The sequence below is a fragment of the Chaetodon trifascialis genome, chromosome 21 (assembly GCF_039877785.1).
Source record: "Chaetodon trifascialis isolate fChaTrf1 chromosome 21, fChaTrf1.hap1, whole genome shotgun sequence".
Classification (NCBI taxonomy): domain Eukaryota; kingdom Metazoa; phylum Chordata; class Actinopteri; order Chaetodontiformes; family Chaetodontidae; genus Chaetodon; species Chaetodon trifascialis.
The window spans coordinates 19,461,972-19,599,431 of record NC_092076.1 but is presented as its reverse complement, the minus strand read 5'-3'; the positions used below and the strand labels follow the sequence as shown (position 1 = coordinate 19,599,431).

The window sequence follows — 137,460 nt, the reverse complement described above, 5'->3', positions numbered from 1 at the left end:
TTATTTTTATATTATTTACTTCTGTTATATATATTTTTTACTTTTCTAATAGCTTCTTTTGTAATAGATGTGTCATGCACCAACGTCACCAAAGCAAATTCCTCGTATGTGTAAAATCGTACTTGGCAATAAAGCTTTTTCTGATTCCTCTGATTTCTGATTTCTGAACACATTAACACAGCAAGCATGAATTGAAGGCCTCACGTCACAGACAGTCACCTCCAGGAGGGGGCAGCGCTGTTCTGAAGGGTAGAATGGACAAGCGCTTACTGGAGGGTTGCTGGTTCAATCCCCAGCCAACTGGATAAGTCTGGGTTGAAAAGGTAAAAGCATAGCCCATGCCTCATTAACATGCCTGAACTGCCTTTGGGCAAGGCATGTAACTCCCAGCTGCTGCTGTGGAGCTGCTCAGTTCAGGCGGAGTTTGTACCAGGCAGCTTCAGGTGTGACTGTGTGCAGCTGGGATCATCTCAGAGAACCCTGGACAAAAAAAGGTTACAGATAAAACACTGAGGAGTATTCTGTAATATTACAGGAAATAGATTGATATAATTAGCCTCTTTCTTTTTCTAATGCAAGTAATGATGAATGTCAATGACTTACTGAATGTGTCAGAGCTTTTCATGGGAGGACACTGACACCTCGGGCAGCTACAATAGTAAAATGCTGCTTGCACATCAGTGAATTGGCAATCTAATGTCACGTAGGATAATACATCAGACACAGGAGACACTGAACTGCAGCACAGAGTACCTCTACTTTTGATACTTTCACAGGTCTTTTACTTATAGTGTGGTATTTCCATAGTGTCATTTTGGAACTATTTCTAACTTTACAATTTTAGTTCTCCTAAATTTGCAGTCTTCAAGGTGAAGCTGAAATAATCCTGATGACATCACTCCGGCTCCTCCAGAGCCACAGACTTCATTACACAGCTGTTCTCAGCGGATGAGTAGTCCTACTTGTGACGAATAAATTGCCGTAAATCAGTGGACTGTCCCTTCAGTGATTTAAGAAGTATCTGCTGAAGTAGTTTAAACTTCCCTCTGCTGCCAGGATCTCTGAGGCTCAACGTATAGTTCAACATCAGACAGGAGCCCAGCCTCCCTCCCTGATTCCACCATCGGATCGCTGTGTGTGGAGGTCACAGGCTCCTGCTGTGTCTTCACCAACGTGAACTCACCCAGGGCTCGCTAATAACAGCTGGCTGTGTGTGTGTGTTTATATGTGTGTGCGTGTGTGTGTGCAGCATACCTCCATTTGGCTGGCTGAGGTTTGCTCCCAGTAAAAGTGAACCACAGGTGCTTGTCTCTCACACTCCAACAGACAAACCAGATCTCCAAGACTGATTTCCGACCTCAGCCTCACACCCCTGCTGCCTGTCACTTTGGTCCACATGTTTTAACATTTCAACACACAAGATGCGTGCAATTGCATACCTGGATTAGTGCAAGACTGAAGCACAGAAAAGGGTAAGAGCTGTAGCTGTGAGGAGGAGCATATTCATTTACATCAACAGAGAAAATGAACCACGGTCCTCATATCAGAACCCTTTTACTTTTCACGAGCGGTGTTTGGCAGCTTCATCTTTGTAAAGGCTGCCCACTAATGCAGCAGCAGAGACAGTTTGTATTACGGAGAACTGAAACCACACCGTGTTGTTGGTATTATTTCAGGTACTGGAGAGATGATGCATGGATGGCAGTTTGAGTAACAGATCTATGAGTATTGAGACTTATCAGCACCAACACATGTCACAGAGGTTTATAATACTCAGAGACAGGATTTAGCAACCCTGGAAAGTTATCAGGGTGACAGCCATGTTATCCCCTGCCTCAACAATCGCCATGTGAACAGAAGAGTTACTGTTTTCATATTACAAAGTAATCTACCAGAATGTGTGCTTGCAAGTTGGATTGGCCAAAGCAGTGCCTTGCTGGATAAGGTTGTACTTGCTGGATGAGGTGTTGCAGTCATACTTGGATCGGGTGTGACCACGTTGCTGGACGACCTTGCGTTTTTTACTGGAACCTCAGCGTGTAGGTGGACTGGGATCCAGTTTGGACTTGCAGACTGAGCCTGAGAGCCAGCATATAAGATGCTATGAATCACACTTCTTTGGTAACATTCATCATATCTGTAGTGGTATGATCTGTGAGAAATCTGGACAGTCTGAGTTGGAGTCCCCTGAACAAACAAGCAAAACGTCTGAATGTATAATAAAATATCCAAGTCTCTGCAGTTTCTTATACTGTACTGAAACAATAACTGGAAGATCAGAGAAATGGAATGTGTTTTCATCTGATATGTGCAGATATCACCAAGTGAGATATGTCGCTCTCTCTCTCTCTGTGTCTGTGTCTGTGTCTGTGTGTGTGTGTGTGTGTGGTGGTGTTGGTGTTAGCGGGGGTGGGGGGTTGATATGGCAGAGGAGGGGGCAGGAGAGGTAACGGTAATTGAGCAGTGAGCGTTGGGTGGGGGTTAAGGCTACGTGGAGAGGGCTGGGGTAAGATTGGGGTGAAGGTTTAAGTTGAGGGCAGAGGGGAAAGAAAGGAGAGGGGGCGAGTGTGTGTGTGTGTGTGTGTGCGAGTGTGTGTGCGTGTGTGTGTGTGTGTGTGTGTGTGTGAGGGTTTCAGTGAAGGGCAGACGAGAGACTGCCTGTGTGTTTCTGTCCTCTGAACGACCCCCTCTACTTCTACACATGAACGAGAGGCTCCCATCTTAGCATGTATAAGTGTCTGTGTGTGCGCGTGTGCGCGCGTGTGTGTGTGTGTGTGTGTGTGTGTGTGTGTGTGTGTGTGTGTGTGTGTGTGTGTGTGTGTGTGTGTGTGTGAGAGAGAGAGAGCGAGAGAGAAAGAGGGGAAAGCAGTACAGGTGAGACATTGCATGTGACATGCATATGTGTAGCTGAAGTACAGAATAACAAAGCTGTGGTCCATCCGGTCATACTGAAATATACAGTTTTTCAATCTTCCATGTCTGCCGTAGTGTGTGCTGTCGTCTAGAGTCAAGAAGAGCTGGTTTGGCATGACTTAGTTTAATTTAAGCATGATGATACTGTGAGAAAATCTGATGTATGTATGTATATATATATATACACACACACACACACACACACACACACACACACACACACACACACACACACACACACACACCCTCCACAGTCCCACCAACACCTGCAGTGCTGGGCTGGCAGCCATGGAGCAGACTGTCGGTTTCACGCTCCACAACGTTTTACCGGAACATTCTGCAGGAATCTGACTCCAGCTGGCAGCGAGGCCAGGAAGGACAGGTGTGGCAGAGTTTGTGTGGGTGGCTGTGTGTGTGAGTGAGACAGACAGAGGATTTGTAATTGAGATGTGCATGTTTTGCAAGGTTTGTTATGGGTCTGTTATGCATGTGTTTGACAGTAAGGCAGAGGGTGAGGTAGAGTGTGGGTGTAGATCTGATCTCAGGTGAATGACTTTTTGATCTGAGAGTACACCACCAGAGATGAGTACATTTTTCAGTGTATTATAGCCCTGTTGATCCAGCAGTCTGCAGACATATCAGATTCACCAGAGCTCCTGTTTGAAGAGTAAGTTTCCAGGAAAAACACTGTGCATCACCATGCAGTATTAACTCATAAAGGTTTGCTTTAAGACTGAAGTTCATACTTGTGAGCTAACAAAGTTCTCTTTACATCCAGTGCGTACACTGTGCTTTGTAAATAAAACTGAATACATCAAGTACTTTTAATATCATGTGGATATTACAAGTACTTTTCTTTCAGATATGAGGATTTTTTTCATTCAGTGATTGGCCAGCTGTGTGGAGGTAACACTGTATGTAACTCAAGCTTTCTTTTTTTTTCCAGCTACTTTTAAACTAGTTATGTGAACAACCATGAATGTCTTTGATGACAGTCTGTTTGACAGTGTGTGCAGTCATACCCACTTGAATGATTGTTGTCTCTTCCCTATGACAGCAGGCTTTGTGCCCCACCTTCAAATGTAGCCAATCAGAACAGCTCTAAACATTTTTGCCTTTAGATGTGGTCCAATGACACGTCATGTGAACTTGTTAGTTTCAAGTTCTTCTTTAGGGTCTGCTTGGTAACATGAAAATATACCAAGAATAGGAAAAAGCTGCAGGATTAAAAATGTTAAAAATGAATGTAAACACGTCGGCAGTACAGCAAGACAGAGACATCATGAGACCTGACGTCCAAGTATTCCCTTTTCAAAGCATGTGGGGTAATGACACTCTTCCTTGTGTGTTGGTAAGCCAGATGGAGGGGGACGAGCAGCAGGAGGTGTTGATTACAGTAACGGAGAGAAGAAGAAAGGGGGGAGGGCTGACAGCGGTGTTTTGTAGCTATAGCCTGAGCAGCTATGCATGGTGAACGTGGAGGAGGTGACTCAAGTTCAAACGTTACATAATCTCGGTGGACTCCTGTAGACAAGCTGTTACACACACACAAATACACAAACACACACACATTAAAGAGGCATTACACCCTAAAAGTGTAAAAATCAAGAAGATGGTTCCCCTGATGAATCCCCTGATTTTTCATCTTTCACCACCAGTGGGTCAACATTTCAAGTCGACTTTGTTTATGATCATGCCAACAATACTGATGACTTTCCCATCAGCCTCATCTGTGCTTTGTGTTTAATTCTATTTAGCACTTTTTAGCATGCTAAAATGCTAAACTAAGGTTGTGAACACGGTAAACATTATAGCTACTTAACACCAGCATGTTAGCATTGTAATTGTGAGCATGTTAGCATACCAGCATTAGCATTTAGGTCAAAGCACTGCTGTGCCTAAGTATAACCTCACAAAGCTGCTAATATGACTGTAGACTCTAGCATTAGTCTGGTCTATGGATGTTAAGGCACTCAAAGAATTTGGTTAAGGTTTTTGAGGACCCTACCCATGTTGGGCCCTGGAATCCAACCACAATCTAGACTCAGTTACCCCAACCTGGTGTCGAAACCCTGCACTTTGAATGCCCTTCATCAACCATAACTTCCCCCTATGACTTAAGTGTAGCTCAAAAGTGCACTTCCTTGACAGGAAGAAATGTTACCAATGAATGTAGCAAATTATGTTTCCCATTAAAAGTAAATGAAAAAGCAAATGGGTAGGATATGGATGTAATTTCAAGGAGACGGGACTGTGACAGAAACAAGTTACATATTTTAAAAGTAAACGTCACAGCAATAAAATAAGGACACATAGAAGGTCCTGTTTGTGTGGCTTGATCTGATCTTAACATCTGTATCTGACATAGAGAACACCACCTCCTCACATGCCAAACATGATGGCCATCAGTGATGAGTTCATGGATATCAGTGGAAAGGATCATTAGGACAATGAAATCTCAAATTTGATGTGGATATTCATAATCTGCCTAGCTGATTATGACTATAACACTTTATCAAATTCTTTACCTCCTTGATCCAGCACCTCACTGACAGTGTTCAATGCTCTACATTCAAGCCAGAGTAGCATTTTTTTTCTGGGGCATGTTCTTTGTTTTTACACATTTACCTACAGTTCAGGATGAAAGTTTAAGAAACTGTAACAATTCCAAACTATAATTCATGGAAATATTTGAGAAACATTCCAATAAATTGATTCAGTTCCATTCATCTATTAAGAGTACTTAAATGTAAAGATTTCCATGTACAAACCATGTGTGTGTGTCTGACAGAGAGAGCAGAGGAGAGGGGAGCTGTGTGTCTCCCTTCACCCTGTGTTACCCTGGATGAACTGCTGCTGAACTTTGCATGACCACAGTCATGCAAAAGTCACACACACACACACACACACACACACACACACACACACACACACACACACACACACACACACACACACACCAAAAGAAAGGCAGACATCAAAGGATTCCTATACACCTTTGCTATCACACATACATGTGTATATGATAAATGAATTCCCTGTATCACAGTGTCTCAGTGATGGTGACAATCTCCGTGGCTGTTTATCTGTCTGTCATACCTCCACATACCTATCCATCTATCCACACATCCATCCATGTCTTGTGCAGCCTACCTGCACTGGGCAGTAAGTGTGTGTAATGTAGTAACATGGTGTGATGAATATGCCTATAAATCAGATGAGTCAGGATACGAGTGAACTATGGCCTTTAATGGCCAATAAATACAGGTTAGCGGGACAGAGGTTGACTGCAGGTCATGGGGTGGAGGTGTGTGTGAGATTGTTGTTGAGGTGGGTTTACAAGGTTCACAAAATGGGGCTTAAAGAGAGCAAATTACAATTGCTAATTTGAATCAGCACTTCAGTCAAAATAACTCTAAACAATTGAAAGCATTCTAGAATCACCAAATGATGAATGCAAGTCACACATGAACCTCAATAATGTGCCTTTAATTTGGAGATTGTGTTTCACCAGGAAGTTATTCTGCATTTCATATGCTTCACACTTCAGCCATCCTTTTCAAAATGTACCCATAAACCATTTTTTGATGGAAAGCTTTCTTTGTCTTCCTTCTATCTCCTGAACTCTCGGCCTTCCTGTCTGACTGGTATTCCAGCTGGAACCATCAACAGCCTTCTCCTCCTCTCATCTGTCCACGTCTGTCTCAGTGAGACAGCGGTCACCTTTTAGCCTGTAAAAGGCTTGGCCTTCAGTCCCACCTCCCACCGAGACGATGGGGTCAAAAGCGATCCACCCAGGAAGTGATTTTACGCCCTTCACACATGTGAGGAGCTTTGAAAGAGCAGGGGGAGAGGACAGGAGGCTGGAGGTGTAGTGATAAACACCACAGGCCTCAGATCTTCTAACTACCAGCCATTTAATGAAGGCACATTTATTCTTCATTCACGTCTCATCCCCCCCTTCTTTTCTGTCCATCCCTCTGTCCTTATACTGCCACAACCCCCTTTCATTCCCTTTATCCCTCCCTTTTTATTATTGCCTCTTTTCCTTCCTCTTTCTACTCCTGCTTTTGTCCACAGGATGAAATGATAAAACTTAGATAACAACACAATACATTCAAGGTTATATTAAAATAATGCAACTGAATTTCAATTTGAAATGTTTAAACAGGGTCAGTAAAATGAGATATCTATCAATAGGGTGTCAGTGTGTTACTGACACACTGATCAATCAATCTGTATTTGAGTCTTGCATATCCACGGTGTTACAGTGTATACATGTACACACAGAGACACACAAACAAATTCGGTATACACACTAGTCTGTTGTACCGGTGCATTATATTAACATAGTAACCAACTCAACCAGGTTAGTTTCTAGATGAGATGTCCACTGGCACTTCAGAGGGGACTGATCATTTCATTAAAATATTCCAGAACAGTAATACTTTGGTAATATTTTATTATTTCAAAAGATGTGTCATCCCACTTCTGACACATCTTTTGGTGGAACAGTGGTAACACTGTCGCCTCAAATCTAGAAGGTCCCGGGTTTGATTCCTGCCTGGGGCGCTGTGGGTAACAGGGGCGTGTCCTCCACCATGCCTTCAGTGCCTGCTGCTCAAGGAAAAAGGGGCCTTTCTGTGTGGAGTTTGCATGTTCTCCCCGTGCTCACCTGGGGTATCCTCCATAAAAATACCCCCACTAAAAACATGCAAGAAGATCTCCACCTGACCAATGGTGACATAAAGGAAATGGGTCCCCAGGCACCGCTGTCGGCTGGCAGCCCACCACTCCTGGTCTGCTGTGGAGGAAGGACTTGCCGGGATGGGTCAAAAGCGGAGAAAAGAATTTCACTAAGCACGGCGTGTGCAGTTTCCCCTCTAACTCTGCATGTTGTGTAGTAATAAAGGGATGTCTTCTTTTTACTCAACTTCTGTTCTGTCACCCATCAACATCATCTGTAAATTAGTACCATTAGATGAACACTCGTCCCTGCTAGGTCTTATCCTGGTTTTATTGAGATTCAGACTTTAGACTGCCTCTTTATTGATCCCAATTTTGGAAATTGTTTTGTTGCAGTAGCAAACGTACAGACAACACGAAATGTATACAAGAATTGTTTAAACAGTAACAAAAAGTAGCAAAAAATATAGACAGGAAAAATACAATATAACTAAGAATGTAAACAGATATTTACATCAAAAAATGTGTGCAGTTTCGGGTGATAAATAAATGTAAAAAATAAGCAGATTGCAGTGAGGATAGTTAGGATATAGAAGATAACCTGCTTACAGATGTCCTTGTATTATTCTAACTATATGCAGGATTCTGTTCATCTGTGCAGTGTCTTTGACGCCTCTGCATTTCACATTCTGTGTCATGTCTCAATCAGTACATGCAAATGGCCAGACCAGGGAATATTAAATTATTGAAAGATTTGTTTTATAAACACATTCTGTTGAAGTCTGTCATTCTTTGGTCTTCTTTCAAGGAAGAATTCTTCTCCATTTCTGGTAAAACTTTCATTCAAGGCATGGTAACTTAATTTACATAACATGTTTCTTACAGAGGGTAAATTCAAAGTAAATTCACTGACAAAGCAGAGGGATATGGTATCACCTTGTGTAATGTTTACAGTGCAGGTCTGGCAATATGATTAATTTAGTGTGAAGATAAGATGTGAAGAACGGCTCAATTTCACATTGGATTTTGAATTGCACATGAGCAAAATATGAATAATACAATACAGTGTGTTTGCCCAGTAAAAATATGCATGTAATGAATTTTAGCATATGATGAGATGTATAATGGAGTAAGTTTGTGATGTGATGTGAAACATGAACACAGTGTTATGTTAAATGAAGCTGGAGATGAACAGTCTGAGCCACCAGAATGAAGGGCCTGCAGTAGCGTTCTGTCTTACACTGTGGATGCAGTACTCTGTTGCTGACGGAGCTCAATTAAGTTTTATTGCTGGGATGTCTAAATTTGAATCTCATCAAAATCATTTTCCAAGTGATTATTTTGCATATTAACCCCTGCCCTCTAAACAAAAGAAAAAACAAACAAACGATGAGCTGGCTCTCAGAAAGGAACGGAACCATGAGATCTGGCTCCCTTCAAAGAGCTTTAATTTCCATCATTAGTGACCATTAATTATTGGCTTTTAAAATCCATCAGTGATGCAGCCTGTGAAAGAAAGAAAAAACACTCTTCTTCCTTCATACCATTAAACTATCAAATTCACTGTTGTTCTCAGCAGTGTCAGCACAATGTCTAGCTTTGTTTGACGAAGGCCAAGAGTGTGTCTGTCTTCTTCTTCCCATACATACATCTCTCTTCCCTGTCCTCTTTCCTCCACTTCATTTTCTTTTCCAAACCACCTGATTTTATCCCTCTGTCATCCATCCATCCATCCATCCATCCATCCATCCATCCATCCATCCATCCATCCATCCATCCATCTCTCTCTTCTCTCAGTCTGCTTGCATGCTAACCTCTGCTTTACCTTTGTTGCTCTGTTACCTTTGTCTAGGGCTATGTATGTTTGGCATGCAGCATACCTCAACTTCAGTGTGTGTGACCATGTATTACTCACGTTGTGTCGTGTGTGTGTGTGTGTGTGTGTGTGTGTGTGTGTGTGTGTGTGTGTGTGTGTGTGTGTGTGTGTTCAGACAGATTAACAAGGCTTAAAATGAACTAGATGTGTTCTGTCTCCCTGTGGGTGTGTTTAGGTGTCTGTGTATGAATTATGTCCAACGGTGTGTCTTTGTCTGACTATGCACGCGTATTGTAATGGAAAGTAAGTGTTTGTGTGTTAAAACAGCACGGCACCACCTCTAGACTTAAACCCCTGTATGACCCCTGGATGATCATCCCAGTGTTTAACACACAGCCCCAGTCCACATTCCATTCTGCTGTGTGCGTGTGTGTGATGGCTCACCATTATACATAGCTGCATTTACATGTCAGCCATTATTATGTGATACTACAGACACTCTTGAGCAACGCATAAATGCAGTTGAAGAAGGCTGCATTCCTTGACACAACACACTGACACATGTGTGCATTGGAGGGTATATGCTATCCACTGAATGCATAAAGAGCTGAACAACATACCTGTTCAACACAAAACACTCATGATCATGTAAAGAAAACCTCTAGTCTTTGGCTTTGTTCATACTGCAGGCAAATCAGATTTGTTTATCAAATCATGTCTGAACGACAGGTTGTCTGCTCTGTGATCAGATTGGATTTGTGTCTCTAGACATCACAATCCTATTTGTATGGGTACAATATAGGCATTAGTAACTATGTACACTAGTGATGTGACTTTCCACTGTAAATGGAGATCCGTCCTCATGCCCTCCTAACAATCATGTTAAGAGTTGTGGTGCAGAACTTGTCATTGCGCCAGACAAAGTGACAGTGACAGAGGAGGCTGGTAAACAGCTCCTTTGATGCACTTCCGTCACTCTGGATTTGACGTTCATTGTGTCCCATTGTGAGTGACACAGAAGACACTCTGAAATCCAATTTAAGCCGCCAGAGTGTCTAGACTGAGGCACATCTGTAGAAATCTTATTGGAATCATGTTTCAAAACACTTGCAAAGGTGGCTAAACTAATTTGTAAAAATCACATTTGACATGGTTTTTGTTTTGTCTGTTCAGACTTTCTGAATATCACTTTGAACAATGCCTGACAGGAATAATTCAGTGTCTGTCTATACAGCGTCTATACACTGTAAGTGTTGATTTCATGTAGGGGAATGGTGGCCTGAAACTGTAGCAGGGTTCAGTATTTACTGTAGTAGAAACGCTGATGGAGCGATTAGAGGTTTATTTAAAGCAGCAGAAGAGCTTCAGTCTAAAACTAGAGAACTAGCTAAAAGCCAAATTAGCTGGTAATCTTCCATGTTTTGTCCATTATAACTCCAGTAACCATGTACAGGCTGGCGATATTTTGGCCTCAAACTGGCCACTGCACTCTGACACTCTGACCTTTTGACACTTCACTTGACCAATTAGGTCCACAGCTGACAATAGCCAATGAGAGTCTGTGATGAAAGGAGGTGCCTCGTTCTCTTCTTTCGTGTAAACATCAAGCCAGCTGCAACTGATCGTGCAGATGACTGATGCTTCGTATAGCCAATGAAATTCTGAAAATGTTTCTTCTGTAGGTAATTTACTGCCACATCGAGGAATTCTGTGCAAATAGGAATATTAAACATGATTTCAAATGATAAATATAATGATAAATATACTAAATTCCCTCAACATAAGATATATAGCCTAAATATAGTATAAGTATAGATACCCTAAATATGGCTGCACGGTGGAGCAGCAGGTAGTGCGCGTGTCTCACCGCAACAAGGTCGCCGGTTCGATCCCCGGGTCGGGCGGGGCCTTTCTGTGTGAAGTTTGAATGTTCTTCCTGTGCATGTGTGGGTTCTCTCCGGGTACTCCGGCTTCCTCCCACAGACCAAAAACATGCTCATTAGGTTAATTGGTGACTCTAAATTGTTCTTAAGTGTGAGTGTGAGTGTGAATGGTTGTTTGTCTGTATATGATGCCCTGCAATCGACTGGCGACTGGTTCAGGGTGTACCCCGTCTTTCGCCCGTTGACAGCTGGGATAGGCTCCAGCCCCCGCAACCCCAAAAAGGGATGGTCGGGTATAGAAAATGGACGGATGGATACCCTAAATCTAGATTTCTGAATATGAATACAGATATCTGAATGATTCTTATTTTTTGGAGAATGCCTCGATGTACCGTTTGAGGCACATGTAAAATATTCATTTCCTGTGGTATTGTTTTCATTTTTGATTGAACTTAGACTGTAGGGTAAGGCTTCATGCTATGGCCTCATTGTGGTTTCCAGCTAATAAGTACTGGATATAGGCATCTTTTGACAAGAAAACATTCAGTGCAAATAATTGCAAATACTCAAAACCAGTTACAATGATGCTGACAGCTTGGGATAAAACTTCAATGCTACATTTCAAACAAAAACACACAAATGAAGAGGAGGAAAAAAAAACCTCAAAAGAAATCCATGACATTGCATCTGCCTGATGATATGTGACCAGAACCATGCATGTACTCCAAATAGTTCACAACAGCTATCAATTTACTTTCGGTCTGCTTTGGAGAGGCATTCATTTTACAAGAATTTACAGGAATGTAAGACGGTCTTTGACTGAGATAAGACTAAGATGTCCAGACTGTTGGTCAACAGGATGGGGTCAACTAAATATGATTTAGGACATTTTAAATTGGACTAAGACTAAATAAAATGTATCGAACAAAATTAAAACTACGATAAGATAAGATAAGATAAGATAAGATAAGATAAGATAAGATAAGACAATGGAAATTTTGTCATTACAGCCAGCAAGTATTACAGAGAGCAAGCACAGTGGCATAAAGAGGTCAAAATAAAAAAGTACACGAGGTACAGAATAGAAAAAACAACTATGTATATGTAGATTTATACAGATTATAAAAAAAATAGTAAATGCCAAAGAATCCTACTGCCATAAAAAAGTACTGAAGACAGAGAATGCTCTTTGGTGTGTCCAGCATTTTCATATCAGCATTTTGTAACACTTAAGTTAATGGCACTGATACTGCATCCTAAAGCCCCCACTACCTTAAGTATTTAGTTCATGTAAGATTTACTGTTGGACATATAACAACCTGAACACACTGATGAATGATGTGTGGTGACTGCAGGGTCAAAGCCTCTGGATCAGCAGTGCAGGGCAGGAACGACCATTTGCTGTACATCTAAACACTCACTTCACATGTACATAACAGTCACACACACATTCACACACCCACCCACCCACCCATCCACACACACACACACACACACACACACACACACACACACACACACACACACACACACACACACACACACACACACACTGACTGTGGACATGAAAACGGCAAATGTCCCAGGAAACCCAAGAATATCTGCATGCCTCTCTCTTTGTGTATGTGTGTGTGTGTGTGTGTGTGTGTGTGTGTGTGTGTGTGTGTGTGTGTGTGTGTGTGAGAGAGAGAGCTCTAAGTGGTCAGCCATTAGATAGGAGTCAGGTTGTCTGGTTTCTTCTATTGTCCTCTACTTCCTGATGACTCTAGAGGAGGTGTGTGTGTGTGTGTGTGTGTGTGTGTGTGTGTGTGTGTGTGTGTGTGTGTGTGTGTGTGTGTGTGTGTAGTAGCTTCTCTTTTTATGTACATCATGTAGGAAGTGTTTCCCCCAACAGTTACAGAGACCTCAAATCCACTAGCCTGGCCAGTCCAGGAAAGCTAGCAGGACTGTAATGTAACAGTACATTCTGTCAGTGTTCCTCACCTCTTTTCTAACACATGGTCAAGACTTTTCTCTCGTTGACATCCGATGGTTATACGGGCGTTTTCCAACAAAACACACATTTGGTTCAACTGAATTCTCTGGCCTTTCTTTAATCAAAAAAAAAAAAATAAAATAAAATAAAATAGAATACTGGCTATCCATAGACCTAGGTTTAGTCTTTTACACATAGCTGCTGTATGCAATAGCATTAGCAAGCCTGACACACAGTGGCTGAAAAATTATGGCATACATGAAAAAGGTTTTATAATTCTGCAGTGACAGCAAACACAACACATAGACCCACCAATAACTGTACAGTATTCAGAGCTTAATTAGAGATTTAATGCTGGAGAAGAGTAAAATTAAACACGATAAACAGCATGGCTACAGCTATGTACTGAAACTCCCACACAGTAGAGCTGCTGCCTCAGCTACAACACATGTACGCCAATCACATTGCCCCCCGACTCTGTTGCAGTTCCAGAGTTGCAGAGTTTTGTTCCTTGGATTCTACAAGCAAGCTAAAGAGCAGATGTTAGGCTTGTGAGTTATTTCCTAAAGTGGTTAGTCCAGTCAAGAATTTTACCAGCCCCAGCTAAAGTTTACCTATGAACACCAACCGGTCAAGGCAGACGGCCGCCCACCCAGAGCCTGCTACTGCTTGAAGATGTTGCCCGTTAAAGGGAGTTTTTTTTACTGTTGCCAGTTGCATGCTCATGGGGGAATTATTGAGTATCTGTACCTCAAAGACTATGGGCTAGACCTGTTCTATATGGAAAGTGTCATGAGACAACTTGTTGTAACCAGTAATAAACTGAAAAATACTGTGATGTGAGCGAGCAGCAGCACCAATGCCATTGCAGCAACTCCTTACCTGCATGACTGCACGCATAGGAATTTGAGTTCTTGAGTTCACTTTCTGTGGCTTCATATTTCCTGGAACTATTTGGTTGAAAAGAGGTGTGCATCTTTTTTCCAGCTATTCCTAACTTCATTCCAGAACCTCCACCTCTTTTCCTCTTTCTTTGGATTGCTTATTCCTCAAAATTTTCCTTTTCAGATAAATTCATTGTCTGTCACTGCTCTCTCCAGCTGCCCGTCATTTCGATATTTTGTCTTAATTCATCTAAACTGAAAACCTGTGTCTGATCTGCTGTCTATGATAGGCAGGACACACACACAGAGACATAGCCAGGCATGCTGCCACTTTGGGGTTAGGAGGTGAGCAGGGTTCATGTGCAAGCCAGATGACAGTATGTGGGCAGGGAAGGGGGCTGTCGCAGCCTTTTACTTGTATCAGCAAAAGCCCTTCGGCACAAATGGCGATTTCAGTTTCAGTTCAGTATTTTGTGTATTTTGATTTACTCAACTTTCCTGCAGAAAGGATGCACTGAAACATGTCTTGATCTTCTGCTACCCAGTCCTCTCTTGTGTTGTATATTGTTTCAACTGCATTACGTTCTCCTTGAGAATTTTACATTTCAGTGTGATATATTTACTTTATTCATTTATCAGGGACAGCACACATTAATGAACGTCAGTAACATAAAGCACGTGTTGTGATACGACATTAAAATATTTAAAAAATTAAGAAGTTGGGAAGCTGAGCAAAACAAAGAATAACAGAATGCAATCTTTTGCAAACAAACTGTCATTACAAACAATGTTTACTATGTGAACTCATGTAGTCATATCCTTTATACAATCATGTGTTCACAAAGTGGTGAACCTTGCTCCATCCTTGCTTTTTAACAACTGAGCCTTTCCAGGATGCCCCTTTCATACCACATCATGATACTATCACCTGTTGCCAATGAACCTGTTTACCTGTGGAATGTTCCAAACAGGTGTTTTTAGAGCATTCCACAACTTTCCCAGTCATAAATTGCTCCTGTCCCAAATTGTTTGAAATGTGTTGATGACATTAATATCAGAATAAGCATATATTTACAAAAATCAATGCTGATGAGCTAAAACATTTCAGTATATTATCTTATACTGTTTTCAAATATATCAAAAATGATTAACAAGTTATCACATTCTGTCCTGCGTTCTACACAGTGTCCCAACTTTTTTGTAATTGAGAAGTAAAAAATATGCTTCTGCTTTTAACTGAAGCAAAAATCAAAGAAAGACAGAAACACATTGCTTGGTTACACTCCATTTAGATAGCTATAAGGCTACTATCTAAACACTTTCAGCTATGAAAGGGATCTGTGCCTCCTCCATTAAACAGTGACATGGAAAATGCATTTAAATCTCAAAAACCCTTATCTGTTAGTTTGTAAGATTTTGATTCCATTCCATCACAGTCAACACAAAACTACACTTTGTAAGAACAAAGCAAAGTAAAAACAACAGTGATCATTGAAGTTATAACAAAACTCACCCTCTGTCTCTCTCTCTCTACAAAGAAGATGAGATGGTCCTTTGAAGGTGACGATGAAAGATGACCCAATAGCAGAGCAAACACTGGGACTATGATTGATCATGGGAATACACAGAGCCAACAGAAAGTGAAACTAGATGAATGTGTTCACACAAATGTGCATTTGTGGGTGTGTGTTGGTGGCTTTGCATATATATGTGACCGTGTGTTTGTGTGTGTGCGTGCATGCATGCATGTGAGTTTGTGTGTGGTTGAGTTTGTAAGGATGTTAGGGAGCTGGCTCAATCTTCCCTGTTCCTGAATCTGAGGAAATGTAAGGTCCTGCTGGCCAGGGAGTCAGAGCTTGGACTCAAATCCAGCAGGAAACTTGACACCCACTCTGTTGGTTTTGGGGTTTGGCCGGGTTGATCTGAATGATCTTTGTGTCCGGACTGCAGTGTCCCTGGAATGGCAGTGGTCTGACTCTGGTACCGTGAACGGTCTAAGAAGACATTGTAAGTGACCCACTCTCCTCCATCAAGACAACAACAACTTCAGGTGGACACAGTCACCTGCTAACACCTACAGTTGCCTGGCAAACTCTTATGGATTTATTCCAACATCAACAACAACACTGGACTGGACTGAAACCTAAGGGAAAACTTGCATGCCTTCCCTCTGCTACTCTGTCCGTCTGTCACTGATTCCTTAACAACATTGTGCTCACTGAGGACAGTGTCACATTCATAGTAAAAATCAGACTACAGATCCTTCCCACCGGACTCAGCCTTTCTATCTAGTTTCCTACTAATTATTGTTTGCATCATCCCACAGAACATTTCACTGAAACAATGTCATACACCTTGAATGACTGTTAAGCTTACACATGACTGTACAGTCATGTGTAAGTTTATGGCACATCATAAAAGAATAGCGGACCTCATAACAAAAGACAGATCAAACCATTTTACACCCACAGTGAGAAGCATCCCTGTGTCAAATTGTCCATGTTACATCTCTACAATAGAAACCCAGATTTTTATTCACATCTTTCTGCCAATACACCAGATGTTGTAGTGGTCAATGACCAAGGTCATTAAATACTAACCACTGGGTTGGGACTGGGTTATAGTGGCAGGCTGCTTGTTTTCATATTTGGCAGCCTAGGATATAGTCACAAGTCAGTCTCAAGAGTGCTTCAGCAATACTGTGCTGTCTATGCTATCATTGGTAGCCCTCATTTATGATGGAGACACTGCTATTTATACCCCTGAGAACTACTCTTTTATATTGTGATGACCTATGCCACTGGTCAATCATCTAGTGAATGTACTCTACTGCACCTTCAATATTTGTCATTGTACTGTTCATTTCTAGGCAGGCATAAGTAAATTGTTCAAATGTGTGTGTGCAGCACAGACAACCTGCCAAACACGAGCTCTGCTCAGACCCATTGTCCTGTTTTACATTTTCCAGCTCTGCGTTACACCTTACCTTTCTTTGTTTATGATAAACAGCTGAATATAAACACACTGATACATTCACACATGCTACTGTCGTTAATGTCATGTGATTCATACACAGCCCACTGGCTTGTGGGTGGACCTTGAGTTGGTATTGAGTATTTCCAAGGTTAAGAATGAACATTGATGAATGTTTTCAGTAAATGATTAGCAGTAATTGCGATATCAAATGATAGCTTAGAGCAAGATTGTTTTTATATTAAAAAAGTGTTCTCATTATACTTTTAAAATGTGTAAATTCTAGACCTGATTGTAATCTCTTTCTCTTTATTTTTACCTGTTTATTCACTCAGCTGGTGCACCTTGGGTGAACTGTAAGCTTACACCAGACTTGTTTTCCATCTTCACGCTCTCTGTCTGTCACCAGCCTGCCCTTACACCTTCAGTAAATGTAGCTAAGTGCTGGTCTTGTGGAAAGTGCCTGGATGGTAACCTCTAAATGCATTCCAGACCTTGGGATTCTTTCACGCCTACTCTGTCTTTCCCTCCCTGCTTTCCTTTCAACCTTTGTTTCACTGTGTGATGGTCATTTGATGTTCACTGTTACATGCCCCTCACACATTCCCCCACATCAGTGTTTGTTGTGATCAAACTTTCTCTTTGTCATCCTCATTATCTATGCAGAAACTGACAAGGTTCACTTGAGGGCATAGGGAGAGTTTGTAGTTAGAGCTTTTACATCTATAGTGTGTTATGGGGGCATTCATAGTGAATTATGATGCATTCATGATGGTTTATGACAACACTAATAATAATAATAATAAACTTCATTTGCATAGCTCTCTCCATACAGGAATTGCAGCTCAATGTGCTTTACAAGAAAGAAATCACATGCACCAAGTGGGTACTTTACATGAAAAAGACAGAATGGACATAAAAACAGATAAAAATGAATATAAAATAAGATTTAAATAAGAATGAAATTAAAATAAAGACAATGCATAAAACCACATATAAATATTCTATGTAAATATAGAGTAGAATTACATTTCAAAAGAAATGCAGCAGCGTGTAAGCATGAGGCAAAGCGCAAAAGTTTCAGACTATCAGGAAGTCACAGTGAAAGGCTAAAGTGAAGAGAGAAATTTTTAGCTTTCTTTTGAAAATATTCAGTGAGCTGCTTCACAATATCTGTAGGTCTTGTGTTCCAGAGCTCTGGGGAGTAATGGACAAAGACTGCATCCCCAATTTTTTTTGACTGTTGCTGGACGCCTCTAATAAACCAGCAGCAGATGATTGCAGTGTTCTTGAAGGCAAATGATAAATGAGGGAGTTAGTGATGTAGCTTGGTTCTAGCCCAATAATGGAGTTGGCTTGACATAAAGTTATGAATCACTTTTTCACCACCTTTTTGATGTATAAAGGGTCATGTTTTAGAAATGTTTCTGGAGAGGAAAAATGAAGTTTTAGTCACCTTGTTGATGTGGACATCTTAGATCTGAATCTTGGATAACACCAAGACTTGTGACCTCAGATTTAATCCAGGGAGTTATTTTCCTCAGATTATTCAACAGCATTTCTTGCTTTGTTTTAGAGCCGACAAGTAAGATTTCAGTTATATCTGCATTTAACTTCAAGAAATTATTGCTTATCCATTTATTTATTGCCAAGAGAGTTTGTAATGGAATCTATGGCTGCAGCACCATTTGGTTCAGCACAGATGTTCAGTTGTGTGTCATCTGCATAACTATTGAAACATGCATTATGTTCTCTAATGACGTCACGAAGTGGCAGCATGTAAAGTGAGAACAGTAATGCAGCGGTTCCCAGCCCTTTTTGTGCCACGGACCGGTTTCACATATTTTGACAGACAAGCATAGAAAAAAATAAAAACAAATTATTGAAATTCAACTCTCCATTACGCTAAATATAGTTGTTGTAATTAGTGGGAGCCCTATGCTTGTTTCTCTTCAACGAGAAGGCTTCATTGCCTCATTTGCGAGCCTGTCGGCACATATTACGCAGAGCGGGCTTGGTGCATGAGAATCACCTGAAGCGGTAAACCCGTATTTTAAGTAGGACTGCTGATATTGTCTCACAAATGCAGCTTTCTTTTTCTTGGAAGTTGTAGGCTCTTCTTTTTCTGTCTCATCATTTGGCCTTTTCCCCTTTCCAAAGAAGCACTCCAAAGACATGTGTTTTTTACTCATTTTTGCTACCTTGTGGTTTTACTTTTTTACTACCGTGTCACGTGACTGAGAAGAGCAGTTTGACATGCATACAGAGGCACAGGCAGATGCACCTGAGTGTCAAAGTAAAGCTTCTTTCAGACTCTGATGATGAATAAAATATTTTTTGTTCAGTCTCTCTGTGCGGCCCGGTACCAAATGGCCCATGGACCGGTACCAGTCCACAGCCCTGTGGTTGGGGACTGCTGCAGTAATGAAACGAGGTAGCTGCCTTGTGCAACTCCAAAACAGATGTTGTGTATCATGTTTAACACGTGATCTCCAAGACTAAGTTAAACTTCCTCCCTTTGATGTTTGTTTGAAACCAGTTTAACTCAGTCAGAAAGACCAACCAACTGTTCAAGACGATTGATTAAGATATCATGATCAATTGTATCGAATGCTTCACAGACAAGAACTGAGACCTTATTTTCATCAGAGTTTAGTCTGAGGTCACTGATTATTTTAGTCAGAGCAGTTTCGGTGCTGAGGTTTGTCATGCTTTTAAAAGAATCTCAGGTGTATGCTAGCTAGCCTAGCTAGCTTGCCTTGTATTACTGTAACTAACCCTAACCCAACAGGGGTGTATAGAGCCCAAAAGACCATTTGATCCAGCCTGCGAGGCAACTCATTAATACAAAAAAGCAATTACTTTTTTTTTTTTTAGCAACCGAGAAAATAACATTAAATAGTAGACTATTTAGTTTTTCCAAACATGTTTCCTTGAATACAACACGGACATGATGGTTGATAATCAAGCAGGGGTTCCGCCAAGGGGGGTCATGGCCACCCTTATACATTTGCTGCCCCCCAAGAGAGCAAAAATGTCTGGGGGCACCACTGAGTTTTGTGGTCAGTGAGATGAAACCTCATTCAGAAGGAGAATATTTGAAGGGGTGCTTTGTTGCTGCAGCAGAATTGCTAGCACCAGATAAAGTAAAATTCTTCCAGAGTGTCTGTTTGCCTCAAATGATTCACAGAGATGAGGGAAAACCTGCTGTGGAAACTCAGTGATAGAAAGTGTCTGTGTGATTTGGCCTTCATGGTGGACATTACCAAGAACCTCTCAGAGCTGAATCTCGAGCTTCAGGAGCTTCTCAGCTTCTGCTTTGAAATGTGAAATCATTTGGAGATAAATTAAAGATGTAGCAACTACAAGTAGAAAGAGGTAACACTGTGCATTTTCCTGCTCTGCAAGAACAAAAGCCTGCTCTGACATCTGAATATGCTGCTGAGCAAACTCCGTCAGGTTGGTGAGAGGGTTCAGGACATGAAAAGGAAGCAAAAAGAACTGAACATGTTACGCTGTTTAATGTGGAACCAGCTGATGTGCCTGACAACCAACAACATCATTGAGATGCAAAGTTATGACCCACTACTGAGAGAGGCTCTTTTCAAAATTGACTCACATAAAGACTCAGTTCATCTCACAAATGACTACCTAGACCTGGAAAACCAGCTGCGAATAGCATCATGATGATCATCATCACTACCATCCAGCTTTTGACTATTCAGTCATTACAGAGGTTAAGCCCCAAGAGACAGACTGATCTGGCCCACAAAATAACCATAAATACAAAAAAGCAATTACATTTCTTCAGCAACATAGAATACAACATAAAATAGTAGACTAACATGTTAATCCGAATGATCCCTGAACAGGTACACAGTTGATATCATGCAGGGGTGATGCCAAGCGGGGCTCAGCTCTGCTTGAGACTGACTGACCTAAACCTGAAAAACCAACTGCAAGTAGCATCATCATCACTACCATCTGACATCAGTCCCATCAGCCATCACAGAGATTAGTGTGATGTATGTGTTCAATAATTTAGCATGGCCCTCTTTTGGCGTTTTGACATTTTACTGTAACATTTGATTATGTTCATACACATCTGATTTTATTTGACTTCATTTATTTTTCTATTTTACTCAATTCTAAACACAAACACACATCACTGTATTTGAGAACGTGTTGTCATAAACGTACTTAGAGCATGCAACAGGCAATTTTCAAATTTGAGCTTCATCATTGAAATATTAAAGGCAGAGTACTGATTTGATTTAGCATCCTTCAGCTGCAGTTTGATACTGCATTAAAAGCCCCAAAAAGCGTGTGTGTGTGTGTGTGTGTGTGTGTGTGTGTGTGTGTGTGTGTGTGTGTGTGTGTGTGTCCGTGCCCATGTATTACTCATGCTGTGGGGACATAAATCTGTTTACACAGTCACATTGTCGGGACAAAATACAGGTCCCCATAATGTAAGTCATTATATTTTACGGTGAAGACTGGGGTTAGGTTTAGGTTAAGGTTAGGTAAGGAAATTAATGTAAGTCTATTTAAGTCATGAAGTGATGAAAACCTAACACGTGTGTGTATGTTTGAGTGGGTGTGTACGCATGAGAGTGTGTGTGTGTGTGTGTGTGTGTGTGTGAGAGAGAGAGAGAGAGACTGTAGGTGTGTAGAGGATTTCTGTCCTTCCTGACAGTTTGATGAAACAGTTATATTGAGGTCTGCTCACAGACAATAGCCTTTTTCTGTCTTTGTTCCTCATCAAAGCACTGACAGAGTCTGAAATGTGACATATACCTGTTAGATCCTTTGGCCTCTCCATGGTCTCCAACCTCACCATCAGATAATCTGATAGCATATGAGCACATATAAATGGCTGGTTTCAGAGTAAAATATAGTAAATGCATTGTATTTGGTATGTGCTGTGTAATTTGCTAGTTGAATGTGTGTGTGTGTGTGTGTGTGTGTGTGTGTGTGTGTGTGTGTGTGTGTGTGTGTGTGTGTGTGTGTGTGTGTGTGTGTGTGTGTGTGTGTGTGTGTCAGAGAGTCTCTGCTGGTCTATCAGTGTTTATGAGGCAGGGTGTTGCATTTGGATGTAAATGATGGTGGGGAGACGTTAAGGGCACTAAAGAATGGGTGTTGTTTGTGACTTTTATTTCCTTCTTATTGTCTTTTAGATGTTTGATTGCTCCTGGGCTCATGAAAGTGGGGAATCCTTGTAAAAGTTTAATGATGCCTCCTCACCTGTTCTATCCTGTCCTCCAATTCCTGCTCAGCCTTACTAAAGTTTAAATCAGAGAGCTAGAGTGCTCACACTGTGCCCACTGCGGACCTTTCAGATTTATTCATCTCACAGTTGATCAGTTCGGACTCTTTTTGATGTTCAAGTCCAGAACAGTCAGTAGAGTTAAAGGCCACTTTTTTTTTAGAACTTCAGTCCTTCAAAATGATGTGCTGTAGCTGCAAACACCCCCTCCCACCATATCTGCATCATGGTTTTCATTGAATTATGTTACTACATTAAGTTGTATCAGTGCATCAAAGCAGGTATTTCATCATATTAAACATATTGTTAAAGGTCATAAAATATATATAAAATATATATAAAATTAATCTAAATTCATCATAAAGATGTAAATACATAAACGTGTATATTTATACCTGGATCACACCAAATCACACTCATACAGGTCGCCAGGTTACCTATAAGTTAGTTAGTTATGTGTTTGTAAAGTTATAGCACTCATTGACCAACCACTATACCTCATGTACTCATTTCCTTTGCATTTTGTTAGAAACAGTACAAACATCAGTGAGGGACATCGTCACATCTTGGACTGGATTGCATGCTTTAATGCCTTTGTTGTGGCTGTGAAATTCAGTCATTTATTAAAGCAGGCTTTAGTGCAACAAACACAAGTTTACATGCACCAGGTTACACAAGTAATCTGAGAGCGCATTTACATGCACTTCAGAGACCTGGTGAGTGTATACTGTAATGAAGTTTATATCTTTATGAAGATGCTGCTCCCTGACTTTTTCTTCTTTTTTTTTCGACTGTGTGTGTGTTGAATAAATGATGAAACAGTGAGATGAGGACAAACAGAAAGAGAGTGGAGCACTTTCTCATAACAGGAATGTGGTTGAATTTAACAAATTAGTCAGATAGTCATTCAGCAGTGGAAACAAACTTATTTAGACATCTACTTTGCTTTGTATATGTTTCAGTTCTAGTTGGACTTTGGATTGACTCATTTTAAATACAAGCATCACCTCATAAAACAATCTCTCCTTTCACCCACCTGCTCTACTATTACTTGACCTGTCCATAGTATACTGTTATGGACATGCATATTTACCCTTATAAAATCAGGTTTCTCTAATCTCTGATCCCCATTATGGAAACCAGGTCTGTTGTTTACATGACATTAGGAAATCAGCTTTCTGTGGAACGCTGACTGTAAGCCGGTTACTTAAGTGCTTGTAAGTGTAGCATTGTCACATTCCCAGGAATAACACTAGGCTTCTGTACAGCAAGGTACCATCACAAGAAGTGGTGAGAAGAAAAGCCACTGAGAACCTGATGCTGTTCCTGATCGAGCTGCAGTGCTGTTAGTAAAGCAATCTGAAAGACTCACAAAAGTAACAGAATCAAAAATGTTGTTGCTTTTCAAGGCTGTTCATCACCCATGATTGATGCTGGTGCTGGTGTCGCTGGTGTGCTGTTGGTGCCTGAGTACTGAGTATCATATATGGTAAAATACATGAAGTCTGAGTGCTAAGACATTCACAGTAAAGAGTGATGATGCTGCAACAAATGATGAATGCAGTTGTTGTAAAGAGTGTGCTACTGACAGAGTTAAACTAATTCAAGTTGCAAGCCTCCACTGTGACTTCACACTGAGTATTCATTTTTACTGGCTACCACTGCACCACTCTTATGCATGTGCGCATGTGTATTATTGCTGCCTCCTGCATGACCTCTTTGTTAAGTCATTAGTGTCACCCTCACCTTGGCCTTAAGTTGTAACTCCTCTGGTATCCCAAGCATTCCCCGAACATTACTGGGAATAGCTGTTATTGGAAGTACAGGCTAACTCAGAAGAATAGACTGCCTGCCTCCTGCCTGCTTCCAGAGTCCCTGACAGAATTCAGAGCTGTGCTGAACTTTTGAACTTGGCGAAGTATGTTTGAGCGCAATAGGCAGCGAGGAAAATCTGCACACTGTAATCCCTGTGGACTTTGACCGCAGTGAAACAGAGAGGATTTCCCCATGTGAGACCAAGAGAACTGCTCTTGTTCTACTGAGCTCTCTCAGGACAATGTGCTGTAAATGCCTGCTCTGTACACGCTGACATGTAAACCATGTCAGCACCATTAAAATACTTGGACTAGATCAAGATTATGTTCTCACACAAAGGTTTTCCTAAGATAGTACTAAGATACAGTAATAAGATAACATATTAGTACTGAGAATAGTAACAAGTCTACAACTACTAACCAGTAATATTCAGCATACCCTCACACATGTACTTTTTCAGAGAAAAAAAAATGTTCTCAGTTCTTGGTCGGAATTTCACTAATGATGCTGGAAGAAGCCACCCTGGTTAATTCACATCAACCACAATTGTTCATACAAAGACAATCTGTACAAATGAGCCATTTGCCAACATAATGAGACATATGAGTACCAATGCACTGTTAAACAAGACTATGGGCTTGTTTAACCCATAGTCATGGGTTAAACAAGCCCATGACTATTTTTGTTCTGCTGGCGGGGCACAGGGTGCGCATCCTGTGCAGTGGTATTTTCGTGTACTGCAGTCGGGCACGCAGCGCACTTGGTATTTTGGTAAACCAAGGCACACAGAGGTACGCCAGGATGGAGATTGCGGTGCAGTAGGGGGAGGTGTTGGCATAATCAGCCGGCAGATTTGGATTTTTGGTCCATTTTGGTCCACGCCGGTGGCGTAAAAGTGTGCTGAAAGCTCGCCACCCCAGACCTGGTCAACTCTGTGCACCAGCAGCGCACCGCTGGGCAAGTGGATTTTCATGAACCGGCAGAGTCATGCACCCACGTCACCAACACCTCACAGTCAGGTTTCCACAGTGTCTGGCATTTCACTGCGATCAATAATTAGCAACAGCCACGATTCAATGCAACTATCTGTGTCAGCACATACAGTCAGACCTACATTTATATATTTTGATCCGTATCTCATCTGAACACATCGCAAGCGTGTTCAGCAGGCGTAATGGTCACTCACCCTGACCGAGTGTACACAGGTGAAACAGGGATGCGAACTAATCGGTTAACATCGCTGTGCCAACCAGAAACAGCCGTGACATCCTACAGAGCATATATACTGCATCTATCTCAGAGCACTCGAGAGACAGAGAGAGACAGACACATGAAAAAAACGTAAGTGATGATCGTTTTCATTCCAAATACAAATGTTATCATTGTAATGCTTAACGTTATCTACAAAGATGGAGTACATCATTGCTTTGAGGAGGATGAGGAGGAGGCCGAGGATTTACCATCTAAGGACCTCATATTTAGACATGAGTGACGTCAGTCTCCTCCTGGGAGAAGTTTGGGCATCGGACACCTTCCTGTGCAGGCTCAGTCATCCTCGAAACTTGCCATGCGCCTCGCCAGTGGCGTTTGTAGAGGTGAGGCGAGGAGCTGCTGTGATTGGTGAAGATTTGACTCGGCTGTGTCAAACCCACTCCACGCCTTCTCCCCTCCCTCTTTCTGAGTTGCGCCGCTGGGTGGGACTGAGATGAGAAGGGGACACGCCGACACCGACACGCCCCATCGGCGAAGCAGACCTGACTTTGCGGCGCACCTGCACCGTGCTGGCAGCGGAGTCGAAAATAGAGCCCCAAGTGTGCAAAGTGAAATGCTGACATATCACATAAAGGTTTCATACTGCAGTCTGGACATCAGTCATTTAAAGACAAGAAGAGAGTCCTCCTCCTCTTCCTCCTGTGCATTTGTTAAGATATTGTGATTTGGACCAAAATAGCATGCAGGATGTCAGTATCCTTGGCCTAGTTTCGGCTGGGTGGGTGGATGGGGACTATAACAAGTGCATTAGAAGTTGGTTCATTCTTTGACTGGGAACATGAGCAAACTGCTGTGGCATAGCAACATCTTTCTGCTTCCCTTTTGGATTCCACTATCGAAACTGCTTGGAACAGTTGATTCATGTGTAGCTGTAATTTTTTAGCCTCCTGTTCATACCTCTGCAGTTTCTCAACAAACAACAAAGCAAAACTTCAACCTGATGCCTTTACTGAATGTGAGTTTCAGACACTGTAAAGACAATTTTTGCCTTACGGATGAAACCAGGACACTTGTGATGAACAGATTGTATGTATATATGTGCACACGTGACTTCACACTTTGTGCATGTGACTTTGAGTCTGAAAGGTGAACCACTGACAACTGAGACACTTGCATGCATGAATGTGTGTGAATTTGAAAGTGACTCTATCCAAACACAAGTATTACTTTCACAGTCTCTTAACGGCTCTGTTGTTTGACAGGGAGTAAATGAGACGTGACCTCCAGACTCCAGACTTGGACACTTACTGTAAGTTAGAAGTGGCTCAGCTGCTGTGAGTCACCTGTTTAGAGAGGATCTTAGCAACTACGATGAGAAAAACAAATCAGCAGGGATCAGCAATCTTAGACCATGTACTGTATTGTATGGCCTGAGCTTCATCTGATGAGCAATGCTGATCTTTTGTTCTTGGCCAGCACTAGATGTTATTTCATGTGGGGACATCTCACATTACTTGGTGTCATTTTCATCTTGACATTGTCCAGAATGACAGATTCAATCACTGGACTGCTTGCACAGGAACGGCCTAGTGTGTTTGCTAATGGTTGACCCTGAACAAATGAGGAGAACTGAGTGATATTTTAATGGGAATGTGACAGCACTGGGGTGGAGACCCTGCCGATGCCTGCTGCTGACATCCTAGTGAAAAAAGGATGAAACTAGTAGCATGTCAAGATTTCAGCGGCTGAATGACATGACGAGCACGCTGCACTCCACATGTCCACTGCATGCAAATTCATCACGTCTGTTGCTGTTGCAAATACATTTGCGATATTGTCCACATGTTTTACAGCATATTAATGCACATTTTCAGCTCATTTATGACCAAAATGGCAATAGATACTTTTTGGCTGTACCTTACTTATTCTATTTACTATAAGCACCACACTGTCTAATCCTTTGGAAAAACCATAACATTCCCTCTCCTACTTCACAGACGTCAGAGGAGAAATGACAGAAGTGAGTTTAGCTGTACAGGAGGACAAAAAGGCATCCGAATCTGCTTTATTGGCTTGTATGTGTACACTATTAATTTGATTGGTGTGTGTGTGTGTGTGTGTGTGTGTGTGTGTGTGTGTGTGTGTGTGTGTGTGTGTGTGCACATACACTGTGTTTATACAAGTCAGCTGTTTCTGTAAATTGTAAACAATACAAATAATACAAAGAAATAATGTAAATGTTGAGCAGATATACATTAAGTGGGTGGTTATGTACAGCAAGTATTCAATTCAATTCAATTCAATTCAATTTTATTTTATTTGTATAGTGCCAAATCACAACAGAAGTTGTCTCAGGACACTTTCCATATAGAGCTGGTACAGACCAAGCTCTTTTATCTACAAAGAAACCAACAATTCAAGTATGCATCGTCTATAGGCCTATACAGTATATACAGTGTATATCATTTATATTTGACAGTGATAGATGATATGTACATGTTTAAAAACAAGTGAAACCCAGCTGCCATGCAGCCAGTGAACACACTGGCTGGAATGGCAGCATATCGTCAGCATCCAGTGGACATTGGGTTCGTCGATCACTAGTTTATGGTATGTCTTGTGTCCATGGTTCAGGGTTCTCAGTCAAACAGCTAGATCTAAACTGCACCAAATGTTCAGCATTGTACAAAGCAATCCACAGGTGTATCTGGTTTGCATTGACCTCTCAGAGGCCTCCCAGCCTGTCCACAGCATAATGTACAGTGTTGGAGTGTAATGGCAACTCTCGGATGAAGCAAAAGTTAGGCACACATCATTGAATGTGGCTGAGGAGATGTCATGCAGATTGGTTCAGAGGCCATGCTATGCCCTTAAGAAGGTGGCTATGATGCTGAAATGCCAGACTGTTCTGACAACGTGTTTGATACAGATGTCTTCTGTGTTACAGGTTTGGGAGAAAGAGGAAGCTTTTGAGAGACAACAGCTAATATGACTTGAAATGATGTGACTTAGACTGTGATTAATTCTGTTGTCTCTTCTGCTTCCCTTTGACCTTTTTGCCAGCATTTTTTGCCAACAATCTTCACTGCAGTAACAACATTTAAGGCTTTTATTTTGGAAAAAGGATGAACTGGGTGGATACCACCTGACAATGATTATTGCATTCAAGTATAATCTGACCTGCAGTACTGTAAAATTTTAGCCCCCCCCCCCAAAAAAAATTTGTGTAGAACAGTTACATGATGGGCTGCAGCCATTTGTAAAAGTTGCTCTTTAACATTTAAGGCATTTCACCACAACAGTAGTCGGTAAATCTGGACCAGAGCAGTTGTGTGATAAAGAAGTGTTGATGTAATAAGCACCTCTTTCCCAGGGTGCTGAACTCTATCTGACCTGCTGAACTTGTCAACAGTCTCTCAAATTATGAATAATCACAGTGAGCTACCAACAGCCATGGTAATGACGCTATTAGCATCTCTTATTGGGCACTCATAAGACTCCACAGCAGGGGCTGAGGAGCAAGCAGACGCCGTGCAAACACAGTTTGAGGAATTAACGCTCCCATTGACTTACATTGACTTCTCCAGTACAGACACCATAAGCCAATTGACTCTCAATGACCTTGGTAATCAGACCAAATAGCTGCCCATTGAACTTAAAGTGCACCCTCACTGTGCCTAATTAAGCATACATGATAGCATTAAGACGAGTGACTTTCATCTGATAAGATTATAACCTTCTGCTGACCATTTGTTTGATGTAAACAGACATTTTTAGGGCGGTGATCAGCTTGCATACAGTTCCATGTAAATTTGAAATATGAAAGAACAAATGCTGGAAAACATTCTGTTGGCAAGTGGCCATGGTGTAAGTGGATTGATTCCCTCCACATTTGGATGTTCAATGATCATAATGGATTTCAATCATGCTTTCCACTGGATAGGACTCTCTGCATTGCAGTTGTGTTTACCTTGTTTCATTCTCTGTGATAGAGAGCAGTGATTAGACTTAGCACAGACTTAGACTGCTTCTTTATTGATCCCAGTTTGGGAAATTATTTTGTTGCAGTAGCAGTTAAACATACAGACAGAACACAGAATGTATACAAGAATTGTTTAAAAAAGTAACAAAAATATAAACAGGAATAATAATAAAAAGTAACTAGTAAAACTAAATATATAGTTATGTAATGTGTATTATAATGTATAATATACAATATATAATATTATAATCATATAATAAGAAATACAACAAGTATTTACAGCAACAATTGTGCAGTTTCAGATGATAAATCAAATGTACATTGTAGACCGTTTGTGCAATATTGCAGTAGTGCTGATAATATGTAAAATGTTGTGACTTTGGTGGATTAACTGTTTAAGTTGCTATTGTACAGTATGATGGCTCGTGGCAGGAATGATTTTCTGAAGCAGTCCTTGTGACAGCGGAGCTGGAGCAGTCTGTTGGAGAAGGAGCTCCGCTGTCTGTCCACGAGGGGTTATCCATGATGGATAACAGTCTGTCCAGTGTCCTCCTCACCATCACCTCCTCAAAAGTGTCTAGTTTGCAAGTGATTGCAGTGAGCAGAAACTTTGCAGTGGTGACGGCTTTGCTACAAAGGATGATTGAATCTCTCCTCAACTATCCTCATGATAACTTCACTCTCGACGATCTCTACCATTATAAAAAGCACTAGAAAACAATAGCAGTAGTATTTCTGTCACTGTCATAGTGCAGATAAGTAGTTACATTTTTGAGGAGGTGCACTCAGCTGCAGGATAGCTTCAGCAGCTATGCATGTGCGTAAACTCTGAAGCTATGAATGAGTCTATAAGAAAACATTCCCTTCATGGTGCATTCACAAAAAATACAAAGCACAGGATTTAGAAAACATGAGAGTTGACTGTAGGAAAGCACTGCAGTTAAAAGACAAAAGAACATTAGAAAATAAAATAGAGATGTACAAGGAGAGAAGTAAACACACACTAACCTCAGGAACATGTCCAGACCTCAAGAACATATTGAGTTACTTTACTTTAAAAATGGTCCCAAAAAGTCTGTGTTCTTGAGGAAATAGCTCCATCACCAAACTATTTCAATTTCAAAACAACAACCGCTCACCACCATTTTTTTTCCCTTTTTCTCCATTTGTCTCCACAGTGTGCGAGCACATTCCCTGGCATTCAGTCTTTGTACTTAGCTCGTACCACTGTTATGAATACAGAGAGATAAAATAAATGTGATTTCACTTTGGATAAAATTGTACACAGGCATATTGTCCTAAAGGTTAGGCATTTCTAGTAGATTCTGTAGTAAAAGAGATAGAGGAAGAGATGCATAATGGTTTAGAAAAATCAATCCATACATCGATCTCATTTGCACCAAGACACCTATATACTGTAGTTTACGAAACACAATGCACTGTTCCAGGGATATTTCAAACCTTGAAACTAAATACAGACAAAACTTTGGAAAGCAGGCCAGATTTTGGTCTCCTTTTCCCTCTTCTTTCATTTCTGTGGTTGTCTCTGCTTCCTCCTGCCTCTACCCCTCACCTCGCTCATGTACTGTTCATGGCAACAAAGTGGTTTGGTGTATAAAAGTTCTGCCTTCAATAACACTACTTCACTAGCTATTACAATGATTTACTTTGGACCATGTTCACGCCTGAGGATCTAATTGAAAGCAAGCTAGTTTCAATACTCTTTCAACACTGTGTTGTAAATTCAGTACAATGGTCACAAATTTAGATGAAAATGGCCTTGGCCATGCAAAGTTTTGTCTCCACTGGGTGATGGTGAACAATGGAGGGAAGCAGACGCTCTTTAGAATGAGCAGAGGAGGCAAAGTTCAGAAAAGTTCATTCACATCGTTCGAGGGCTGGACCAGTGGGGATAGGATGGCCAGACATAAAGGTGTCAGCTACAATTTACTATTACAATTTGGCCATTAAGCTGAAACTCTTATCAACAGTGACTTACAATTAGTACAACAGTTCAGCATTTGTGGATCCAATAATCGCAAGTAGCACAGTAATAAACAAGCGCCAGGGACAACAGCACAATGCTAAGAAGTCGACGAGGAGTGGAGGGAGGCCGGGTGTAAATCAGAAGGGCACCAAAAAGAGAAACAACTTGTGAAAGAGGCCAAAGCACATCTGCCAGTAAAGCTGCCACTAGCCCGCAGAAACACTGGCTCTCAATTACCAAACTAAGTGAAGACTTTAAGAAAGTGTTTCAGATATTTGAAGTCATAATATTTCATGTGGCTGATTAGACTGACAACACTTTACAACAACATTTAACATTCACTATCAATCCATGCATTTACATGCACAAGTAACCAGGTTGCTCAGAGAAGCCAGGTTACACAGCTAATCAAAGAACCCGTTTCTATGCACTGTAGTGACCTGGTTACTGTGAATCTGCATATACATGCAACGCCTCAGGAACCAGTCTTCTCTCCTACCACTGACCTTATCTTGGAACACAGCATTCTGATTTTAACTGTATTGGTTGGTCAGTTCTGACTTTTTGCTCTTTTCTTGTGTGTGTGTGTGTGTGTGTCTTTACAATGCAAATCTTGGATCACAGTAACCAGGTTTCTTTTTTGAATGAGATTTAAGAAATCAGCTTGCTTGAGAGAGACTGTACCTCCATTATTTAGTGCTGCATTCTCTCAGGCAGACAGTACACAACACCTCCTGGATAGGACGAGAAAAACAAACCTACAATCCAATGGAATGTGAAGATGGCATGAAACATACACGACAATATGTTGCTATGGTGACGTTTACAAAGAAAGGAAAAATAAATAAAATTCTATTATTTTGTGTCTCTTATTTTATGTAATTATTATTAGTTTTCTCTTAATATTTTACTGCAAGCCTAAAATTAATGTTACATTCCCTCCAAAACGTGCGGTTATTCATTCATTTCCAACATGAAAAGTGATTCATTGTAATATCTCAGTATTCGGATCATATAACTCCAGGTGTTGTTGCGCAAAAATTATATATACCTCATGATCACTATGGAACATGTTTTCTCCTTATGTGAGGGAGATTTGAAACATCTGGCTGTAAATTCTTGCAGAGGATGACAGAATGTGAAAATATTTGATCTTTTGACGGCAATGCTGTCAGCTGTTACTGTTGCCATGTTCTCTGCTGGCCTCAGCTAATTTTGCCAGCATATTCTCTCAATGATTTCTGGTTTGCCAGTTTGTCTGCTGTCTACCTCAACTGTTGTGAATGCAGCATAAGAACTTGTATACACAGTGAATGCTTTTCAGTTGATTGTTCCAATAATATGGCTATCTGCTGCATAATAAAGGTAAAGATAATATGGTACGGTTGGTTTTGCCTTTCAGGGTGGTATCAAATGCAGCACAGCCTTAGTACATGGTGCGTGTTCTACCAAGTGTGTCACCTGGGAACCCCGCACATGGTGGCACGGTGGACAGTGGTAACACTCACAGCTGGAGGGTCCCAGGTTCGATTCTCGCCTGGGGCGCTGTGGGTGCTGGGGGGGCGTGTCCTCCACCATGCCTTCGGTGCCTACTGCCCTTTGTCTCGCGGCCTTTCTGTGTGGAGTTTGCATGTTCTCTTGTGTTCACCTGGGGTATCCTCCACAGAAAACCCTACTAAAAACATGCAGTGACAAAAAGGAACTGGGTCCCCGGGCGATTAATAAAGCATGTCTTATCTTATCTTATCTTATCTTATCTTATCTTATCTTATCTTATCTTATCTTATCTTATCTTTATATGTAGCCTAATACCAGCACCCATTGCTACTTCAACTTCACCTGCTGAGATACTTTCAGCAGTTAAGGTGTCCCTTCTTAAAGACGAAAATGCGTTGAGAGTACATTCATCTGATATTTGAAAGAAATGTTAAGAATTGGTTTAAAAAACAAACAAACAAACAAAAAAACAGCTGTCTGAGCTTAAGCCTACATGCTTATGCTTTCTCATTGCTTTTCAGAGTTGGATCCAGAAAAATCTATGAGACTGAAAAAGGTTGCTGTTTAATTTTTATACTATATTTAACATTTGGACTGAAGTGTATGAAGAGTGTAACACGGGTCTGTTTGTGTACTTATAGGTTGTGAATGGTGGGAACCCTGTATGAGCAGGTGGCTCATTGGCTGATATGTGTGTGGATGCAAATGATTGATTGTGTCTTATATTTTTATACCATTTTAGTTTTGTTTTCCATCATGCTTACACTACTTAAATGTCCTTTGTAATGTGTTTTATGATGACCCTGCTGAGGGTGATGAAAGCTGAAATGTGTTGGTTTGACATTAAAGTTGTTAATACAAGTCACTTGAGTTTTGACGTTTCTGCAGTTTCTCCCAGCATTCCATAGCTCCCTCCATGTATGGCACCTTGCTGAAATGATGTTTGAATAGAATTTGAATGCGAAATGTTTGAATGATGCCAGGCAAGTGTACATTTAATATTTAATGAATCTCTAATGAACAATTCAAACTTAGGTTAGGTCCCAAATCTCTTCAGACAAGGGGGAGTGACACTATTAGCATTCAGCTAGTATTAGCCCTTTAGTAGTTGATATTTTTACAGCTGGTTTTCATCACATATTTATGAAATCTTACAGTCTCTTTGCAAGTAAATTAAGCCACCCATGGTGGTCAAGGTCCATTTATTGAATGAGCAAACACTAGCAAACTTGTTAACTCATTTGTTAGCTACATCCATACTAAGCCAGCTGAATGTGAAAATGCTATTTAATGCTACATGTTTTCAGTTCATCTCAGTGGACAGAAAATGGCTAAATCTTTTGTTGCTCCTCTTTAGTTTAGCAAAGCAAACAGGGAAACTGCTGTTGAGCAGCCACTGTCAAGAGTTCCTGGCAGTAGGTGGCCGGCAGTTTGTTGGACCAATAGAGGAGCAGCTCAGCCGTACCAAACAGAGTCCTGCCCATGGAACATTTGTCCATTGACTGTAAAGACCAAGCTCAGAAACACTGAGAGGCACAAAATCAAAGAAAAACTAAGAAATGCAGAGAAAAATTGAGAATTGCAAGCTAGAAATAAGAATAAAAAACAAAGAATACACCATGAAATAGTCATGTTAAAGAGTTTCAGTTATTGTTGGATAGTTTGTGGTCCCACATTTCTTTGTTTTTATTAATGGCCGAAATGAATCCAGTGCACTTTGTATGACTTTGTTTGTTTCTAGCATACTCTTTTCATCTGATCATCAGCTGATCTCTGGAGCAGCTGCAGTCTTTTTAAACACATCTACACTTTTGAACTGCTGTTCACTGACCACCTCAACATAAACACCTTCAACAGTCATCCATTAACTGTTTGTTACTCTAAATGTGAGGAAAGAATCTTATCTCTGACCCCGCAGTAGTCATGTTTCCAAGCTATTGGCCTACTTCCACTGTTCCACTGGAGGTCAATACTGGTTCAGAGGCCTGAAACTGAACTGATCAGTATGAACTCTATTTCACCCTGTCTGCTCATCTGCCAGGGTCATCAGCCCTCTGCTTTGCTTTCCCTCCTTCTACGGATTCTGCTATTTTCCCTTTCTCCTCACAACTTATTGATTCTATAAGGATAATGGAATGTCTCTCTCCCACTCTCTCTCTCCCTCTCTCCGTGTTAGGACCACCCACTGTCTATGTGTACAGAGTAAATACATTAACTGTCATCAGCAAACTTTAGATGGTGTTTCCAAATAAACCACAGAGAGTTGCTCTTTATCTCGTCATTTCCAGTGTGATTTAAGGTGAACATGAGCACAGCAGTAAACCTATTTATTCACACTTTAGCAGCATACATACAGCCTGTTTTTCCTTCAACTTTGTTTTGTCAGGTTCTCTGAAAATAAGAATATTCTTGATGCAAGAAGACCAGTACATCAAGTTTTAAATCAGTATTATATAAAAGAGACTTATTTGTTTTCATTGTGAGAGTGAGATGGTAAGATTGTATCAATATTTTATGTGTTAAGCATAAAAGCACATGAACAGTGAGCAGGGGAACAGTTAGCCTGACTGTCCAAAGTGAAAAAATACTTAAAAAAAAACATCACACCAAGAGTTCCAAAGCTTACTAATCAGCATACTGCATCCTGTTTCTTTATCCATACAAAGAAAAAGAAATGCATGTGCAGCCAACACAGTCACTGCACCTTTATGGAAACCAATACCAAAACTTGTACTCACTGACCACGTGACAACCTGCACTATAGTCAGAACAGGAGTGCTGGGTGAGAAGATAAACAGGTTTATGAAGAAATGGTTCCAGCTTGTCATGTTTTTAAGAGTATTCCACCTGTTTGGCATTGCACCCATATGACCCACCCATATGAATTGATACAGCTGAACCAGAGATATTGTCTATTTGACTTACTGGTAAAACCTGACCAGTAACACAACGCAACCACCAACAGTTGGCATGTTATAAATGAGGCCTCCAGTCACTCGCCACAAGCTGAGATGAGGAGCAGGCTGTCGAGGTCTGATTCACTCACTTCTTTCCAATTCCACTCCACACGTTAATCAGTGTGCTTCACAGTCGTTAGTAAAGGTTTTTTTTTTTAACTTTGGACAGAGCCATGCTAGCTGTTTCCCCATGGCTCTAGTCTTTATGCTAAGCTAGGCTAACCTGACCACAGCTCTGCGCTTAACACGCTTTTGATTTATCTCAATCCTTTCAATAGACTTAGAAAAAGGGCAAATTGGTGGATTTCTCAAAATGTTGACACATTATTTCAACACATTACAATTTAACCCTTTAACTTAAATGAAATGACGGAAACCAAGATTCTCCACAAAACAGATTTATTAAATAAAAAGCCCATACATTATAACATAAGTCACTTAAATAAGTTGGGGTAAGATACAAAAGTTATATAAACAACCTCTACATTACATATGTACATAATCCTATAGATACACCTCTGAGCTGATTAAAGTGTTCCACATCTGTGTACAGTGCCTTTCGTTTAGTGTATTCATAGCTTTAAAAAAATATATACAAATCAAATGTATTAACAACACAATATAGAATGTAAAATTCGTTCTTAAATCATCTACAATATGTACAATTTATGTCATGCATCAAAATCAACATTGACACAAGGTCCAAAAGCTCAGAATTACAAACAGGTTTTCATCTCATGTGTAAATGTGGCCTTTGATCTGTTTCCTAAGAGCATGAATGCTTCCAAAAACTCTCTAAGTACCTTGATTACACTGTAGCTCCCCTGTGGATTGGGAGGTAAAACACAGATGATTTAAGACTTTTGGGAAACCTCACATTCTGCTCTACATTGCTGTAGGAAACAACCCTTTATCATCTTGGTTTAATTTTGTACATAGCTGGTAAACTTGGTTGGCAGATTGTCCACAGGATAGACAGTAGGTCCTGTTTTCATAGTGGGTGGACCATTTAAAAGAGTCCAGTGGCAATTTGTGACCACTTCAACAAGGAAGATCTTCAACAGGACCTTAGCAAACTCCTTCCCCACACACATCCTGGAGCCCCCTCCAAACGGGATGTACTGGAACCTGGAGGAGTCGGTGGAGGGTTTGGTCATGAAGCGCTCCGGCTGGAAGTCTTCCTTGTTGGGAAAGATCTCTGCCACATCATGGGTGTCACAGATGCTGTAGATAACGTTCCAGCCTTTGGGAATTTGGTAACCCTGAAGCGGTTAGTGGAAATGATTAGTTAGCAGACAGGTTGATGGAAGATTTAAGTTGTATCTCTGCAATCTCCCATTTACACATTTATGTTGTTTGTGGAGATATTTGTTAACTTACATTGAGTTCAAAGGTCTTGAGGGCCACTCGGAAGCCTCCCGGAACAGGAGGGTTGATCCTCAGAGTCTCTTTAATGACACAGCCTGTGTATTTCAACTGTTCCAAGGACTCAATGTTTAGACTCTGGAGGTCCATCCCCTGCTCCTCCTGAATGGCACAAGAAGCGAGGCAGAGGAAGATATTTACCAAAGTTGAATTGTAGTGGGTGAGGAATGGAACTGTACTAGTTTCAGAATGATGATTTTGTTTTACAGTAAAAATTTCAGTGGTTGAATCAAAGCATAATGGTTGATGCTACAAACTGAAAACTATCAACATCACTTGGTTACTGTAGGTTAGCTCATTAGCCTTACTAGCCTTCCAATATATGGCATATCTTGCACTCATTAGTTTCAGAGAGAAAGCTTTAATGTGGATGACTACCTCTGTGGCAAGTATAGGTTACACATACCCCACTGTGTAATTTAATAAAGTAACTATATAACAGACCATTGAACAAATTTGATCTGCTAAGGAAGACCATAGAACTCAAGCTGTACAGTGTAAATTACCTTGCCCAGCAGTTCCTGCCTCAGTCTATCCACAACTTCAGGGTTCAGGCCCAGGAACATGACCAGAGAGGTGGCTGTGCTGGCTGTGGTTTCATGGCCCCCAAACAGCAGCTCTGTGGCAGACTCCTTAATGGCCTGGAAGCAAAAATGTGTACACAGAATCAGTTTAGGCTCTAACCAAAACCATGGCTTACAGGAAGAATAGAGGATGCCTGAGATGTCTTGTTTGTTGTTTCATAGATGGAGTTTGACTCAGTAGTTGTAATGTGATTGTGTCACTACCTGCATGCTGATAGGTTCCCCGTTCTTCTTGCTGCTGTCTATGAGCTGCTGCAGAGCGTCTCTGTGTTTGGACTCCTTGTCTGACTCCTGAACCTTCTTCTTGATGTTCTCCTCTATCTTGGAGTGGATGAAGTTCCTCGCCTTCAGTCCCTGGAGGGCAAGAAAATGGAGGAGGTGGATTGTAGGGAGAAGGAAATAAAAACATGAGACAGTGTAAGAAGATGAATGAGACTGACGTGCTTCACTGGGTATAGACATGGATACACATTAATTCATCAACCATTTCACTTTGTGGCTTGCCTCATGTGGTGTCCCAGTTCTGACATACCAGAGTTTTTGAATGTTTTAGTTGACTTTAGACTTTAGACTTTAGTCAACTTTAGTTTAGTTGATTAAGCTGCTGCTTAATTTTAAAATTTGATACATGTTAAAAGTTTGAAAGAGTGAGCGTAGCTACATGATGATGAAGTGCCTCTCTTACCCTGTACAGGCCGCTGAAAGGCACATCAATGGGCAAAGAGAACAGATTCTTGATCATTTCCTCAAAAGCTTCCACAAGCTGCTCCTCGTCGGTTTTGATCTGCTCCGGCTCGAAGCCCAGGAGGATCCTCATGGCTATGCGGAACATCAGTCGCTTCATTTCCAGATAAACCAGCACGCAGGAGTCTTTGGCGAGCCACTCCTTCACTGCAGCCCTCACCTCCTCCTGGATGACAGGGATGTAGAGCTCTAGAGCCTCTCTGGAGAAGGCCCGCATGATGGCCTGGAGGACAGGAGGGAGGTTGGATACATGAAAACATGTATATCTTCATGTACATATCTTCCACCCAAACATTATAATAATAAAAAAAAAGACTTAAAAGTTACTTTTGGCACTTTCTGGTCTCCCACTGGGGACAAAGTAGATCTTATGTTGTCTTAGTGCAGTACAAAAATCTAGTATCTGTCTGTAATTCAGCCCATAAGGGTGATTTTTCTTAAAGTAAGTTAAGCGATCTGCCAGTGCTTTAAGAATATTTCGACCTGGTTCAAGTGTAAATCTACCAATACAATCCAAAAAAAACCCGGTTGAATTTTTCTCGATTAGAACACTCATTTTGAGAAAACTCTTTAACAAGTAGATTTCTATTGAAGACAGGTTGAGATAATTGGAACTGCACTGGCAGATTTTTTTTACTTTGGGGATCCACTGATCATATAATACTATGGATATTTATTTGCTCAGTATGATTAATTATCAGACACAGTATTGAATAGACTATGTATTATTTAAAGAATTGAAACAGTCAATGTTATTTGTTGTGCTCCATATGAAAAATAAAGCAAAATAAAAAAGATATTTGCTGCTCATTTTACTGATAAATATGGGAGCAAATCAAAATGTACGATAAAAAGACTATAATCTGAGACATCTTTTTGTACTTGGAAAGGACAATGTCTCAATAACGGAGGTTATGATAAAAAGTTACTGACAGTTTCAGACTAAACTGAGCAAATGAAGTAGATTCTAGCCACTATGATACGTTTCACATTCCACGAAAGTAAAGCAAGCAGGGTTTCAGATGAAGGAACTAACCTTCTTCTTGGTCTTGTGCTGGGCTCCGTGCATGTTGGACAGTGTGTCCGAGCCCAGGATGGTGCGCACAGAAGCGGGCCACTGCACGGACACGAGCCTGTGCTCCCCCAGCAGGATGTGCCTGACGTTGTCCGCGCCGGTCACACGCACCGTGGGGTTCCCGAAGAGGTGAGTGCGGTAGATGTAGCCATACTTCTGCCGCTTCATCCGCAGAAACTTTCTCCTCTGCAAACATGAGCACGCATATAAACCGGTGAGTGACGAAGACACACTGATGCAGATCAGAAGCTCACACACATGGCGACATGCAGCCCACTACATTTAAAATACGCACACAAAGCTGAACTGATCAATAAACACTAGGTTTAAAATTAATCAATACTACTGCGATGGCAAAGTCGCAGATTGGCTAAAAGTATTTAAGATTAAATTCAGTATGTAGTCTAGATTTAGAATTGAAAATCGAAATTGCTTATTTATTCCAGTTTCACACGATCTTTAACCCTGTAGACTATGTGCCATTAGCGCCTCATGGAAGCGCACGGAGTTTACAGCAATACTGTTTGTTTACCAAGGTGAGAACCCCTTGCCATGACAAAAGTTCAAATCACATTTCCTCATGCCTGAAGCATCCTTATCCATGTGAGGATCGAGAAGTGTTTCCGTGTGAAAGGACATGTCAGCAGCGCGGCTGCGGCGGTTACCTGGAGGATGAGCTGCAGCGTCTCTCCGATGAAAGGTAAGCCCATGGATCCGGGGGGCAGCGGGCTGGCGCAGCTTGGATCTCTGCCTCGGATCAAATAAACCTCCCACAGCTTCACCGCCACCAAAAACAGTAAGAAAGGAAGCACGATGGTGCACAGGAAAGTGGCCAGCAGTGTGCTCAGGGCCATGATGCAGCGGCTTCAGTGACAAGCGGCGTCTTGTAAGAGGTGGAGCGGCTCAGGTGAAGCTCTGTCAGCGACAGAGGCTCCAGGCTGCCCATCCTGCGCTTTTATAGGCTGCCAGGACTGCGGGCAGCCCGTTACCTTCTCCTCCCTCAGATAAATTAGTTCACTCAAAGTTCATCTTTAATTGTGGGTGTCGCTCGGCCCCGCCTCCGGCCTGTACTGGCTGACTTGCCTCACCATTTGTTGCAAGGGCCGCATCTTTAATCCCTACCTCCTGTTGCACGCAGACAATCCGCGGCGGATTTCACTGAGAAAAGGTGATGATTCCCTCCGAGACAATGGAAGCGCAGCCTAAGCCGCCTTTGTTGGCACGAAAGCGGCTAGTTTACACACTCATTACCTCGGCTTAAGCCCCGCTTGTAGGATCAGTGATCATACCTGCAGGGCGGCCTGCATTCAAGAGCAAAACGCTTTTAAGCAGCACATTTTCAGATGCTTCAGAAAATGGAAAGAGGCTCCGGGTTGAAGAATGTCTTAATCCCTCGCCCCGTGGGTCTCACTGGTGCCATTCAAAGTCCAACCGGTTTTTAGTTTAGTTCTAGTTATAGGCTGCGCACTCTTTAAGGTTAGATTGGGATGATGTGTCAGTAGAACCACTGACCGAGAGAAGAGCCTGTGATTAACAGGTCGCTGCCCTCTGCCTGACTCCGCTTTCTATCAGTCTGCTTTCAGAAACGTCTTTCTAATCTACAGCAAGACTTTAACCTGCCCTGTGTGTGTGTGTGTGTGTGTGTGTGTGTGTGTGTGTGTGTGTGTGTGTGTGTGTGTGTGTTATAAAAATGATATCTCTCAGTGGGTTCAAACTTGGGTCAGCAGAGACAGGCGGAGGGAGCCCACACGCACATACACACATGCACACGCACATGCACGGAAGGTTATCCCCGGGCTACGCCGCATGAAAAGTAAACACGGAGCAGAGAAGGCGCTCATCAGCCCAGTCACCACATCCTCACCCTGAATCTGGACTCTGTTTTTTACGACCTGCCATAACGTTAGGGCGTGTGTGTGTGTGTGTGTGTGTGTGTGTGTGTGTGTGTGTGTGTGTGTGTGTGTGTGTGTGTGTGTGTGTGTGTGCGTGTGTTTATGTGTGTGTGGCAGGGGCAACCGGTCGGTGACAGTGAGGCTGCTGTTTTTACAACAACACATTACATGGATGGATCTGTCTCTTCTGGCTGACTATGTGCGTTTTTTGATCAGGGTGCCCCGAGGTTCATCCTGGTGGGAAGGCAGGGCAACTGTCACTATTCCAGTCACACAAAACCCGACACATATAATCTGATGTCCCATCTTGGCTTGCATGTAAACTTCCATGACTTTTGCGCTGACTTTCTGCGGGTTAGCAGCAGGGCTGAGGCTGCAGCGCTGAGGATACTGCTGTCTGTATTTCTTCTGGACCTGTGGAGTTTACGTTCTAAATTTTGGACTCAGTAGACTATTTGACTACTTTTAGGGCAACAATAACTAACTAAATAAATAAATGAATAATCCATCAGCATTTTATTCCAAGCAGACAAATCACAGACTGATTCACCTGCGAGGAGTCCCTGGGCCACAAATTAGCAACAAGGCTCCAACTGACCCCCACTTCCTTTCACTCTCTGAACAGCTTCTCTCAGACAGATTATTGCCTGGTCCTGCGTTCATCATGTCAGATCAGAGAGTGTTTTATTCTTTTATTCCCTTTATATGGCTAGTAAATCAGTAACACCCTGTTCCTCATAATTTCCTAGAACGTTTCCTTGAAGGAACTGTGTAATAATCATAAAGAAAACAGAGTACGTGCTGAGGCAGAGCCAATTAAATGAATATAATTTGAACAATATAAACAGTTTAGAAAAAATGGAAGTTTCTATTTGTCAGCGCTGGGGAAGAGGGTGAAGGGTTTGCCTTATGACCTCAGTATTTGTAAAATCCCGACTATTGCTCTGTTTACAAGTCATTCTTCGTACTTTACCCTTTGGCTGAATGCGATGGTTGTGCACACCGGGAAACTCCGAGCATAAAACAAGGAGTGAACCCAATGATGCAGACTTTACAAAAAGGCTGAGAGGAAACAGTCCTAATGATTTATTTAACAAAAATAAGGGCAAACAAAATCCAACTACGTTAAAAAATCCAAAAACAAGAAGGCTACAGAGAAACAGGACACAGATCAAAAACCACAGATACCAGGGACTAGACTAGGATTTACTAACAGGAATTACTTACAAGAATCACAAGGAACAAGGAAAGCCACATAGAAGAGATGATGCCACAAAGACAAAGGGAAACACACTGACTTAAATAGACTAAGAGGAGAACTAATCAGACACAGGTGATGCCACAAAGACAAACAATCATAAGGGAGGGAAAAATACAGGAAGTAAAGTCATCTTAGACACATGAGGGATGGCTACCAAAATAAAACAAGAACTAACCACTAAATAGTCCAGATCATAACACACTCTGCTTTATGCCTCTAGGAGTTCTCAATGTAAAATGTCCTTGTTTCACACACATCCATAAAAACGTTTTTAAATGACTGATTTGTTTTGGCTGGAATACTTCTCAGAAGATGTGCCACTCTGTCCAGAGCAGAACCACAGAGCATTTAATGTAAATCAAGTTATTCTGACTATACAGTATTTTTGTCTGTTTGAAGGAAGTGATGAATCTGAGCAAGACAACAACAGAAAAGGTCTGATGATAGAATAAGACCATTACTGTATTTGCGTAACAGTACATAGGCCACTGAAAACTGAATCCAACATCAGCCACAGTATTACTGTACAAATCCTTGTTTACTCTGTGTTCAGACGGACACCAGTGGGTGATGCATGCTCAGGGTTGATGGGTTTCCAGCTGGGCATGCTGTAGCTGGTGAGTTTTTCTCACCACAGTGTGAATGTGTGAAACGGGATTCTGCTGTTCAGGTGTGATGGAGCAGGGCAGAGGAGGTGGGTGGGTGAATGGAAGTTCAAGTGTAGAGAATGATTCTTAGGTCTACACCTCACCGTGCTGCACCACAGACTCACTGTAAACCTGCTGATCACCTGCTGACCGTTCACTCCATCAACTTCCTTCTAACAGTAACTGCAGGACAAAATATCAACTTTGCACACATGATCTATTTTAAAAGATTGTAATTAATGAACTGATCCTGTTCACACTCTCCTGAGAATCAACCCCTTTGATTTAAACGACCCCATGACATTTCCTCTAGCACCACCATCGGGACAAACTCCCATGTCGTGCTTCCATGACAGACAGCCCAGAGGTGTTTTGTCTTTTGTTTTGGTTCATTTGCATCATGCAGGCTACGTCAATACAAGGGTCAGTTCAAAAGGGACAATGTACATGTGCCACTCTGAAAACAAGATATGAACAATCAATGCAAAAAATAAAGAGGAAGAACTGACACAGATCTAAACTGAAACAATAGACTTTTATTGGAATCATAAGAAGGCCCAAAACCAACAAAAGACAATAAAAAGTTATTGCACCAGTATAAAATAATACAACATAACACAGTAATAAATACCATTGTGTTTACAGAGAAATATAAAGCTTTATATTTTCCATTCAACCCTTAATCAGCTGGTAAAAAAGAGAAAAGCTTTATTTTTTCCTCTATCTCCAGTCAGTTGCTAAAAAAGAAATACAAACTGAAATAATTTTGCTCTTCTTGATATATTTTACTATTTTACTAAAAAGTACTAATCCTTTACTCAAGTAAAAATAACAGAAAGTGTTCATTTACAAACTGACATGAATATATGAAGCAGTATTACTACCACCTTAATCACTTTTGTTCAATCACTGTTTTAAAGGGTTAGCTCAGATTCACCAAAGTCATGCAATAACACAAACTAATTAATGGAGGCAGCAGTGGACCAGAAACCCCTGTGTTCTGTGAGGTAAAATGACTGATTTTGCCAAAGGTGGCTTTGGAGAGAGTCGTTTAACAGCTTCAGCTTGTCTGATGGCAAGTGATATTTTTTTAGTTGGGCCTTTTTTAAGGTGGCTAAATTGCGTGTTGCTGCTGCCCCATCCGAGGTAGTACATCAGTTCTCCTGCAATGGTCTGCACACTGGGGGTGCACCCTACTGCAGGTAACACGCTGACTGTGGATCAGTACCTCATACAACGCCACTTCAAAAAACCTGAACTCTCCCTTTAATGGTGTCAAATAGCTTGGAGTTGGCCCTGGTGGCCAATGAATAATTCAGATACTATTGCGTAGGCCTAAGTTTACAGCAGCACATCATATTTATGAGCTTGTATGTGTTTTGTAGTTTAAACTTTGGTCTCCATATAATGTAGGAGAGTTGTGAGTTAATTGCATTGTAAAAAAGCACATTACCTCTGAAATGTGCTGGACTAACAGTACAGATAGAAACTATTAAAATAAAAACGCTCCAATCAGTAACATAAGACTGTGCTTAAATATGTTACCTGAGTAAATGTGTGTAGTTACTTTCTCTGCTGTGATGATGGAAGCTCAGGCAGCTGATAGGCTGATGATGAATTCACTCAGACATCTGTTAATGCGTTTACTGTTATCTCTACTACTACTTAACTGCAAAACAAGCAGCTCAATAAAACACACGCACACACACGCACACACACATGCACACACACACACACACTGCAGAGAGTGCGCAGTCAGCACAAGTGCCAGCGCATGTTTGAATCCCTCCTCCCTCAGCTCGCGCGCTGGCTGACCTGCTTGTGACCCTGACATCTCAGTGAACTCTCTCTCGCAACCAAGTTCACTGGCCGTCAAACAGAGACAGAGAGAGATGAAGAGAGAGATTGAAAAGAGAGGGAGAATGGAGAGAGAAAGAGAGAAAAGAGAGGGAGAGAGCAGCACGTAAAAGTGCTGAAGACAATTGATCTGTCTGTTCAAATATCACTGTTGAATAATTGTTGAATAATTTTAGAATAATTACCTGCAGAACCCACTGACTCTGCTGGTCCTCTCAGCGCTGCATTTTAGCAACTTTCAGATCTTTTTTTTTAGGATCGGCAACTTTAGTGTTTCTCTTCACTCTCATCACTCTTGTAATGTTGTTTTTGGCCACAGCAGGCAGCTATTGCCCATGAATAACCCCCCAAAACCCACTGTATATGACCTGGCCAGCAGCGAACAGCACAGACACAGAGACTAGTAACGCTTTTCCATTCACAGTGCTGGCTTGGCTGTACAGTTACACTCAGCCCAGCGTGGAAGGGATTTTCATCTCCAGCACAACAGGGCTGTTCACATGAAGGCGTGTCTTTAACTGATGATGGGCTTGTCTTGATTCAAGCAGCGCCAGCAGCAACAAGAAGTGCCCTGTTTATTGCACTGTGCAAGAGACGTTAGTAGCCATCTTAACAGCATGGATTTTCAGGCTGGTGTTATGATGTCGCTTGGCATCTACCACTTAATGCTGGAAAAATAAAGACGGAATGATTGAAACTGACAGTGAAAAATGAATTCAAATAACTAGCTACATAGTAGTACCAAGTAATAATAGTTAGATTATCCCTCTGTAATTTGCTGAGAGTCCAGAGATACTAGTGTAATGTTTTCAGCTGAGTTTCTTTCAATGAAACAGTCAGAATGAGCTCCTGTTGAGACCTCATTCCATTATCATCACATATCGTAATATAGTAATTTCAAATTTAAAAACAGTTTAGCAATCGACACAATCGGCAGAACCAGCCAACAAGAGCGTTCCACTCATAAGTATGTAAGGGTATAGCTGAGTGAGTTACACCTAAACCTGCAGCACCATGTGCAAATCCAGCTGCATTTGCAATTTTTGGAAACATGCTATGGGAAGTGGCAAGGGACTAATTAAGCATGCTGCATCAAAAGAACATGAGATGTGTGAAGCTATGTGGTGGGATGAAGACAGACGCACAGATGTTGCAAGAGATCTCCACTCTCATCAGCACCACCTAACATCATCTACTGATGTTACTGAATCTGTTGTGGTGAACCAGCTATCACTCAGAGGGGCTCACAATTCATTTGACAGTATGGGTGAGGGTGGAAGGGGATTATTGTTCTTATTTTAAATACGCTTTGAGCAAGGATTAAGCACAGAGACCTTTGGTGACGGAGCAAATAGTCAGCATCATGAACTAACTTGATATGTAAAATTGAAGGAGTGCACCTTTAAATATAACTACAAGTGGAGAACCCAGATCTAATTTATTGATTAACTGTAAGAAGATAAAAAGACTGACATAGTGTAAGTCTGTAATACTGGTAAAGTCTGTGTGGGGGTCAGACCACGTGAATGTGTTCTTGCACCATTGGAGGTATGTGTCTCCTCTTCCTCCTCCTCCTCTACCTGCTGTATTGTTGAAGCAAATGTAAAAGCTGTTTACTGCCTTATTTAAAGTGTTTGATCCTTGCACTAAAGTACTTGTCACTCCTGTTGACATGCAGGAAGCAAACTCTGACCCCACCTCCTCTCACTGCATCGACACAGGAGTGCAATATCTGCTGTTTCCACCCAGACAGAGTCCAAACTTGCTGTGACTTAATGGTGATGTTGGAGAGCCAGACGTGTTTTTATGAAGCATGTCAGACTCCCACCAAGAAATAGGTTGTGGAAAAAAAAGAGAGCGAGAGAGAGAGGAGGAAAGAGAACATGCAGTACAACGTCACATTACACAGTAGAAAATATAAAACAGTAAAAACCATATAAGCATAGTAAAACAACAACAATAATTAGTGGATAGTTATTTCTTCTTCTTCTTCTAATAATAATAATTGTAGCAGTGGGTGTTGAGCAGGACCCTGGGGCACAGATCCAGACTCTGCAGCTCTGGGAGCAGTAATATCTGCAGAAAGTGACAGGAGGAGAGAGGAGGGAGACGAGAAAGCTCCAAACTATGGGACAGAGATGTTCAGTTAGTAACATACATTAATGGCTGAAGACTCTTGCTCCTATTCTGCTTTGAGACTCTGGGCCACAGGTTAGCCCTGCGTTCTGGGACTGCAGTGTTCCAATGGGGTAATAGGATACCATGAGCTCTTTAAGATATGATGGTGCCTGACCATGAAGGGCTTTGGGGGTGGGGAGAAGGATTTTACATTGTATTCTGGATTTCACAGGGTGCACAGTGCAGAGATGTTAATATTCTTGTCAGTTAAGGTGCAGCAGCATTCAGGATCAGCTGCACAGTTTTTAGAGACTTGTTGGGGCAGCCTGATAATACGGAATTGCAATAATCCTTCCTAAAAGTAACAAATGCATGGACTAGTTTCTCTGCATCTTCTTGAGACAGAGGGTGCTTAATTTTTGTAAATGTGATGTTGGTGAGAAAAGGTTTTATGTCAGAGTTAAAGTAATATCCTGGCCAGGGCAATGCCATTGAGAGTAACACTGATCTGTAGATCATGTGTTGTGGAGGTGTTTGGGACAGCAAAGTATTATTATTATTATTATTACTATTGCCAAAATGTTAATTTTCAATATTCTTATTGTCACAAATGAAAGTCTCTCCTACCACAGAATGTCTCTTAGTGACCTCCATCTCTTAGTAACTCCTGTTAGGAGGCAGGTTAAGAGTCTCCTGCAGCTCTCCCAACTAACAGCACAATTTGTAGATGTAGCGAGATAGAGGAAATGTATGTATAAGAAATTTTAGTGTTCCACAGGAACAGTGGCAGAATATAACAAGACAGGAGAGCTTAGAGTGCACAGCAACCCCCTGAGGAAAACAAACACATTTCTGTGTGTGTGTGTGTGTGTGTGTTGGCAGGGTGGCTGCTGTCCAGTGATAATAGAGCTCTCCAAATGTCTCTCGCCTCATTACATCTGTGGCGACAGGGATCCTCGCATTCAAATGCTGACCCAGGCCAAAGTTCACTTGCTGTTTCCCAGTTAGCGTGTGGTGGGATACAGCAAGGCTCTTGGGGTGAGATACATGATGACAGAAAACCTTCACAGAACAAGTGATGCTTCTGTCTGTCTGAGTGTGTGTGAGACACAGAGAGGAGAACCCATATCTAGATTAAAGAAGAGGCACCATCTCTCTGCACTTTTGTTTCACTTAATGGCTTTAATGCATATAAACAAAACAATACAGTTACTTAGTCTGTTACCCCTGCCTATACAATGGGAAAGCCCATGTGTAAGATAAGATATACCTTTATTAGTCCCACAGTGGGGAAATTTCAGGTATTACAGCAGCAGAAGTGGATTGCAAACATAGAGGGCACCGCTCATAAGGTGAATACAAATGAGAAACCAAGCTGGAAGAACCTCCAGTGTTATTTAGTTCTATTGCTTGGAATCACTGTTGCTCCCCAGTAAGTTAAAGCAACACTAGTTGAAGAGTGGGTTGTATTTAAAGCATGTGCCAACATTTACCATTTGCAAGTGTCACTGAAGCTCATCCATTACACGGCTTGTGTCCTGTGGTAATATTCCTTCACATGTACGTCATTTAGTTCATTTGCCCCTCCTTTATAAACCAGCAGAAGCAGCAGTCATTCAGGAATTATCCAGTGCCTTGGCAGTTGCTCTCAACAGGGATACAGAGAGCTACTGAACTGTGTAAAACTTCAAGAGTCTTGACTGTGCAAAGAATGAAGAAAAGTGATACATTTCATGTCAAAAATCTCTACTGCTGGCTCGAACAGCCAATAGAAGTTAATTATAAATACTTCTCTTGATTGTCATTTTTAAAACCTGCTTCATATGTGAGGACATGCAGATTGGAGCCCTTGGTCATAACCATGGAACATTTCACATTAGCATTTATTTCCACTTTTATGACTAACCATATTGCAGAATTTTAGTAGCTTTCAGTATGGCCAGTGAGGTGACTTCATGTTTACATTTTTCTAAATAAATGACAAACAATGTCTGTATGTATGCACCTATTTTTCATACTACAAAAATGAGACATTATATTAAACTGGAATTATCCTTTAATTTCCATGACATATTGCATTTAAGTCTGGAGCTTTGTTTTGGAGATGCCTTGTCATGGACCAGCCTCGTACGACAGAGAACATCATTGCGTCACAGCATCATTCAGGAATGCCCAGGGGTCTATGAATACCCATACCAGTTGCTCAGATACATCTTGGTATAGAGAAAAATGCCGGGCAGTGTTAACCACATACTGTCTACTCAGCTGGACTGGACCAAACTGTATGCTGAACAACAAGCAGGCGTTACTGTTGAATAAACTTTTATTACAGCACACAAAATAAAAACAACAGTTTTGTTTAGGAAAACAACATCTCAGTCAGGGTGTCTTACTGAGAACAATGACAAAGGTAAAGCAAGGATTCCTTTGGATATCAAAATGTACCCTCTCTCCACTTCTGTGGAAGGCAAGAAAAAACAGCTTGTTTTTCTATTACACTGGAATTAATCATTGGCTTACAAACAGTTTGATCTTGATTTTTAATCGTGACCTGTGGTCTTTTTATTTGGCAACATTGATGAATTTTGTACTTTTTTGTATTAGGTGTGTATCTGAATCTACTACATTCACTAATTTCCTTGAGTCATCTGACATGAGATTACGTGGCACATCATATATTAATGAACATACATTGCTAACTGTTAACCTCACCCGCAAAGACTGTATTTCTAATTCATGTTTATATTCGATCCGATTTTACAATCCTGTCTCCTGGAACTTACATTCACATACAGCTAATTTGCACAGCACATACATTTTGAAGCTCATCTTCTTTCATAGGAGACAGAATTGTGTGAAATGAGTGAGAGGCCTACTTGTTTTCTGATATGCTCCTGTTTTAGTTTGCTGTTGATGTAAATTCATCAATCCCTCCAGGATGACCTGTTCACTTGATAAGTATAAATTACATTTCAGCACTAACAGTCATGCCATACTCACTATTCTGCTGCTAGGAGTTTCTGTTTTTCACACACATTGTTTTCATACACTGATTTTTTTCTCCTCATTTTTTTCAATCACTGTTAGGGGACTGCTGATGAAGCTCAAAACAGCAAAAAAGCTGGCTTTTATTTTTGGATTTATGGTAAAATGGATCATAAATCAATGGCAGGTGAGGGAGAACTGAATGACAGAAGCCCTGTTTGCACCTCCAAACCAGGAGAAGCAGTTCACACTCACAAAACCCCCGACAGGAAGTGTGTGCACAGAATCCCTTTGACTAAGACTTCATTTGGAACTGTCCTTTATTTTGGATAATATCTATATGCAGTTAGTTGGAATCTTTAGGACCAGTATTTACATACTTCATACTGGGATGTTGCTTGAACATACTATATCATTCATGTTTCTTAACCATGCAAATGAGTGGAGAGAAGGTACCAATGTAAATCACTGAGCCCCTCACACTGTACTGAACCATGTTCACCAAGTAAGCAACAAATTCAAACTCTATTAATTACATATTTACTTTAGGTGTTGCTGGAGGTGCATTTCACAGTGACAACCTCCAATTCTGTCTGTAGCAGACAAACTGCTGTAATATTTTCTTTACAAAATATGCAGTATATACAGTGTCATTTACAAGCAAATTTTAAAAAAGGCAAAACATTAATCTAAAAGGAAAAAACCTCAATCAGTTTCAGTGCAAAAATGCCTGCTGAAAGTGGAGCACAGACCCAAAACATAAACAGAATAGAAACAGTCTCAATACAAAATGTTTGTCATCAGGAGTCATGTGCAGGTTTTAGGTAAGTATCAACTTGCTGCGAGGCTGTAAAGGAACCAATTCATTATTGCTGTGCTTTGTGGATATATGTGGGTTAAGAGATTCTAAAGCTTCATTTCACCCTGAGGAACAAAAGAAAGAATTTAGAATGCAAGTTACTGAGCTGTTAAATATATATATATATGTATATATAATCACTAATAACATACAATTCCCCAAGGGGGACTTGTTTTCTTGCAAGCATGAATCAAGTAGTTTGAGTGGGTTGTAAGACAAAACTGTAACATCACACAAATAATGTCCTTTACCCTACAACTGACAGGATTTACAGAGGGAGGAAGAGGGCATGCACGGATGTCACTTTCACATGAGACCTCCTGACCACCCTCAGAACCACCGAGTGGCTGAACACTGCTGTGGCTGCTATGAATGAGCACAGCTGTGATACTGGGAGGAAAGCAACCTTGTCTGTAAAAGCCTTATACAAGGTCAACAGATTGAATGACGTGCACATGTCTGTTGGCCTGTGGGTGCTGACATGTGCTGGGAAAATTGAAACCCTGTTACCTGGTATTAACATCTTATGTATCAGGATAATACATCTGCTCATAGGCCTATGTATTTCCACCTGGTATTAAGAGGTCTACTCATATAGATTCTGTCCACACTGTGATCACATCTCAATATGCAAATATAGGTAGGTGGAACAGGCAGACATGTCGACAAACATGGCGCACCCCGTATCAACTTAAAACAATATGGGAGACTCTTGATGAACATCACATGACAGATGGTGATCCACAGAATACCAGCTGAGTGCTAATTAGAGTCTGCATGGTGTAGATTTCATCATCTACCTGTGTCTATGAGCAGGCCAACATGTATGCATGTGTACAGTGCATGTGCAGGTCACATGATCCCACCTGCACATGTGAAAATGTCTGTCTAAGCAGACACTGAATGTAGTATAAAGAGAGCCATGTGTGCATTCACTGTGTCTGTGTCAGCTGCGGAGTGTACCTGGCTGTCAATCATTTATGAGTTACAGGCAGCTGAAGGTGTGCTTCCACGTGCAGTCGTAATGTTTGAGCTGGACCCTTGTGTTCATGGCTAAATGATGTAATTGAAGTCACAAGGACAAAAAAGCGTTGATTATAAGGTAATTTACACCTGGCTGAGATCTGACTGCGATACACCTCATGGTACAGAGGTGGTCTCACTAATCCAGTCACATTTCATTTGTTATGTCTTCTGCTAGTATTTGAACTAAACATATCCAGACACTGGCTGCATGTCAATACCAGGTCTAAGTGTCCTGTAACCGTGGTGAATGTCTCACACGGTGACATCACATACAAACCCTCAATAAGTATGGTTTCATGCAGTGGTCACTAACACTCAAACCCCAAATCCTCATCAGTTCCTTTGTAGCCTTTGCTAAACAAACCCAGATGTGTCCACCTGTACAATCTACTGTAATACAATTCAGTAGAACAACCTGCAGTGAATTTGTGTGTTGTTGTAATGGATTGCATTATCTGATAAATCATTTAAAAAGCCACTTTTTGGATTTCCACCCTCATTTTTGACATTCCCACATGCAGATGTGAAGATTTTGACCACAATGAGAGTGTGAAAGACTCATCCCCACAACCACTCTCTGCAAACAGGTTTCATCATGGTTCCTGCCTGTGACAGCCATGTGTCATGCTCAAGCAAACACTGAACTCCTCCATGTTCAGTCACTGTGCGGCTGTCTGTGTTGTCTTCAGTGTACAATGTGAGGCAGAAAAGAAGACAAAGAGCAAGCACCACCACCAGGTTCAACAAAACGTCACTTTTTCATGAACATCAGTCTTTCAAGACGTCATCATTCATTCATCTATTCTTCCATCCATCCATGACCTCAGCGGTACTTTGTTTCTGCACACACGCATACACAGTAAAAGTTGAAGTACTGGGACAATGAGTTTTACTTGGTCAGGACCATCTATGGCAACATTTCAATCCCCCCAATTCTGTGGAAAACTCACAGATGGTGAAAACCAGACTGAGACAGGAAAAGCGGGATGTTTTCATGTTAGAGAAACCATCTGAATATGGTTTCTTTCGAGATTAGAGCTTACTTGCACATATTTACTTTGCCTCCATGACTGAATCCTTTGACAGCAGCGATTCCATTGAAATGCACTGATTACAGTGTGAAATAACAGTATTTTATTATGACTCAACCTGGAGCTTCATTAGGAGCCAGACTTTGTCAATGTCACTTCAAAGAGAAATCTGCTTTCCATACTAGGGGTAGACGATAAGAGAAACAGGATCAATTTCACCAGCTAGATCTCTCCTGGAGATCAATTTTTTTGTTTATTTACTTCCTTTTTGTTGTGTAATGCACAACTGGGGTTCTGGTTTTTGAATTTGTTTTTCAAATTCAGACACATCTTGAACTTTTTCACACAGTGAGGAAAAACTGCTCTCATTACAGAGCTCACACTTTAACATGTACTGTGCATGTTTTTTCCATCTTTTCACGAGACCCATGTTGAAAATGGACTGGTTAAAGTGGAGATGCTCCTATTTTGCCTGTAATGGTACAATGTGTAAGATATGGTCCAAATTGTATTTTAAAATGTTCAAAAAAATGAGCAAACATGATCAGAAGAATGTTAACCTTTCACATTGTATCTTTAAACGATCATAGTTTCATTAAATCTATAGGACCCTCATCTGACACAACAAGAAATGATTGTTTTCAATGGATAACTTGATCAGTTGACGACCAATAGCTTGTTCTCTCTAGATGAACAGATCAATATCTTATTCTGAGACTGAAATCCAGGAAAATACATCTCACCTTCATCAATGGAGGACAAAAGTGCTCTAATCTAATTTTCAGTAAAGGTGTTTTCATGTTGAATGTATCCCCTTTGCCTGTGGTGTTGACCTTTGACCTTGTCCCAGTACTCATGAGTGCCACTTCCTCTGCTGCACCAGCCTCCCTCTGCAGCTACAATCATGACACTCTCACAAATGTACAAAACATAGTTTATCTTATCATAGCCATTAAAAATACTTTACATTTTACTGTTAACTCTTGTGAGGAGTCCAGTAAACTGTTTTGTAAGTTTGTGTGTGTGTGTGTGTGTGTGTGTGTGTGTGTGTGTGTGTGTTACATCGAGTATTCAGTCAGGTATAACAATAAGAACAGGATATGACTTTGTGTGTGTGTGTGTGTGTGTGTGTGTCGTATTTATTAGTCCCCTGCATGCCTTGTACAGTGTGTGTATTGCTGTCCCTTTTGTGTGTCTATGTGTGTGTAAATTCCCTGTGTCACTGTCATGTTGTGTGTTTTCGCTTCATTCCATGCATGAAAATCTCCTTCCTCTGGGAGTGTCCTGGCAGTTCAGTGTGTTTCATTCTTTATATCTCCTTGTGACATACATATCACTTGTGTGTGTGTGTGTGTGTGTGTGTGTGTGTGTGTGTGTGTGTGTGTGTGTGTGTGTGTGTGTGTGCGCGCGCGTGCGTGTGCGTGTGTTCAGGAGGACATGCCGTTGACCAGGCTCCTCAGCTGTTTGACCACAGTCTCTATCAGCTTCTGTTTGTCTCGGTCATTCTTCCTGAACTGAGAGAAGATGTTGTTCTTCTTGCTGGTGTCCTTCATCCTTGACACAGAGAGAGAAAGGGAGGTGTCAATGACTCAAGTAACACAAATGTATCCTCTCAGTGGTGCACTTGCTGACTATCTGTTATTTGGGTTTGATTTGTCTTACTGGGTGTGGCATCAGACACTGACGTATCAGAATTCAATTTGGAAGAATGAACAAATTTCTCAACTATTGAGGATGGAAGACTTTTCTGTTGCAAAGGGGCAGCTCTGAGCACATTTAGGGCCACACTGCGACCGAGGCCACCAGAAAGTGAAAAAGAGTTAAAAAGTTCTCTTATCAGACTGAGGTCTGGGCTTAAGATGCTGCACTAAGCTTGAAAATAGAGCTCATGCAGCATCAAACCATGAACCACTAGACAAATTTCCAGTTTAGCTCAATTATGTGCACATAACTATGGTGAAGTAAAGTGGAGCAAGGTTCAAGCAAGAAGTCACTAAAGGTAAAATGGATGTTTATTGTGCATAGTTTGTGTGTAGAAATTTAACCCTCATGTTTCCAATAATGGAAATGATGAAATCTATTATGAAAAAGTATCATGCCTTAAGTTGCTCTTTCCACTGAGATAAAGAGGAGACAAACTTGGCACCTACCCCCTGTAGACTCTGAGCAGCAGCAGTTAGCAAGAGCAGGAAAACAGCAGAGAGAAGAAAATTTAGAGGAACAGCAGAGCAAAAAAAGAATCACAAGGAGAGGGCAAAAACAGACAAAGACGGCACATTTACAATAACTACCAACTTTATTAGTTACACCTTCTTAGAACTGGGCCGGACCAATCTTCTATTGTCCATTTTGGTGAGACTGTGCTCATTGTAGCCTCAGTTTCCTGTTCTTAGCTTAGTGGCACCTGGCCTGGTCTTCTGCTTCAAGGTTCGATGTTTTGTGCATTCAGAGAGGCTCTTCAGTGTGCCTCAGTTGTAACAAGTAGTTATTTCAGTTAGTGTTGATTTTCTATTAGCTTGAACAGTCTGACCATTCTCCTCTGACCTCTGCCGTCAACAAGGCATTTTCACCCAGACAACTGCTGCTCACTGGATATTTTCTATTTTTGGATCATTCTCTGTAAAAACATCCCAGCAGATAACCAGTTTCTGAAATACTCAAACCAACAAACATTCCATGTTCAAAGTCACTTAATTCACCTTTCTTCCCCATTCTGATGCATTTAAAAAAACAGAAAGTAAACGTGGACAAAAAAAGTTGAAATATCACAAAAAGTTTTTATGTTTGGAGGTGGAAAAGTTGGTGTGTTGATAAAAACAAAATCCAAAAAGTACAACGGAAACAGACTTTGTGAATAAATCTTTGGAGGGATTTGTGAATATGTGAACTGTCAGTGCTACCTGGCCTTTAAAAATGATGCTGAAATATTGTACACATGTGCCCAGCAGTGTCCACTCACTTCTCCAGGAGGGCCAGGGCAGTGGCTGGGTTCACTCTCAGGTATTTGGAGGTTGGCTGACCATAATCTGCCAGGTAAGTTGACCAGTCCCACACCATGAACAGGTCCAGCAGCTACAAAACACACAGAGGTACAACACAACGTCACTTTAGAGAACTTCAGACAGAACCTCAGAGAGGAACAGAGGAAAACTGAGGCTTGTCCTGGATGTGAGTTTGATGGGAGAAGGTTTTGAAGAGACAAACATAATTTTCAAAATCAAGTCCTACAGTATGTTTGATGTGGCAAAATGAACAGTACTCAAGCCAGTTTTGTTTGGGAAGTGGTCAAAGGCTTCATCCACCAGAGATAATAAACAATACTGCGAAGACTGTAGACCTATACAAACAGTGACTTTCACAAAATGATCTTAAAAGTGAGAATATGAGAATTTTTTGATTTCTATAAAATCAGATGGGTTGATCAACAAAGAATCTTATTTTAATCAGTATTTTACTTGATAAGTTACTTTCAAAGAATTTCAAAGTTCATTTGTCTTAAGAAACAAGACCAATTTACTGTACTTCACATTTGGTGATAATAGCTACAACATTGTAATACTTAAAAGTCGTCAGGGGGCTTTTACACTGAGGTGCAGTCAGTCCTTAACTTGACATTACAGACACTAGCACTGACTGCATGGTCACAGTTTAGCATAGGGGTTTGATCCGGCCATGAGGCAACTCATAAATACAAAAAACTAATTGCTTCTTTTCAGCGATAAAGAAAATGACATAAAATAGTAGACTAACATGTTCCTCTGAGTGGTCCCTGAAATCAACACGCATGTAGTGGTTGATATCGTGCTAATACATCATGCTGACTATGCAACAAAAGCAGAAAGTAGACAGAAGGAACATGTTTAATATGGAAGCAGCTGGTGTGCAAGAAGAGAAGAAGCTCTTCTCAAAACAGACTCTTACAAGACTTGGTTCCACTCAAGCCTGACTGACCCAGACCTGGAAAACCAGCTGTGAGTAGCATCATCCCCATCACTACCATCAAACATCAGATGCCTTGACAAAGACTGGTAGTTCCAATTGGCACAAAGGTTAGTATGATACACATGTTCAGTGATTTAGTATATAACATCAAGTCGGCCCTTTGGAGACAGTTTTGGAAAAGCTACATTTTTAGGGGACAACATGCTGTTTTAGTCTGAACAGAAGGATGACACAAGACAAAAAGGTGTGTTTACAAGTTTACTTGCATGTAATAGACACTGTACACTGCAGCAACCACTTAAAAATGACTATGAGAGAAACGGTGTAATTTTATGAACTCTGTTACTGTATGAGAAGTTAATGCAGCAACTTGCATTCTGCAATCATATTTGAGTATGACTTAAACAATGCATCAGACCCCCTGTACATGCAGTTAACACATAAACCTGTGAACATATGTCGTGGCATCAAAAAAGCCAGGTCAGGGTCAGGTAATGTAAAGAGGGTAAACACTTGTGTATCCTGGGCTACTGCGTCACTCAGATGCAGAGAAAAGACAGAAGAGTGAGAGATGCAGAGAGAAGAAGGGAGGAGGGAGGGGGCTCTGCTGCAACATGATGAGTGTGAACAGGAACATTTAAAATGACCCCCCCACGACCCCTGGTTAACCTGATGGAGATAACCCCCCTAACCCACCCACACACACAGTGTATGCTAATGTCATAGGGTGAAACAGCTGGGTGTTTGGGTCAAGCTGAAAGAGCAGTGAAAGAGCAGCTTAGTGATAATAGCATTATTCAGTTGATTGAGAGACTTTGACACAGAGAGAGGCTTAGCAACAATGCCATTATTCTCACCTGGAGCTAAGTGATGAGCCACAAGCAGCCAAATCTCATTCGGTTCACAACAACGAACACAGTCAGAAGAAAACTCCAGTTTATTACACCTTGGATTTTATTTTCAGAAATTTGGCCATTGTTTCTATAAGGTATAGCAACATAGTTGTGAGCACACACTTTTCCTGTTGACAGTGAGATTTCACGTGCGGATCCTAGATTATTGAAACGGATACAAATACTTAAATGTCTGGATAATATATTGGCCAGTATGAATTTTTTACATAAACCAACACTGAACAAACATTTATGATAAGGGTCCCTTAAATCTGGTTATTAAACTAAGATTACATTACAGTGTAAAATTAAACTTGTCAGTGCTCTCTGGTGGACACACCATGGAACAGAGACACAGTTTCGGAATCCGAGCTTTAGCATTTGCTGACTGACATTTACATCATACCATATGTATGTGATATACTGCTGATATCTATCTGCCGGGAAGGCTCTGGCACTCACTTTCAGTTTGACCTCCAAATTAAGTGGTTTAGATAATCTGATTAATCTGTTTGCTTGTTTAAGACTGGTCTGACTGTTCATATTTGTTGTCCAGAACTCAGAGGTTGCTTTGCTGAGTACAAACCATAACTGGGAGAACCGATGGCCAAAACAACAAAAACAAAAGCCAAGATGAAGTTATCCTTAAGCCATGTTTAGTCATTCCAAGTCATGTTAAGTGTGAAGTTCAAGTTATCATTCAAATATGGAGGAAAAATATTTTCATGCAGTGCATTAATTTAGAGGAATCATTCATGTCTTTTGTAAACCATAGCCACACTTTTTACTGCCTGCTCTAGTCTGCTATATTACCAACACTACACAGGTGCACTGACACTGAAATACCCGTTAGGTTCTTGAAAAACAATTGGTCCAAACTTAAATTTCAGGGATCAAAAAAACAACCATTTCTCAATATCTAACCCCATCCGGTGAAATCTCAGCCACATCACACTCCACTCTGTCACATAAATCTGACAGATGACCCCAAATGCAGTGAAGACAACAAGGAGTGTGAGCTCGGAGGATTCTGCTGGGCGAGCTGAGTCATGTTATCATATGAGTAAAATAGTAAACACTTAGGGAAAAAATTCTTTTGGCACGGTGTGTGTGTGCATGCATGTTGAATGTCTGTCTCAAACTCTGATGGCTCTGAAACTCAAATTTCCCCTGTGAATGTATGGAAATGCATGGTCTTATTGGTGATTGACATGAAATTAATATTTGATTCTATAATTCAATTGTTATTGACTTTGTTTTATGCCCTTAAGCTTTGAAAAACTAAACAACATTAAACATGTGAACTGCAACAAAGACGTGACAAGGCTACATGCAGCTGATGTCCAGGGTGAGGCTGAGGTGAATGTTTATGATTAACAGAGAGAGCCTGAGAGAAAGAAAAAGTGAATGTGATGTGTGTGATTTCCCTAAAGGGTGGTGTCAGATAAATCATGTCCTTATAACATTACTTCACGGTTTGTTGTGAAACTCCCTGGTTTCACCTTTACATTGAAACAGTAATCAGGGTAATGCTCTGAAACTCTAGACATGCATCTCTGCTTTCCTTCCCTTTATGCACTTGCAATGCTTCACTTTGGACGTCTCCTATTAGACGTCTCACTGACTTGTATTGTTTGGTACAGAGCAAATTATCATGGAAGACGAAACTCTTCTCTTTGGTCACCGTGGGCTTGTCAGCAGAGACTGATGGTCCAGAGATGAGAAAATGTAAACTCTAGGTCCGACTGTATATGTTGTATGATGGCTCTATTCAAGGTGTTAGGGCATTGCATGAAGCCCTAAACTGCATATAAAGCTCCTGTCATAAATGTCAGCTTCATGTGTGAAAAAGCACCAGCTGTTCCTCTGACCATTCATCCACCACTCAAGAGTGAGAAAAACTAGCAACATTTTTATACATACAGTAGCATACATAAGCATATGACATTCTTAATGTGTGTATCTTTGTACAGATACAAAGAAACAAGCGGTCTCTCACTTTGAAAAGCCTGAAACATGTTTGTGTTGAGCAGGTAATTTTCATACTCCTAGTCTGACTGGGAACTCACTATCTCACAGTACTTCCTTAGAAATGTGTTCTTTGTGCATCATTTTTCTTTTTCAAGCCCTGGTAACTTGTTAAAGTTACATCTTAGAGAAGTGGATAGCTGTTGCATGTCAGGGGACACTTCCTTCAGCTTCCTTCATCTTCACAGCTGTAGTAGTGGTAGTGGTAGTAATGTAGTAGTGGTGGGTGGAGACAGTATATTTTTAGTGGTTTAATTTACAAAAATGGAAATCTGTTGCATCTCTAGTGCTTGACTGTACTCATGTCCAAGTTAATTTGCCACAAACAGCCAATGAACTGACTGTACAAGACGTTAACTGTAACTCGCAGTGCACCACACTGATTGTGTGTGTGGAACAATCCTTTTCCCCCTTTGCCCAACTCACACAGATGCATCTTTGCTTCAACTGCCCTGAGTAAAATCTTGTAATCTTCTATTAGCTTTGCATGTAATCACAAGCAACACAACATAGTAGCATACAAACCATAGCAACTTTTTCAAAGCCAAAATTTTCAAGCCTTTTTGCATCCCAGTCTGTTATTGACATCACATCAGACGCACCAAATATTTGACTTTCAACCACTCTAAATGGTTACAGGATAACAATCTAAACGCTGTTATAGCTACTAAAATCAGCAGTGCAAAGATAAATGGAAAGTAAAAGGATGACCTCAGTGTAACCTCCGTGTGTGGATGCCTCCCAACCCCTTTACCTAAGGCTAGGATTAACATGTCAACCAAGCAGCCTGTATAAAAGGGAACATGGACACATCTTGTCTAATGAGCTGCACTGCAGGAAACTAAACTCACAGCTCGGCAGGTTTGTAGCTATTTAGGTCATATCCTTTGTACTGTCCATTTAAACCCATGTTTATTCATTTACAGCAGGAAACTTTCTTCTTACTATATGTGGAATTGAATGCTGGCCTGTAGAAGAGAAGTCCATCTGGAAAAACTTAATAGGTTGCCATAGCAATTAATTGGAATCAATCAACTAAAAGTGTGCCACTTGTATTTTCTGTATAATAATATCTTCCAGAAAACTTCTTGCAAGATTGTAATCAAATTTGATAACTTTAAGGTCAAGAAAATAAAAAGATAAGTAAATGGTTCAGTATTTCTCAATCAGAATCTGGTCAGATAGAGAGAGAGTTTTGAGACAGCATTTGAAATTTACTTACAGGTAACTTCATAGTAGTCCATCCACCCACTGTCTAAACCCGACTATCCCTTTCGGGGTTGCGGGGGGGCTGGAGCCTATCGGGATACACCTTGAACTGGTCGCCAGTCGATTGCAGGGCAACATATACAGACATACAACCATTCACGCTCACACTCACACCTAAGGACAATTTAGAGTCACCAATTAACCTAATGAGCATGTTTTTGGTCTGTGGGAGGAAGCCGGAGTACCCGGAGAGAACCCACGCATGCACGGGAAGAACATGCAAACTTCACATAGAAAGGCCCCACCCGACCCGGGGATCGAACCGGCGACCTTCTTGCTGTGAGGCACGCACACTACTTGCTGCGTCACAGTCCCGCAACTTTATAATAGCTTACCTGTGAATTTTCTAGAAAAGATCTATGTAATCTGGAACTAATTATAGTGAGAACAGAGCTCAGAATCTGTTTTAGTTATTATAGATAGCTTTGTTGAATTGAAAAATTCAAATAATAAACACATTTTAAATCATAATGGATAAGGGGATGTTGAGGGGACTTTGATGCATGACCTCAATATTGTTCACAATACCCAATGTATGTGATGGCTGGTCAGTAAATGATGGATCACGGATCGGCCTGGATGATGACTGTAAACAGTATTCAGCAGAGAAAGCTAATGGATCTATGTCCTGAACACAATTAAACTGTATGGATTAATTGAGGAAATGAGTTACTGAATGTTGTTTTCTATGAATGTTCTAAGACAATAATGTGCCATGTATTTTATGATTGCTCTATGATGTTTTCTAAAAGGCTTGATTATTTCTATTATATTTTTTTCATATACATTTCATCATATATGCTGTGAAAACATGCCATTGGCAACACATAAGCGATGCCCAGAACCTGTGCATGCTATGAGAGACAGCTATTGGCTGGGCGCACCTGTGATGCTAACATACTTTATGTTGAAACATTAATTGGTGCACATGATTAAAAGTTCTTACTATGCCCATGATCTCATCTTTCCAGATTCTGCCTAGTTGTCTTGTCTGTTGAGGCACCAGTTTGCACTTTAAGTTGACTGATGTGCAGAGACTTCATCGTTTCACCTTCACCCGCCTGTCCCCAACTCTCTACATTCAAGTCTTGTGATATGATTTAAAACTAATAAATAAAATGGGAAAATTCAGAGCCAAGTGTTAAATTTTGACTGTGAGAGGTTAGTTTATCTCCTCAGGTTCAGAGGTCCTATGCTACTGTAAAAAATCTTTTAGTTTACTGCAGCATATTCAACAACCTCACTCAATAATACTGCTGTGACCTGGACTGGATACAGAGGCAAGCCTCCACCTCAGGCTCAGATTAACAGGTCACCGCAGAAATGAGTTAATGAGACCCAGAAACACTTTACATACCACTGGTGTTTACACCAAAAAGGGAGAAAGGGAGGCAGGGGGTTTGTGTGTGTGTGTGTGTGTGTGTGTGTGTGTGTGTGTGTGTGTGTGTGTGTGCGTGTGTGTGTGTGTGTGTGTGTGTGTGTGTGTGGGAATAGGCATTTTCTTGAGTAGGTGAACTATAGGACAGGTGAAAGTTGAAAAGGTTACACACAGACACGAGTCTGGAAAATACATGGCCAGTGAAACACAGTATTGTTGGATGTGATATAAGATAAATGAGATGTGGGACAGCTGTGAAGTGGAAGTGGAAAAAGATGGAAACAGATTAAAGCTACATGAATAAATTTGCAACTAAATATAAATAATTGGTATCATTTTGGCATTTTTATCAGCTCTAAACACTTGTGATTTTTGTATGCTGATTAAAATGTAAATAAAAACAGAATGCAATTATTTGCAAATAAACTGTCTTTGCTGACAACAGTTTTAAGAAGTGTTCCTGAAGTGTAGTAATATTCTTTATACAACTAAGCCTTGCTGTTACAATTAGAATTCTGGACAATGAGCCACTGCTGACTGCTTACATTTTTCAATAAAAAGACATAAATGTTATTTTCTAGATTGTTTTGTTTGCCCTGCTGGTCAAAAAACGTACTGAAATGACATACCAAACCAATTGTTTGTACCGTTACACCCCTGAAAGATTCTATCAAAGAGAATGAAAGGCTGAAAAGTACCACAGACTGCAACAATTTACACCAGGATTGTCTCATTGTTCTATAAAAAAAAAAGTGCTGCAGTATATGAAACTGTTCTAAAACTTGTGCTTTATACACAAGTAAATGAATTTCTTCTATATTGCTGAGTGAGACGGTTCACCTGTCGTAGGTCAATGAAGGCCAGCTGGAGTGTGTCTCCTTGAAATCCAGGGACTGGCTCTGAACTGGCAAACACTGAGAAGAAACAAGAATAACACCGGTCAACAATTACTTTAGAATGACAGAATAAAGTACGCATAGTGTCCACAACTATGGATCCACTTACAGCGCTGGGACCACATATCAACACAGTGGACAGCATGGAGGTTTACAGTCATTCAACTAAAAGCCGGGTCAAAGATAGATTAACATTCAGCTCAATAAAAGAAACACAATCAGACTCTCTCACTTTGTCGTGAGAAGACCACTGATCGCTAAGCTGACAATGCTTTAATTAAAATTGCAACAAAACTTTGAAGATTTATAACAGACTGCATGGATTCATGAAAAACTGTAACCTTTAAAGTTTAGTTTAAAAATCTCTTATAATGGCACACTGGTTGGGCCATTTTTTTTTTTTTAACATAAGCACATAACTAAAGCAGTGTTGACAAGGATCCCTTTCATTTGATAATTACAGAATGACCACGATATCTACTGAGCAGAACATTTTATAGGCTTGCAGAAAACTTGGCAGTGCTCTCCGGTGAAGAAACTATGGGATGGTCCCACAATTTCCAAATTAGTTTTTTTTTCCCAATTTCTCTGCAAATTCAAGTTACTGGCTGACGTATATGTACCAATACAGATAAACATGCAACAAGAATTAAAAGTGTGATTGCACTGAAATTGCAGGAGCATATTGTATATTCACCTTCACAAAGAGTAAAGGTTCCGGTGTACCTATCAAACCTCCATACTTTTTGATGTTGATGTCAACTAAGTCTGTCTTTTCTGTCATCTAACACCCACCTGGCAGTATGGATATCTGTGTGTGTCTGGCTTTTAAAATGAAAAGTAAATCTTGCAATAAATTCAAAAATTCACTGGTAACCAGTGCAGTAACATGAAACTTGAAGTAATATTGCACGTTTTTTTTGATGCGGTGAGCAGACAAGAAATTATTGCTCATTCATTTACTTATTGCCAAAAGACAGTTAGTAATGGAGTCTATAGGTGCAGCATTGTTTGGTTCAGCAGAAAGGTACAGTTGTGTGTCATCTGCGTAACCATGGAAACACACATTGTGTTTTCTAATGATGACGCCATGTGGCAGCATGTATAGTGAGAACAGTAATAGACCGAGGCCGCTGCCTTGAGCAACCCAAAAAGAGATGTCTTGTATCATGTTTAACTCATGATCTCCAAGACTGACGCACACTTTCTCCCTTTGATGTTTATTTTGAACCAGTTTAACACAGTCAAAAAGACCAACCAACAAAGGCAATTCATTAAGATATCATTTAGCACTTAGGTCTAACAGAACAAGAACTGAGACCTTATTTTCATCAGAAATTAGTCTGAGGTCGCTCATGATTTTAGTCAGAGCAGTTTCAGTGCTGTGGCGTGTTCTAAAGAGATAGCATAATATTTTCACATCTAACTTTGAGAACCAAACCAGAGTTGGTGATTATTGTAACAGTGGAAAGACAAGAGGGTTTTGTGAGTTTTATTTTATTTTTGTTTTTGTAAAGTTCATCAAGTGTGTTTAAAAATGAGTTAACGTGACAATTAAGCTCATCTTAATTTGGTAAAAGAGAGAAACTTGAATTCAGAAGGTGTACAGTTGTGTTTTTCTGTTTGATAAGGAAAATAGATGTAAAAATATTTCCTTCCTTTCTTTCCTTACTTTTGGGAGTTCATTTGTTTATATTATGTTTATTTATTAGACGACAAAAGTGAAGTGAGTGCTTGTGAAACATACTGTAGGAAAATCACTGCTCGCATACAGGCCCCAGCTGAAACTATGGAGGAACTATACTAACATACTATCACCTCTTGCGGTACAAACTGGTATTACGAGACAAAACGGGCTGGGGTGCACTGGTTAGCTCGTTAACTTAACTAGATATCTGCAACACAATACATAGATGTCTTTGACGTACCATCAGAACTTACTTACTTACTTACTTCTTCATATTCTGTTGATAATGTTAGTTTATTTAGTTTTAAGATTAGATTTTAAACTAAACTTCATCTTATATCTTACATATGACCACTTTAAGTTGATCATTGCATGTAAGCCTATCCCTTATAATAATTAGACACAATCTGCCTTCTTTTTCAAGACAATGAGATAAATTAATCAATTTTCATGAGAAAACAATTTGTTGTATTGAGATGCTGAAATAATTCAGACAACAGATAACCTGAGATAACAGTATTTAATAAAATATTTGCAGCATGGCCATTCTCTGCTTCTGTATGTATATACTTTGAACTGAGTAATCCTGTGTCTCCATAACACTTCCTGTAAGCATGAACTATGTACAGTACTACTGCCAGTGCTGGGCAGTGACACATTAGATACTAAGTCTGTAAATAATATCAAAACAATAATAAATTAATTTTCATTTATCTTGTCTTCTAATTGTCCATTTGCCAAGAATTCATTTGGGTGGGCTTTTAGGAATAATAAAAAAATAAAAACTAATGTTTTGACACCTTGACTTTAAAATGTAATAAATCTAAAAATATGTTAGATCTACTCAACAACAGAGATACAACTGAACAAAAACACAAGACAAATGATAACACAGTACATTGCATAAGAATATTAGCAATATTACTGTTATTTTACATATGTTCAAAATACATTTTCTGTACTCTGTCCACTGTGTAGAACACTGAACACAGACTTCCATTTTTTTGTAGATATAACATTAAACTATGACATCAATAAAAATGAAAATTACATTTAGTTTTTACTTACATTCACACTGAATGACATCTAAGTTGAACTGCTGAATGGCCCCCATACTGATCTGTTTGAGTTCTGTGTCCAGCAGCATCTGCATCAGTGATGTGGACAGATGCTTGCAGGCTGACATACAAGCTGTCTGGGCCACTTTACCCTGCAGGGAGAGGGACAGTGAGAAGGAGGGAGGACAAGGAGAGTGACAGAGGAAGAGAGGACACAAAAGAGGAAGGAAAGATGGAAAGATGGAGGAAAGATTAAGATGGGGATGAGGGGGACAACGAACAAGGACAAGAGGGCAGGGACAGAAGCGTATGAGGTCATTGTAAAAGGTTAACATGAATAAAAAGAGAAAAAAATTGTGTACAGAAAAGATTGGTGTGTGAAAAAGTGTGTAGGAGAGGTGAATAAAAGGAGGCGAATAAAAACAGATTGTGCAAAGCAATCAGCAAGAGAGCAGAAGGTTAAATGATGAAAGAACAGAAGGAGGGTTTGTGTGAAGAAGATACGGGAGTAAAAATAGATGTGGGGAATAAGAAGGTCATAAAGATAATTGTCATTAGCTCCACCTTGAATTCTGGATAAGAAGACACACAGATGCAAATATGTATCAGTCAGAGCAACAAGCACAATCATCTATCGGGCCCAGGGGTCAGGAACCTATGGGTTGTGAGCGATAAAGCTTCTTCTAAGATACCTGATTATTAATTTTTCTTCCTTTTTCTAAAGTTTGTGAAAAAGAAATTAAGTGTCTTTCTCTATAGAGAACTTGACAGCTGTCAAACCCCACTTGGACAGAGTGGAAGACATGTAAATGAGCTCTGTACAACACACAGCTCATGACATATACAGTATGTACATAATACACAGAAATATAGCTATTAATGAAGTTATTCATGATAAAATGTCAACGCATGTTCAACCAGTATACTGGAGGTAACCACAAGTTTTGTATTAGTTTGCGTGTACTAAACCGTGTCTAAAGAAAGGGAAACTGTCAATTAATCAATCAACTAATTATATTGGAATATAATGTGTAGATACACATTATTTTAGTCAAGTTCAACCTAGGTGAACTTTGACACAAATGTGGAGTTTTCACCAACTGCATACCATCTTGGCAATGTTGACAGCTGGAGAGCCCAAAGTAGAGGAAGTTTAAAGCAGTTGGCTAGTTCTGCATGTACTCATTATTCCAAAAAGTGTCTAGCACCACCAATTTTGCAAGGCTTCAAAGATGAACTCTGCTGTGCCACTTTCTGGCTTTAAAATGTGTTCACAGTGAACACAAAATAACTTTTTGTCGAGTGGGAGTGCCCTAATCAATGTTTTTGCCAATTTGGTAGAGACCACTTGACTTGCAGGGGAAGATTATCTGAGACTGCAGCATACAAGCTGCACAACCTCTCAGTCTGACCAAGAGCGGCACAAAACTGAAGGCTGGCAAGGTGTTTCTGGAGCATTCCACAACTTTCCCAGACTTTTGTTGCTGCTGAACTTAAAAGATTAAATAAACTGTTTTCTATTGAGTCAAAATGGTTTAGCAAACAATCACATTCTGTTATATTTATGTTTTACACAGTGTACCAACTTTTTTTGGAATCAGGGTTGTACCTTCTCTGCACCTGACTCTCTTCTAATGTTCATAGCAGTGCAGACAGAAAAGCGCATGACACTTTGAACACAGTGATTTGTACCAAAACATAAATGATGCGAATTGCAATGGAAACAATGTCAATGAATAATTTATATAGAGGCAAGACACAAATCACAAACACAGACAAAAGGACTACGACAGGGCATGTGGGTGTTGCTGATGAATTTCATTAAGACATTATCTGTGATTAGAGCTCTGTTTTTGAAGCAGGAAACACTTGTGTGTAGTTGACACAGAGAGATGATGTGATAAAATGAAGAAAAAGAAGAATTCAATAGCAACAAGTATTTGCAGACACAATATCCCAGTTACAGAGTTTTCCCAATTATCCCAATATCTGATTACTGCTCTGAGTATGGTTTTCATTGGCACTTTCTCTCAGAGAACAGTTAGGGAGTTGGATTAAGGTTTAAATGCTGTTGAGTCATTGATATTTGTTTATTAGCCTCACTGTATCAATGGTACTGCCTTGACTGGCAAACACAAAAGGAGATGACTTTGTGTCCTTGTAAACTGTCCATAAAAAATGAAAAGGCCACAGTGAATTGGTTTGTGGTATATATTGGTATAATGTGTTAATCCAATGAATAACAACACCTCAATTGGTAATTAACAATTTACGAGATGAAAAGGTTCCCAACCCCTGATTTAGCCTAATAAAGAAATAGTGGGCAGTGGAAATTCTTACAAGTGAAAGACAATTCTCAACTATACTGGACAATTTACTATTTTAAAATTTTTATGTCATTAACTGTCACCTTCTCGTGAATATCTGCTAAATCATGCTCTGATTACCAGGAAGTCAATTTATCATTGTGTCATACAAAAAGTATTAGAGCATTTAGTCTGCTGTTTCCCAACATGAGTTCTTTGCAAAACATCAAGCATAAAACAAAAACCACAGAATGCTCAATGCATGCAGGTAAGGTGCAACGGAAGTTCAATCAATAACTCTACACATTGAACACTCTACATACTTCCACAGCATCACCATTCCAAGTCCAAAGCAAATAGGAATTGTGAGCGTTTCCACTACTTGAGGCGTTCTTGGTTTTGCTTCTTTTGAGAGCAGCTATGTTTTAGCTCATCATCCACCTTGAAACCGGAGGAACTGCTATATGTTAAACCTCCTCTCAAGTGTTTGAAACGCTGACAGTGACTTTGAATGGATCTGTAATTTACAGTTAGTGTTCGGGATAAACAGGAAAAGTACAGCAAATCAGCACAATCCATTCTCACAGATACTCATGCAAAAACTCTCAAACCCAGGGATGATGTGGTGACCCCAATGTCAGTCTTATTGAAATACAGACTTAGATAATGAAAGATCCCTATTAAAAACAACACTGAAGAGACAATCAGTGACCCCTGTAATAAAAGATATATAAGAAAAAACAGGAATCACTGATGGCACTTTACAAATATTTTTCTTACCACCCTGGGGAGCCACAGAGGCTTTATATAAGAAAGTTAATGTGAGGGGTTTCACTTCCAAAAGCTTTCCTTTGTTTGAGCCCCACAACATCCCTTTTAACATCTTTCATGCAGACAGACAGCAGTGATACATGGTGTAGCAGCAATAAGGGCTGTACATTCACTCTGAATGACTGCAAATTTGTTACATCACACAAGCAAACTGCTTACTCTGAATAGACAGGCAGCCAATTTAGGGACTGCTTAAACACCGAAACACCAAGGCGCCACTGAGGAAAGGGCTTTAACTCTGTGCATGCCGATAGAAAGAAGTGACTGCTCACACTCAAAGTACATCAACACTGAGTTGGCTAAATTTGAAAAGGAAGTTTGAAAACTATTTTGACCTTCCATCTGCAATGAGTTGTTGTCTCTGACATCTGAAAACTGAGCTTTTTTTGGTCTTCAGAATGCCAATGGTATTTTAGTGTAGATGTGGAAAATGAAGCTTAAGACAAACAATGCAGCGAGCCTGGTTGGGGCTGTGTAACAGTGAAGTTAGGAAGATAACTTTCAGCCAGGTTTCAGTATACCTCACATAAACTAGATTGTATGATGTGTCATCCGACCACACCTAAAGGCTCAAAGCCAAGGAAAAAAATGCTGTCATAAAAAGGGGAGATAAAATAAACTGTACAAATGGGGATAACATTGCTACATACATTGATACATTGCTTTATCTTGTCTTAAAAATTCCAAATATCACTGCAGTAAAAATGAGCATAAAGACATACTCAAAGTAAATTGATGTGAAGTGTAATTTGAAACCAGAGACTCCAAAAAGTAACTGAAGGCAAGATAATTCCCTTGTAACTTGTAGTTGTAACTTGTTCAACACTTAAGATAACCAAAAGACGAACACATAGCCTTCCTTTTAGAAAGGACAATACAGCTTTCAGTTGATTATTATCTAGTTTTTGACTAAATATTTTTATTGCAGTGGATCGTGCAGACCTTTGTCGATCTTACTAGACCATTTTTGTCAGAGTATTATCCATCTGTGGATCACAGGGAGACCTTTTTCGGTTAATTGCGTTAATTTTGCGTTTATTTTAAGTTTGTTTGCTGTTGGCAATTATTGTGCCTCCTGTTGTATTGTATTTTGAAATGGCTTGCATCTATCAATTCATAAGAACCTAAGCTTTCTAACAGTGTATAGCATGAGTATAAATGTGAATGTAGCATTTGTGTCAATAGAAGGGAAGACAAATAAAACTGTGAAATTACAACGGCCCACGTGATGTTGCACTTGCTGAACTATTGAAGATGGATGTAGTTGTATGCAGACTGGAAAAGATAGGTTGTGAGAGAACTTTAAATCTCTTCACAACTATATCACCTTCAGACACCAGGGCTCGTATTCACAAAGCATCCTAAGGCTAAAAGTAGCTCTTAGTGACGTCATTCTTAGAAAAATCTTAGAATTCCTAGAATTCTAAGATTCTTAGATTACAGCAGGGATTACAGCACGTACCAGTGCTTCTCACACTCATCGCTCGTGCGTAAAAGGAGAGGGAACAACGCATTGATCTTCTGGGCAATGCGCTCCCAAGTCTGCCTCTTCCCTTGGGCTGTGATCCCGGGACCCAATTTCCCTCTTAATACGGTTTTATTTTCATCCATGAGCTGTGCCAACAGCAGGCACTGCTCTTGTGTCCAGTTTGGCTTTCTTCTTCTCTTTTTATCCATTTCGTTCATTGTTTTGCCAAATCAAACCGCTTTTTATAAGGACGCCAGCAATCACAAGAATTGCTGAGAGCTGAGTCTGTGTCCACTATTAATATCAAATACATTAAGTAGTAAAATTAACAGCATGGACAGTAAACATAACAATAAGAAAATCAATATAATCAGCATGTGAATGAGGTACGTTCAAACATTTTGAAGCTGTGTCACAATTAATTTAATTTTGCTGATTTTCATCATCATGACATAAAATTAATGTCACGATTACACATTTCTTAATAAAGTCTGAGTTCTATGATCGGTTGATTTTACTGTACATTCATTACTAGGAGCGCGGAGCGCATTCTTTTTTTCGTCTTTTTCCCCTTTTTGTAACAACCAATCACAGCTTTTAGAAGACTGTGTCACACCTAGCAACGGGGTCAACCACACCTCCTCACTAAGATAAAAGTTTCTGTACCCTCCTTGCTCAGAGTTGCTCTCAGACACTTGCCAAATCACTCTTAAGCTAAGACTCCTTGCTAGGAATTTTAAGGCTAAGTTAGGAGCTCTCTTAGATGACTCTATGAAGTTTTGTGAATATGGGCCTTGGCCAATCACTGCATAAAGTAGGCGTATTAATAGGATAGTTCAAAAACCCATCCCCCTGATTCTTCCATTAGAGGTACTGTTTCACACAATCTGCTGAACATTTTTTTCAAAGCGTTTTTTAAAGCACTACTTTGACTTGGACTAGTGTCCTTTTCTACTTCGAGCCACACAAACAGGTCACTTTAAAAAAAAAATGATGTTGATGATGTTGTTAAAAGACAGAAATAAAAGAAGACCCAAACTTAATTAAAAATGAATGTGACATATAGAAAACAGCTCTAGAGGTGTGCAAGAGCTAATAGTCGCGCATTGCCCTACAGGCTTGATAGAAGCAAAGCAGTGAAGGGAGAGAAAGTACACTGAGGCTCATTAAAGACTCCCATCATTCAGCAGCACATCTCAGATTTGCTGTGAAATGGTATCAATGTTGCTCCAACTTCTACAAAACAAATCCCAAGTACATCAAAAATTCAGTAATTAACTAACAGTAATCAAAAGAGACCAGAATGAATTGTGTCCCATTCCTGACATCTCAGGAATTCAAGACAGAAAGTGAAGCCCGAACATGTCAGATGTTTATACCTCACTAACTCTATGATCATCCTGAGGGGGATTAGAACTAGTGCAGGTACCAGATTACCCAGAATTACTTGAGTAAAATTACAACAGTAAAGACACAAATGAAATCTAAGGTTAAGTTACAAAAACATCCAACTGAGCCAATGTGTGCAAATAAAAATGTTGAGTGAGATGTAGTCAGGGGGGAACCTTCAGGGCCTTCTAGGCCTTCAGAGAAGGCCTTAAAAAAATCTGGACCAAAAAATATAAGTATTAAATTATTATATATAATCTATCTAATTTGATTTAATACATTAATACATTTTCTCTAATCTATGTTCTAAAGTGAAGTTTACTGTCAAGTTCACATCAGCAATGAAAGGGTTACTGTCCTGAAACATATTATCCAATCAGAATCTTCCGTCTCTATCAAAGCCCGGTTAGCTGGCTCATTAATTGGTTAGGACTTCATGAATCCAGGGGAAGGCCAAGCTATGTGTTTTGGTTTGGAGAGTGATGGGAAAATTGACCAATCATGGTTTGATTTTAAGTGGGCAGGACAAAAACAAAAGATCATAGGCCTTCGTGAAGTCCGAAAGGCGGGCAGAGTGGTGAGAGCGGTGAGAGACAATTAAATGGCGGAAGACGAGAACGAAGTTGTGGCTAGCTTGTTAGCATCGCCTTTTTCAAGGCGGCCTTTCCTCTGTGGAGCGCTCTTTCTCGGCTCTGAAGCGCATCAAGACGCACGCCAGAAACAGTACTGGACAGGATCGCCTGGGAGCTTTGGCACTGATGTCCATAGAAAAAGGACTTCTTTTGGAGCTCAAGTCAAAGGACAAACTTTATGACGCTGCCATCACCCACTTCACAAAGAAAGACCGACGAATGGACTTCATTTTCATGTAAGGTAGGCCTATGTTGCAAGCCACCTTGATTATTATTTCAAGTGATTAATTCGGGCCAAGTGGACATTCAGTAATTTGTATTTATTGCGGAGGTTGTCTGTAAAAAAATCCAGCGCAATTTGCGCCTTTAATTCCTTTGCCTTTAATTCAATATGTAAACTTATCAAACTTATCAGAAGTGTGTGGTTGGACTTTTGTTTTTTAGAGGGTTTTTATTCCCCCCCATGGCTCCCCCTTTCTGTCCCTTTCCGAGAATTAAGGAGGTGTAGTGGAACCTATGAAAATTGTGACTTTTGACATAAGTATTCATTGCGCCGTGCGTAATTGCGCATGGAGAGGTATTTGCACTTCAATTCAACTTTAAAAAAAACTCCAGCTACCAGCTTTGTGTAACTTTTCCTATATTGTGCATTTGAAATTGTATAGTTTGACGATGCTCGTGAATTTATTTGTCAATGTGTGTATGGCTTGCTGTGCGCCGTGATTTATAGCGCTGTCCATGGTGATGAAGCCTCGGTGTCGGTGTCAGCAGTGTCACGTTCTGGGTTACCTCATTTTATATTTCCAGATTTTGGCTTATGTTTATTTAATGTAGCCTCCAGTTTTATGAAGGTACTGTTGAGAATGTTTCTTGTTGTGGAGAATATTATTGATGTTATGGTCTATTTGTTTACATTCTTGTCATCGTTAATTAAAGGGTCACAGTTGTTGAACGCTTTCAATTCATCGTACTGTTTCTTTTTTTCCGCGATGATTTCTTTTCTTGGCAGTGAGGGCTGAGGTGAAGGCCCAGCTGTAGTGCTCACAGTTCGCCACTGGATGTAGTTATCAAGGTCTCTGAACACAGGATCTGGATGCCCTGACATTTGATTCTGGTGGAGCATGAAGATCATTCTGGAAGTTGGGAACAGTATGTGTGACAACATAACTGAAGACTGTGAGATACAGTTGAAAGCTCAGAAAGTTACTCAATGGAATTTTGAGTTGTGATTATTTTGTTGCCCATAATGACAGTTGCTATCATCCCTGTTACATGCATATTCTACAATTCTACTTTTATCTCCTTTGTTCTGAAATCATGCCCACCTCCCAACGAGGCAAAACACAGTAAAAAAAGTAACGGTAGCTTCTGAGACTCTGACTTATGGAAAGACTTCATATTTCAAGAGACAGGATGAGATAAGCGAATAAGCTTGGCTAGCATGTAGCCATCATTAGAGAACCTTCCCCTCTGGCTTTAGCTTTCAGTATGGCGGTTGCTGCTTGGTCTTTTCTCACTCAAAGTCCACTCCGATGAAAGTGTTTATTGCTAAAATGCAAATGTGAACACAGTCTTTCAAGGTTACAGGTTTCAGGAACCAACAAGCCTGGAGTACTGGAGCTTCCACAGTCAAACATAAGCATGCTTTTCATCTGCCCTCTGCCTGTGGAGCGGCAGCATAGTGTTGTAACAGCCAGGCAGGAATACTCACCGACATCGACGCATGGTCATTGTTGTTATTCTGAGCAGAGACACCCCCAAACCAACCAAAAATGGAGGAGGGGGAGGGAAAGAGGGAAAGGACAGGAAAAGAAATGTGGCAACAATAAATGGACAGGAGGAGGTAATTTCAACTAGAGATAACTTGCATGCTTGAGAAGTCAAATTAATCAATAAAACTGCTAGTAAAACAAATTAGTTACAGTGCTGTTTATTACAGGGGTGTGGATGGGAGGACAGGAGACATTCTTGGAAAACAAAATAAGATTAAACTCAATCAAGACATGATAAGGGATGCTAGAGAGAAGAGCAGGCAAGTGGCCTACAGAGTGGAACTGAACAGGCTGTAGCTGTCAGCTATCTGGGCCAAAACACACACATTTACTGACCAAGTCCTTACTTAGATACCACAAAATGTGTCATGTTGAAGATAATGCCAGTATGGTCAAAAGCAGTCTATGAGTCAGTAACAACACAGTTACCATGCATATGGACAGATCACCAATGCAACACATACTCAGTTCAACGTTAAAGTCACAGTGGAACACAATTCTCTTTCAGACAATATGCACATTTTAATGTGATGAACATAAAGCAAAACAGCAGAAGACAGTTGGAAGTTTGGAAAATGGAAAGAAAAACCGAAAATTATGATATCCCTATTATCAACAAAATTATCAACATATCAACACAACAATGAGTAGAAAAACCAGGAGGACAATGTCCCACAGTTCCAGAAAAGCGGCGGGTTCAACGGGTCAGAATTTAGTAGGTGGATCAGACTCACCGGAAGGTGTGTGAAGACCTGGAAAGTGGAACGCAGGAAGTTGATCAGGTCCATGAGGTATCCAGAGGCACGGCCGTCCGACTCAGCCATGCCCCATTCGTAGTCAGCTAGCTGGATAAATTCATCGATCTTCTGGTTGAGTTTGGTGTAGATCTCTCCCTCTGCAGCGTGACGAGCATCCTGAAAAGCAGCTTTTATAAGTCCTTTGATAAGACTTCATAAGAATAAATACAGGTTACAGTGTTTCCCCTAGAATTTTTTTCAGGCCTGGTGGCACCCACCGAAAAAACCTTAAATATACGAGACGCGTGGGATGGTGTACTGGCGCAGTTGGATTAAATCAGGTGGCACAGCAAGCAGTCTGCAATTCTGCAATTATTATATTTGCATTCAAATTTTTGTTCACTCAGACTGTATTCAAGATCACAAGGAGAGGGTGACTTAATAAAGTGCATTTATTGGATACAAATGGAACATACTTGATTACACATTGGCACTTCAACCACACAGTGTGCATTGTTCTGTGCTGCACCTGATTTTTCTCGGTTTAGAGAACTTCACCAAGGCATTGTGGTAGGGGAATTTCCTACACATAATTGAGATTCTATCAGTTATAAATAATTTAACAAACATTTAACAAACATTAAACATAGAGGGTTTTTTTTTTATTATAACAGAGCTACATATATTTCACAAAGCCTGGGGAAAAATGACCCCTTAGTGGTTCTAGTGGAAAACTAGCCTATTGTCTGTGTTATTTTCATCATTATTGCTTACCAAAAAAAAGAAGCTCAATCAGAACAAAAATATAAGCTAAACAACAAATTAGAAACGTACCATGGGGAATGTGGTACAACCAAGGGCTGTATTTATGGTTATTAAGCCATTCGGGATCCCAGCCAGATGTTCTGTGTTTAGCTGTATTTTTTATTTTTTTTGGACTGGGTTACCAGTCGGACCGGGCCCGCGGTCACCCGCCGGACGGGGGTTGGCAATCGGAGCGGGGTCACCCGTCAGACGGGGGTTGGCAATCGGAGCGGGGTCACCCGTCGGACAGGTGTCAGCGGCAGTAATGGTTCTCGAGCAGCCCCCCTCTCCACTGCAATTTGCCCCCCTTTCTTCCGTCTCACCTGCATCTGTCTTTTTTTTTTTAGAGTTGCCTCTGTTACTCTCCCTTCATCTGTTTTCCTTGGCTCCGGAGTCTGGCAGAAAAACTTGTTTATATTAAGACCCCGTTTACACTTGGGGAACATGCATATGTTTTCATGCGGCTTGGCCTCTCGTTTACACGCAAACGGAGTTTTTTTTTTCATGGAAAACGATCATTTTTAAAAACTCCGACCAAAGTGGAGATTTCTGAAAACGCTGGTTATTTGTCGGTGCGTTAACAGGGTTGAATGCGTTTTAGGGTCCGAAACGTCACAACATGCGACTGAATACTTAGTGTCATGTGAGTGACCTATGTTTACACTCGCGCCCATAGGTTTAGCATAGTTATGACGCGCTCGACAGCGTCTTTATCCGGGTTAATGTAAACGACAACATTTTTGAAAACGATGTTGTGTGCACAATGTTATTTTTGAAAACGGCGTGGCTAAAATATCCGTTTTCCAATAAACCTTGTTACGTGTAAACGTTGGGTCAGTTGTTTGTCGCCCATGATATTTTTTCTTTTCTTCGGCGGTGCCATAGTTGGCTAGCTACAAACCTTAAACATCCCATAAAATGTGCCTGCGGTCTCAGCAGCGGTACTCGCATCGTTACTAGGCAACGAAGCAGGTTGACTCGCGTTGTGCTGCACAGAGGCGCTCCTAAATGTAAATGATTATTGATTTATGAATGAATGGAAAGGTGGCTTATTTTTGGCAAATTAATTTTTTTTTTTCGTTTTTTTTTTTGGGGGGGGGTCTGGCGGGGAGTCTCCTTGGCCTGGCAGCCCACCAGGCCTGTACAATGGTAGGGGAAACACTGAGGTTATATAGACTTTTACCTGCAGTCATAGAATCGGTCAGGAATAGAAACACAAATTCACAATTTGCAAATTTACTTTGCAATTTCTCAGACTATGGCCATATTCCTTATGATTGGATAACTGAGTTAGCTTGATTTGACTGCTGATAATTTGATACAAGCCTGGGTTTTTTACTTCTTCAAAGATGTCTTAAAGTGTATCTGGAACTGTTGTCAGAGCAACAAGTTCTTAAAAAAGTAGACACAAAGCAGAACCCACATTACATTCACATTTTACCTTGAATGTAGACAGGCCATAGAGTCTTGTGGTGTGCACTGTTTCGGGGGAGACATTGGTGATGTTTGTTATAAACTCCTCCAGATACCTGCAGGCCTGCTCCAGGTGGGTGGTGTTAATGATGATCTGCACCAGCTACAGAAAAAAGTTTACAATTTAAGACAAAACAATGAAATTCTTGGTCTAGAAATGTGTGTGTCATTAGCAACAGCCATTATGTTGTTCCTACTTCAGTCAGTCCAATGTGGGGCTTCTTGATGAGGTTTTGCAGACAGCTGCTGAGTGTTCTTGTCAGCAGCAGGTTGGTTGATTTTCGCAACATGTCATCAATCTCTGTTGAACTGGATACACAAACAAAGTTTATGTTTGACAAGTCCAGATATTTTACAGTTGCACAACAAAGAGACCAACAGCCAGGGAAGATCCGAGCTGTACAAATGTTCTAGTGTCTACTTATAACTCACAGCACAGAGTAATTCAGCAGTGAGACCAACCTGCGGTGTAGTGACTCTGAGAACTTGAGGCTGGCGTAAATGAACTCTTTGACCTGTGTGTAGATCTGAGGGACAGACTGGGACATTGGCAGCTTCTTTGGAAAGTCCTGCTGCTTACACACACACACACACACACACACACACACACACACACACACACACACACACACACACACACACACACACACACACACAGTATTAAAGGACTGACTCATCTAATATTTGCCCACGTTAACAATTTAAAGTCTTATTCCTTTGCTTCTGGACAAATGCTTTTCATGTTTACATTAACTGGTACAGCAGCAGTCTCCAGTTAGATTCTTTGCAACACTTTCACCTGGGGTGGTATTGCTGCAAAAATGAAATGTCAAATGCCCCACAAGAAGGCAGACCAAACATAATCTCTAACTGCAGGATTATTTTATTGACTGTTTATCGGTTCCCTGCTTCTGATTCTATGAATATAAATGTTGTGGAAGGTTAGAGGGGGTCGGAGGGTGTGTCTGGAGGGGGCATTAGTGAGGTATTATCAGGGAACTTGTATGTCAGATGGAAGAAATGTTCTTTTGTGATGATGATTGTTTTGCACACTTTTCTAATAACTGTTTTGGGAATATATGCTGAGGACCAGTGTTCAAGCAACCTCTTTTATATGGTTATCTGCATGCCCAATGAAGGGATGAAATCTTTGTAGTCTTGCTTTGGATATACTGGTTTGTAAGGCTGTGGTCCATGAATTGGTTACCTTCTCTATCTCAGCATCATGGAAGGGAAAGCGGCTGACCACCAGTTTATACTCCTCCTCTGTCTCCACCGGGATGGGACTGTAGTTGTCCAACTCAAAGATCTCCCTGTGGAAAATAACACAATTTTGTGCATACTTACATTTTTGGTACGAGCATTAGAGTTCTGAAAATGCCTCTCACTTTCACCCAAATGTTCTCCTCCAACATGCACTCTAAAACACCAAATAAAGGTCACAATCATCAAGGAAACTTGTACATGTGTTATGACAACAATTTGATATTTGGACGAAGTAAAATGACTGAAAATAATAAGTTACCCAACTGGACCAGTAGTCCACGGTTTTTCCACATTTTGTTAAGCTCCAGAATGATTCAGACTGGCTGTGCACTGACATTACCCATCCAATCTAGTTGAGCTTGAAAGACTCCGAAAGAATGGGACAAACTTCTAAAAGAAAGGTGTGCCAAGCCTGTAGCGTAATTTCCAAAAAAGCTGGAGGCTGTCATTGCTGCAAAGGGTGCTTTAACCAAGTGCTGAATGATGAGACATGAGATATTTCAGTCTTTCATTTTTTGTAAATTTACAAAACACTCCAAAAACCTGTTTTTGATGTGTGATTATGTGTAGATTCATTGGAAAATAAATGAACTGAATCCCTTTTAAGATGATTCTGAAACTCAATGAAACATGAAACATACTATATCAGCAAAGCCCACCTGAAAACCAGTGCCCACTTCTTCAGCAGAGTTTCATTGTACTGGTCTCTGACCTCAAACAGCAGGTCAAACAGCCGGTTCACTGGGAAACCATAACCCTGCACACACATGCACAAAAATCAGAAAAAAAACCAAAAAAATACAGAAAATCAAGTGTGTTCATGTCAAATGCTGTTGGTGCAGCTCTACACCAACCTGTAGTGTATCAGCGAAGATGACTATGAGGTTCTTTAGCTCCAGGACCAGGTCTGGGTCATCACAGTATGACTGGGGACAATAAACGTCATAATCAGCAAACAACAAACCCTGATTTCAAGAGATTAATCCTCCACAGTTATCATTGCAAACTGCATACACGAAGTGCTAGAATAGAGATCTTGACAAGTGCAGCAACAGTAACTGAAGATGCATTTCCACTGCATGGTGTGGCTCGCTCTTTTTTCTTTTTCCACTGTGGATAGTGCCTTGCTGGTACCTGGTACTTTTTTGGGGATCTCCTTGGTCGAGTTTCCAAATGAGGTGAGTCAGTACTACATGGTGTAACACACCATCCATTCCTCTGTTCTAGTATAAGAGTAGTGTAGCTTCTTTGTGAGTGTGCGGTTTAGCAAGTGAGACAGAGGGAGTGGCAGAGAGTGACGGTGAATGCAAGCAGAGCAGAGGAAGAGGTGAGCAGTGATGTTACATACGATGATCCTTTTTTATCCCACAATGGGGAAATGAACAGTGTTAGAGCAGTAAAGGGGATAGTGTAATAGAAAGAAGCATCAGTTCCAAAAGTAGCATATGACAAATAAGTACACAATATAATGAGTAAAACAAACTATGATTGAATTAGCCTAACTGTGCATAGGAAATATTGATATTGCCCAGTTATACACAGAGGTTTAACAGTAAATGCACAGTGTAGGTTACAGTTTGTCAGTGAATAGAGGCTGCATCTTCTTCAAGACCAAAATGCAACTCCCGTGTGTTGTTTCCAGTGTGTTGGAAACATAAAGGGCACATGATGTCGCTATGACGATCAGCTCAGAGTTCCGCCTATGCTGAGGGAGCACTATCTGCAGTGGAAAAGTAGAGAAAAGCAACTGGAAACAAAAGCGAGTTGAGCAGAGTGAAGAAGCACCATGCTGTGGAAATGCAGCTTACGGGGGGAGGGGCTTAGCTAAGGGTCAATCAACACCAACAAAGTCCCTCCATTTTTCTGGAGTGCAGAGTGATTTATGACCCTGAAAGCTGCACAGTTGAGTCCCTTAACACTCAACACAGGAGTGCGTAAATCAACAGAGTAAATGAACACAGCCAGAGATTTGACATAAAGCAGCGTCTGCCTGCCTCTTTGTTTACTCAAAGACACACATACTCACACAAACAATCAGCTGGAGACTGGACTAAACAGCAGCAAATCACAGCAGTGGCAGGAATGTACCTCACCAGTTAAGACAGGTTTATTAGCCTATATCTATCAAGCTCTGATCCATGCTAGAAGTGAATCTGACATGATGTTTCAGCCTTGCAGTGTGTACGATTATCCAGAGTGTTTTCTTTTAATTTGTTGTTATAGTGATGGTGAACAGAATTGGTAACATATTTTACAGGGATTTCATTAAAATTTTGTGAGAACTAACAGTATGAACATCTTTCATTATTTGCCATAAAATTGTGGACATTTTTACAATGAATTAGAGGTGGACTGGCTCATGGACAGGTTTGTGAAAGAGACTGAAGTTAGGTTTATGCTCAACATTGTGTCCTGTGTGAGAGTGAAGAAGAAGAAGAAGAAGAAATGTACTTTATTAATCACATCACACAGTTTTTACAGTGAGTGAGTTGCACACACTACACGTCATGCTTCACGTGAAATTATTGTTCTCCGCATTTATCCCATCCTCGGTCTGTCGATTTCCGTGCTACCCATGCATGTCAAAAATGGCATCATTGTGCCTCTTGTGCTGCGCACAAAGGTTGCGCAAGTTGTAGCATTGCTATGCTATACACCTCCAAATATTTTGAAACTAGGTGCGTGACGTGTTAATATTATCACATTTTGTTCCCTCAGATCTCACATTTGTGGCTGTGGCTTATCTATCATTATACTGTGAACATTTGCACACTCATTTTTCTAAACACTGTACTGTTCTGATTATGACACATCCAGAGTGTCGCTCTTTACTGTTTGTCGCTCTTTACTGTTTAGCCCTAAAAGAATCAATGCATCTTCAGAATTGAGCAGCTGTAGGACAGTGCACAGATATGTTCCTCTGGTTCTCCTGGTTTTGTTTGTTTGCCTCCTGGCGTTTCGGAGAACTACTGCAGCGAACAACATGTTCAGCATAAATACTTGCATGCCATCTGTAGAGGCCTGCACCATGGTGTCTTGTGTGACTATAAACAAAGCTTGAAACCCTGTGAGCTGGCCACGCAGTCACTGTAAGGGCAGGACCACGGCAGTGTGGAGCTGCCTGTGCCGTGGCCCAGCAGAAGAGCTGGAGGCCATGGGGGAGACCAGGGTCTTTGTTAGTCTTCTCACCCCACGCTGTGCGGGCCATTCTCTGGCCTGTTAGCATAATCCTCTGGGTCATTTACAACTGACTGGATCCCAGCAGTCAGGAATATGCCTTCTTAATCTGCTGTTATTGTTGCAATCTGTCTCTCATTAAGGCCCCAATGACCTCCTCTTTCGCTTCATGCGTATGTGTGTTTTGACCTCTTAAAGAGTGACATCATTAGTGTGTTTGTGGGTGCAATGACCTCCATGGTGTGCTGTGTGTGTGTGTGTGTGTGTGTGTGTGTGTGTGTGCGTGTGTGCGTGTGTGCGTGTATCAGCCAGTGAATGAAGGTTCTTCCAATATAAATAGATCCACAGCAGGCTGTATATTATCTCTGTTAACTCTTAACAGTCTTCCTCTCATTCACAGTGCACTCCCTGCTGGCTATGTGTGTGTGTGTGTGTGTGTGTGTGTGTGTGTGTGTGTGTGTGTGTGTGTGTGTGGGCGGGCTTACAGAGTGTGTGCGGAGCACAGCAATGATCTTGGACAGGGCCATGTTCCACAGTTCATCAGTGAAAGCTCTGGTCACCAGCCCCTGTGTGGCATGGAGAATATGGTCCTCCACAACAAAGAACCTAACGGCACAAACAAAGAAAGCGCATACATCTCATACTTTATGTTCACATTGAAGATAAGACAACTCACAAACTTGGTGAATAAAGGAGAGTTTTAAAGGTCAGCAGAATGTGATGTTAAAGCCATTGCTCTGCAGTGTGACAATGAAGTGACATTAGGAGGAACATCTTACCCTACAATCTGATTGAAGTATCTTCTGTAGCCTTCCACTGTCTCATGCTGGACACACAGACATAAAACCATGTTTATCAAAAGTACATGAATGCATAAGTATGTAGTATGTAGTGTTATCAATGGTGAGCTAGGACTGTTTTACAAATTGTCACTCTTGGTGTGTTCAGTGAAAATGCTTTTAATTTTGATACTTTGAAATATGATTTTATCCTTTTATGCAATACTTTATGCTTTACTTAAAGCTGCTATGTTTCAAAATGTAAACTTCATCCAGAATATCTTCTCAATGACCCCTGTCCAACCAACACCCAAGTGGCTGAATGCATTTGACTCACTGATCACAACATTTTATGGGAAAAACAAGCAACCTAGAATCAAACACACAACACTGCATCCAAACATGTATGCAAACAACAAAAATTAAATGGAAACAGAAATAACATACTTAGGATTAAGAACTACAACAAATACTTATCAAACATGAGAATTACAGTCTCACACAAATATGTATAAAATAAGGTCAAAGACAGACTTCAACTGACTGATCAAGCTTCCCCATTTCTCTGTGGGGTCAGGTGAACATGGGAAAGATGAATATTCTTCCTACAGTCAACTACATTCTAAGGATGTTACCTGTTACAATACAAAACAGCAACATGACGAGGTTAAACAAAAAGGTGGACTATAGCAACTTCTTTCATTATCATCTGTCTTTTGGTTGTCAGAAAGCTAGTGAGTTATTTGATCCTACTGTAAGTAAAGAGTGAAAACACATAGAAGAGAATGTGTTACAAAGCTTTAACGCTGACATGAAATGCCTACATTTGTTGAACACTTCCAAGGAAATCATGCAAAGCCCAACTGAAGCGTCATTTAACATCTTAAATATCACATACAATGATCCTGGGAATGAACACAGCTATCTCAAGAAATCAACCACTATTGGCAGACTTCAAATATGACATTAAACAATACGGTTTTCCAATAACTGATTTGAAACTTTGAATGAATTAATAATTGAACACAATATTCTTCTACAAAAATATAGTTCAAATGTTTTACACATTTTTTATATTTTGTCACTTAACAGGCTATTTGTCTTCATTCAAAACATTTTACCATGTAGAGCAGAGCTGAATTCAGGAATGTTCACTCCTGTTATAGACTACAACTTTAATGAGGTTCTTTGAATTTTAAAAAGACCCATTACATATATGTTTCATGACACTGTTTCTCCATCAGCCATGCTGCTCACCATGTTTGCCTGTGGCTGCAGTACCAGTCGGGCCTGTTTCTTCCTCTGTTTCCTGTAGTAGTTCTCAAATGTTTCTCTGTCACCCTGGAGACACAGAGAAAAACAACAGACCTTATTAACCTCTCCAAAATCTATTGACAATAACAAGTAGTTAGATCAAGCTTCTTTTGCTGTTACAAGTCAGATGATCTTAATGATTAAAATAATATAAATGATATAAATATTGTTAGAGAAATTCTTATACTTTATGCCCATTTTGTGTGATCACCTCATATTGACCTCATATTATTATCTTTGTGAGAGTTTGTGCTACTATCTCATGATGACAGAGGCTGCGTCCAGGGGAGTGAATACCAGAGAGGAACAGAGCATTTCTGTTGCTCTCCTCAAGGCCATCTCACCTTTTTGCTCCTGTATGACAAACAATGAATTGCCTCACCATGAGAGTGGCAAGAATGCAAGCCTCTGCCCATTTGGCATTATAAAGTCTCATAGTCTCATATGAAATCTGTAGTGTTGAACATTTACACTGCAGGCTCTCTGTAGTGACTTATTCCCTTGCAGAAAGAATAAACATCTAGTATCTACTCATAAATTTCAGACGGAGTTCCTGAGTCTTCTTTTCCTAACAAATATATTTCTACAATATTTGGTGTGGAATAGAATTATGGATCATTGTGCAAACTGGATACGTCTGAAAGTCATAGTGGAGAAACTGAAAGAGAAACACTTTCCAAAGCCATCTACATTTAAAAATGCAATCATGTGGCTTTTCAAAAACATTCTCTCAATCTGAAAACATCACTCTCATGTTTCTGCACCAAAAAAAAATTTAAGATTTTCAAAATCCTAGGGCTGTACGGTGGAGCAGCAAGAAGGTTGCCGGTTCGATTCCCGGGTGGGGCCTTTCTGTGTGAAGTTTGCATGTTCTTCCCGTGCATGGGTTCTCTCCGGGTACTCCGGCTTCCTCCCACAGACCAAAAACATGCTCATTAGGTTAAATGGTGACTTTAAATTGCCCCTAAGTGTGAGTGTGAATGGTTGTTTATATATGTTGCCCTGTGATCGGCTGGTGACGGGTCCAGGGTGTACCCCGCCCCTCGCCTGCTGACAGCTGGGATAGGCTCCAGCCCCCCCATGACCCCGAAAGGGATAAGCGGTATAGAAAATGGATGGATGGACATGTGCCTACAGCACCCTCCACTGCTAGCTAATAGGAACAGTGTATCTAATATTTTCTGAGCTTTGTATCCACAGTCTCAGCACAGCTAAAGGCAGCTGAATGTACACTTTAGTATGAATAGCCTTTGGATCAAAACTATGTTACTGCTCTGTTGTGATGGACCTGGATTTCAAATTGTTTTTGCTCGAGTCCTCCAACATGTGTGTCTAACAATGCATGCTGCCTCATTAGAGCAGAGGCTGTACGAAAATTGTCAGTGAAGAGGTCATTTATTCATTGTTTAAAATTCTGGAGTTATAGTGCTGCTATACCAAATCATTACCATCATCCAGCTTGTGGATGAGTGTGTATATGTGTATGAAACAGATTGAAACCTACCAGCACAGTGTAAATGTGCAAACACCTGTAGACAGGTGAGAAGTCCACCAGGTCCTGAGCTGTAAGAATCTGTCAGACACAGATGAGGAAACATGATTGCTGTAAAATATTCCTTTAACATTTTCTATACATTCATTCAGCAGCGATGAATACATGGAGCTATGAAAACATGTAGACAACTATAAAAATGAACTACCTTATTCACAGAAAATGATTACATTCATGACAGTTATAGAAGAGAAAAACTCAACTCCAGCTGGATTTTCAACTCTCTGTAGTCTGACGCTCCAAATAAAACCCACTTCAGGTAAGGAGGAACAGAACACTCAACTACACACAATGTTTCCTCACCTCTTCATCTGCTTCCTCCTCATCTCCTGTGTCGTCATCCATCATCAGGCCGTTGTGAGTGTGAGTGTGTGTTCGTCCATTGAGAGAGTACAGAGGCTTGGTGTAGTGGCCCATACTGGCCTGCTTGGCAACTGCACTGTTAAAGGTCCTGTGCTGCTGTGCCTACAGGCACAAACAACACACACACACACACACACACACACACACACACACACACACACACACACACACACACACAGATCAATGAGCTGATAAATACCTTTTCACAGCTGTTAAAAATATATACTCTCATACCTGTCTCATGGCAGTCTCTCCAACCTTGTCGGAGTGTTTTCTGATGCTCTCCAGGAAGTCCTTGAGGTCTGACATGGAGATCTCCTTAATCTCCTCTCTCAGTCTGGGCAGGTTTTCAGCCATGATCTGACAGAACCTGTACTGACTGACCCTGAAGGGAACACAGCAGAAGAGTTATGTCCAATTTTAGAAGCACCATTCAATCTAACCAGCATTATCTAAATTTACATGAAAAGAATGCAATGCAACAATTGGTAAATTAAGCAGATCCAATGAGACATTCTACCAATCAGTGTCATGCTACCAATACCCAGACTACATTACTGTCAGCTATATAAGTAACACTTTCAGCATGCCTTCTTCTTTTCTTTATAAATAATACAGTGAGCATCAACAGCACTGAACTGGATTATGTTGCAGCCATGGTTTGAGAAGTTTCTATGGACATCTTAACATCTTCATGTGTTTTTGCCATTACTCTGAGTCACTGATGAAATATATTATAACTGTTGTGACCCCAACCTGTCTAGAACCAAGCTACAAACTTTTCAGAGCCATCTGTAGAGCATTCCTACCAGAATTTTGATGGTATAATCCTACCTGGGGATGTAGACCTTCTCCAGCTGCTCCATGGTTTTCAATGCAGCATAGTATCTGCAGTGACAAACAGTAAAGCTTCAGTTAGGATGAATCACAGCTATGGTCCATTACTCACAACCATTGAAGGACAAGTTCACAATTTTGAAGTCTGCCAGTTAAGAATAATCATGTGACCATACATTCAAACAGGTTTCGCTTGCTGTAGCACTCCTGTTCATAAAGGCCATTAGGAGATCCCTTTCCAATCACCTCCAATGTAAGTGAGGCAGGACAAAACATATTCCAAAGTTCATCTGAAGCCAAGTAGAGTCATTAGCAGTCTGAGTTAATAAATCAAGTGAACAATTTGCCAAGTTACAGAAGATAATTTTATTATCCAACCCAACAAAATCTATACCAAGACTGCTGCTTACCCTGGACACCTTTGGTTGCCTGTCGGGTTACAAACTAAACTACTCAAAGAGCTTGTTTTTTTCCAATTAATCATACGGATAAAGACTACTCTCATTTCCCTTTTAAACTTGAATGTAAGATATTCACATATCTAGGAATCAAAGTCATTCTCACAGCGGCTAAGAGAGGTGCTGACTTTCCCTTTCAGTGACTGTACTATTTATCTGGTTGTAACCACAATATACAGATTTATGTGTATACTTTTACTCTGAATTGAAATGACATGTATCTGTCTAGCCTCCTGTGATTTGTTTTTGTAATTTTCTTTTTTTTTTTTTTTTTGGTCTTCCTCTTTGAGCCTTGGAGGGAGGGGTGGGGGAAGGGAGGGGTATGTGTTTATATATGCTTGTTATTTTGGTCATTTGTATATAGCATATGACTGTTCTCATAACTTGAAAAATGTTAAATAAAATTTTATTCTTATGATCTGTCCAGTCAAGCTCAGCAATACAGTATTTTTTTTTCCTATCACAGGTTACTTATTTTGTTATCTCGAGAAAACAACAAAATAATCAGTCTGTTTACGAGAAAACAAAAGTTTGCTTCATCTGATTACTTAAAATGTTAATTCGAGATTAGGATTGCATGCCAGCATGCACAGATGACAGCGGCTGATCTAAAATGAAAATATCAGACCAAGGAGTAACCATTATTGATCAATGAATCAGACTGTACTTCAATTTTACTTAATTATATAAATACTTTATTATATCATTCAAACACCCACCAATGTAGGTAGTTTCTTTTACAGTTCCCCAATGCCAACAAGAATTGCTTTGGTTGCAGATGACGAGACATTTACACTTCTTCTGTAAGATGACCACTGTATGTAAGCCTATCCCTTACTAACCTGTAATGTAAATACTCTCATATCAAATCACAAGGGAAAACACTCTTACAGTAAACGGAATACGTTCATGAAAAGTTCAAAAGTTCACAGAGGTACAAGGTACAACACCAGGGGGAGCCAGGACAACAGGTCAGAGGGGAGGTACAATCATCCTCCCCACACTCCGAGATTGGGTTCCAAGCCCCAGCAACCGACACCCTTAACCCACACTGTTGACAGGTCTATGTTTAGGGCAAGTGACCTGAGATTGAAGATCATGGCTAAGAATAGCACCCGCCACCCCTGGACCAGACTACCATGACTGAGTGATAAAGTATCCTCTGAAAATTTGCTTGAAGATGTGAATGCAGCATTATGAACTATCCCTACTAGGACAATTACAAAGACCAATCATCTGTTGTACATCGCACAAAGAGTGATTCTAGAGATGCTTGGCTATAAGATGAACAGCATGAACAGCCAGAACAAGACATACTCCCCATGGAGAAGGAAGCTAGAGGCCAAGATCAAGGCAACATGGAGAGAAGTTAGTCAACTCTCAGAGTTCCAGAATGGTGTGGGGAAGAAAGGGATTCCCAGGAAATCCCAGTAACTGTCCTTAGGCACTAGAGACTGCCAAGCAAAGACTCACAGCTCTGTCTACCCGCCTGAGGAGATATACAAGAGAAGCATAAGCCAGGAGAATAAATAGGACGTTCTCCACCAAACCATCCAAAGTGTATTCTCAGTGGCAGAGTAAGAACATAAGAGTACATCCACCTAGAACTGACACTGAAAGGTACTGGTAGAGCATATGGGAAAAGGAGGCATCACATAACATTGATGCTCAGTGGCTAGTGGACCTAAGAGCAGACCACAGCAATCTCCCAGAAGAAGAACCAGTAACCATCACCATGGCAGACATCCAAGAAAGAGTATATGAAGAGCTGGACAGTAGCAGTCCCAGACATAAATCACACTTACTGGCTAAGGAAGCTAACTGTACTCTATGAATGCCTGGTAGTACAGACGATGCACTACTGATGGATGGGACCTACCCAGAGTGGCTGACCCAAGGGCACACTGTCCTGATCATGAAGGACCCCCAGAAGGGTGTGATCCCATCCACTTATCAACCAATTACCTGCCTCTGTACAACATGGAAGCTCCTGTCATCATAGTGGCTTAGAATAGGCACATGGCCCAATACATGAGCAGGGTCCAGAAAAGAATTGGTAGCAATACCAGGGGAGCCAAGCACCACCCAAGTCACCCAAGACTGCAAGACCAGACAAATCAACCTGTGCACCGCGTGGATTGACTACAAGAAAGCCTATGACTCAATGTCACACACAAGAATCCTGGAATGCTTGGAATTGTACAACATCAACAGGGCACTAAGGCTATGTTTCCACCAAACGCGATGAAACAAGATCGCGCCGCAAGATTACATACAAAGTCAATGCAAAGACGCGATGTGAAGCGTCATTTTGCCGGGCGACGCGATGGCCGTGATTGCGCGGCGCGATGAACGCGTTGGCCGAGAAAATCGCTCTCATCGCGTCGCCCCATTGCGCCATCGCTTCATCGCTCGAGTTGAAATTATTGAACTTTTGCGGCGGATTCGCGTGAAGACGCGCCGCGACAGCCTATCAGCGTTGAGATTGTCATCGACGTGCTGACGTACGGACGTGGTCGACGAGAAAATGAAATGGCGGAAGAAATGTTGTTGTTGGGCGGGCTTGTCGCGCGACGCGATGATGCCGCAAGGGGTTTTTGTACCAGCGTCAAAACTGGAGCGTCTGGCGCAACGCGATTTCATTTGAGGCGCGATTTGAGGCGTTTGGTGGGAACGTAGCCTAAGAGTTGAACTACTAGAAGGCAGCACTGCAGATGTTCAGGACAGCTACAAGTACCTTGGGATACCACAGGCAAATGGGAACCATGAGGAGGCTGCAAGGAAGTCAGCCACAGCCAAACAAAGGCAGGTCCTGAAGAGTCAGCTAAATGGAAAGAACAAGGTCCAGGCTATCAACACATATGGACTACCAGTCATCAGATACCCTGCTGGTATAATCAGCTGGCCAGAAGAGGAGAAAGAACCCACTGATATCAAGACAAGGAAGCTCCACACATGGAGCGTTTCATCCCAAGTCTAGCACCCTGAAAATGTACGCTAAGCGGACCAAGGGAGGCCAAGGACTGGTAAGCATCAGAGCTATAGGCCAGGAGGAAACAACTAAGATCCAGGAATACATTCTGAAGATGCGCTCCAAAGAGGTGCTACTAAGTGAATAGCTCAGGCAACAGCAGAAACCCGATAATGCAGATGAGGAGCACAGACCATAATGGAAGGACAAGCTCCTTCATGACATGTACCAAAGCCAGATAGAGGATGTGGCTGATATCAAGAAATCCTTCCAGTGGCTGGAAAAGGCTGGACTTAAAGATAGCTGCAGGCTGTGCAAAGGTGCCCCTCAGACAGTTCAGCACATAGTAGCAGCGTCTAATTAGCTGGCAGGAAAAGTGTACATGGAACACCATAACCTAGTGGCAGGCATAGTGTAAAGGAATATTTGCACTGAGTATGGACTGAAAGCCCCATGGTCAAAATGGGAGACACCTCCTAAAGTGGTGGAGAAAGACATAGCCAAGATCCCGTGGGACTTCCAGATCCAGACTGACAAGATGGTGGTGGTTAACCAACTAGACGTCATGTTGATAGACAAGCAATAGAAGGCAGTAGTGATAGATGTAATGATAATGAGCGACAACAAAATCAAGAAGAAGCAACGAGAGAAGCTCAAAAACTACCAAGGGCTGAAAGAGGAGCTAGAGAAGATGTAAAGGCAAGTAATGACAACAGTGGGGCCAGTGGTAATCGGAGCACTGGGGCAGTGCAAGAGAGAGAAATCTATTCAGGAATCAAAGAATCAATTCATGAATCAGAACAAAAAGAATCTTAAGTGAATTGATTTTTTTCCCCACCCCTAGTTTCCAAGTGTTACTGCATATGCAAGAAAAAAAACACTTACTGTACAGCCTTACTGTACAGGTCTCCAGAGTGAGCTGTCCGAAATCTGATAAATGTTATCTAGTGATGTCAGCATCAGTTGGGTCTGAAGACTACAAGCTTGAAAATAAAAAAAAATGTGAGTTTGTTTGGCTATGTTGCATCGTGGGTAATGTAGGCACCAAGTGTAGAGAAGGAAGAAGAATGAGTGGAATAAAAAGATGGTATCTACGGTTCTGCTGCATCAATTCTGATCTTTCTTTTAAACTGCCCATTGGAAGAATGACAACAGTATAAGAGCATAATGACACTGGAGTACTCTTTTAAGGGCCAGTATGAATAGAAGGAACAGAGCAATTACAGAAAACAATAACTGATTGAATGTATATATAGATACCTCACAAATGTATTAAGACAGACTTGAAAAATTATTAACCCATCCTATAAGCAAAAGTTTACTTTTATATTTGGTTCTCTGAGCAGTGTGCTGCCTGGTTACATATGAACCAGAGCTTGCAAAAAAGAAAAGGAAAACATTATAGGTGAAAAGTGGTGCAGAAAATATAAAATACTTGAGTACATGATGAGAATGTTCTGAGAAAATTTATAGTGCTTCCAGAGAACAAGAGAGCACCTGATGATTGAAGAGTAAGGTATTAAAATTGTGACCAGTGTATGAAAATATGGTGGGGCACTGCTACCTCCTTTAAATTACCTACTGATGGGCAGATGCTCACATTCCAAGACCTAACAGGGGAATCACTGAACTATGTGTTTTATTCACTGCATGTGGTTCAGTGTGATATTTTATTCTCAATGGCTATTTGGCCACCTGTGTTTTAAGGATATTGTGGTCTTTCATAGTCTGCACACAACAGTGGGTTCAGTCTTGGGTCAGTGTGCTGAGCTCCCATCATTAGGCTGATAGGCAGGCTGTGAAGGGATCTAATTGGTCGGTCAGTGAGTGTAAAATGTGTTGTATACACTTGAACAGAAGACCGCCTCATAAACTGTACAGTGAAAAGGTTTGTCAGAGTGACGAGCACCAGGACAGAGAACACAAAGGCTGCAAGTGGCTGGACGTGAACAGAATGTGACCTGGGCATCAGCATGTACAGTACAAATAATAATGTGCATTTGAGCCACACAAACACGTTCCAATTTATAGTAAGTGTATAGGGTAAGTCATTAGTGCTTCCAGTACAAACCACACACAAATACCACAAGGTGGCCGGCATGGTCTAATTGCCTTGGATTGGCTATGGGCCGTGACAGAGCTGCAGTGAGGGGGCCTTGTTGTGAACAAGGGCACACTGAGGGTCAATTGTCCTGCCAGTGAATGGCCTTTTCCTTTGGTACACAGTAATGAACAAGAAAGGGTCATTATTTTCCTGTCCAAAGTGAACCCCCCCACCACCACCACCACCACCACCACCACCTCTTTAGGCAGGCATGTAAATACAGCCAAACATGAAGTTCATGGGGTAAAAAGGAAGTTCAATCAAACCCAGATAGCAGTGGATGAGCTGAACAGTTTGCAGACTGGTTTGATAAGATGTTTGAGTACTGAGCTCTCTCTTTCTATCTAGGATGAAAAACACTTCTTTAAAATGAACAACAGAAAAATAGAGTTTTAGTATACTGTTTAGTAACACTTTCAATTACTTAAATGTAACTTAATACCAGGATACAAAGCATTTCCCCGTCGACATCATTTCACCTCAGACAACAGCCAGTATCAATGATGATAGGTTTGATTAGGACTTGAGGATGGAGCTAAATTTTAATATCTTTTTGATTAATATCTTTACATTTTCTGAACATATTTATTCAAGTAACCAGTAATGTACTGTTGTGATATTGTACTGTTACATCACAGCTGGGTGTGGTCAGGTGGTCCAATATACTTGCCACCACAACCAACAGAAATGTAGCATGGCAGTGTAGCACTGTAGCAGGTACATCAAAGTTTCACATGCTGGAGGAAAAAAGATGTTCCCTTGCTGGCAGAACAAGCCAGACTACTAGATTGGGTGAAGAATCTGGGAACCTTAGGAATTTAGAAATTCTTGTAAGTTGTTTTTAGTATTGCAGTTATACATCAGTCACATTGTGATGAAATGCTTTGTGAGATGGATACCTTTTAGAATCCAGCTGCTCCTTTAGTTTGCTGTACATTTCTAGCACTGCAAAGGAAGAGAAGACAAGAAAGAGGATCTGTAGCAGGGTTTGTGTTGGTTCAAACATTTCACTCACTTTTTCTCCTAAAGAACAAATTTCCAGTGCACACAAAGATCATAAACATGATCATGAAACATACTGGACTATTCAGATTACCAACTGTAAAATAGCGACCATGTTGCTACAGCATATGGAATCATAAGTGTTCTGCCAGTGCAATAAATAAAACTGCCCTAGTACTTCTCATACTCAGCTTCCAAAGCTTATATTAACTAATTTCTTTACTATTTTAAAACTTTAGCACACATTAACAGTGTACCAAAAAAATTACTTGAATAGTTTTTACCCAAAAGACATGATTATCGTCAAACCCAAAAATCTGAATTTAACTTCCACAGACTGACGAATATGAGCTAGTCAGAGAAATTGGAATTACAAGTCTTCTTTTGCTGTAAGAAGGATATGCGGGGCAGCAGTATCTTCTTTCCATTCATTCATAATATCTCTGCAATACCTAAGCTACAAGAGAAAGAACAGGAAGTACTATAAAAGCTTTCCTCAACATTTAAAGAATTACATAAGTTCTTATCATAAATACAAACTATATGTATCTATTTGTCTGGTATCTATTCATCTAGTTAGAAAGACTTGACTGAACATGTCCAAGATTTCTGCCAAGTATGTGTAGGTATACAATTCAATTCAATAGTCCTTTATTAGTCTCGCGACGGGAAATTCCAATTTACAGCAGCATTAAACATTGTCTTATATATATGACTATATATATATATATATGTATATATTATAATATACACTCCAGTGGCATCCATCCAGGTCACTTGGGTGACTAACACTTAATTATCTCTAGGATTACAGTAATTATCCCACTGACACACAAGCAGCAGTGGCACCTGGTATACAGAGCTGGAGCTTTTCCACAGTGGTGACCATGTTCCTCTGCTGAATCCGACAGCGAATCACCTCCTCCGTCTGAGCTGTCACCTGAGGGAAAGATCAGGCAATTGAAGGAGACAATGTGAAAGATCACTGTTAATGCAAATCTGTCTTTGCAGTTAATGAGCATGCATATGTTTTTGTCTTTTGCATATTCATGCATACACGCATACATGGACTTACCTCCCTGCCAGCTTCTTGTAGTCTGTAATTAGTGTCTGTCACTTGACCCTTTCAAAACAAAGACATCAGTTTAACTGTACAGCCTCAGCATCTCTCCTTTTTTCCTCTACTCATGATTCCTACAAATTTTTGTTTATTGTCAACAAATCTCACGTGTCTTATTCCTCTGTGCTATAGAGCCTAATTGTAGTCCAAAAACTATTAAAGACACATCAATGAGCCAGACTGTCGTACTGTAACATGTTTCTCCTTACCATGAACACACACACTGTAGTTTGTTTTGAGTCAATCCCACACACCATCCTGCTGCTCACTCAATAGATGTGTATTAATCTGCCACTGAAAATAGTCTCCAGCAGATGCACTATTTCCTCCTGTTTGCTAAACACTACAGTGACCAGCTGTTTACTGAAATGTAATAAAACCAGTATTATCTTTTAAAACTGCAGTTGTACCTGCTGCATAATGAAAACAAACCAGGACAAGGCACAGGTCCAAGGTTAGGCCTTGGAAGAAGGTCCAGTCAATCCTAGCTGATCCCAACTACTATGGTTGCTTCCGTCAGGCTGCAGGATCAACAGACTTACAAATTCATTTGTCTCATTTGACTCAATGTGCTAATTTGTTTGTGTTGTAACATATTTACTGTTTATTAATAAACAACTAATCAAATAATAAATAAATAATCCAACTTCAGCAGAATGTATGAACACCTTGGTATTGGTTCAGCCATACATGCTGTCACATGTCTATCCATCCCTCCTCTCCCTGTCTTCTCGCCCTCTTCATGCCCTCTCTTTTCCCTCTCTATCTCCCTCACTGCAGCTGCTCAGCCTTGTAATCAGCTCATTGTCCATGAAGGGGCAAGGACAAAAGCAGGCAAATTCAGATTAACCAGGCAGCGGGGACCTGAACCCATCGTCGGTGCACTGGGCCTTTCATGGGGTTTAATGGCTTGTGACAGGCTCTTTCTCACAGATTCAGTGACAAACTTCTCGATTCTGGATGAGGATTTTTGAACTCTCGGCTCTTGTCACACGGCTGAGAGCCATGACCCAATTGACCAGTCGGCTTTTTGATGACAATCCTTTCAACAGTGAAGCTTCCAAACAAGGGGGACCGACTACATAATAACTGCCTCTTTTATAATTCAGCTGGGGTGCAGAACCACAGCAAGAGTGCTTGAGACACACAACCAAGACTGTTATCTAAAACAACATAATGCTGCGCTGGTTAGCTACCAGTGAGTACAACCTGTGACCTTCCACTTATGAGACAGTGTTCTCATCAGCTATCTTGTCCCATTACAGAGAAAACCCTTTGTTTCTTTCAATGGGTTTGGATGAGAAGTGAAATGCGTTCAAGAATTTACAGCAGGAGCAATCACATTTGATTTAACCCTTCTGGATTTCCTCTGGATGACTGCTAATCCCCACAGAGCCCTGGTTAGCCCTGTTAGGGCCTGAAGTGCTAGTAGAGTTTGTAAACTCTAAAGATGAGCTAATTCAAATATAATTTGTGTAAAGGCCAAGGAGATGCATCCCCAGTCATTAGTTTGTAACACTGTCACTTGAAAGCAGATTAGCCAAAAGCAGGGTGCCCACTCCTTTCTACAGCTCACTTAGCAGGATTTTTCCAGGACATTTTAATGATGATATAGCTGGTATGACATCAAGTAGGGTGCCATACAGTAATACATTCCTCTGTGCAGAGGTCTGATTTAAAAGACTATACGTACATAACCTTGAGATGTTTTAATGTTCCTGTGCTTCTTGCCCTGTTTCAATATTGTCATTATATTAAAATTTTTAATTTTCTATAGTACTCCCTGATTGTATTATTATTGCATTTTCTTATGAACTATATTAACCATTGCTGCCAAAACACCAATTGCTTAACAGCCTGAACACCAGTAACTCAAATAGTAGTGTACAAATTTGCCTACTGATTAGTTTAGACTGAATTTTAAAGATCTAAATGTAGATTAGAGTCAAGTTTGCCTGGATTATTAACTGCAATTGACTCATATCAGTTTATCACACCATACTTTACTAATTAGTAATTTTACTAGCCCGTATACTTGTAATGTTAAGTATAGTCTTCAACAAAGCTAATCACACTCAGTCTGAGCAATCTGTTTCGTTTTGGGCACCTCAGACAGATAGCAGAGGAGTTGATTCTCAGCTAAGGGAAAATAGGAGAATGTTGAAAGAATTTTTCAGGACAGCACACGATTCCATGTGTTTTCCATAACTGAAAAAAATAGTCTGTTTTCCAGGTTGTTCAGGATGCATGGGAACCCTGCAATTTAGATGCTATGTTATGTCCCACCTGACCAGACATGATTATATGCACCTCTGGAAAACTGAAACTGCAGCCAACAGTGGCTACAGAGTTACCACGTAGACATGATTAAGTATGAGGGGGCAAGGCTCAGTCATTCACAAGCAAGGATGGGGTGAGGTCCACTGTTTTGGAAACAAAGTTCTTGCTCAGATTACCCAAAAACAGACATTATGTCACACAAAATACTGTATAATGATATGGTGATATAACATTATTTATACTTTGATCGAGGATATTTTGTATATCAACAAGCCCTATCTGACTAAGCTTGAAAAACACAACATTACCTTCACAAGTTTGGGAGGACAATGCTACAGTGCACTGAATAAGACAAGATGATAAACAGACCTGTTGACCATTGTAAGGGGCACACGCACACAGGCACACACAGCTACTAAAGCCACCCTTCCTACTAAAAATCCCTCTAAATGTGTCTGAACCATGATTTTATAGAATTTTCCAGAATCAATTTTTCGACAACTCTGCAGTGATGTAGTGAATTATTTCAGAAAAAATCCCAGTTGTCTCTCTAAAACATCCACCCCACCAGACAATACTACTACAGAAACCCATACTTTATTAGGTTCTCTTAACAATCTAGTTTGTTCATTGTATTGTGTGATTTGGCAACCAGTGTAAGTTGCAGATCAAACTGTCTTGCTGTTGGCCGCAGTCTCTCTTACCATCAGTTTCTCTGCATCAGCACGGACTTTGAGGAGCTCTGTGATGGCATCCACAAAGCCTTGGTGGTGGAAATTGCACATCTTCTCAATCTCACGGTCATGGTTCCTTATCCGGGCATCCAGCTTTTCCATGAAGCGTTTGTGGGCATTGGGCTGGTCATCGTAAATAGACCTGAGAGAGACAAATCCGTGAGGAAATGGAGGCAGGTTAGGGGTGACAGCACAACAGAGAACTCTCAGAACAACTGTTAGAATGAGGGGCTGAGAACGAAGCCAATGTGAAATGCTGAAAAACTGCACTTCCTTGAATGGCCACTTGAGGTTGGCTCCAAAAGTGAGTCAGTTCCCATAGACCCCATATTAACTTTAGAGCAGAAATAAACATGTTTACAGTCTCATACAAAAACCAGTTTTGGTCTCTACAGCTAATTTCCCCATTCACAACCTCTACAGACCTACAGGGTTGAAATCTCCCATTACAAGAACGACTGAGTTTTCCATGGAGGAAATTTGCTGAGCAGGCAAGTGCTGTACTTCTCGGATGGAGGCTTGTGGGGAATGAAGACCTTAACAAAGGTCAAATAAATTCCAATACAATTTTTGATTGCAGTGCTCTGTGCGACCTGCGTCATTATGTGTCCATACTGAACAACTATGCTGCAAAAAACCTGGTAGCAGGGAGGCCTAGATGGCCAGTTGTTAGCACATTATTGTAAAGAACCATGCTATGAATCACTACATGCCATCCAAAAACCACACACACATTTCACTCAGTTCTACGCTGGCCTGACTTCAACAGGCACAGATGGCCTGTGAGTATATGTGTGTATATGTGTGTGTGTGTGTGTGTGAGAGAGAGAGAGAGAGAGAGAGAGAGAGAGAGAGAGAGAGAGAGAGAGAGAGAGAGAGAGAGAGAGAGAGAGAGAGAGAGAGAGAGAGAAGACAGCTTAAGTGTGACTGTGTATCAATTGTGAGTCATTGTATGTTCATGAATATAAGCTATGCGTCCATAGACTGAGGGTCCACAGACTGTACGAAATGTGTGTATTTGTGTATACACCATTAACATGGACCTTGGCCAAAAACTAACATCCATATCCACTTATGGGACTACTGAGACACTCTAAGTGTCTCTCATACTGTTCATTCATGAATCATTTAAAAACAACATTAGCTTTTGAAGATGGACTATGACTGTCATTAACTGAATTTCAGAGTTTGAAGCTTGAAGTACCTGTTACACCCATAGATTATTGAATGGTGAATTAGTTTGATATCAGTCCAAGAAGTGCTTACAGTTTGTCCTTTTTTCCCCCCATTATGTTGATGATACAGCACAAACGGTGGAGGGGCAACGCAGTCATGGGTGAGATACAGGAGATGTCTTTAATAAACATGAACTAATAAGAATATTAGAATCATTGTAGGAAACCATAGTTCCCTGGTGACATTTTTGTTTCATTTTTGGGTGGCTTGATTGACTTAACTTAGTGTGGCAAATAGACAAGTATTTCTCATAAGATGAAACAACTTCCATTTTCATTTGTCATGTGCTTGTGGTTCACTGGTTCATGATTTTTCTTCCCTATAGATATTTCCCGAATGATTCAGCATTATTACTGATGCCTGTGCCTCTGTGATGTGAAAAAATCATATTCAAAGTCACAGAAAGTGAAAGTGTGTGTCTTGATCATAGTTCAGTTCTAAAATCCGACAGTAAGCCCTAGAGCAGAGAACTCCAGAGAAGCCAACAGACATAGGTTGCATTGTTTCACACTGTCCAGCGTTGGGCTGCTCCCTATTTCATTAGCCTTCCCTACTTTTGAGGTTAGGTCATTTTGAGAAAAGACTGTTTATAAAGTCTACATCCTGCCATATTGTTGCTGCTGCATTCCTGAGTGCAATGACACAGCTACAAAGAAAGTGGAGTGATTCAACTGGCAAAATGCAAGTTCACTTGGGTTCTTGACTTAAATCACTGACTTTTAGAGGGCAGCCCTGGTGGGGTTTTAGAGCAACTGTGGCTGAAAACGAAGATCCTGTCTATGTCTCCTGACTATGAGTGACCCCTTTCCCATTGTCACCTTGTTATCACATTATCATTCGATACATCGTAGTAATAAAAATATCAATAACAGGTTCTTTAAAATTAATGAATATCTGAGGAAAAAAACAATGACAACATAAAGGGCTCCATCTCCACCATGTGTGAAAATACTTTGCTGAAGAAAAGCAGGCCATGGCTGAACATAATTGCTGACCATTGCTGTGAAACATGGCTTGAACTATCGATTGAATTCACATTATTCCAGTGGCTCAAAAGGACTTTTTTTTTTTCATTGTATGAATATCTCAATATTTTGTAATGAAGTGCCATCTTTTAAATCACTTCTCACATCTTTTCAAAAAGCCTTTCAATAGCCTTTTACTTATTGCCAACATGTCATATCTGTTTTATTATTGTATTATACATCTGTATTATTGATGATTTGTCTCAGTCCTGATATGTCTTAATCCCGTTTTCATTTTGTAAAGCACTTTGTAACTGTTTTGAAAACTGCTGTGCAAATTAAGTTTATTATTATTATTATTATTATTATTATTATTATTATTATTATTATTATTATTAATGCAACCCTTTCTAGGAAAACTGGTCAAGTGGTCACACTGTGTAATAGTGATATTTACATCTATTTTTGAACATATTCTGTTTCTAATTGCACTGTCAGTTTTTGGCACATTCCAGAGCCACTACATATTTTAACTCTTCACTTAAAACCTGTTAGACAACATAGTAAAATATACATCTGTGCCCATCTTTTCCTTTCCCCATCTTCTTCTAAATATGTATGCATTTCTCCTGATTGTTGACAGCACCCTGCATTGTTCTTACACCACATGTTTATTGGAGCTATGCTACTTAATTCCAACACAATATTTTTAATTTTTGTTCTTATAGGTATATGCTAAAAGTTACTGTACAGTTTGTGTATGTTTTTTGTGTGTTTGCATCTGCTCCATAAAGCAGGTAGCTGGGACATAATGTGAGAAGCTCCAGAAAGTATAATGAAAACAAATGATGTAGTGTGTCAAAAACAGAATGTGAAAGTGCTAACAGCAGCTACTGTACATGTGTTTTCAACGGCTCATTGTACAGCTATAACACTAATTTAACAGCAAGGACAGAAATTTAAAACATGACATAGGTGGGTTAAGTTGGTTAAGCTTTATATGCGCCTGACATAGGCAGGGTTAGAGAATGATGAATGAGGATTCCAGACTGACAAAATCTATGAGCCCATCACCTACACTACCAATAATCCCCATTTCTTGGAGATGGAGTAAAAGCTCCATCTAGTGACGCTGAAGTGAAATGCTCATAAGTGTTCATATTTTTTTGAATTGAAAGAACAGTGTTGTTTTGTAATTTCTGAACATCTCTGACAGGCCTGCAGCTTACCGCACTGTCACTAACAACAAATGAGAAATATTTCTAGACATTTAGACACTATGATGAGTGGATAGTCACCTATTGGCTGCCTCTGGCAGCAATATTCTAACCAGAGCCACTGCAGGTTTATTCAAAACACACCTCCATCTAGTTGGGCAAACCCAACATGCTGATACAGCCCAAAGGGAGGAGAAGATGAAGGTTAGGACTGAAGTGAGATCATGACAGATGACCACCACCTTAGCTCCTAAAGCTTTGCCCACTGTATTTTTTGTAGTTTGAGTTGCAAACACAATATTACAGCAGCTAACAACATTCATTTAATCTTTTCTTTTCTCATGATACTTAACCTGTCATCATGAGAAAACACAAAGATAGTGATATTTTAATCTCAACATAATAGCATTCATTTAATACAACCATCCATATTAAGACCTATTTAGCATTTATTTCTTTATGGTGATTGGATTTGACCCAAAATCAAGATCCCTTTCAGACATTTTCAAGTAAAAACGCTTTGAACAAGTATTTGTGTCTGACATTGGCTTTATCAAAAAAACATTCAAATTCTTAATATTACATTTCGTCCTTTCCCAATTGAAAAATCCCGACTATGAATGTGCAAAGATTTTTCATTCAAAGAGTTTAACTTCTGGACACGAGATGTCTCCAACTTGGTTGAAGTCTATTCTGAGTGTATGTGCACTGGAGGCTTCAGGTTTCCACATCACACTAATTGTATATGAAACCATGACTGGTTTCTAAAATATTTGTGATTTCACAAAATCATGCTTGCAAGAAGTAGAAGTACATTAAATGATTCTGCAGCTATTATGAGAACTGCTTTGTCCCTTTTTTCAACAGAAACATCAAACATTCCAATTTCTATGATTATTGAGTGATTCTTTATGGATTTTGAACTGTTTGTTGGACACAACAAGCAATTTGAGGGCGTTTTTCACAATCTTCTGACATTTTGTAGACTAGATGCCTTAATGTAGAAAATAACTGACAGAGTAATTGATAATGAAAATGAAAATGTTGGCTGCAGCTGTGCAAGCGTTAAACTGATATTCAAGGTGAGCACAGAGAAACTTTCCCTCATCAGCTGAGGGATGTGAAACAAACTCTGTCCATCAAAAATCTAAGTTAAGGAACAATAAACAAAACACACTTTTAAGTGGAGAGGCAGTTTAATAACATAATTTTAATAAAACGCACCTAATATGATAGAATTTTAATCCACTGAGAGTCTTATTGTTTTTCTTACTTAGATCTAAACGCAGGCTAGACTGAGAATGACCCTGAACATGTCCACTATCAGTCCCACAGTCCAACGCCCACACAAGGAAACTGCCAAACTGTTCATGGGAAAAATTCAACCACTTGATGAGCCCACCTGTTAACCAACTTTATGATTATGACAGAACTGTGGTCGCAGGTGCTTGTAACGATTTTCACGAACACACCTCTGGGGAGGAGCTGGCCATTTTCATGTTTTACAATGAGCATATTCAACATGGGGCATCATCTTACAAAGAATTCTATGAATATGTACAAAACATATAATAATGAAATTGTGAAGTAATCCAATTTCTATTGTATAATACCTACAGTATAGGTGATTTCAATTTCATTATAGTTTTTCTTTCAAAAATGTTTTTATGATTACTGTATTTCATGGTCACTTTTCATCATGATCTCGATCAAGGCAGAGCCAATTATGTGAATCACGTAATTAATTGAATTTATAGTATAACTTTAAGATGTAATGGCATATTTAGTCTACATCTATGCCTAATTATTTACAATATGTAACAGAGAAAACCTTCGGTCACCATAAAATTCATCTTAACCTCCATTCTGATGAATTTACTTTCATCTATTAACCAAAAGAAGCCCAGTCCATGAAACCTATCAAGGGAAATGGAATAATCTACAAGGAATGACTGTTTTTGGCTCTTTACTTGAAGAATGACATAGTACAAGTTCAGATGTACAATATTAATCCAACAACACTAGCAGAACAACATCACATGACGCCACCAAGCCCTGTTGTCCAAACCAAGAATAAATTCCATTTGTAGAGACAGATTTTTCCATCTGTGCATACACTGATGATCTGTTATCAAGATACATGGATGCATGGCCTCACTAGAATTAACCAGAAAAATGACTAACATTTTATTTTGCAGCCTAAATGCGTTCTTTCATTTTATAGTACTATACTTCAACATCATCATCATCAATTAGTGGTTCCCTTTAAAACAAAAAATAAATTAAAAAAAAAAAAAAAAAATCAACAGCAATGTTTACTCAGGGTACATTTGAACTGATCCACTTCTTGCCTTGATCTGAGTACTAGTAATTTTACTTAGAATTTTTTTTTACATTTTAATAAAATATGATACATTCTGTATGACATGTATGTTATATACAATCTAAATGAATATGAAAATGATTAGTTTAGGTGAAAACATTACATACAGCCACTTTATATTAATAATATTCCTAAATTGAGTACTTCATATTGTGACAGTTTTCTGTGGGCATGTGAGGTAGGGAGGTTTTTTTTCTTTTAGGGCACCAGCAAGGTCTCTCTCCTGACATATAAGATGTTTGAATCAGTCAGTCAGTTAAGTTCTTACCTATTATTATTTCTCATATAACACGACACATTTCTTTTTCCCCACATCAACATACACAAAGGCAATACATTTGACCATGCACACCTTCACTCATGAAAATAACCTGAGCAACACCAAATCACAACAGCACAAAATATTGTAGTTAACACAAACACTGTATTTGTGGATCACAGCGTGGCAGTTAAGACAGTTCAATCCAATCAAGAAGAAAAAAAAAAAAAATATATATATATAAAGTCTTTTCCCAAACACAAAAACGGTGAAACCCTTCAGAACAAAGCAAAAAAATTCATAAAGAACAAAAGCGCCTCAGTCCGAGTGATAGGGGAAAAAAAAAAAAAAAAAAAAAAACGACTCGGTACCTGAGTGGTATTAGTCACTGTCAATCTTTGAGGTTTTCAAACCGCTCCAGAGGGGTGGGGTTGCTGAGAGCGAGATGCAGGGAAAAAAAGTGGAATGAGGAAATGAATGAACTGAGGGAATAAGTGTACTTGCTAACTTTTAATAATGGAGATGAATGAAGACATCAGATTACCTGACAGGTTATAGCAAAAGGGACGGTGGTAAGAAGAGGTGGCAGGAGTGGATGCCTGGATGAGGTCTGGGTCGCAACAGAGACGGTGCGGGAACGTGGCGGTACGAGAGGTGAGGATTAATGGCTCACCTTTTCTATACAGGAGTTCCAATGCTTTGTTCGCACTATCCGGCATCAAACTAACACTGGAGGTGGAGATTTTTTAAAAAGCGGCGCCATCCAGCCTCTGCGAATCGGTGCCGCACAGCGCACCAGGGGGTGGTTATGAGGGCATGGGCAGGCTGGCTGTCACAATATGTTTGGACACCTGAATTCTGCATTAGCAAACAAAGGAAAAGATGGTAACTTTGTAGCTGGACAAGTGACTTTGGTGCCTGGACACATGAGAGGTAAATGAACTTCCAAACGACAAGTGCCTCAGAAAGTTAATGTCGAGCCCTGATGGGGTTCTGTGACGTGTTCTACACATGACACAATGGCTGACATGGAACGCTTACTGCTTCACTTTATGAAGTAGGTGTGCATTTGTGCTTGTGGTACCGGATGGACCTAACAAGGCATGGACCATATCCTGCTTTGACCTTATCCCACAAGTGCTGGTTAAAGGGCAAAGCCTATATGAAATAGAATGCTAGTTACGTACTGTAACTCCAGATTCTGTGCTCTATTCTGGCCCCCACTGGCTCCATTTACTGCTAACATTTTATTTTTTTAGGAGCTTACTGTCCAGTTTGAATGCAAGTCATACATAAGATGAGAGCATAAGTGGGGCCCTCATCGCAGGTGGATGTGGATGACAGTTTTTTCAGTTCTGCATGGGTGTGAGAGGGATAAACCCACTAAAGACAGTCTTAGAGGACGGCATCTACACTCATACAATCTGGAGTTGCAATACATAAGTAACAATCCTATCTTTTACTGTCCAATTCCAGGGAATTCCAGGAATTACACCACGGTCAAAAGGCCAAAGCTGTGGTTGCTCCAGGGTGTGGCCGTAATGCCCCTTCTCCCACATGGCTAGTTTGGCATGGCCTGTTTTGAACTGGCTGCTGGGCCCCAAAAATAAAGTTGTGTTTCTTATCATGCTGGACGTCAAAAGTAGATTTCTTCCACTCCATAAAAATGAACAGCTGACCTGCTAGCTAACAATGCGATAACACAAGCAGCTAAATACTGTATAGTGTAAATAATAGATGTGCATTTTAAAGTTTACTATCATATTGCTGCATAATGTTAGCTAACTATGAACGCACAAAGAGTTTATAAATTGCTATGAGATATGACTTGCCACCTATCTGTATATGGCATTTAGTAACATTCAATTTCCTGTAGGGATATAATGATATATCGAATCTCATGAAGTTGAAATATGGCTCAATGCCATTGTGGGACTGTCATTCAATATACCTTTATTTGTCCCGCAAGGGGAAATTCCAAAAATACGAGGGGAGAGCACGTACGCAGTCCCCCACTACCACAAATTATGCAGTCGAGATTCCCACATTTGGGGAATTCGCACAGGTCAGCGCATCCCTAAGTGCAATGGATGCGCCTCGCCATGGGTGAACCACCTTGTTGTGATCATGGTATCTCCCCTGTCAGGTAAGTGCCATCTACCATGGCATTACATTGTTATTTACTACCTAACAAAATCCCCACATTTTGTCACCTCCACAGAAACACAAGATTAACACTTGATTACTGACAGTAGCTAAAAAAGTCACTGCACACTCAGAAGACAGCAGACAACTGCCAGTCAATATCCATCATCTATTACAGAGAACAAATACAGGAGACTACTGCCTGTCTTGGTCAGCTGACTGGCAAGTCTACAAGCAGTCCCCAGTCCAATCACAGCACGTCTTATTTCACAGTCACATGCAAGTTCAGATGTCATTGGGGAGGCAGGTAAAGCAACTGTCAATCATTGTGACAGAAGCACTGTATGTGATTGTAACGGTCTTGCATAGTGGCAAAAAAGTAAAGAGAAAAAAACAGGCGTGGAAGCGAATTCTGGCTGGCACGGACACAGTATGAACAACTTTTCGTCTCTTTCGTTGTGCCACCTAACAGCATCCCTCCTTCTCCTCCTCTTTGCCATGTTTTGTTATCTGACTGCACTCTGGAGAGCATGTGATTGGTCACTGCTTGGGGGTGTTGTGGTGCATCCCAGCGGCTGCATGACAGGTCATTTACCATGTCAAACTACTCGGGTATAGATGTCTGATTATCATTCCCAATCAGCAATAATGCTGGTATTTCATCGGCCACAACAAAATCGTCACAAAATCATCCTAGATTCGTGTAGTCTGATCCCGGCTTAAGAGCAATCAAAGTTTAATTTTACAGCTGCTTAAATTGTTGGTTGTGACAGACTCAAATCATCACTGTTGCAAAGCTGAATTTTATGCCACAGTCTATGGTTGCAAGTAACTGATTGTCACACTCACACATCATTTCTATTTAATTCCAGCACTTTTTATTTCAAAATCCATTTTCATTTCAAAACACCATTTTCCCCAATGACACATATCCTTTTTCTGTTCATCAAAACAAACAGGCCTAAAGCTCTTTTCATTCTGCCATGCTAACAAAACCACAGATCCAAAACAGATCCACATAAAGAGACTCTCCCTGCCGAAGATGTATGTGTGTGTGCATGTCTTGTGTAGGCCTGGGCAGTAAATCTATTCAAGAGAAACATAAAAAGCATTTGTCAAAAGATATTTTATCTGGAACTGTAGGTCATTGCTGATAAACATTCACGGAAATCTGCTAAAGACAGGTGCAGGGAGCTCCTGGGCTGACCTTAGAGTCATTTGAACACCCCGGTTGTTCTGTTATATATTTAATACAAAGACCATTGACAATATAGACACTGTTGATAAGTACATTTTCAGACTCCGAACATCATCCGGTATTGCTGAATGTCACAAATACACATAAAATTAAATGCATTCAATTCTTCAAGTAACTAATAAAAGCTGTGAAAAATAAATCACTGGACAAATTAACTAAATAGCCTGCTGTTTTAATACACAGTCTGATTACATGCATCTGCAGAATCACATACTATATAACTAAAACAGTATCATTTACCACCCAAAACATCTCCTTTTCAGAGGCTGATGTAGCAGTCTGAAATGTTGTTCTGTTCTTAATAGGAGGCATCTGGCATTCAGTGATGTTCTACCTCTGTCAGTAATGTTATCTGATGTTAATGGTTCTTGGAAGAAAGCAATTTATAGAGTAACATGGCCCTCAGTCCACAGTCTGACATGGCACCGCTGCTTCAACCAAGTATCGGGACAGTTTGTTGCATCATCATGATCTGTCACTCATGATCCAGTATATCACGAAAACAGGGCTACTTTTTAACACTTTGTACCTCAACAGGTGATGTCTGATAGTACAGACTTCTGTAGTTTCAGCTGGGAGATGTAATGCATTGCTACGTTTCGCAAGTGCTCAAACCATTTTGATTAGAATACACAAAATAAATTTGGCCACAGTGTAAATACCAACAATCCCCCAGTTCTCCAAGCTCTCAGTCGGGACACACTCCAGTCAGCTAACAGGGCCACTAGCTGCAGGGCTAACTGAGCTAACTAGCTAGCTAACAGCTACAGCCAAAGACAGCTACAGTAAAGTGTATAGTGAGCAGCTGTTAGTGGTGACTCTGGTGATATGCTGCCCCATACTTGTTTGGTTGTCAGTTCTTACACACTGTACCTTCAAGGGTTGATTTCAACCAAACCACAGTTGGTGTTGTTGGTTGGAAAGACAAAGCAAACAGGTTTTGGTGAGTGCGCTCATCTCACAAAGTTAGAACATTTTGTTTGATAGTAATTACACAAGCACAATTAGTTACACTTCATTTTCTTGTTTAATTAATTTTACTTGAGTAATCTTACAAATTGTTGAACAATTTTCTCAATATTTTGACTGCCCAGTTTCTTGTTCTACTTTGAGTCTATCTCCTTAAACCCCATTGTTCTGACAAACCATTATCATACAGCCAACAAACCCTGGCCATGAGACTTGACCTCAGTGGAGCTTTGTAGTGGAGACATTTTGTTAAACAAATCAGATGCTGCCTCGCTTTCACATGACTTGCAGGAGAGCTTGAAATCAGCATCATCACAGTCACTGCCTTTAACTTTCACAGCTGCAAAGACTGATTACTTTCACTGTTGATTAAAATATCATGTTTTTTAAATCTCATCTAAAGAATGTTCAAAATAAATGTAAATAATTGCTTGTTTGCTTCAACAGTCCAAATAAAACCCCAAGGTTTTCAATTTAGATAGAAAAGCAGCAAATCCTTATAATGGAAAGCTGGCACTGTCTAGTGTTTGGTGTTCCTGATAAATGACTGATTACCACAGAAGTCAATGAAATGAAGCTAAGAAACAAACCTGATGTAACGAATGGCACAGCACTTGCAAACTGAATAAGTGCACTTGCGTGCAACTAGGGATGGGAATTGATAGGAATTTAACGATTCCGCTTCCATTATCAATTTTGCTTATCGATCCGATTCCTTATCGATTCTCTTATCGGTTCTCATTGGATGAGGAAATAAAAGAGTACAAATGGGTTTGTTTGCGTTAACTGTCTTTTATATTTTCATCTCTGCAGAGAAAATATAACATATACAATATGCACAAATGATGTGTGACATAACCTCAGAACAAACCTAAAAAGTAGGTGAGCTACTTCTCTGATTAGGGAATGAATGAAGCAGAACTACACTGGTTAAAATAGCATCATGCAACTCTGACAGAATTCAAATTTCTGATTTTCATTTTAACAGATATGGCAGATAAAATGCAATGAATTAACCTACCGAAATTCAGAGGCATCTACAGTGTCAAAAAGGTGCAAACCTTTCACCACAAATCTAGTGACCGCTCTGTGACATTCCTTTATCCTCGTCTGGCGTTTGCTCTGCCGCTAGATTCACAAGCATCACTAAGTAGCGTATCAAACACGTGACATTCCTGCAAATAAATTGCATGCTGTGTGGACAAATGTTTTAGCATGTTGGAGGTATTTCCCCTCTTTGAAGAAATGGAAAGTTTGCATGTGTTGCAAGTGGCCCTGGTGTCATCTTTTTGCGTGAAATATAGCCATACTTTGGAGCGTTTCTGCCTCCACGCCATATCGGCTACGTTCTAAACCAAAAGAATGCAGCGTGCGTGATGTTATCGGGCATGTGCGAGACAGGTGGAATCGATAAGCAGAATCGTTAACCAGGCAGGCAAACAATTCCAAGGAATTGAGCTACCGGGAGCCGGTTCTCAAAAAGAACCGGCTGCAACCCAGTAATCATCGTCTTCATTAGGGCCCTGCGCAATTAAGTTACATTTTGTCAGATCCTCTTTTATTTTTTCCTATATTCTGTGTTTATTAGTATATATGTATATATTAGCACATTTTGTCACCAGGAAAATCTAATCAGGTGGTGTATGAATAAAATTTCAGCAAATATCAATGAATTTGAATTTTATCATGGATCATCTGCAGGACAGCCTCCATATCCAGCTTGAACACACTGGATAAGTGGGTCTGACAGAGGCTCCTCTCACGTTCGGGCCATGCCCCTCCATGTTTACGATGCTTGACCAGAAACGGACGTAGCTTTTTCGTTTTTCACAACAGAATATCTGACTCTACACATACAGCCACGGACTCTTTGAAATGACCGTGTGTGTGTGTGTGTGTGTGTGTGTGTGTGTGTGTGTGTGTGTGTGTGTGTGTGTGTGTGTGTGTGTGTGTGTGTGTGTGTGAGAGAGAGAGAGAGAGAGAGAGAGAGAGAGAGAGAGAGAGAGTGTGTATGAGACACCAAAGCATAGTAGGTTAGTTTTTTCATTTGTTTAGGAACAGTGAAAAAATGCTTATAATGGTAAGAAAAACATATTTTTTCATAAAATTGCATTCACATTTTGGCAATTTCCAAGATATTCTGCACATACCAGTTGATTCAGTTTTTATGATCAAATTCTGGGAATCTGTCTGTGTTTTCTGCATGGCAGAAATAAGAGGGCCTTACTTCATGTTGCCATATGAGGCTCCTCCTTCCTGTTATTAATAATTGAAAGCAGATGGTTGCTGACACAAATAGGCTACATATGTTCCTGCTTCATGCAGGGCAGGATGCTTACTTCAAGCAGTACAGTGGTCTTCGGGATACAAACAGTATGTGTCATCATTCTACCTTTCAAAATGTTTTTAATTGACAGAATCAGAGAGTATCTACCACCCAGCAATTTTCATATTGTCGCTAAGTTAGATTCAGTAAAAGTTTTTGTCCATTTTGCCAAATGCAATTACTAGTCTGTTAAGTCTTAAATGCTGTCGTATGTTGGGTGCCAGTAACCCACATAGATAAACAGATGAAATGAATATGACATTCTCACATTTTCAACGCAGCTGGTCAGTTACAACACTGTTGCACTTCCTTCCTCCTTCTGTGGCCTGGAAAGGAGCCAAATGTTGTGCTCTACACTGTACAAACTGCTTTAAAGTAATTCAGCTTTGGTTATAGTAGAGCTGCCACCTCAAAGTGCATGTTTCAAAATATCAGCTGCATCATTGTAGACAGAGCAGCGTGGACTCTAACAGTCCTGTCCCAAAATTGCCCAACTACAAAACTTAGTGCAATAGGAACAGAGACAGGCCAGTAGCTCACCTGGTAGAACGTGGACCATATGCTAATGTAGCGCGTACTCAGCCACGGCCCAGCCTGCATGTTCAACTGAATTTACAAACACGTATAAATACACATAATGTCTCAATTCATGACTGTAGGAGTAAAGAGTGCCTGTCTGAGAACGCGTTTTTTACCACACAATAATAATGTGACATTATCATTAGTTCTATTCTCTGAGCGTGAGAATGAAACAGTCATAAAAGCTGCGTGATGTTAGAGGATCAACTTAACTGTCAACAACTAAATAATGTCACCTTTATTCACAGGTTTCCCCAGATATGCTGAAAGCCAACCACGGGCTACAGGTATGTCTACGGAACAGGTGTGGGTGAGAGGAGGAGGCCTTCAGCAGAGGCTGAAGTCCGTTTGTGCACAGCTTGTCAAACTAATGTCATTCATTATGGCCTCGGAAGGAAGCTTGGTAGCTAACATAAGCGATGCAGTGTGCTGGAGAACGTTAGCTTGAGCAATTCAACATCCCGTTTCACCGCTGTCAAGCTCTTTGGCAACCACAAGAAAACCGCAGGGGGTCAAGATGACCTCTCAAATCATGGTGTAACGGAATGTCAGTAGCGTTACTTTTCAAATTTCTGATGAGCAATTAGCCGAAATTGTTAGCACCGATAGCTAATATTAGCGGCATTAATGATAATCTGTGGAGTCCCACAGCCACACCCACAAATGATGTTTACATTTTGACAGGTCACCAGCCGTCCATCAACACCCATAACTAGGAAAATCCCACATAGACGGAGTTTACCTACAGCTGCAGTCAACGGACATACACAGTGGTCAGTGTTTGGCCCGTTAGCTAACAAACCAGCTAGGCTCATGCTTCATTTCAATACCAAAATTGCTAATGTTAGCCTGCCGGTGGCTAGGGGAGCTAAGCTAGCTCTTGAACAAAAGGTCTGATCACGTAGGAGATGCAACCAAGCACATAGACATCATGATTGTCAAGGACTTTCTAAGAAAAGATGTATTCTTACCGAAGAGTGGGACCGACACAAGCCGTGTCGGTGCTCTCAATTTCCTGTAAAATCCGCTCGTGCTCCGTTATATACTCCAGGGTTTCATTCTCCGCCATGATTGTTGTGTGTATTGTGGCTATCACTGCAGCTACAGTGGAGCGTCTTACAGGTCAGTATGAGGGATGGCCTGTAGGGGGCGCACTGCAGCTCTAATGAATTCAATATCAGCAGCTTTGCTTCCACATTACAGGAAAGCTGGTCACTAGAACAAAATTAATATCCCCAAAACCGTCTCCCAAAAACACCGTGGCCGACAAGGAAAACCATGATGTTATCGGTGCCATAACACTGTCTGTTGCTTCCATTGCTTAAATCTCGAATTTACCTAGCAAGTAATATATTATAATTAAATTGATTATCATGTTTTCCATAATCACAAAGATTGTATTTGCATCTTTACTTAAAAGGGCAACAGTGATACTGCCTTGTCTTTCATGTTCAGTTCTAGAGTTTTTACGAAAATCTAATAATTACACATCATCGCCTGTGAATCAAAATATAGATTTAAAAGACAAGCTTCACCAAAACCATGCAGATTTGGCAGTGGTATTTCTTTCAAAAACCTGAATATTACCTTAAGGTGGTTCCCAGAGGCAGGTCCACAGATTCTAACTCTACAAAAATATTCCCAAAAGCCTTCTCCTCTTCTTTGTTCTCCTCTTCTCTTTGACTGGGAGGTTCAGGTAAAGCAGCATGGACCCTGTCACTGGCCATTTCTCTCTGAGGACTCTGAGGACTAAATATCTAAATATATGAAAGAGAAGGAAAGCAAGAACTCTCTCCCTCTGTGTGTGTGTGTGTGTGTGTGTGTGTGTGTGTGTGTGTGTGTGTGTGTGTGTGTGTGTGTGTGTGTGTGTGTGTGTGTGTGTGTGTGTGTGCGTGCACTGAATTCCAGGATACCTGCTATGGTCAGCAGAAAAAGAGTGAGCAACAGGAAAATAAGACCTTGTGATTCACCGGACTTTGACGCCAACAAAACTAACTTCAACTGTTCCCTCTGCATACATTTATCTCATCAACTGTTAACCCAGAGGTAACACTATGAAGAAGCCTGGTCCTTTTGGCTGTACTCACCACTGCAGATTCAAAACACAGGCAGCAGTCAAGTTAGATGTTCATTTTTGGTTCTTGGCAATGAATGTATGAATGAATGATAATCAAGAGAGTGAGGAAATTCAAACTGTCAAAAAGAAGTAGTTTAAATCATATATAAACCTCTGGTAACACACAACCTGTCTGAGGTCAAATGTTTGGATGTCAGCAGTGAATTAAACATAAAAAGAACACTGCAGTGTCACTGACAATGCCTCCTCTCACTTGAAACATACAGCACAGATCAGATTATATTTGACACAGACTTAACTGCGTGACCCAAGAGATCTGCAGCTGGATTAGGTGCAGAGAACAGAGTTTTAACTAAAACACATAAATGGAATGTACTGTATGATAAAATCACTTGCATCTCAGTCACTGTGGCTTTTAGAAGTTATTAAGGATCTCAGTTATTTTGCATCTTTGTATAGAGATAACTCTTCGTTGTGTATACCCAACTACTCTCTGAACTCTTTCAGCAATACATCTACATGATCTGCACTCAGCTCTGTTTTATGCTGGCAGTGATGAAAGAAACATTGAGTTCTTCAATCTTTAACAAAGTACAATTAACAATATTACCATGTAAAAATGTGAGTCCTGCATTCAAACTAAATCCAGAAATAGCATTTTCATTAGTGCACTTAAGTATTAAGAAAATACTTGAAGAAGAGGCTAAGATGTCCAAGGTCAAAAAACACCCATGTTCCACTTCAGCAGCCTTTGATAGACCATCTTTGTCGAGTCAAACTTTCCAAATCCACGCTCCCACTTTGTAATGCAGGCTTTATGAGTTATTTTGTCAGTATTGTATTTAGCAAAATACAGGACTCAAAATGCCATGATTAAGTGCAGCTACACTCAGGGAGGAGGAGACCGAGCCCAACCTGTCAGCCACGCCCTGCAGGGAGACACACCAACAACTGACAGACATGAGAGAGACAGACAGGGGACAGAGGGAGGGAAACATGAGAAACAAAGGGATAAAAGGAGGGGAAACTGCAGATCCGCACAGAGTTAACAAAGCTCCTCTACAGCCACAGAATACATAATACAATTGTTTTCACAGGCTGAGTAGATTAAAAAATGAACTTCATGTGTAAATTACAAGCAAATATATTCATTTTGAAAGTCCCTTTCAGAGAGATGTATTGTTGTATATATTATTAGATTATCATTTCAGAATGTTGGATGAATGAATGCAGCCTGTAGCTATTCTAAATGTTTGTTGTATGTATGTTGTTCTATGCCTCTCGCCCATTGTAGCTGGGATAGGCTCCAGCCCCCCGCAACCCCGAAAGGGATAGGCGGTATAGATAATGGATGGATGGATGTTGTTCTATGTAAAATCTAAATCCTCCAACTACAGCTGTCAGATATGTGCACTGGAGTCCATCCATCCAAATACATCTCTATCAAACCATCTTATCTGTACCCGCAGGTGGCTGGAGCCTAACCCAGCTCACACTGGGTACACCCAGACAGATCACTAGTCTCACACTGACACACAAAGACAGACGACCATTCGCGCATAGATGGCTATAAATTTGCATTAGACGACTTCACAGTTAGGGAAATAATAGTTAATTATGGAAATATTCAATCAAAAGCTGTTTAATAGGGGAAAATGGTGAAACTTGAGGGAAGAAAAGGGATCTGTCTTTCCCATCCTTCCTGTTCTGGAACCAAACCCATGACTGTTGCAACAGTGCTAACCAGAGTAAAAAATTCCTTTTTCCTCTGAAATGTAGCAGAGTGGACATATAAAGTAAAATACTACATACACATATAGTACACATCAGATCTGTATTTAAGTAGTACTATAGTACATTTTATTTTTCATATACAGAAGGTCTATACAAATATTTTAAAGTTTATTGTTGTATTGTGCTTCATGTTTGTGTTTGTCTGTGTGTGTGTTAGTATAATCAGTTTGAGACCTGGGTTTCCTCATATTCACCCAATATTTAGTCACTGTAAGGCATCATAAATAACATTTGACACATCTGTCAAATTATGGCAGTGTACAAGTGAGCCACTTGATGGGTGTGGATAAAAATAAATGGTTACATACACCACATTTTCTGAAACTGCATTGTGAGTAAGGCAGCAGGCCTTCACCAGCTTACACAACCACTTTCTATTTCCTGCTATTCTTCTCAAAATGGATTGGGCCATTAGGAGTGTGGATGTAGTAGTTGACAATAAGCTCTTTACAAAAGCCCTGACTATGAGTTTCCTTATTACTCCACCAAAAACAAGAAGTGGGTCCCACACACACACACACACACACACACACACACACACAGAGTCGTATTTCCATCACTTTTAGGGGCATTACATACTGTAGACTTACATTCATAACCTGACCACAACCACTATTTGTCTAACTCTAATCTTTACCCTAACCTTAACCTTAACTTAACCATACCCTAACCTTAACCTTTACCTAACCCTAAACTAATTACATTTAACCACAGTCTTCACTCAAAAATTTAATGATTTATGTTATGAATACATTCATTTTGTTCCTCTAAGGAAGGCAAGTCTCCACAATGTGACTGTGTTAATAGATTTATGTCCCCACAACAAGAGTAATACATGTCCACACACATTCACATGCATGCACGCACGCACGCACGCGCACACACACACACACACACACACACACACGCACACACACACGCACACACACCAGCACTATAGGAAATGTGTCAGAGTTGCAGGAACAGACACACAGATGGCTTGATGCTACACAATGGGGGAAAGAGAAGCAGGAATATATGTAAAGATATAAGATGACAGATGGGTGGAAAATACATATAAAGCTCCCCCTTCCCCTCTCTCTCTACTTGTTTAAGTTAGGGAAAGATTTCGATCTCTCATTGCTGAGCTCATCTGTCTTTCTTGTCCAACACATTTCATTGCACAACTGACCCTGTGTAAACCAACATAGGATCATAAAACCTACACTGAACATGTCTGTATCAAGATTTAAATTTCAGTGTGATGTGCTACACAGCCATCCACCGCCCCCACCTCCACACCATTGCTTTCCTCCTCACAACATGAAGGACACACCACTTCCTGCATTGGTGCTGAATGAAAATCATCAGGTGTTGAATTGACCTATATAGATGTAGTTTTAGGGAGAGTAAGATTCCTAATCTCTTAATTCTTCCTCTCACACATAGCTTGCACTGAGGACACTAACAATGGGCCATGTCCTGACCCAAAGTTATCTTCAAAATAGTGCAGACTAAAAACAAATATATTTGTCTGGATACAAAGAAATTCTGACTTCAGCAAAGCAGTTTTGAACATGTCAGTGTTCAAACAGTTGTGAAACAGCTTTATAGTTTTCAAAATCTTAATTTCAAGCATTAAGTTATTCAGAAACAGTACCAGAATTTCACCAAGAAGTTCTTATATCTTACTAAGAATATGAAGGATGAAAAGGTTTCAAACAAGTGAAATGCTCTCACATATAAACTGCCTGATATGAAGATATATCTCTTCAGACAAAAAACAAACATATATTACCTTGATTTAATATCTTACTTAGATTTCCCATTTTACCATGTATTACTAAGCACCAAAATAGCCACCTGTCACAAGCTGTCTACATCAGAATGTTCTCAGTAAACCCTGGAGAACATGATAATGTGTAATTCATATGAAGTGATAATTCTGTGTGCATGTGTCACTTTTGAAAAAGGATACATGGATCACAGCAGTGAGGGTCTTCTGTGAACTGTCACTGTGCCTATTTTTCTCTCCATGTGCTCTTCCTTTCCCTGCTCTGCCAGCTTCCTGCCAGCTCCCCACGTCTGTCCGGAGCACAGGCTGCTATACAACTGCTGACCTCCATTGTAAGTTACACTCCAAACAAATAGCACTGAAGGACATCCTGGAATGGAGACAGTGCACTGTTAAGCCAAGGAGGTTGTCCAGATGTTTCAGACAAGGCCAGGGGCCAACTAGACCATTGAAGACTCAGTTTGACATTTTGGCATAGTTTGCTAACAAACCAAATAGAAAACTGCCTCCTGGATCTATTCTTCTTAGCAACAAGGAGTGGAAGCGGGGAAATTAGCTTAGCATAAATAAAAAAGATGATAATAACAACTACAATTGGCCTGTTAAGGCTACATGCTACAGTAGCTAACACATATACAACAATACATGCAAGAATTTCCTCAAGTCTGTTGCTCTGAGTGACTTATTCATATTTTTATAATAACAATGTATCAAACATGGATGATCATGGATTTATCCCTGATTAAGTCCATACATAAATGGGGCTGAAGCTGATACACACTGTGTACTTACTATTCTGGGAAAAATAACTACAGTGAAAAGACAGGATTACAGCACAATCATATACTGTGCTAAGTCAAAATGTTACAAATGTATTTTTTCATATCATATTTTCAAGTTCATATCTGCAACTTATAGTGTCTCCCAAGAGAAAATTCAAACCCGTCACAGCCCCTCCTAAAAAAGACAAAACTAATGAAAATAAAATGGTATAAGGTAATAAAAATCTTCTAAACCTGCTGATTTTGGGATACTAAAATTACTGAATACCACAAACACTTGTTAGTGATATTTGTTTGTGCATGTTATTTATACTATCCACCAGTTCAAGCTGTACTGACTGCTGCTGACCTGCAGAGGGAGCCACAGAGAGTGTGTTGTGGCCTCTGGCCTGCTTTCCCCAAACTTTTCAACTATTCTCATTTGTTGTCATGTGTTTTGCAGATTTGTCTTACCAAAAGTACATGTTTTTATTTTTTCTAAAATACTGCCCATCAAAATGTTTTTTATGGACTATATGAAAGATGTTTGATCCACAGCTCTTGTGCCCATATATTATTTCATCCTTACTCCTCCTTATCCAAACTTCTGCACTTTCATTTACACAATTGTCTCTCTTGCTGCGTGTTTATTTTTTCATTTTCTCTCTTCTTATCACTTTTGCTCTGCTGCATACAATCATGTATCTAACGTACGTTCATTTACACACACACAGCACAAGGTCACACACACCTATCCATGCAAGAATGGTTTAATCGTTCAGAAAACTGGCACCAAGAAATCCTATGCAGCACGACTGTCTTGGAACCCTGCTGTAATTACCTTGTGTCTGTGTGTTATTGTCTCCCCACTTGCTTTCAGACAGGTACATTTTAATTTCTAACATATTATCATGGGTATTATGTCTCATTTTTCATGTTACGTTATGTCATGTTTGCACCATGTCACGTTTTAATAGAATTCATGTAAAATCAAAGATAAAGCAACTGTTGCACACTACAATAAGCTTACATGCAGAGCTTCATATGTATGCATACTGTTATGCCAGGATGACATTGATTACCCACTTTATCTGTTTTCTTCAACCTTAACTTCTACTTGTTAAGAAAGTGGTCTTGGCCAAGGATGCTTTGACTTGTAACCAGGAGGAGTTAGGGATCGAACTGCCAGCCCTGTATTCAGTGCACAACCTGTTCTTCTTCCCACTGAGATAGTACTGAAAAAGCTCCAGTGCCCAGACAGCATTTTGTCCATAGACCACTATTATAAGAGAGATGTCAACGAAACAGTTCACTTTACACCTCCAACTAGTCAATTATGAATCTTCTGAAAGTTTAACATTAATAATATTTGAACCTAGAACATATGTGCATCATCTTAATATAAAGTTTATGGGACAAGCAGCAACATGAGTATGTGCACAGAAGTAATCCAAGAAAAGAAGCAAAATGTGTGTGTATGAGCTGGGTGAGCAACCTTCATTGGAAAGCATGGATGTCATCTGAGAGGGTGGTGTCCAGTGCTTATATGTATCCATACTCTGGTCTCTTTGCATTCAGACTCGAACAGGTGACCTAATGATGGCATTATCAAGGGAAAATTAAGTATTTAAAATAATTCAATGGCAACTGTCATTTAATTAACACTTATGACCATAGAAGTGGTTCAACACACACACACACAGACACACACACTTTGAAAGACAAGTTCAGTGTTCCTTCAGGTATCACAAAGCTGTAGAAGACATTTAAGATAGCTCACTATTTTAACATGTCCCTTGTAAAAGCGGATGCTGATTAAAATTAAATCAGTCCGTTACAATTATATTGAAAGAAAGAAAAGACTGTCACTTACACACTGATCAATAGGTTCTTTCTATCAAAGGCTGAAAATCTAAAACAACACAAAAATCATCATAAAAAAAATCATAGACATCATTAAATCATTATTTATATAGGACAAAAACTAAAGGCTGTACCTGTTTAATGTGCTTAAGTTTTACGTGGCTGTAATGTCTTCCTCAAAAATAGTTGAAAGTGGTGAAGAACAACTGAAAACAGCAGCAACATTTAAGGAGACTGATGATTGGAGTGATCAAACAGTGAAAATTCTTTCACAAATCAATACTGCACAAAGCTTCAACAAACTGAATGCAGCTTGTTTTGAAGGGAGCCGCCAGTTTCTGCTGTTGGAGATAACAGTCATGGACAGTGGGCTCGGCTTTGAAAGGCTGCTCTCGGTGGATGTTTGTCTCTGTGAAGAGCTCTTGTCAGCAGGACAAAAAGCTCTGATGGGTCTTTGAGTGTCTCTCTCTCAGTGTCTAGTTTACTCAGCCACATTCGCCACTTACACTGGCACCCTCACACACATATAACATGGACAAACACACTCTCCCTTACACACATAGACATGCATGATTATTGCTCAACAGACATAAACCTCTCAAAGGCTGTCGGCTGTCTCTCCTGTCTCCTTCAAGTGGGCAGGAACCAGGAGGAATGTTAACATATGTACACATACACTTCTTCTCTCTCTCTCTCTCTCTCTCTCTCTCTCTCTCTCTCTCTCTCTCTCTCTCTCTCTCTCTCTCTCTCTGTCATTCACACACTACAAAAAACAACAAGCGTGAGAGTGTTTGCTTCTCTTAATACATGTGTAATATTTCGGGGTTGGTATCTCTTAAAGTACTGGCAGGTGATTTTTCTATTTCCACTAAACTCTGTGCATTCAAAGTTCACCATAGAGAGTAAGTCTTAAATATTTCTCCTCTCAAGAGTAAATCCTAGGGTTTAAAAGATCTTTGTCTCGTGAGCAATTGAGTTTAAAGGCCAAACGTTCCTCATGCTGGAGTTGTTCAGTGCAAGTGGCCATCAGTGAAGAGACTGTGATTTTATTGTGTAAGTGAGTAAATGTCAAATTGGGTTTTCTGAACAGGCTGAATTACTTTGGAAAAGAAATATTAGAAAGAAGGACATCATTTTAACAAAAGTATCCTGACGCTAAGTGGAGCAGCAGTCTGCATGCTGAATCACAGTATCTGCCAGAATTGTGATTATTTGCAGTGTAGTCTTTCTGTCTGTGACTGCTGTGGACTCCTCTTCACCTCTGTTTAGGTGAATGAAGGGGTCAAGCTCATCCTGCTGTGTAGATTTATTAAACACTAAGAAGAGGAAGTCAAACAAAGATAATGGTCTCCTTCAGCCTTCTGTAGGTTGGAATAGGGAGACCGGTGGGTGGATGATGAAGACTTTCCTCAAGCGCAGACAGTGCATGCTGAAACAAAGAGGTGAGTACCTGCCTCCATAGTGGGCCACCTGAAGTGTTGTTTGAGGAGGGATAGAGTGCAGCTTTTTCCTGGTTGGCAGGCAAAACAGGAAGTGCACAAACAGGACTCACAGCAGGACTCACAGACTTTGGAAGTCTTAGAACTGTAGATCGATATGATATTGTAATAATGATTCAGATTGAAGGCTGATTTATACTTTATACTGTACTAAATCTACTCCATAGGTAGCCACATACCAACCATAGCATGACGTGCACCTCCCTGGAAATCTAACTACATGTCGCGGCGTTGCAGACTGTATCCATTTTGAGTGGTCTGCTTGAAAGTATCTCATTTCCTTCTCTGATGTTTATAGGCATATTGTGTGGAGAGTGATGTGAGACAATGAACCAGATTGTCAAATCTACCTGCTCTAATCTGAAAATATCTAAAATAAATTTCCTCGTCCATGTCTATGAGTGGCTGGGTAAGCACAGAAAATTCACCCTCCTTCAGGTCAGTGGCTGTAATAGTCAGTAATTTCAGTAAAACTAACCCTTGCCCCACTTGTATAAGCTCATACTCAAACATGATCCACTCACTTCCAGGTGCCGTTGTTTAACTACACATAGGAAGTACGCAAAGACACTCAACACAGTGACATAGAAACATAGATTTTTTAGACTTTTTCCTTTTCTTGCTGATGATTTGGCTGTCAGTTGTCTTTGTGGTTTTCAAGTGCTTAACGTAAGACTTGTGGTGATGCAAAGCATTTCATCAGTCATCCTTAGATCAGCTTGGTGTGTCAGGCCTTTCAAAGTATATGTCCTTGTCATATCCCAACATCTAATCATCTGGCGCTGCTTCTGCATCTCATACAGTTCTCTCTAAAAGTATTCTGTTAAAAGTACTGCATTGAAAAGATTATTATTATTATTATTATTAGCCATTCATTTGTAAAGTAACTCTAGCTGTTCAGTAAAGTACAGGTACCTCACATAATCAAAGTATATTTTAATATACTTTAACAGTCATCAAAGCAAAGCCGTCAGGCATTGTTGTATGATCATGTTACAAGAATAAAGCCATAATAATGAATCAATAAAGTTGTAACAATAAAGTGTAAATATTATCATGAAGTTATCATGAAGAAAAAAAAAATAGCTGGTAAAAACAAAGACAAGAGTGCAATGAGGGATGAGGAAGTTGCCTGAAATGAAATCTGATAACTGAATCATTGTGCTACTACTAGCTGAAGGCCATGAAGTCACGTTGTCATCGTCACAGTCAACATAAACAGTGACCACAAAAACAACAGGTGATAATCTCAACACACACATGGACGAGCATGCACACACACACACACACACACACACACACACACACACACACACACACACACACACACACACACACACACACACACACACACACTTCCGCTTTAAAAAGTTGATTGCCTTATTATGATCTTAACCTTGTGTGTGTGTGTGTGTGTGTGTGTGTGTGTGTGTGTGTGTGTGTGTGTGTGTGTGTGTGTGTGTGTCTGAGTCTGTGCTCAAGCTAATCCAGTCTGTCTGTCATGGTTGTGAAATTGGGTTCTTGTTCATTTAGAAGGGGGAACTGAAAGAGAGAGACAGAGATATGTTCACACACAGACACACACACACACACGCACTCACACACACACGCAGGGTGTTCAGTAAAGCAGTGCAGTCATACGCCCCAACAGACGCATGTGTGGTCTTTGATAGCTTGTTGTTTTTGAACAGGAGAACATGTGCAGTTACTGATAGGCAAATCCTCTGGGTACCATCACTGACTTCAGACTGACTTCAGAGCGTGGAGAAGGAGCTTCCACTCAACTCAACAGACACAGAGACACACAGAGACAGAGGTCAAAGGACAGTGTCAGGGAAAAACTGGATAAAGAGCCTGAGACCACATGAATAAAAAAACACATTATCTGAGGTCGTAGTTTGACAGAGAAGCAGGCCTGCTGTCTGCCTGAGCGGTAAAACCGACATCATATTACTGTGTAATTAGCAATATGATTTTGGTTTTAGCTATCGGTGTTGAATCATTATACTCTAAGAATGATAATACACTCGACAGAATGATCCTACTGGCACAAAACTTGAGGATGGCATTGGGAACAGGGTTAGATCGCAAGATACTTGACCTGATTTTGCATGCAAACTGGAAAGTTCTTTTAACCCTATCTTGATTATTTGAGTGCAAAGTCAATTAGATTTCTTTTTATGTATATTCAGTGATCACAGTAACTCAGCTGCCTTCACTTATTCCATACACTCAAAACAGTGAGCTTAACGAGCAACAGCAAGCAAGACTTTTTTTTTGGCCCCTAAGTACACCATGCCTCCCCTGCATAAGTCAGTGCACCACAAAAGAAAGTCTGGACACACTATTGCATCAAAGACAACATAGTAAAGCACAGTTCCCTTTTAAAAATACAAATACAACATTATGATAGTTGTACACATCTACAAAGGAAATGAAAAAGTATTTTAAGAAGGATTGATAAACAGGATACATGAACAATACTCATAGCATTGGGTTCATATAACATTTGTTTTTTCGTGTACCTTCATTATGGAAAGCAAAATAATCAATTTAGACTTTTTCATCTTCACCAGGCTGAGGTTCATCAGACATTTATTGGACAAAATAGTTTTACAGTAGCCATCATGGCAAGCATAAAAGAAGAAAACAGCATTGTATCAAGCGTAGCTTTATATGCCCACAGTGATGTCAGATTGCGAGTAAAACTGGGGGCCATCATCATATATTTAATAGATTTACAACCTACAGACAGCAGGAGATCCGTCTGACTTGAATAGCTGTTTATGGAGATCACGCTTCACTGGAATGTAAAATTTGCTGGTGGTAGACACACACCTCTTGGAGTCTCTGTGGATTGTTCCTTTTTTATAGAATAGAGGTGCATCTGTTCTGTGACATGAGTGAGTGGCAGACATCAAAACACTTAAAAATTCCCCTGGTATGGATTACTCTTTCAATTACAGTAAATCAAACAAAAATGACATGAAACATAGCAAGAATAAGCAAGTCTAATAGCTGAATTTCCATCACGTTCGCTGTGGATGATCATTGGAATGAACCCTGCTTTGACGATTCCATGGCTTTTCCTCTGGCACCATTCTCTCACTAAGTTATAACTCATGATATCTGATAACCTCACAGGTGGCAAGACTCTGAAGTAAGCAGTGTGGACGCAAAACGCACAAGACAATGACCCAACACTTGAAGTGTGATTAAATACCTGGATTTTACATTTTAAATCTACTTTTCAGCCACTAATCAACCAACTTCCGATTTATCCCTTCAGTTCCTTAGTTTTTCTCCACCTCCATCCTCTTTTCCTTCACTCACCGTGACGCAGTTCTAAACAGAGTGGGACTGGGAGGAAGTGATAAAAAAGCACATCCTGTTACCCTCATTGTCTCAGATAACACTTTCCATGGATGAGAAGAATGCAACAGGGTCCGTGGAGAGCTTGTTTTCTTACATAGAACAGAGTCACTAGAGGCACTGTGCATGTACACAAACACCTACAAAACAATGCCAGAATCAACTTTACTTACAAATTGCAAAGAAAGCAATAATGTGACATAAAGAAAATGGTACTCGCTCTGAAAAATAACTCCTTGGGCCAATGTAAAATGTTCTTGTGAATAATTATTTGAAACATTAATTATTTGACAGAAGATATTTCTGAATGATTTTACAAAGCAGACTGTGAAACACAACAATGGATTTCAAGTACATTTGTTTCCTCAGCTGGTGTCCACCAGCAAATCCCTTACATCCCTGTAAAACCACTGGTAGTCTGCCAAGCAGCCTTTGTTATGTATTATTCAGGAATGTGTTTTGATTAAAAATACGATAAGAAATGTTACACATTTAGAGGTTTTTACTAGGGTTTCCAAGTTACTTGCCTCTCTAAACAACACACCTGTAACTGTTATTATAGATCATCATGAGAATTCATGAGGTTAAATCAGCCTCCAGATTATGGACGGCATATGCTTATTATGATGTCACAGTACATTGCGCATAATTGTAATTGGTACATTCTGGATTAAAATGCAAGTTCTGTTTAAAGCATTGTACCATATGAAGTGTATTAACACTCACTTTTATAATCTAGTCTACTGCAGATCACTTCAGGATCTTTGGAGTGAGCTACATGTTACATCTGCCCCTCAGTTATGTGATCATACACTAATATCCATTACATCTGTGCAACTTATCCAGTGCAATATTTAATATATTTTACTGTGCCTATATATTCTCACTCTGCTATATATTCTTAATGTGCCAGTACCAGTTGGACATGCCTGGGAGGCACCCAGGAGGCATCCTGATTAGATGCTTGAACCACCTAAACTGGCTTCCTTCATTGCAAAGAAACACCAAGTCTACTCCAAGCTCTGATGCCTCAATGGTTCGAGCTCACACTGCATTTTACTCAAACCACCCCCAGTGTGTGCTGAAGATCATGGTCTAATGAAGCCAACAGAACCACATTACCTGAAAATAGTAACCAAGCAATTTTGAGGTCCCTCAGCCTTCATGGATAGGCTGAAGAAACAACAGTATAGAATGCTGTATTGTATCCTGGTGATGAACACCACTTTCATGACCTCCTGGGATACTTTTTGTCTTTAAACATGTGGCAGGTGGAAAAGTAGCATGTAAATAATGAAATGATTGATGTCTGAATTCCATTTAACAGCTCAGTTTCAAAAACTTGGTCTTGTTCGTGGTTGTTCACAGCCACACTTCACTTACTAGGACACTTGAATAGAATATAATTAGACATGCTTTTCCTAGTAGGTCAAGTCAAAATGTCTACTGTGACAAGACGTATAAGACTCTCTGAAAGCAGAGCTCCTCATCAGAGATCATATTCCTAAACACTGGTCTTCATTGCTGTGATCAGAGATCACCGAGCTACTTGCTAATTATCAGTTGTACCTGCATGTGCATACTAATCATTCTGTACAAATTCTATTTTAGTGAGAAAATGTGTTTTATGATTCATCACCCTGTTGCTAGCATGCTACTTGTTAGTTTTAATCTTCTCTTTTTTTCTGTCCAGTATCCTCTGTGCTGGACATTGCCCAAACCCCTATCCCACCCCTCAACTTTGCTTCATCTATTAATGTCCTTTGCTGACTCTGTGGTCATCAGTCCTTGACTGGAAACCAAACAAATTAGCACTGTATTGCTCTGGCCGTTTAGATTATAGCTGGAAACATCACAGCAATAGTTTCCTGAACATGAATAAACAAAACCAGTGGTGGGATGTATGTGTGTGTGTGTGTGTGTGTGTGTGTGTGTGTGTGTGTGTGTGTGTGTCTGTGTGCGCGTGTGTGTGTGCGTGTGTGTGTGTGTGTGAGTGAGAGAGAGAGAGAGAGAGAGAGAGAGAGAGAGAGAGAGAGAGCAAAGTGAGAGGGAAGGCAAAACAGCAGGTGGAACCACAAGAGTTAAACAGATAAATGAGAAGTAATACAGGGCGACATGATTCAGATGTCTCTGACAACAAGATGGCCTGAAGCCAAGCTACGTTATGCTACCACACTGAGCATCTGAGCATTTAAAGTGTGTGTATGGATGCATGTAAAGGTGTGTGGATGCATGCTGTTTCATGGTTCAGGCATTTTCAGATACAGGCCTCTCATTGTTCATGTAAGTGATGAGGTCCCAACAGAAATAAGGCCTAAGAACAACCTGGTTATCCTGTTTCCAAATGTACAGTAAAAATAAAACTGTCAATAAAGATTTTTTTAACTGGTCCAATCTAATCCTGATATCAGGATCTGTTGAGCAGTAGTGTAGTGAAATTTGTGTACTGGGACAGCTGCCAATGTTGGTTGCTTGTAACCATAAATATGATCTGTCCAGTCAAGTAGTTTGATCATCTTAAACCTAACCATGGCCCTGACAAACATGTGGCCAATAGGGGCACCAGATCTCAAAATGATCACATGATGACTGAATTAGCATAATCTATGATATTTACAACCTGCGTCATAATTTACTTCTCTGCTGCCCATCCATCAGTACTTTCCTAACAGTTATGTCTTTGCTAAAAAATGAATAATAACTTTGCATTCATTTCTTTCCTGCACACTATCATCCAAAGTTCAGGAGCAGGAGTATTCATTGGTTTGTGCTTGTTATAGCATCTGTTCTTAAACTAGTCAAGATGATTCCGTCCTAACTCACCTTCTGGCTTTGTAGTAATTCTGGATTTCATTGGACAGGAGTCATAGAGTGAAAGGATGCTTTATGCTGCTTCTCCTGTCAGCTAATGAAACCAACAGCAGGTGGGTAAAAGTCCAAAACTAGCTTTGGTTGAAGTCTCAGACAAGAAGGCCAAATACATATACAGTACTGGGAGGCTGGGTGCCATTGGGAAGTGTGCAGATGGCTGTGTTGGACAGGTGTTGTGGAAAAGTGGGAATACACTGGAGACAACTGCTGGACATGGGGGGAATGACAGGATGTTTGAGTCTGTCTATTCATCTGTGAATATGTATTTGAGTATGTTTCAATAACATATGAGTAACTAAGTTCATTTATGTATTGTGTAGAAACCAGCTGAGAAAAGCAACTGAAAGTGCTGATGTGGGGATTTGACACAATATCTGGTCTGTAGACCAATTTTTAAAAGAAATTTTAAAAACATATTAATATAATTTAAGTTAAATTAAGTTAGGCTGTCAATGAAAAAGCCACAAAAACAAGTTGGTATGAAATCTCTTTATATATAAAATGACTGTATTATTCATCATGTTATTTTATAACCTTGAATGGCTCTATAATAATGATTGATTATCATGAAACATTTGTACATTTTTGTTGACACCTGTGGCATTTTTGTTGTATTTTTGGTTCACTTCCTAGTTATTAAATTGAAAAAGCATCAAGTCATATTTATAGCTGAGCATGTGCTGAAAGAAAGGATGCCACAAATGTAAGGTGAGGACAGTTTGAGTGGTGATAAACGAAATCAAAAAATGACGCATACATCTTGTCAGTGTTGACACAAACCCGACCCTTGTATATATTTTTGGTGGGTTGTGTCTGTTTATTAAAGGTGGAGTCAGTAATTCTGAAGAAAGATTGTTGAGATTTGAATTCAACAGCCAAAAACATACACCTGTCCCTTCAGTACTCCATCAGAAGCTCCACCTGTGTCTGTGGAAAAGCAATACTGAGCTATTGCTCCTGTAAATATAGCATACTATAGTCAAGCAGAAACAGAGCAACCTCTGCATCCATCTTCATGCCTTTCAACTCTCTCCCCTGTCTTTTCCAGGTTTTGTTCTTCTGACCTTCTCCTCTTTGTGATCTAATCAGATTTACCATCCCTGTCGCTCCCGCTGCCCCCTGCCCTTCCCCTTCCTCTTTTTTTAGCGTGCACACAGAATGGACAGCTTGCAGACCATGAGGAGATTTTCACTGCATATGACAAAAATGTTTATTGGACTAGAACTGCTGACTGTACCTGTAAGATAAAGGTATTTCACCACTGTTTGTCAAGGCTCCCAAATGTGAGTAGAAAGATTAGCATCCTTAAACTTTATCTCTCATTGATCTAGGATTATCACTTTATCATTGAACCCAAACACACAAGCACACACACAGTCTGCCCAACGCATTGCTGCAGACGGGCAGTTTCACAAAGGGGCCTGCTGTTTATACAGGCAGCAAAAATCAATGTTGTGGGATGGGAACAACAGCACAAGCATGTCATAAAACGACCTGCAGCAGATCGATGAAAGCTTATAACAGGATCATTTAGGTCTGTTTGTCTCTCGGACGGGATGATAGGAGCTGCTATTCACACTGTAAAACTAGATACAATCTGTGTGGATAGTATTCACACATACCTCTGCACATACATCCATACACACACATAAAATTCACATCTTACAATGACAATCCTGCACCTAAAGATTTAGATCCAGTACCAATGTTCAGTGCCAGTGCACACATCTGATCTCCTCATGCAGGAGACCAGACTTCACGTCCTATCACACACCTGAAATGAACCCTAACTGTGATCTTTTCCAAACTTTTAGTTGCCCAACCAGGTTTGATTGCTTGAACCACTACCTCAGTCTTTCCCTAGTACTGTAGTTTCCCTATACTGTCGCAACCTCAGTCTTTCCCTATACATTGTACCACTATACTGTGGTATAATGCACAGAGGTGTACAGAAAGGATAAGTGGGGAGTAGGATTTTGGGGTCAATAGGGGCCCAATAGCATCAGGGCTGACAAACATGTTAATCCTGCGATGAGCAACAATACATCAGGGTTGATTCCTGACATTTTTCCTGAGCTTAAAAAGAGACACACGGTTTTGAGTGTAAAGTGTGAAGTCACAGTGTGAAGGTGCATGTCTTTTACACGGTGAACTGTCAATTTAATGTTGAAAACATATTTCAAAGTTGTCATTTCATTCATTATTAGTTTGTTTGCTTTTTTGTTCTCATTTCATTTCATGTTTGACCAGGCACATTACAAAACATATCAAAATCTATGCACAGGTGTTGTAGAAAGAAAGAATTAGGAAAACATTCGGATTGGATGTAATCCAGAATTGTTGACTTTTGGGCTGTATGTTTTACACTGTGATTTTTAAAGTGTAACGGCTGTAATCAGGGTCACTGTACAACAATGACTGGGGCCAGGCTGATAAGATTCACGCCACACTTTTGATCTATTTCCTCTGACATTCCATGATTCCAGACATTACAATACTGGCATTGTGTATCCAGAGAAGGTAAAATGACATTTCTGATTTGATTTTGCTGCAATAATTGTGAAATGCTATATTTTACAAGTTAAATGTGACATTTTTGGAACTTACTGAAATGTGCTTCAATTCAATGAAGTGAGATGGCCTCTGATATGCAAAACGACTCCAACATGACTAAACCACACAATCAATGCCTCATTTCAGTATCCTCTCAGTGAAGTGACAAATCACATCTTTATGACTGGGCTTGATGGTTTATATTTTTTCATACACAGTGGTATCAATGACTCACTGGTAACAATATCTGTGTGCATTGGGTGGGAATCTGGTGAGGGATTACATCCTTGTCACTACACTAGTACAGCCCACTGGTTGGTTGAAGCAGGTTGCAGCATGCTGTTGATCAGATACAGGTGACAGGTGTATTATTAATTGGTAAACTGGCTGTAAAAAGCTCAACCTGTACACGCTGCTGCCTCCTTTAGGTCAATAAGCTGCCTTTTTCACTGTGATATCTATTTCATTTGACATAGTAGTTCTCTGCATGACATCTGTGCCGCTGTGCTCTGTTTGTTGGATTACCAGCCAGGCAAAGTGGGCAGTCCCCCAGGCCCCACACTCCCAAAAGGCCTCAAAGGTCTCAACTTAGTCACAGTGATTTGGTCATTTGGAAATGACTCAATCACAGTACAATATCAACCATTACAGTCATGTTGCCCTGTCCTGTGGCTCCCTGTGTGAAAACTAGTTTTATTGTTTAATCAGCACAAACTATTCATGTACTATTGAAAATAAGTAAAACATGGAAAACCTGGGGCAAGGAGTACTTTTCTTCCAGAGTACTGGTTGATCTCTAGATGTGGGCATCCCTCAGCAAATAATCAAGTGTCCATAGTCTGCTGTGTGCATTGTGCTTAATGGAGGCATCATGGTACAATGCACAGGTGTACAGAAGTGATAAGTGGGGAGTAGGATTTGGGTGGTCAATAGGGGCCCAATAGCATCAGCTGACAAACATGTTAATCCTGCGATGAGCAACAATACATCAGGGTTGATTCCTGACATTTTTCCTGAGCTTAAAAAGAGACACACGGCTTTGAAGAAACACAGTGTGAAAGCGCATGTCTTTTACACGGTCAACTGTCAATTTAATGTTGAAAACATCTTTCAAAGTTGTCAGTTCATTCATTATTTGTTTGCTTCCTTTTTTGTTCTCATTTCATTCCATATTTGACCAGGCACATTACAAAACATATCAAAATACCTGTGGTGGTAAGGTGTAATAAATTAGTTTCTTGAAATAATGGAACAGAGAAAAGATAATAATTATTCTTCCTCACCAGCAGCTTTTCACACTTCATGGACTTCTGGGAATATGAAGGGATTTTATTAAAACAAACAAACAAACAAACAAACAAACAAACAAACAAACCTAATTTAAAGGCCTGACTTTTCTAATTGTATCAGAGTGGAAAAGTCTCCATTTTCACCAGCCACCCACCTTACCTCAGGAAATATCCTTTTACATTGTTCCTAAAACGTCATTTGTGCGCTAATAGCACATTAATTCAGTCGGATGTGTGCAACACTTGGCCATAACTATTTATTATCAGTGTGTGTGCTCTGCCAGGGCAGCTTGTTTGAGCAGTTAATCGTTCAGATGGACGCTATCTAAATTGGATGGTGAGGCAGAAAATCCAGTACTCTTTTAACTACCATGTGAATACTTTTAAAACCTCCCTATCTTCCATTTGGATATAGCCTAATTGAAAAGCAAATAGTACACTTGAGTGCGCCCATGAATCGGTGAGTGATATCTCCTTAGCTGCCGGAGGAATGAATCTCCCCTGCCGGGCCCCCTTTCCCCTCTCCTGTTCTCCATTGTTTCAAATGGCCTCCCTCACACATTATCTATTGGATTATTGTTTGGCGGATGAATGTATCGATGTGGATCCTTTTCACACACAGTAAGTGGTTTCTGGGACAACTCTAGGCCTCACTGTTGACTCACTAGATGGGATGCTGAACAAAGACAGGCTGATACACTAAACATTCAAGGTGAATGTTAAGAAGATTTTCCAAAACGAAATTGGAGAAACTAATTTGAAAAAAGTGATGATCAAAAGGTGATGATAAAAAATGCTAATAAATTCCCATTTTTTATCATCAAGTTATCAAATTTTACTTCTTATTGAATTAGCTGTAGTGTTTGAGTGCATGTAGTCCCTGAAATTACTTTTTGCAGTATTTTTAAAGAATAGGTTTACCATGACATGAACTTTTCCCCTGATAATTTAGATTTCTCTCTAGCAGCTCTTTCAGTATTTCTTGATCACACAATACTGAAAGAATATGGAACAAAGTGTTTTTGTAAAAACGTAAAACTACAAGTGATCATTTACAGTAAAAGGATTTGACCTGGACCACGCTGAACTTGCATGCCACAGTGCGAGCCACATTGCTGCAACGTCCACATTTTCGGGATGTAGCCCTCCATTGTCCAAATGTGAGTGGATCGATTCCACATCCTGGCCACAGTCTGCCTCTTTTACATACTGAACCATACATGCTGAGCTAACTCATGACATAGAGAAAATAACCTGGCTTTCCATTATTGTCCTTGCCTAATTGATTATGATGGAACCTGTGGCTTCACTTACTCTGCTAACTCAAGTCCAAGTCAGACTTTATGTTATGTCTGTAATCATGGTATCAGATATTTTCACATACAGAATCACACCAAGAAGGCCGTGGGTTTGATCCCCATCTGGATGGTCTTTCTGTGAGTTTGCGTGTTCTCCCCATGTTTGTGTGGGTTTCCTGTCACGGTTTTGGGTTTTAGTTTAGTTATTTCCTGTATTATGTTGAAATAATTTCTCCTCATGTGTCATGTTTTGTTTTACTTCCTGCCTTTGTCTCCTTCCCGCCTTTGTGATTGTGGATTAGTTTCACCTGTCCCTCATTAGTCTTTCCTCTCTTGTGTATTTAGTCAGTGTATTTTCCCTCTCTCGATTGTCTGCATTTGTCTCCTATCTGTGCCATACCAGTTTGTTATTAGTTAATTAGGTAATTTGTATTTCTTTCCATTTCTTTGATTTTTCCCCTGCCTGTTCCTGTAGTTGTAGCCTGTCTGTTTTGTTTGTCTGGACTCAGACTTGGTTATTAAAGCCTCCTTTCTGTTTTGTAAATGCCTGAGGGTTGTGCTTTTGGACAACCTAACAGGAAATTGTCCCTCCAGACATCAGCTTTCCACCAGAGCACTTGACTGACTGAGACAATATATGCTGAGGTACTCAGTATCAGTAACAGTGTTTAAGTGTTAAGGCTATGGGTTCTCTAAACTGCTACATAAAGGTATTGTGAATGTGTTTTAACCTGCCTGTCATTGGGTCCTTCTGCCCTTCATTTAGACAAGTGATTGAAGTCTGTCCTGTCTGTTCCACATGGAGGGATGACGCAGAGAGCTGGCAGGTAGGTCCAGTCAGGGTTTGACAGTGTGGCTCAGTCTCCCTACACCCTCACCCTCTCACCTTCACCTCCATTTATTCACATGGAGAGTTTGTATAATAAGGGCTTTCCCAAACCAGTTTGAGTGGAGGCACACGATGATGCAGGGAATATAACATGTTCTGTCTTTCATTAATGTTATTTTCACATAAAAACCTATGGCTAGTTTTCTCTATCATACTCAACACTTTGTTGTTGTTTTTTTTTCCTTCAAATTGGCAATCACCTCAGCCCAGTATCCCTTCAAAACACCATCATATTGGGTTGACTCTGGGTCGGGGAGCTGTCTCTTCATGTGCTTGGATTTAGACAATTGTCTAACTTTTGGATTGTGCTTGTATTCAGTCAAGGAAGAGAAGGGAGAGAAAAAAGACAAAGGGTTTGGATGGAAGGATGCAAAAACGGAGTCAAAGGGAAAGGGGACGGATCAGGTGGCGTTAAATCCCTTTGTGTGGAAATGGGAGGTGTTCAAGGCGTGGTCTTTGGTTCCAAACCTAACTACAAGATATCATTTAATGTGGCTGGGAGCTGGTTCTTGGCCTTTCCCAGCATTAGCTGTTCTTTATGATGTGCTAGGACCAGTGGATGACCACTTATTGCAGTCATTTTCATCTGGCTGTCTAAGCATCCTCTAAATGCCTATGCTTGATTCATAATGTCTTACAAGGCTTGACTTAATGCACCAGCATATTCTGTATTCTGTGTTCTGTGTATTCTGTATACTATACATTTGTAAAAAGTGTGCATGGGCTGCTGACATATACAATACTGATTTCTTTGGAGTGCATGCTGGTTTCACTTCTTTGTTTTGGGAACTGGTACCGGCAGTGTCTCACTTGAAATTCTGTCCACTCAGCTTGCACTGTTACACAGAGGACAGCACTGTCCTGTCTCATCATGGTGTGTCTTAAAGGAGAAGTCTACCAACCTAACACATAAACATCAGATTACTGTTTATCAGGAGGACTACTCAGCCCGTGAAAACAGTCGTACAATGTCTTCTGATGATGTCATAGTGACAGTTATCTCAGTTTGGGTAATTTTCCTCTTTAGTTTAACTCCTCAATTTAAAAGCCCAGCCAAGATGAGGGCTGCAAAATAGCTTTGGCTGGAATTCCTGTATACATTACATAACTCCCTTTCTTCTTCCTATGTAAAAATTATTCATCTGAATTTTTGCGGTTTAATCAACAAACAAATGAATAAAAAGAAACTGTGACAGATGAGCAAATTAACTATTGCAGATAATTAGTGACATACTCAATGCAACGGAAGTAATTAATATAGCGGTGAGCAAAATATACAATATGTGAACCATAATGAAAAACAGTCAACTTGAAACAATTTCATCAGAAATGAATGCCACTGAAGAGTAGCACACTGTCCTAATGGCAGGTTAATGCTAAAGGACGCTCTGATCTTCCACTCACTCCCTCCCCCATGGTGCACCCAGAACCATACATTTGTCATCATTACAAGTCTTCAGAAAGCTGTTTGGTTTGCCACCCAGCAGAGCACATGAGCCTCTGTTTGTTCTCTTTCAACACTAATCAGTACACAGCCAATTTAACTCCTAGTTCTTCTGCACTGAGACCTGTAGACATGACTAAATGGTCCCAGGCGGCAATAATAATTGTGTTAGCTACTCTGTTATAGCTGGGTCCTTTGTGTGTGTGTGTGTGTGTGTGTGTGTGTGTGTGAGTGTGTGTGTGCACGTCTCTGTGTGCACTTGCAAAATCTGTTCACACAGTCATGTTATGGTTGCTGGTGCCCACGAGGTAGACTGCTCCATTTTAGACTTGGTTTATGGTAAAACTATGCTTAGTTGAAGATGAAACTGTTCCTGACTTCTCTTCCATGTGGCTCTGTTGCACTCGTTCAGAAGCCTACAGGAAGTCAGTGGTTCTCTTGTCTTTAAAGGTAAAAGCTGAATGATGAACATGTTTTGCATATGCTGCTGCTGCTGCCTCGTCGGGAGAGGCTGGAGTCCAGGGGAAGTTTTCTTCAACTGGTATTAATGTCAAAAACAGCTGTAGGTCAGTTCAGATTTTGTCATTAAATTCATGACTTGAGTCATGTGAACTGGGTTCTGATTTTTGTCAGTCAGAGCTTTTTCAATGCTTTTTCCCATCAGTGTGAAATGTTGAAGGGCGAAGCTCCACCTTTTCAGTCAAGTCAGTTACTCTTAGTTGTTGAACTGAAAGTCTTCTGAGCTTTTGTCTTTTATTTGTAGGTTTCACAGTCGGACATTGAAGGGCGGAAACTGCCTGAACCGTATTGTTAAGATCTGTTCAAACATTATTAGAGTCAAACAGGAGCACATCTTAGCAAGTGAGTACTCATCACTGCTGTCAGGACATCACTGTGCTCCTTACTGTTTGTCAGAGTAGGCTGTATTCAACGTCCTTTCCCCTTGTTTTTCATTCTTAGTTATGTATGCTTACAGCATTTTTACTTTGTGGCTGTTGTCGATATTTTAGGATATTTTTTTCATTCAACATAACCAATTCCACAAGCTAGTCTATAAGCCTTTGATCATTTCAGTTTTGTAATTAATTTTCTTTACTCTGTTTATTCTGTGTCTACCTGCTGAACTGGACAGTGAACAGCGTTGTTAAATGCATTATTGCATGCTTGTCTAAATCTTTTTCCATTCTAACCAGCTAATACAATACTAGAATGACAACAATAACAAATAGCTGCTGTTTTTCAGTCTTCCTCACCTTGCCAATCTGTGTCTCACTGATGTTTGTGTCTCTCGGTGGCTGTGTCTCTGTTTCCTTTTGTCCCTCTCTCCCCCTCCTCCCTCTGTCTCTCTCCTTCTCTGTGTTTCTGTGGCTGCTGGCGACACTAGTATCGATGTAAGCAGTGTTTTCTCTCATTAATTTATCAGCTCAGCGGAGGAAGGAGGCCTCGGTGGGGGGAGATAATGGCTTCCATTTGGCCAAGGTCAACAGTCAACACATTCCTCAGTCGTTCAAATATAACCACACATTAACTTTTGTCCACAAGGGCGCACACACACACACACACACACACACACACACACACACACACACACACACACACACACACACACACACACACACACACACACACACACACACACACACACACACACACACACACACACACACACACAGAACTAATTGATTGTTCATGAGCTGTATGTACTGTCCTGCTTGTCTATGAGGGTTTCATCCCATTAAAAGGGTAACACAAAGTCACTGATCCCAGTCAGCTGTGTATCAGAACAGCTAACTTATGATAACAGCCACAGAGACATAAAGTACTTTGCCCCTCCAGATGACACCTGATCATCATCTGTGATTCAGAAGACAGCGGATCCAGTTGTGATGGAAACATGTGTGTGTGTGTGTGTGTGTGTGTGTGTGTGTGTGTGTGTGTGTGTGTGTGTGTGTGTGTGTGTGTGTGTGTGTGTGTGTGTGTGTGTGTGAATTGACCAGATCAGATGGGCACTTTGGAATCAGCCAGCTATCTACTGAACATTCACCCACCAACTGTGTGTGCTATTCCTCCAAATGTTGACTTTACCCTGCACAATTTGTGAACCATTACACAATACAGAGGCTGAGATCAATGTGCTTGCTGTTGGTTTTGGAATAGTCTTGTATGGGTAAGGCCATCGAACTTCAGTAATATAACTCAAACAAGGTTATGAGAGCAATGAGCATTCATCCTAAAAAAAAATCCAAATCAGCCTCATATCATCTCACTGCATCCAAAAACAAGCAGCACAACTGTACTCATCTCTTCAATTAAAAAGTTCTGTGAACATATCGTATGACTATCAATCAGTCCGCTGCTATCTCTCTGCTGTCCCTGCTGTTCTGAGGGTTCACTCAATCATTAACCTAATCTACTTACTGAAAAACTCCCACTCACAGTGTTTGCATGAGAGCTCAATGATAAGCTATTTGAAGTTGAATGTGGTGATGGGACAGCCATTGACAAGGACTAAACTGTTTGCTAATATGTGGCTGCCTTTGATTCCTCAGGAAATAAGGAGGAAGTGAAACAGTAGAATGAGGAGCAGTTGGGTTTGCATCTTTGAACTGGACCTTTATGGATCCAGCTTTTATGCTACAAACAACAACAGCAAGCTTTGTGTTGTTGTTTTAATTAGTTTAGCTGGTCTTGTCCTACAGGCGACTTTTACAGTTGTGCAAAGCAGTTTGAGGTTGAGCATCTCCCTAAAGACAATGCTGAGTGATTCTT

General features: G+C 40.4%; 2 protein-coding genes, 1 long non-coding RNA gene and 1 other non-coding gene across 5 annotated transcripts; all 4 read right to left on the bottom strand.

Annotated features, from left to right (window-relative positions):
* Positions 1 to 36,230: 36,230 nt before the first annotated feature.
* Positions 36,231 to 40,707, bottom strand: cyp26a1 (cytochrome P450, family 26, subfamily A, polypeptide 1). Its single transcript, XM_070990444.1, has 7 exons — positions 40,340 to 40,707; positions 39,636 to 39,860; positions 38,541 to 38,822; positions 38,060 to 38,209; positions 37,778 to 37,912; positions 37,227 to 37,373; positions 36,231 to 37,108 (listed from the first exon to the last, which is right to left on the bottom strand). The coding sequence occupies exons 1-7, from the start codon at positions 40,526 to 40,528 to the stop codon at positions 36,770 to 36,772; spliced, it is 1,467 nt and encodes a 488-aa protein (XP_070846545.1). The 5' UTR covers positions 40,529 to 40,707; the 3' UTR covers positions 36,231 to 36,769.
* Positions 40,708 to 49,758: 9,051 nt separating this feature from the next.
* Positions 49,759 to 53,435, bottom strand: LOC139349362 (uncharacterized). The gene is made up of 2 exons (XR_011603455.1): positions 52,521 to 53,435; positions 49,759 to 52,487 (listed from the first exon to the last, which is right to left on the bottom strand). It is a non-coding gene; the product is annotated as an uncharacterized lncRNA (long non-coding RNA).
* A 928-nt stretch (positions 53,436 to 54,363) lies between these two features.
* exoc6 (exocyst complex component 6) lies at positions 54,364 to 112,306 on the bottom strand. Of its 2 annotated transcripts, XM_070990090.1 has the most exons (24): positions 112,179 to 112,306; positions 97,841 to 98,012; positions 94,812 to 94,859; positions 94,586 to 94,676; positions 93,634 to 93,679; positions 87,199 to 87,252; positions 86,599 to 86,749; positions 86,305 to 86,466; positions 85,954 to 86,022; positions 84,393 to 84,476; positions 83,136 to 83,182; positions 82,842 to 82,962; positions 80,034 to 80,105; positions 79,839 to 79,936; positions 79,121 to 79,226; positions 78,376 to 78,485; positions 78,111 to 78,222; positions 77,882 to 78,016; positions 75,634 to 75,813; positions 74,839 to 74,868; positions 66,512 to 66,653; positions 63,701 to 63,774; positions 56,310 to 56,422; positions 54,364 to 54,904 (listed from the first exon to the last, which is right to left on the bottom strand). In XM_070990090.1, the coding sequence occupies exons 1-24, from the start codon at positions 112,274 to 112,276 to the stop codon at positions 54,778 to 54,780; spliced, it is 2,442 nt and encodes an 813-aa protein (XP_070846191.1). In that variant the 5' UTR covers positions 112,277 to 112,306; the 3' UTR covers positions 54,364 to 54,777. The 2 variants fall into 2 exon arrangements, with proteins under 2 accessions (XP_070846191.1, XP_070846192.1); XM_070990091.1 differs by lacking the exon at positions 74,839 to 74,868 and having other exon boundaries at positions 112,179 to 112,299.
* On the bottom strand, positions 105,918 to 106,084 carry LOC139350246 (U1 spliceosomal RNA). The gene has a single exon (XR_011603496.1). It is a non-coding gene; the product is annotated as a U1 spliceosomal RNA (small nuclear RNA).
* Positions 112,307 to 137,460: the final 25,154 nt, after the last annotated feature.

What these genes read in the sequence shown, in the direction of transcription:
- cyp26a1 (XM_070990444.1), bottom strand. Translation starts at nt 40,528, where the DNA reads ATGGCCCTGAGCACACTGCTGGCCACTTTCCTGTGCACCATCGTGCTT. An exon ending in CTTTCAGCGGCCTGTACAGG is followed by an intron (nt 38,210 to 38,540) that starts GTAAGAGAGGCA and finishes CTTGCCCTCCAG; the next exon opens with GGACTGAAGGCGAGGAACTT. An exon ending in GGCAGGAACTGCTGGGCAAG is followed by an intron (nt 37,374 to 37,777) that starts GTAATTTACACT and finishes TGTGCCATTCAG; the next exon opens with GAGGAGCAGGGGATGGACCT.
- exoc6 (XM_070990090.1), bottom strand. Translation starts at nt 112,276, where the DNA reads ATGGCGGAGAATGAAACCCTGGAGTATATAACGGAGCACGAGCGGATT. An exon ending in ATGGCCTGTCTACATTCAAG is followed by an intron (nt 75,814 to 77,881) that starts GTAAAATGTGAA and finishes GCTGCTTTTCAG; the next exon opens with GATGCTCGTCACGCTGCAGA. An exon ending in AGATGTCATTCAGTGTGAAT is followed by an intron (nt 63,775 to 66,511) that starts GTAAGTAAAAAC and finishes GTTTCTTCTCAG; the next exon opens with TGTTTGCCAGTTCAGAGCCA.